General features: G+C 42.1%; 7 protein-coding genes across 7 annotated transcripts in view; 3 read left to right on the top strand and 4 right to left on the bottom strand.

The window, feature by feature from the left end:
- The window catches only part of cog6 (component of oligomeric golgi complex 6), a 21,009-nt gene extending 9,838 nt beyond the window's left edge, over positions 1 to 11,171 (top strand). The window contains exons 8-19 of the mRNA XM_079166613.1: positions 425 to 518; positions 2,120 to 2,248; positions 3,410 to 3,501; positions 3,960 to 4,024; positions 4,151 to 4,242; positions 4,524 to 4,641; positions 5,506 to 5,637; positions 5,800 to 5,967; positions 6,519 to 6,626; positions 8,246 to 8,299; positions 8,403 to 8,482; positions 10,068 to 11,171. Of these exons, the coding sequence (XP_079022739.1) occupies positions 425 to 518; positions 2,120 to 2,248; positions 3,410 to 3,501; positions 3,960 to 4,024; positions 4,151 to 4,242; positions 4,524 to 4,641; positions 5,506 to 5,637; positions 5,800 to 5,967; positions 6,519 to 6,626; positions 8,246 to 8,299; positions 8,403 to 8,482; positions 10,068 to 10,215 (1,280 nt within the window). The 3' untranslated portion in view covers positions 10,216 to 11,171. The remainder of the gene's footprint in view (positions 1 to 424; positions 519 to 2,119; positions 2,249 to 3,409; positions 3,502 to 3,959; positions 4,025 to 4,150; positions 4,243 to 4,523; positions 4,642 to 5,505; positions 5,638 to 5,799; positions 5,968 to 6,518; positions 6,627 to 8,245; positions 8,300 to 8,402; positions 8,483 to 10,067) is intronic.
- A 21,393-nt stretch (positions 11,172 to 32,564) lies between these two features.
- Positions 32,565 to 57,711, bottom strand: foxo1a (forkhead box O1 a). Its single transcript, XM_079166338.1, has 3 exons — positions 56,732 to 57,711; positions 37,232 to 37,423; positions 32,565 to 36,820 (listed from the first exon to the last, which is right to left on the bottom strand). Exons 1-3 carry the CDS (start codon positions 57,383 to 57,385, stop codon positions 35,633 to 35,635), a joined length of 2,034 nt encoding a protein of 677 aa, XP_079022464.1. The 5' UTR covers positions 57,386 to 57,711; the 3' UTR covers positions 32,565 to 35,632.
- A 936-nt stretch (positions 57,712 to 58,647) lies between these two features.
- slc25a15a (solute carrier family 25 member 15a) lies at positions 58,648 to 68,846 on the top strand. Its single transcript, XM_079165662.1, has 7 exons — positions 58,648 to 58,798; positions 59,016 to 59,095; positions 60,551 to 60,809; positions 64,655 to 64,795; positions 64,884 to 65,059; positions 65,167 to 65,325; positions 66,881 to 68,846. The coding sequence occupies exons 2-7, from the start codon at positions 59,041 to 59,043 to the stop codon at positions 67,009 to 67,011; spliced, it is 921 nt and encodes a 306-aa protein (XP_079021788.1). The 5' UTR covers positions 58,648 to 58,798; positions 59,016 to 59,040; the 3' UTR covers positions 67,012 to 68,846.
- A 4,968-nt stretch (positions 68,847 to 73,814) lies between these two features.
- Positions 73,815 to 78,101, top strand: stoml3a (stomatin (EPB72)-like 3a; the record flags this gene model as incomplete). Its single annotated transcript, XM_079166790.1, has 7 exons — positions 73,815 to 73,893; positions 74,609 to 74,712; positions 75,409 to 75,481; positions 76,884 to 76,966; positions 77,130 to 77,333; positions 77,699 to 77,833; positions 77,910 to 78,101. The coding sequence occupies 7 exons, from the start codon at positions 73,815 to 73,817 to the stop codon at positions 78,099 to 78,101; spliced, it is 870 nt and encodes a 289-aa protein (XP_079022916.1).
- A 2,398-nt stretch (positions 78,102 to 80,499) lies between these two features.
- mtus2b (microtubule associated tumor suppressor candidate 2b) lies at positions 80,500 to 98,692 on the bottom strand (the record flags this gene model as incomplete). The annotated part of the gene is made up of 14 exons (XM_079166390.1): positions 80,500 to 80,707; positions 81,387 to 81,487; positions 81,728 to 81,847; positions 81,984 to 82,082; positions 82,197 to 82,270; positions 82,355 to 82,460; positions 82,634 to 82,848; positions 83,259 to 83,325; positions 87,794 to 87,990; positions 88,693 to 88,791; positions 91,352 to 91,498; positions 95,624 to 95,839; positions 96,532 to 96,724; positions 96,887 to 98,692. The coding sequence occupies 14 exons, from the start codon at positions 98,690 to 98,692 to the stop codon at positions 80,500 to 80,502; spliced, it is 3,648 nt and encodes a 1,215-aa protein (XP_079022516.1).
- Positions 98,693 to 103,785: 5,093 nt separating this feature from the next.
- Positions 103,786 to 117,012, bottom strand: LOC306700828 (high affinity cationic amino acid transporter 1-like). Its single transcript, XM_079165951.1, has 12 exons — positions 116,881 to 117,012; positions 111,167 to 111,574; positions 110,923 to 111,081; positions 110,631 to 110,802; positions 110,393 to 110,526; positions 110,089 to 110,311; positions 109,521 to 109,660; positions 108,695 to 108,797; positions 107,550 to 107,749; positions 107,296 to 107,447; positions 106,711 to 106,819; positions 103,786 to 106,604 (listed from the first exon to the last, which is right to left on the bottom strand). Exons 2-12 carry the CDS (start codon positions 111,534 to 111,536, stop codon positions 106,435 to 106,437), a joined length of 1,932 nt encoding a protein of 643 aa, XP_079022077.1. The 5' UTR covers positions 111,537 to 111,574; positions 116,881 to 117,012; the 3' UTR covers positions 103,786 to 106,434.
- Positions 117,013 to 121,976: 4,964 nt separating this feature from the next.
- LOC306701135 (1,4-alpha-glucan-branching enzyme-like) overlaps positions 121,977 to 144,179 on the bottom strand; it is a gene marked incomplete at its 5' end in the record, with an annotated part of 22,934 nt that continues 731 nt past the window's right edge. The window contains 3 exons of the mRNA XM_079166389.1: positions 121,977 to 124,111; positions 132,764 to 132,881; positions 140,534 to 140,664. Coding sequence (XP_079022515.1) covers positions 124,049 to 124,111; positions 132,764 to 132,881; positions 140,534 to 140,664 — 312 coding nt within the window. The 3' untranslated portion in view covers positions 121,977 to 124,048. The remainder of the gene's footprint in view (positions 124,112 to 132,763; positions 132,882 to 140,533; positions 140,665 to 144,179) is intronic.

Here is a 144,179-nt window from a genome sequence, read left to right as displayed (position 1 = left end):
AGTTTTATTTTGTCACGGGTTTTTATTTTGATATGCATGTGTCAGCTATTTATGAGGGAGAACAAAATATTACTGCACATTGTTTGAATAGAGCATTTACTTTTATTTCCAGGTCCGACTCGAGCGGAGCGTGTTGACTCATGCTTTCCACAGTCTGGCAACTGCCTGTTCCTTGTTTGTATTGTCTGAAGCATCAGTAAAAGCACTGACTTCTTGGTACAAGCTCACGGGAAAATGTTCTTAGTGCTTTGATTTTTCTTCTTGCCGTCAAGGTTACCATGGCCCAGAACATTTAGCAACAAAGAAGGGAGCGTGACACAGCAAGCATAGCCACTAGAACGACTGCAGCCTTTTAGTTCGATGGAGGATGCTGTCCTATTCTCACGGATGCACGTCTCCTCCTTTGCTCCTTCTCTCTACAAAGATGAATGCAGAGGACTGACCCACGAGGCCTGTGATATCTGCCCTGTGCTGACTCAAGCCATGGAAGCCTTACAGGACCGACCTGTCCTTTACAAGTAACCGACACACACACCCACACACACACACATAACATGTTGCACGGTCTGGTCCTTTATGTATCTTCCTCTCCATGCTAATCAGTGTTTACGCATCTTCTAAGAGCCTTAACAGCGAGTAGAAGCCGACCTGTGTAGTGGTGCATGTTTTAAAATGGGATAGTTATTCATTTATTCAAATAGTAATAGTAGCTGAAGCCCTAAAAAATGTTCTCGAGCCATTTCTGTTGATCATATCTTTGCCAGATAGCTATAAGGCACCACACTTCAATGGCATTCATCGTAGCAGCAGAAACGCATGTTCGTTCGCTCTGTGTTTCAATCTGCGGCCACTCGCAGGTGTCTGGTGAGAACGTATCGCCAAGGAGGCTCTTGTCACTGTGTTCTTGGTGAGAGAAACAAAGAGGTCGTTTGTTGGGGAAACTACAGGACAAACAGCCTGAAGCAACAGAAAAACGTCAGGAAGTAATAAAGTGTATATTTTGCATAAAGTTATCCAAATATGTTGCCTCATAGTTGAATAATTGCTGCTCAAATTATATCAACTAAATCGTAGGAGATCATTTTTTATAGTAAACGAACACAGTTTTGTTTACAGCGGCTATGTTTTTGATTTACCTCGTCGTTTAATTCCACCTTCTATTCAAGCGTTTTCAGTGGGTTAGGGGATGAACTTAAGCGAGAAGCCGTGATTCACTGTCATTTGTGATCGTTTCTTGTCTTTTCCGTTTTTTCAATTTCTCTCTCAGTAATTTCCGCGTCTCCTTTCTTTTTTCATCTTCCTCCTCAATCCTGTCCATCTCCTTCCACCACTTATCCACACTTTGCAGTAAATTACGGCAAAATCTGACATTTTGAAACAATAGTTAACTAATCGGCTTACAGCTTCACGGCTGTGTGTTTTTATAGCGTATTTTACAATCTTATCTATTTTTAAAAAAAGGGTTCAGTCACTCTGAGAATCATATAATACAATACCGCTATGGGTCCTAATAATCTTGGAAGTGCTTTGAAATGTCTGAAGTACATATGAGAAGTATTACTAATGCCCATCGCTCCCATTTAAGGCAAGCACTAATACACAATGAAGAAAAATGAAAAATCTCGTTCTATACCATCTAGGACAGGACAGAGCAAAGAATTGCAGAGGACTCACAGAGTTCCTCGAGTTTACTTTGAGTTTCAATTTGTCCCAAGAACAAAACGACAAAAAGGGAAGTTTCACACGTTGCCCCACGACATGTTTTAATGTCAAACCCTCGTTCGGTCTGTCTGCATTATTTTTAAACGCACCTGTCTCTTTGCCCAGCGAGTGTTCAAGGTCCTGCCCCATCTGTGGGATGTTGAGGCTATGAGAGTGGAGACCGGCATTCCCGGAATCTTAATTTAGCACTATCTTCTGTTTAGTCTGTCACAGAGACCGCCACCACCAAATCATCAAAACAACCCCAAAGTATTTCCTTTTTGGAAAAGCTGCCTGCATTGTTGATGTGCGTCAGCGACTGGCTTCCGCCACACAGTCTGCGCGAAAACACGCAGCGGCCACCGTCTTTTCCCATGAGGCTCGGGAGCTGAATGTTCTTTGTCGTCTGTTCGGCCAGGTACACTCTGGACGAGTTTGGGACTGCGCGCAGGTGCGCGGTGGTACGAGGCTTCATCGACGCCCTCACCCGCGGCGGGCTAGGAGGGACTCCTCGCCCCATAGAGATGCATTCACACGACCCCATGAGGTACATCTCTGAACTTTGCCTTTTCTTACTGTCGTATAATCCAGAGGAAGCTTTAGCTGTGATAGAAAACGTGAATATTTTCACTCATGTCTCTGGATCAAACGGTAAGGTCATTGTATCTTTGCTCAATTAGAGCATGTTTGTAAAAATCAAAGTCAATCTCCTCTTTAAAAATAGGAACATCTACAGTAACGCATCTCCAAAGATGTAATCTGATATAATCAAATTTTATTTGAACAAATAAATTAAGATCATATCAAACTTTCAATTTGTTTCCAGTTAACGTGGCCAAAACCAGAGCTGATGAATACAAATAGAGTTGTAATGCCAGGCTGTTTTGCAATTGTTAGGATTTAGCTTGAAAACAATTATTGTACTCCTAAAATATTATAAACTTCCAACTACATTATATACTGACACATTCAAATGGAATCAATGCTTCTGTCTAAAGATATTGAAGTAATACAATACTATTCCTTTAAAACACAGTTGTCACATTAATAAATATATATATATATATATATATATATATATATATATATATATTCTAAAGTGTGATTATTTTATGATCGCAAATGTTTATGAATTAGATTTTGTTCCAAACTCTTCAGGTTCTTAACTTTCAAAATCCAATTCAAGAAGATGTTAAATGTCTATTCCATCAGTGTCTGAGTGAGTCTGTGCTTCCTGTCGTACAACATCCTCTTCCCTCTTCCTCCTGTGCCCCGGAGCCAAATGGGAGATTTTCTCAGAATACCAGGCACACAAAATCACCTCCACTTTATAGGAGGCATCAACAGTTCTGAGAACATCAAGTTCTTTCTCACCTCCCTATGTCCTTGCACACACACACACACGCACACACCACACACTCACTCACACACACACACAGGCTACATACAATAATTCAAGTTTAACCTCGCTGTTTTCCACCGTTATGTAACACCAGAAGCCAAGTGTGCGTGTGTGTGTGCGTGTGTGTGTGTGTGTGTGTGTGCGTGCGTGCGTGCGTGCGTGCGTGCGTGCGTGCGTGCGTGCGTGCGTGCGTGCGTGTGAGAAACACGATAACCCATGCCTCAGTGTAGCTGTGGTGTGTTTAGCCCTCGGGTTGGCCCCTCACTGACGTCTTGTTTAATACAGAATGTTTTGCCGCTCCTTCAGGTATGTTGGGGACATGCTGGCCTGGCTGCACCAAGCCACCGCCTCAGAGAAAGAGCACCTGGAAGCTCTGCTGAAACAAGTCACTGTGCAAGGTATGCTGTCCCCTGCATGCTAATCACACATGCTGCAGTTCATTTCACACACGTACATCTATTTGAACTATCTTATCTATTTTATATCCTATACTCAATTATATCTTATCATATGTTTTATTCCTATATTTGAACTTGTGCACTATTTTCTTTGTTTTATGTCTTGTGTGTTGGATTCTCCTGTTTACTGCTTCACATGTTTTATACATTCTGTCGTAGCATTGTTTGAGGGAGCCTGAGAACAACTACTGCTCCACAGTGAATGTTGCGTATATGACCAAAGACTTGAAATCTTGGTGCCAACTGAGTTTAAATAATGGTGTTGCTGTCACCTGCCTAAACCTTTTGTATTCATTAATACTGTGCTTGTATTCATGGTCCCCTCAAAACAGTTGATGTATTTAATCCCAGATACCCTGACTACTGGTGTGTGTGTGTGTGTCTTCCTCTCTCATTAGGTGTGGAGGAGAACATGCAGGAGGTAGTTGGACACATCACTGAGGGAGTCTGCAGGCCGCTGAAAGTGAGCAACCAAATACGTTTCAGGCCGCTATTAAAGCAACACTGAGCAGCTCTGTTGAATGTGTGTCGGTTCCTGTCGTGTTGTGCTCATGTCCTCACTCGGGCGTGTTGTGGATCTGTCCCTCAGGTTCGGATAGAGCAGGTCATAGTGGCTGAGCCAGGCGCTGTCCTGCTGTACAAGCTGTCCAACCTGCTCAAGTTCTACCACCACACCATCAGGTATGTTAACTCACTCGGTGGGCAACAGCTTTCAGAATCAGTTAATAATTTAAGTCATTAAAAAAACATATTTTGATACATTTTTTGCTCATTTGGGTATGTGGTGCTTTTTTATTTTTTTATTTATTGAAAATTGAAAACAATTGCACAGTCAGATGGCCAAACAAGCAATTTAAAGATGCCACTTTAGGCTCTTGGACAAGCTCCAATGAGCATTTTTTGTTGTGTTTTCAAAAGACACGTATCATTCATAATGTAAATAATTAATGATCTTTGTCCAGTTCCATCATTGGGACCAGTGTGGCCTCTTTGCTCATCACTATTGAAGAAATGCACATCCTCAGCAAAAAGATGTTCTTCAACAGCCTGAGCCTTCATGCAAGCAGACTCATGGACAAGGTACAGAACGAGTAGTTTGACTTCTATATGAATAATCCACAATATTGTTTTCTCTTGTACAGATGTGAGAAAGTGACTAGTAGGTAAACAATGCCATCACCTGAGAAGAAAAAGTAAAAGAAGCTTTTAAAATACAAAATTTTCACCTCGTTCTTTCATTAAAAACGCTTAAATGATTGTGCAGAAGTTCAGTGTGAACCCTGTGGACACTCATTGTGTATTTCAGCTCTGCGTCGAAACCCTCAAAGACAACAAGCTATTTCTGAAGCACTTGTGCTTGTAAACAGTTTCAGCCTGCTGGCCACAGCATCCAAATGGCGCCCGCTGCCAAAAAACACCAAACTTGTTACGCTTTAGTTAAATTGCCGTCCAAATATACCTCGGCACGGGCGGGACCTCTTCCCCATAACATGCTGGCTGATCAATAGCAGTTACAAGAATTATCCCAGTAGCTCGGGTGTTAATCAAATTGGAGGCCCTCAGGGTTTTGGTGTCAATTCCAGCTAATGCCAGGAACACAGCCTTCTCATAATTTGCTGTATTAGGTGGACAACGGTGGCTGGGCTCAGTTCTGTGTTGTGTATCCAGCAGCCAATGAAATCAAAACCCTCTTCATTAAAATAAAAAAAGCTCTACTGACTGCGATCAAGCTGAGGCTCAGAGTAGCAGCAGGAAGCAGTCGTATATACTCGATCTGTCATGCTGCTCATTAGGGAAGTTTAATGCTTTGATAATGTTACGAGGACCGCTTGTCTTGGCGAAGGCTACAGCGCACGCACAACTAATCTCTGCAAGAATAACTTTTGCCCCTTCTGCACCATCGTCTAATATCCTGTCTTCTTCCGTCCGTGTCCGCCGGGGCAGGTGGAGCTGCCGCCTGCAGACCTGGGACCCACAGCCTCCCTCACTCAGACCCTCTCCCTCCTCAGGGAGGTGCTGGCCTCCCACGACTCGTCGGTGGTTCCTCTGGACGCCCGCCAGGCCGACTTTGCTCAGGTGAACTCGCATGTAAACGGCAGAAAAAGTCAAACGCGTCTCCCCGTCATAGTCATAGCGAACCAATTGCTCTGAATTTATCTGATATATATGTGTTATTATTTGTTTTTGGTCACCCGCCAATGATATTTCACTCATCTCTTCTTCCTTTATCTTTCCCAGGTGCTCTCTTGCATCTTGGACCCCCTCCTACAGTTATGTACCGTGTCTGCCAGTAACCTCGGCACTGCTGACATGGCTACCTACATGGTCAACTCCCTGTATGTCATGAAGACGACCTTGGCTCTCTTTGAGTTCACGGACAAGAGGCTTGAGATGCTCGAATTCCAGGTCCGTCCCGATAGTAAACAATAATGAGCTATTAATAGTGAGTCAGACAATGAAATTAGTTTATTCATGTTGTAGGTATTTAGCTATTTATCTTTAATTACAATTAGTCAAGGGCATGAAACTAATGACAGACTAAACCTCAGTTAGACAAGACAACTGAAACTAATGTCATCTAGCACCGACACCCACCTTCCAGTCCTCACATTGTCCGTGCGTAGAGGCATTGTTCATTGAAAATGTTTCGCCTTCCTTTCATTAAAACCCACAGAGCCCAAATCTTTTATTAAGAAGATTTAATTTGCTATCTAATACAAGCGAGTGCGTCATGCATTGTTGTTCATGCTCAAACGCGCCATCTAGCCTCTATTTTTAGCACGTCTTTTGTAATTGAGCACCACAAGAGCTCCTGTGGAAGTTTCATTTTCAATACACACACACACACAGTGGTTCTCTATCAACCACAAGTACCATCGGTTCACAATGCGGGCTTGGACTCGTATGTTAAGCCGCTCTCTCTCTCTCTCTCTCTCTCTCCCTCCCACGTGTTCTAGATCGAGGCTCACCTTGACACCCTGATCAACGAGCAGGCGTCCTACGTGCTGACCAGAGCCGGACTGAGTTACATCTACAGCTGTGTCCAGCAGCATAGTGCTGAGCAGGTCTCACAACTCCACATTCACATGCACTCACTCATCAAGTTATAGAACTGTGAAGAACTGTGGGGGGGTTTTTCTCTCTCATCTTTCCTGTTACAGTCCCTAATGGTCTCCTTTTTTTGTATTTTATAGGCCCTAACAATATTGTTTACGCTACCTCTTTTGGCTATTGCTATGGTTACCACATGACCAGTGTCTTTATTAGGGCATAATAGCATTTCGATCACATGTTCAGATGAGAAAAGGGAGAGAGGGGAGGCAGATCACATTATGTTCTATAACAAATATCCCCGCTTCTCCAGAACTGTCCTGTGCAAATGAGAGAGCTGATGCCCTGGATCATTCCTCCCTCTTTCTAACACACTGCGCTCACCGAGACCCATAGTTGTGGTTTAGCATGCGAGTCTTGAAACCCTGGGTCATGTCAGGACACACCACACCCTGCTGCTGCAGCTCCCAACGCAAAGCTCAATCAAGAACCGTCATTCTTCTCGCAGACTACACCTCGCTCCTCGGGTGGCCCGTCTCGGGTTTGCTTTAAATAGTCCTCTGTTTGAAAAGATTAAGTCTAGCTGTCCACACTCGACGGCATTACCAGAAAAGCACTGAAAAGAAATCCCTACGTTTATTTTAGACATTTCAGCTTTGCCTTCAAGATCTGCTTGACATTTTATCCTTGTTATTGTCTGGGATACATCAGATGAACAAGTCGCATACAAGTCAACCGTGATGAAAACAACACTGGCTCGTAGCTAGCCGACGAGTTTGCAGGCTCGTAGTGTGTTTGTCGATGTGCTCCATATCCCCATAAAATCCCTCTAGGTACTGCGCTCTAGCTTCGACCCTTGCTCTGCCTTCTATTTGCTGCTTTTAATGTTGGCAATTAAGGCATTTAAGCTTGACTTAATGTTGCCATTCTGGAGAATCAGTGTCAACTAATTGCCTTAAAGGTACCAGCTGTTGTGTTCACACAAAGTCAGTCCTGTCGTTAGTGATCAAGAGTAAGGGAGGATATTTCTCTTCTTTGTTAACAAATCAAGATTCACAGAGTACAAGTTCAGTGTATTCAAAAATAAACATCTTCTACTGTAAATTAGGGCTAAATATAAACGGATGTTATCAAATCACCAAAATTATGATTCTGTTACCTACTTAAATTGACTCTTAGTAGTTTTTCAACACATGAATAGTCTGAATTCGATATATAATTTAGTTACAACAACCCATGACATCAAACAGATGTGTAACCAGCCAATCAGCCGTTTAAGAAGCAACCCAGCATGACAAAGGAAGTGTCCTGAACTGATGCACATGCACTATTTATAGTCACCGAGATAAATGTGACATTTTATTCTGAGGCGGATCAAAGGTAGGAAGCAGTAAGACACACCGATGATGTGTGTTTGTTTTTTTTTATAAAAGAAATGATCCGTATTATACGCCTATGTGGTCGGAGTTCAAATCATTCATGCAGCCATCATCGTATACTCTGCCTGAGGGGAAGTAGACAAATGAGAAAGGAAGAAAACTGTTCGACACTGCCTGCACATTCTACATTGTTGCTGTTCAAACACTGTGACCTCGAGTTGGATTCCAAGCTGATGTTGACTTTTCTGTCTCAGGGTCCTCTGTCGCTCCTCCCCAGCATGGACAACTCCTCTGTGAAAGCAGCGATGGTGAGTTTCACTGTGTGTGTGTTAATGAAGCAAACCTCTCTGCAGGAATCAATGAATATAAACTTAATGATTATAATTCTTTGACTCATCCCACAAACAACAGGTCCAGTTCGATCGGTACTTGTCGTCGCCTGACACTCTGGTGACGCCACAGCTCAACTTCCTGCTCAGTGCGGCCATCAAGTGAGTTCCTGTCCCGATTGTTGACAATGGCTCTTTCTGTCCGGGGGAAGAACGGCAAACGATGCAATAATCGGGCGTGTTAAATGTTTACAACATGGTGTTCCAGCAAGGTATACAGCATTCTCAGAGTGCTGGAAATACAGCGGGAGCGTCGGCGCAATAATGTTCAACAGTCATTCGTTTCCCCGATGCAATACCATCATTACTGCATTCCAAACAAAACACTCAAACAAATGCACGGCGAGCTCGGATGCTAAATTGCTAAAGCCACCAAAACATTGAGAGAGTGGTCGGCAGGACTGCCTGTATTTGTCTCACTGATCAGGAAATTCATATGCTTTTAGCTCAATCCAGCTGCTACATTGGAGGGCTCTTTCTATGAGTCACGTTTACTGGGAAGTGCAGCAGGCTTGAGGAGCACTCTGTACCTCAGGTTAATGTTCTCTATTAATGGACATGGGAGGACTGATGGGCAGGACGCCATTAATTAGCTTCTGGTCCATTTCTCACTCACACTCGTTCCCTGAAATCGTTCCTCCTCTTTGTCTTTCTCTCGCTCTCTCGCTCTCTCTCTCTCGCTCTCTTTCTCTCGCTCGCTATCTCTCAAGTCTGCTTCTCTGCTCACCTAAACACACAAAAACACCCGCCAGCACTCTGAAAAGGCTCCTGGAGTTCACAAATAATGGGAATTTACTTTTGGACTCCCACCGTTTCACAGTTCGCATTAGAACCGTAGTGCTGCGTCTAAAACATTACTCCATACCAAATGCACCGTGTCCTCTGTGGGCCAATTAAAAATATGGATCTCAAGAGCCCAAGTTGGATACAACCGAGGCGCTCCCGCTGTGTCCTTGGGTCCTCTCACTGGGCTCTTCAGTCCGACTCCACTGCAAGAAGTAGTCACATTATGTCCTTCACTAAAAGGTTAATAAAGTTATTTATGACAAATGTTTTTGAAAGGAAATCAAACTTTAGAACTAAAATGATGAACAAAATCATAAGAAACGTTACACGATATGTTAGATATAAAAAAAATGCCTCAAGTGAGTTATAAATCCATGTTGCCTTAAAGTAAGCAACAAAGAAATTAGCCCTGCAACGGAAGTATTATTTCGTTTTAATGGATTCATATTTTTTTGCAGCACTAAAAGAATACAAAAATCTGTATGACATAACCGAATTTGATTTGAAACATTTGTAGAGATGCGTCCAGAGAACCATGAAACTGTACTTTACATTTTTAGATTATAAGACGGCTGCAAAGAGGGAATAAAATGCTCTCCTTTCTTTGCTGTGGCTGACACCTGATGCTTCTGCTTCATGCTTCATGCTTTATGCGGTGATATGTATCCATAGATGGCAGTGTGCACCACATCCTGCCACCCATTGTTTTCACACAGTGGTCACTGAACATAAAAAACAAACAAATGAGTAATTAGGAGGAATTTCTTACTTGTACCCAACTTACTCTGCTCTTCCAGCGTCGCTCTGCTTGTCTGATTTTGACCTGACATGACCACTCACTGCTGCTACTTTTGTTTTGTCTGAGTTTAAAAAGGTAAAGAGCTTTCATCTGTGTTTGCAGGGAGCAGATCTTCCGTCAGTCCACAGAGCTGGTGTGCAGAGCCTATGTGGAGGTTCACACCACGCTCACCAGCCCAGCGAACAGCTACAAAGACCCAGAGAACCTGCTTCCCAGATCACCTCAGCAGGTTCAGACCTTGCTGTCCTGAGAGACAGTTTTTTTTTTTCTCCCCCAACCTGGTTGATCTCAAAAGCACGAGGTGAGCCCCAGTGAAGGTCTGCCTGCAGGTTATTTAAGGAGCGGTGTAATTTGTACAGCATAATAACATATACAATAATATAAAAAGTAGTCGTTAAGGTGGGGTTCTTCTTTGTGGGATGTGGGTCGCTGACCTCAGAGAGCGAAAGAACGTTATATGTATATGATCTATTTACTTTCACTGCTGTGGACAGTCGGCTTGTTATTCCCTCTGTAAAGCACACGTGTGTCCGTCTTTCTGTCTGTTTTCACCCCATGTGCTCTATTCTACCATGTCCATAATTGTACAAAATAATGTATTTTTTATTGAAAACGTTGAACATTATATAAAACAAAAGGGTACACTTAATTCAAGAGACTCGTCTTATTCTTCTACACTTAAAGAGCGGTCAGGAGGAGCCTCAGAGCTTCAGGGCCAACGTTGTGTTTATGTTCATCTCAACTGTTTTCAGTTGTTGGGATGAAATGGAAAGTCTGTCTTACCGTCTCCTTTGGCTTTTCAACAAAATGTCCATGCTGACTAAGACGTATAAACAAGACACATTCTACCTTTAAACCAATCTTTTACCTTGTAAAAGGCATCATGGTGTTTCAGATGGAGAAAGAAAATTAGCATTAGCACATTATGCCTCTGTGCTATCGACAGCAGTTTTGGGCCATAACTCAAGAATTCACATGCTAATTATGACAATTTCACACAAGTGTTTGATAGAATGAAATGATGAAGTGGTGACATTTTGGACAGACATGGATGTAAACTGCAATATGACTGGTTGGCGGAGGTATACAACCTTCTAGTTTGGATATATAAAGTGATGTTTTAGTTTTCTCTATATAATGGTGACCAGAATAAAGTAATGTGGCATTGTCTATTGCTCCTTTTTAAAATAAAGGTATGAATAAAAGACTCAATAAGGATAATCTCCATCTTTCATAAATATAAATCTATAAAATCAAAGTGGATTGATTTGCGATATTATCTGCAAAGTAACCAAATGCACATTCAGGACCGTCGATCCCAATAGTAGCCCTTTTCCATCGAAAGTAAACATGAAGGCGTGTGATGTGATGTGATGTCATGTCATATATTGAAAATCCGACACCACCCAGCCCACATAATCCCCAATAAAGCACCACTGAAACGGTAACAATAAGTGGATATTGATCCCGCCTGTTGTTCTGGTATCTGGCCCTGAGAGGCAGCATTTCATTCCTGCTGTCTGACATCAAGGTTCATGGCAGCAGGCCTGATCTTAGCAGCTCTGCCAGCACTGAGACCCAGGATTTCCCCAGCTCACCGGATGTAACTCGGATATCATTGGCCGGGACATTGAGTACTGGGAATAAATGGAATACCACAAAGTTCAGCATCTGGACGGGTGCTTTTAAATCCTTTAAATAGACCAGCTCTCTCTTCCAGTGCTGCTTGGCTTCGGTCGGATACAAGCTGGATTCTCGAGTGTTTTCACTCAGCACTCTTTGGCAAAAAAAGTGGGATGATGTTTGAATAACAACATTATTGTTCATGTGTAACGATACACATGGTGCACACCCTCACTTACTCGGCTCCACATCACGTGTGTGTGTGTGTGTGTGTGTGTGTGTGTGTGTGTGTGTGTGTGTGTGTGTGTGTGTGTGTGTGTGTGTGTGTGTGTGTGTGTGTGTGTGTGTGTGTGTGTGTGTGTGTGTGTGTGTGTGTGTGTGTGTGTGTGTGTGTGTGTGTGTGTGTGTGAGAATACGTGTGGGCCTTACACAGTTCAGCGTGTGAGAGCTTTTTCCTGCCGGTGGCTGTATTAATGAGTTAGCAGATGTGAGAGGTGATGGAGTCACCACTTAGAGGCAGGTAGTGGTGAGCAGGGTGGCAAACATTCATCCCATCATCCGCTCCACATGACAGCAGCCACCAAGCTTTTGCCTGCTGAAGCATGAGACCAGCAGGAATCTGGGTTAAAGGATAATATTGAGTCGTCCCCCCCCCCTCGCTCCAATGACTGATGATTAATGTCGATCCAGAGCTAACAACTCGAGTCTTATCTATTGCCTCAGCTGAAACTTTGAAAGGAAAATGAGTCAAACAAATGCACATCTTACTCCACTAATTCTGCTTATTCTCTATGTTCATGCTTAGAAATGTCGTGAGTTTGCTTCCTCGCTCGGAAATGAATCATCAGCTCCTCAAAGTATGATTTGGTAACCAGTGGAACAAGAGGAATGAGCGTTGTTTTTTTTGTGTCACAAAGTAGTGATGCTGCTCTAATGCAAATCAAATGCAGGAAGAGCTTTTTATTTTAACTAAACAATTGTAATGTGTTCTGATCGAGCATAAGCTGACCTTTAGTAGCATGGACAGAATATTACAAGTTAAAAATATAGCGCAATACAAACTCCAAACTGGTCACCACAGATTGACTAAAATGATGAATGGCATTCTCCGGTGATTAGAAAAAGGACTTTATCACTGCTGGTATGTAGTTGTTGTTTTTTTTTCAACACCATGCTTCAGGTGAAAAGCCTTCTTCTACTCTCCAGCTCTAATCTTCCCTCACAGATAAAGTCCTGCCCGATAGGAAGTTGTTGAGAAATGAATGACCAAATGATGGACTTTGTGCCACTGAACGACAACGCAGGAACACTGTAAGGTGTACAACGTTGGCGTGTTATGTCTTTTGATTAGACTTTTCATTTCACAAACTCTGCCCCCCCCCCCCCCCCCTTGTGCTAAACATTGAACACAAACTTTCTGCTGGAGATGCGTTTATCTGCGGAAGTCTAATTTATGGGTCATTACGCGTAACGTGGTCTTAGGCAACACTTCTTTTTTTCTTTTTTTTCAGGATTTCAAACCAAATTCTTAAATTCTATAAATTGAGCCGCTCATCCGCCTCAGCCCTAACATACCTTATTAAAGCCAAAAGACGTTGGTGATGTAACGTGCTCTCCATGCTTTGTGCACTAGCTGCTTCAAGCCCGGGGGCATTGTCATCCATCTTAATATGAAGCTCAAATATCTCCTGCCTCATATCATTACAACTCCTAATTATTTCTCCACATCGCATGTATTATTTGAAAGGGTTACCTCATGCCAAACCTCTTTCTCTTTGGAGGCTATTATGTAATTTTTCTATTAGGGCAGGAAACGGGGACACTGAAGTACTGACCTGAAACACTCGTGCACAGTAATTAATTTTCCTTTCTGATTCTCTGCGGTTCCCATCACGCTAATCAGCGTTTCATTCAGTGCGCTCAACAGGGCTTCAGAAACTCTGAAAAACAGCCTCAAAAGTCAGCATTTGTAGCTCGTGATTTTTGGCACATAAGACAGTTATTAATGCACGTCCATCTGTCACCGCTATTGACCGGCATACTCCCTTGCTGACCAGATGCATGTCCAGGTGGCCTGGACAAACAAAAGCATATCAGAGACACTAACAAGCACAGTGTTTGGTTAGTTGTGGGATGAGAGGGGAGCGCAGAGATGACTGGCTCTCTCCGGCCAGAGATTAGCCAATGATAGAGCAGCCGTGCCCTCGCGCTGTTGGAAAAGGTTGGACCCCCCGATGGTGCCCCAGAATGCTTGTACAGTATTGCGTGTGGCTGTGATACTTCATTGTGTAAGCCTTTCCTCCCAGCAGAAACATGTTTGCTTTTGCTGGTATGAACACTTTGTACAGAGTCCTGGGCCGAGCACAAGCACATTCAGTGATTTCCGAATTGTTTCACTAATGACCATATCTGTCCTGTGTTATTGGATTTTGAGTCTCTGCTGTCTTTTTTTTTTTTTCCCCTGATATCTTTTACGAAGTTGTGTGCGCCACAAAAGAGAGATTTATTGAAACCTGGCGATAGTCAGAGATGTGTATTTACTTTACTTATAGCTTTTTATAGAACATTTAGATTATTCTTTTCTGCCAAACATTTTAAAGTTCACCAGGTTTGCCACCAGCACACGACCAAATCCATGAACCTGCCAGACAGACCCATTCACACTTACAGAATAGAGAACAAGAACATGTAACAAATTCACCATGACTAATACCTCTGTGAGTAATCCACCATTCTGTCAATAATTACTCACACTCTCTCCGCTGTCATTGGTCCGAATGTGGCCCCGCTGTGCGCTACTTCAAAGCACAGTCCCGTGACTCCCATCCTGACAGACCAGGGCCGAGCTAGCGGTGGGTGCAGGAGAGGGAGAAAGGCAACAATTATATCGACAGGGGTCGTTCTTGTCGCCCCGGGTCACGGCCACAGACCCGGTCACCCCACTTTCATGTCTCCCTGCTCAGGGCCAGAAAACAAACATGGCTGTGAGCACCAGCTCTAGCTGCATTACCCACTGGCTGTGTTTTGGCACCAGAGTGCCCCGGAAGGCGATGCAACGGTAGCAGGCTGGTGACCCAGTCAAAGGTACTCCATCAACTGTAGTGTGAGGTTAAAGTTGAGCATCTGTATCTTATACTCGGATCAATCACATGCATTCTCTTTTAGAGCACCTTTAGAACAGCATTCACACACCAAATAATTGCAGAGTAACCTAAAATCCTTCAAATACACATACAGTATACGGTATTTCGGATTCATGTAGTGACTATACAGTAATCATAGAGGTAAAGTAACAAAGGCAAATGCCTCAGATGGAACAGCTTGTGACAGATATGTATACACATAAACAACAGGGAAATGTATTTGGGAAATAGAGTATTGAGTATGGATTATTTCTTCTTTCAAAGAGAGAACAGTGACACATCTGCAGTGTGTGTGTGTGTGTGGTAGGTGGTGTGGGGGGGGGGGTTTGCAGGAACAGCACTAGAGGCCTGAGAGGGGAAGAAGAGAGCCCCAGTTACTGAGTAACCCAGCGGCGTAGTCCCATACTCACCTTTCCCCTAATAGCCCTTCACCTTCCGAACCACGTGAAGTGGGCCTGTATGCTGACTCCCCATAGTGTGCACTCAAACAGACAAACCACCAAAGCTTAGCCAGTGACAGGGAAACACGGCAGCACCCGCTCACAAGAGCATGAAGTGGAAGTTTCCCTTGACAGCAGAACAAGTAGAATAGCAGCAGCACAAAGGTGGAATGTGTGTCATTTTACTGAATAACACAAAATGACCAGAGTGCTCAACACTTGGGAGCCATTGGGCCATGCGTGGTCAACTGTAGTGTTTGCTGTGTGATCAGTGAGAACTGTCCCTTTCGCTGAGTCCCGCCCTCATATGCAGAATCGTAGCGTAGAATCTGCTGGCACAGACAACTGTCTGGCTCTGCTCCAAAGACTCATTAAAACGTTTTCAGGCTAGTTTTGTATATTTGGAGTTAGTCATGGTTAAGCTTTGTGTAATAGTGTTACTCATTTTCCAGAGAAGTTGAAAGGAGATTCGTTTTTATGTAAAAAAAAAAAAAAGAAAAAGCTGTGGAGCTAACATTTGCAGAGTACGTTAGCACATCATTAACAAGCTTTAGCACTTCTATGCTACGCTAGTTACTGAGTGTAAACACATGCTGCTTTTGGTTTTGAATGATTGTAACAGTGGTAAAGACCTTCCCAGCTTTCCAGGAACAGTGTTAATTGATTTAATTTAATTTCATTGTCTTCTGTCTCAATCGGCATGTGTTGAGGTGGTTCGCTTTCACACAGTGATCTGTAGCATTCGCTTCCATTTGCATCTTTTAACTTGTTTGTGCTGCTGAATTTGTTTGATATCCCGGATATAACCTGCAAACACATATTGTAGACCCGTCTGTCTGCTTCTCACTGAAGCGTTCCGTTCTTCAAAAAATCTGATATTATTTATGCAGGGATTGCAGTTAGTGACAGTGTGGGCTCCATGGTAGCTCTGACAGCTTGACGGAGGAGCATCGGGGGTCGGGGCTTAGCGAAAAGGTCAATTGGCTTTAGTCAATCCTCATCAGCGGTCATTCGACAGAGCGTTCTGAACTGACGTTGGAGGCAGCTGACCTTAGCAGTTAGTGTTTTTCTAATTTCTAATGTTACGCCTTCACCTGTTCTTTGGGCTGACAGCGTCGTTGCAAAGCTTTGATTCGCTAGATTCATCTTTTTGTCACGCGGAATCACTATTTGTATTCTGAGCACATGACGAGATTGTTTTTGTTAGACCGCAATGTTTTTGGAGGGCACGTGCAGACTATCCATCCATCCATCCATCCATCCATTTTTCTCCGCTTATCCGGGGTCGGGTCGCGGTGGCAGCAGGCCAAGCAGGCTGACCTAGACTTTACTCTCGCCCGCAACATTTTCCAGCTCATACTGGGGGATCCCGAGGCGTTCCCAGGCCAGCTGGGAGATATAATCCCTCCAGCGTGTTCTGGGTCTTCCCCGGAGTCTCCACCCAGTTGGACATGCCTGGAAAACCTCCAGTGGGAAGCGTCCAGGAGGCATCCTAATCAGATACCCGAACCACCTCAGCTGACTCCTTTCGACGCAAAGGAGTAGCTGCTCGACTCCAAGTTCCCTCCTGATGTCCGAGCTCCTTACCCTATCTCTAAGGCTGAGCCCGGCCACCCTACGGAGGAAACTCATTTTGGCCGCTTGTAGCCGCGACCTTGTCCTTACGGTCACGACCCAGAGTTGGTGACCATAGGTGAGAGTCGGAACGTAGACCGACTAGTAAATTGAGAGCTTCGCCTTCCGACTCAGCTTTCTCTTCAGACTACTGACTAGTTATTTCCTCTCTTGAATGTTCAATACATGCGTGAAGGCAGTAAAATGGCCGTTGGCTGTAGCGTTTGCTGTGTTCAAGTGCAACTTCTAGCAAGCGCCAGTTCGTTCAGGTTGGCTGGCCACGAGTGACCGAAATCACAAAACATTACAGCTGTGAATGTGAATAAGTCTGACAAAGCAGGATTATCTCTCCAGTGAATGCAATGCATTTTAATATTGTGTTTTTCTAATTAGCTCGTCACTGGCAGAGTTTGAGAAAGGCTTACGCTGCTTTAAAGTAAGGCACAACTGAACTCTGTGGAGCATGAAGTACGGTTGAATATGGCGGTATGGAGAAGTGTGTGGAAATGTGTGCCCCACTGTGTCAGCAGAAAGCCACTCCTTCCTATTGTAGCTGCTGAATGAGTAAGATGTCAATGGAAAGCATGAGTCACTAGACCTACAACTCACAACAATAATATTTAGCGGGAGCGGGGAACTCGGAGCAGTCTGCAGAAGGTAGATTGGCGATTAGTGGCTTTATACGCAGACTGGGAGTGGCTGCTGGCCTGACATCATTAATCCGCCTTAGCCCACACACTCTCCACGCCAGACTGGTAAGGGAGGTACCGGCTGAAAGACGGGCTGCTAATTCAGTCCGGGGTGAGGAGCAGAACCAGAGCGATCCAGATCAGCCACACTCAAGGTTTCGCCCGTTCCCTCGTCAGAAGGGTGTGACCGGGACATTTTCTGGTAATGCCCTGTGTCAGAGAGAAAGTGCATTCCTCCAAGTCACTACACACACACACACACACACAGACTTTGCAGGTATTGAATACGTAGAAAAATGTGGTGTGTCAAAAATAAAACAGTAGAAGTATATCTTTTGTGTTTAGGCAATAGGCTTTTTGCCCGTCACTGTTACTCGTCTATCAGATCAGTCCTGTACATGTTGTTTAGCAGTGTGATGGGAATCTGGAGGAGGATCTTCATTTACTGAAAGCTCTAAAATGTGTGATTTGTCTTTTAACAATCTGCACATCAGTGGAACACTAAAGAGGAACTCAAATGATATGTTGATTTTGACGGCCCCTGTGGACGACAGTGGGAGTGTCCCTTTAAAATAAATCTTCATTTTACTACAGCCAGGTTTTACCGCCCTGGTTCTGGCTCTCCTGAGTCTCCCTTTCCCCCCCAGCAGGCCCAGCTATGCAGCCTGTGTCTCCAGCAGCGTGGTGTCGGTTCAACTTGGTGAAAACCTCACACAGAAAAACGCGAAAGACGCAAACATCCAAATACATACTGACCAAGCAACAGAATTTAAACGAAGAATGTCGCAAACCATGATTGAGATAATCAAGGAATGTGAATTTCTTTTAATATGTCAGCATTAGTGAAAAACACAGACCTCACAAATTGTCAGTTTCTAATAGAACTCACATGCATGACTGTCAGCTGTAGCACTGATTCAGCTGCTCTTCTCTTGTCGCAAGAAAAGAGCAGTAATCCACCAAACACTGCCATCAATTCCTTGTGATTTCAAAATCATTCGTAAAACTAAAATCTCGTGACAACAAACAAGAAGCAAAAATATGTCTTGTGAGCAAGTTGGAAAAGACTAACTGTTTTGCTGTTGTGTATCGAAGCTGTGCAGCATTTTTGTTTTGGAAACAGAATTAGTATTTTCTTATTACGTTCATAAAGTCTCTAACACAGCCTCCGTGTGATATACACACTAAGTATTTATGCTGTACACATTAAATTGAGTTATCATTCAAATTTACAAATCTGCCCGTGAATCACGACTGCATTGAGGTTGAATCTGGAGTCGGTGGTGTTGACTCAGAAAATGAATCATGGAACCTGCAGAGAGCCCAGATCATCTGAGCAGCTGTCCCAACAAGCCGGGGGCCGGGGCCAGATCGGGCCCTGTTTTCACTGAGGAGGGGGGAGAGGAGGAGGAGGAGGAGGAGGAGGAGGAGGAGGGGGGGGGGAGGGGGGAGGGATCTGAAAACTTTCCACACAATGTTTTTTAAACGTTCAGTTTCAAAATCGTGGAGGCAAATCAAATCCATGCAGAGAAAACAGGCGCTGGTATTTAACCCGAGTGCACAGTAGCAAAGAAAGTGGTGTTATTTTTGAATGACGGGCATGGTGGGTAAACGCTTCAGGCGTTTCCTCCCATTCATACGCCCAAAGGTCTTGACTTTCTCTTAAGTGAAATCTTGGCTCCGCCGTATGAAATGCTCCGGATTGATCAAGAAGTAGGAAGCTGCGTTTGACCTGAACAAGGAAATCACAGTAGGAAGTTAGATACAGTTCAAGAATGGAGGATCAGGCTTTGACAAAACACTTTTCCACTTTATCTTGCGGTGTTATTTATGGGGATTTGTTTTTGCCTGTGGCTGGGTTCAACATCCATAATGACATGCCAAACTATCAAAAAGATCTGCTTGTCCCACAACCCTTATCTTTTTAGTTTAGCTTACCTGTTATGCAAAGTGTACATGACCTCCTTTTACTAATTTTTCAACCAAAAAAAAAGCAGTATTTGTGAGCTAGTCCAGGAGCTAGTTTTCCAATTACTCTGTTGTGTGTGTGAGTGTGTAGATGGAAAAAAAAAAAAAAAGTTGTTTTGAAGGTATAAATTATGGTTGTCGTGGAAACAGTGTGATTTTAGCTTGGCGCTCTCATGCGTGGGTGGGCCAACATGTGAGTCAGCGAAATAGACCACTCGGATTGCATCTGCTGTCACGATATGAGAGGGATCGTGAACTCTGTTTATTTTTTTTATTCCCTGATGAGAGCGGCCATATGGTCAAGCCTTCTTTCTGCTGGTGCAATCCTCAAACTGGGTTGTCTGTTGTTGTTTTTTTTTAGATTACAGCTCAAGAAACGCTGATGTCAAATGAATCAGGAGCGGCAATATGTCAGTTACGCAATATTATGGAACAATAGGTGCGCATTGTTGCCATACTAAAGCGTTTGCATTGGCTGCTTCAGTGTACTCTAATGATTAAAATGCTCAGTGAAAGAGGCCGAGCAGGTGGATCCCAGTTAAGGCTTCTGATTTCCCTGATTAGAGCCTCCCCTGTTGTGACGAGCAGGCAGAGTTGAATGTGAGACTGGACTCAGCACAGCAGGGTCCGACTCCACTGACCTTTGACTTGTCAGCACAGGTGAAATTGATCACATTGACGATGGCTCAGTTCCACCGAGTGTCGCCGATTCCAGTGAGCCGGCCTGTACAACACCAGGACCTCCGCCGAGTGGAATGCAGCAATCACTCATGTTATTAAATGCACCTGTGCTTTTCCTTCTATGACATGTGAAAACGTCTGCTGTGACGAAAAGGTCTGTATTTTACACAATAAAACTGTATTTTTCTTCCAGTATTGTTTAGATTCATAAGAAATGAATATGATATAACCCAATTAAGTGGGATGTTTCATTTATTCAAAATTGAGGCTGACGCACGGACAGTTGTTAACTCTCTTTTCAGGACTGTAAATGTAGATCGAACGCGGTGAAAGCTTTCTCTTTGGGAACTATGAGTGTTCGCTATTTGAGTACATCAAGAGCAAAATAAATCTTGTGGGTTTCTTGCTGGAAGGCCTACAGATGCAAGTCAACTGTCCTCTTTCCTCTAGACAGTGAAAAGGCTGGGCCACTGATGAGCTCAGGGAGTCAAACAGGCAGCTGTATCCTTCCACCTGCTCCCTGGCTCAGGCACCCGTGGGAGCAGGTCTGGATCACACCTTGCAGGCAGTGCTCTGGCCCCAGGAGATGCCAGGCTACAGAGGGCCTTGTCCAGACTTGCCAGCTTATAGTCACACCGACTCCCACCGTACAGGTCAGACCTGTTTTCTTGTGTCTAGCCTGGAACCGTGTACGGAGATAATATGCAAACTTTTAGGGTAGAGTATGACTCCAGATTAACCGTAACACCTGAGCCACGCGATCCTGTGGGAAAGGTGTGAAACTGGTCCGACGTCTGTTTCCAGAGCCACATTGTACTTCTATTTCCAAGTTTCCCATTTGATTTTTGTCATACAAATACTGTACATGTCTATTTAACAATTTGTATAACTGGAAAAAGGGAGTTCAAACAGACGTAGAGTGGAAATTAATATCACTTTAGATGGTCTTTGAAAAATGCTTAGACTGCCTCCATGTGGTTTAAAACATGCTGTCGAGGCTCTATAGACATTAATAAGGAGAGCCATGTCCTTACCGACTTACTAACATAACTGCAGACCTGATGACTGAATTAACAATTTAATAATTGACCAAGTCTGCATTTCTAAATGTAATTAAGCTGTTCATGTTAGTTGCACACCCACATAGTGGAACCTGTCTGGCAGAGTGCACTCTTTCAAAATCCACTTGCTGCTCCAGTACCATGTTGCACGGTAGCTCACTGGGAGCCTCGGGCCTTTGGGGACTAATAATGTCATGCGTGCTGTTGTGGCCCTGCAAATCCTAAAGGTGAGAGGCAACAGCGAGCAGTCCTCACAGATCTTAACACAGCTTTGTGCAAGAGGGTGGCTGCGTTACACCGGGCCTTGTGGGCATCAGCTGGGAAAACAAGCTGAGACTGATAACAGATCGGGGCCCACATTCCACCCTGGGCTGTGCTGAGGGACAAAGCAGACCACCGATTCTCACACACGGCGATGGCGATTAGCGTGGGAGAAAGGGTGAGGCCTGCAGAGGCGCACGGTTGGCGGCGTTTCACAGAGCTCCTCTGCTTTGATATGTATCTCATGTCACGGCCAGGTTATGTGTCACGTGAACGCCTCAGAGAGAGAAGAAAATAAAAAACATACATCTCACTGGCTTTAGTCAGTGTCAGTTTTAGGCTCGTCTGTTTTTAATAACGGGAGGAATGGCTTGGCACGGTACCACGGTAAGGCCCAGGTGCTGACAGACCTCCCGACGCGCTGAGCAAGGCTCTCTGGGTCCATGCTGTGCAGGCCTGGCCGGGCCCGGCTGGACGGCTGAGTGCAGGTTGCCCAGCAGGCTGTGTTGTCTCAGCCTTCAGCCAGGGATGATGGATGGAGCTGGAAACGCTCCCAGAGAGGGGGTGAGCACATGTGTGGCAAGACGTGGCAGGTGGTGAGCGCTGACTTGACAGCAATTAAATGTACAAATCTTTGATTAAGCTCATGGGAAGGCAGTCATTAGCAACACTGAATCGGCTCTCCCCCCCAACACACACACACACACAAATACACACTGCCTCTCTCTCTCTCTCTCACGAACATACACACAGGCACACATTTTTCTTCCTGAGTAACACTAACACTACTGTAGTGACTAATACAGTGTACACTTTGTAAAGAGGCATTTTCGTTCATGTTTGATGTGCCCTTGAGCAAGGCACTCGTATACTGCTTTAGAATTTGAGATTAATATCTGCGGAGTACACGTTTTGTGTTGCTTCTTGTCAAAAACCAAATTATATTTGTTTAAAGTTGAACTACATTTAATAGAAATGGCTTAAATGTTGCTCAAGACAAAGAATCTTTTGAATCTGGGTGGTATAACTTTAACATTTATTTTATTATTGTGGTTGTAAATGTTGCCCAAGCCTTTTGAAAGGCTTAAACTAAAATTATTATAAATAAAATACTAGCTTTCTTGGGTCTGTAGCACCTTCTCCCTGTGTGTTGTTACATGTCAGTGACGGAGCAAAAAACATCGCGGGTCTGCAATCGTTCTTTGAAAATGAAACACTACAATAACATCCTTTTCACTAATTGAAGATGTGATGACATAGCTGATAAAGATTTGCAGCAGAGTCCAATAGGGCGACAGGAATAGTCAGACAACTTGCTATTAAAACAGTTATCTGCTGTATGCCATTTGTTTTGAATAATATTCTAATATCTATTGTATTGTAAAATATCATGCACACACAGCTATGATAAGTGCAGTTGGTTGTATAACTTTAAAGTTTGTGTTATTGTTGTGGTTTTAACTTCCTAAGACGTTGACTGCTTGTCTTGTTGTGCTAGCCGTCTGTTGTAAAACTATTGATGAACTGCGACATATCTCAGCAATTATCCCAGAGAATAAAATAATGCCAATCCCTGATGAGAATGATGGTCTGTATAAATAACAACCACTTGCCACAGGCATGCATGGTATAATGCTTCACCACTGAACCTGAATGCCACTGTGGGTGGAAATGGTATTTAAGGAGGAACGTGCATTCTTCAAAGTTGTTCCCCTGAAAGCACGTGTAAAACTGCTAGTTTTATAATATGGAAACAAATAGGTAACAAAACAAGTCCTCTCTGGTCCAGGACTTTCACAAGCTTAGTGTTGAAATCCTGAACGTAACACGTATGAACCAGTCCCTAACTTTATGCCAAACAATGCGTAAATCAAATAAATAAGTGAGTTGTCAAGTTCATTATTTATTAGTGGTCTCACTAATCAATCTATCCTCATATGACCTGGTGAATTATAGCTCAGAATGTAAACTATGAGAAATTCAAGTTCTGTTAAGATTTTAAACTCTCCTGATTAACGAGGAGTTAGCAGTGCTCTTTACCAGGGAGGAGGTGCATCCAAGTCTCTCACATGTAGAACAAGGTGACACCTTTTATGCACAGTGTATCACACACACCTAACAAGTCCCTTCAGAGTTGCCTCTGTCTTCCTGTGGGGTTCAGGCTGGTAATTGCCATCCTCTCCCCAGCTCGCTAATGAGAGCGATACCCAGGCTGCCCCCGCGGCTTGGACATATCTCACTGTCTATATCCCATAATCTCATTGTCTAGGAAACAGAGGAATGCTTAAAGCTCCACACCTGACAAGCCTCCAGTGTATTGGATCAGCTCTCGGTTAATACACGGGATTACTGAACATACATCACTTCTCAGGCCAACTCAATGTGTCTTTTATATGGACGGATATTTTCAAGGCACAATTTCTCTATTCTGAGGGCAAGTTTTTGTTTTACCCGCCATTTTTTAACAACAGTTTCACAATTTGACTTCAGTTTTAGTAGGAAGAATAGTTGTTTGTTTTCTCTTTAAAATCCTGGATGCCTCACTTTCGAGCTCTTCGTCTTCAGCGGCTTGTGAGTGTGCTGCTCTGCTCCTTTCATGGGAATCTGTCACCGTGGAGATGTGAAGGCGCTCCCTCCCTGCTGGATCCTGGGGAGACAGCAACACATCCCGCAGGACCAGATCCATCGTCAAGTTTACACCAGTTGACACTTCATGATGAGATAATCAGAGACAGAGCTTAATCAGTGACACTGCTACTCTATATCTGCCTCTAATTTAAAAGGAAATCATAAAAAATACTGCAATAGAAACAATAAAACAGACTTCATATTGACATTAAGCCACAAAAGCAGACTTTCTAGTTAAAAAAAGTAAATATATAAAGTCTTAGATGTCATTCTGTGAAGCATTTTCAACAAATGGCCATTATTTGATCTCCTCTGCTAAGGAATAGCCTAACATTCAAGAATGATGGCACCATTAAACATCTATGATGGGATCCCTTTGTCCCAGGATAAATGTTTTCCTGCAGGATGCAACGTGGACTTAGAAGCAGCAATATGTGGAAGATGAAATAGTGTTTCACAGAGTACCTTATTTCTCTCTACACATTGGACCTGGCCCGGCAGTACATAGGGTGCAAAACGCTAAAGCGATAACCACGTGTTAAGAAAGGTGTCACTATTTACAACACAAATAAATGAGCTAAATTATTGGCTGCTAATGCTCCACTTTCTTCATTAGCCAGTTGCTAACTTATTTTAACATACCCAACTTGAGTTGCATAGCAAACATACATATTTTGAGCTAAATCATGATCTTTTACTGAACCTAAACAGGTAGTTTTGTTGTGTCTTTGTTTTGTTTTGTTTCAATTCACAACGTTAATGTGTTAAAAACCGTAGAATTATATATAATATATATAATATGCTTCCCTCAAAACCTTATTGACAACGCAGTTCATTCCTATGGGAACGCCATTTTTAGGCAACAGGGTTAGAATCTGATAACGGTAGAGATGAAACTTCTTATGTTGAACATCTAATGTTTTGATGAAGTCAGAATGGTGCTCCCATCACATCATTTTAAGACAGTTAGATGATCAACAGCATTTCCTGCGTCGTGTTTTATTTCCCCGTGTTTTCCTGCTCCTCCCCTCTTCTAGGAATACGCTGGCCAGCCTAATCACAGGAACCGACCTAGGCTGGAGGTGCATGCCTTTGCACATGGCAGCACAAATTAAAATGTCTCCTGCCGCCCGCCTCTCTAATTCCCTGGCACTATGCCCTGGCCTGTCCCACGAATTACAACCAGACCTCTCCGTATGGTGCAGCCAGCATGGGGCAGGCCAGCTTATTGACATGAGCTCCTCCCTGAACTCTCTGAGTCAATAACCGAGGAGCTCAGAACACGCACATTTGGCCATCGACATCCTCGAGTGCTAAGTCCATAATGAAATTATTAGAAGCAATAGTTAAAGGGCTTGGAGAGCATCAGCAGGATTTTTAGTCCCTTATCAAAAGGAGACTACCACTCGATACCAAAAGCACATCAAGAGTTCATCCAATACAGGACCGTTTAATCCTCCATGAGCTACACTGGGTGATTCAAGGGCGGGGGTCTCTAGTTCATTCCCAAGTCTAGACCGAAAACAATAAGAGACTGGGCCATGTCCACCATGGCTCTTTGGCTTTTGATGCACACTTGTATTGTCTTGCTCGCTGTTAAAGGTTTCACAGAGGTTTTTTTCTTTTTCTCTGCCATTATCTCTTTAATTAAGTATTATTATCCCTCAGCCACTGCAAGATGTACCGCTTGCTCATAGATGATGAGAGGTGAGGGTTCACATTATTTCCCTTTTTGAACCTTTATCAGGCAAGACATAGGAAACGTCCATTCTAACGGTCATTAGTTGATACTCATTTCAGGTCACTTTGAAAAAGACAGGACTGTGTGATATCACCATAGCAACAGTAGGCGTTGAGACCTGTTTTGTAACAGAAAAGGTGCATGACAGTTAACAAAGGGCATTAAAGCATTAAGAAAGGTGTATAAGGAAATAATTAGCAGTAATTTAGAACATTTCAATAATAGAAGACAGGCTGACAAGACCAACCAATGTTCAAACAGGTCTAATGTGAAACTTAACTGCACATCATATATTTTGGAGTCGTAAATGGAAAATGTTTGACGGAACCGAGAACATTTTGTTTCAGTGTTTATGTCTGTAACAAAGCATAAACACATTTTTTATAGCCTCTTTATTCATATAAAGCCAATAACAGCTTAGACTATAAATTTCAGGATGACAAAAGTGATGGGAGGTTACAAACGGAGCATTTTAGCTTAAATAATTGATAACTTGAACTAAAATGCAAGAATGTTCACCACTACAAAGCTACGGCACAACAAAGAACAAAAGAATCTGTGCTATAAATTTGAAAAAAAGGAGGGTTTTGGTTGCCATTTCCTTTGCTTTGTTCTCTGAAGAGTGCATCACTGGTTGGATTTTCTTCACTTCTATTGCATCTGCTCCTCAGCTCTGTGCAGATGAAGTAAGTAACTAACTAGCTGTGGCTCTTTCCGCTTGAAACACAAGCTGAAATATCTCCCTTAATGTAAACTTGCATTGATAAAACAATAAGCTAAACTCCACGTATGTAAATTCACAAAGACACTGTAGAGTGAATGTGCTGTAGTGAGGGACGGCCCAGAGGCCAAGCAGCCATCCCCAAACCAAGAACCAGACAATGATGTTGTTGTTGACTCTGTTATCACAAGACAAATCTTTGACTGCGACAGAAATGGGACAAATCCTGTGGTTGGAACACGGAGACGGACTGCCTCCACCTGCAACACCTGCCAGACTTTTACAAACACACATGCTGCTTTGTTAGGATCCGCGGTCAGTGTTTGTCAGCCGCACTCAGTGTTGTTGACGGTGTTGTTTACCCGTCCTGGTTGGACATTGGTTCTCTTCCACATGTGCCCTGGATGCAGATTATTTGACCGGGGCTCAGGTAACCGATATGTTCCTGTTTAAAACGTAAACAAGCGTGAAACACCTTATGACAGGCAATGAGTAGAGGGGACATAGAATCTAATACACTAATGAATAATTTTATCAGCGGTTGAATGAGCCACTGCTGCATCATTTCTCATTCCCTGCCATTGATGAGTAACACTTTAAAACCCTTATGGCAAGGGAGGGCCAACTCGTAATGAATAATACAAATGTGTGGCCTTTAACTAAATAAAAATGACATCTTGATAACAACAAACTCCCCCAAAAAGTCTATTTCTCAGGGTCTAAAGTGGCCAATTCAGCATTTGTTAGGATGACCAGAGAACCACACCTCATTGTAAATCACCCTGGGGCTGCTCCGTCCACAAGAGAGTAGACAATCATTGTGGGCTTGTGGGTATTAATTTGGGACTTAAACATGTAAATGAGGGCTATTGTTCCAAAACCAGAAAATGTACTGTACCACTAGCCACAACCCAGCAAAGTAAAGTCTCAGCGCGTTGTGTTTGGTCTATGTGGAAGTGTACAGCTGCGATCTCTTTAGAGAGATTAATAATTCAGTGTTGGGCTGATGTATATGAAATGGAGCATTTGTTTTTCTTTTGTCTCTCTCGCAAGACACACTACATACTATATAGTTCTTGGGAAAAGGTGAATTTGAAATATTCAGCTCATTTACGGTACTGTGCTGTAAGATTAATTGAACAAATACGGTAACATGCAAATTGATGCCTTCATCTTTCCCTAAAGTGCTTTGTGATGTCTTTCCTGTCCCATCTTTCTAAACAGTTTCAATACATTTTGATCATTAATGCAAAGCCATTACCTCAAGTCACTATGTTTGAAAGATGCTACACAAACAAATGTGCCTCACCTAACTCTTTCTTTCTTCTGTCTGTCGATGTTTTACTCTGTTCATGTCCTTTCCTCTTTTCCCTCCTTTCCCTCTTTGTCCTCTTGTAATTTCACCATAGAAACGACAGTGTTTACATCCTGTGTCTCTCTCAAGAAGATCTTGTTTATCCTTCAGAGTGCCAGTGTGGGAGTCTCGTACTATCATTCGGGAGGAAATACTATGAGTCGCGTGCCAGTCGCAGCAGACCACAAACCCAAGCTTGGTGAAGAGGGGCATTTTTCATACAAATCATGGAAAATGGTTTGTTAGCGAGCCATTGCCAGGCTGAGTGGACAGCCATAAATAGACTCCCATTGCATGTAGTAACAGCTTTGAGCAACACAAAGGCAGACTGTAGCAACCGTTGCCTGTGGTATAGCTGGGTAAAAGGGCTCTTATTGTTTCTGTGCATTTCCGAGTTAGTCATAAGATATTACCAGGCAGTCAGGTTTAATCCACCAGGCATCAGAAGTGAACATTTGAATCTATTCTGTAAAGTTATAATTCCCATCATTTTCACGATGATAAATACATAAATAACGTCGGAGGTGGTTCAGGAGGACTACTTGAGCAGGAAAGTGTGACAGTACAAAGGCTGCAAGGAGCAAAGACCGGTGTGGAATGTAACTACCCTGGAAGCTGAAGTCATATGGGGCCAATCAGTTCCAGTGATGCACAAATTACAAAAGGTGGAACAGTGATGGTCAGCAACACGGTCAGAGACAGTAAAGGTAAAAAGAGAAAGGAAGAGAGCAAATCGGATCTTTATGTGTGTCCTGCCTGTTGGGTGTCTTATCAGTGCTGCTTGAGAGGTCAAGTCAGGACACAAATCACACCCCCCCCCCCCCCCCGAGCTCGTCTGTCTCCTCTCAACTTCTACAACAGTTGAGCTACATCTGCTTCTCTTTTTCTCTCCCTGTCTCTCTCTCTCCTTTTCTCTTCCCACTCCTGAAGTGTGTTGTTCCACAGTGATGTTTGTTGGCCCAAAAGTGGAGTTGCTTTGGTACAGGATGACGTGGTGTAGTTCAATGGAGCACAACTTGTCATCGGATCCGTGGCATGCAGGCTCTCTGTGGGACAGGGAGGAAGACAAGGTGGTACCTCCATGGTTCTCGGGGGCAGGCTTATGGTTGGGTTTATGGTTTGTTTAGCCCTAAAGTCACATTGGATTAGCACTTGTGCCAACCACAGAAGCACTTGGACTTACCGAAAGGGCACTCGTGCCAACCAAATAGTCACTTGGGCTTACCATAGGAGCACTTGGAGAAACCAAAAGAGTGCTAGAGAGGCATGTGGAAAAAATGTAGGCACTTTGGACAACTACAAGAGCTTACCACAGGGGCACTTAGGTCAATTAGAGGGACACTGTGGCCAACCAGAGGGGCACTTGGGCCAACCAGATGGACATTGGTTGCCAACAAGAAGGGCTAATTAGGGGGTCACTGAACCTGACCAAATGGGACTTGAGCTGGTAGAGCACATGGATCAACCAACGGGGCACTGGGCTCAGTTGGAGAGGCCGATGGACATTGGGACCAACAAGAAGGTGAAATTGGTCAACCAGAGCAAACTATAGGCCCTGTAGTTTACCAGTGGGTCAAGGGTACTCACCCAAGGGACATTGTGAGCAAGCTATGGGCACTTGGGCCAACCAAAGTAGCACTTGCTACCAGAGAGCATTCACGTTGACTGAGCAGTCGTTTTTGGCTCCAAGGCTTTGAATTTGAAAAAATAAAAATGAAGCATGAACATATCCAGATGAAATGTTTTTATATTATTTTTTATTTTATTTTAAAAAGACACGTTGGTGCATGCAGCTTTGCATATTAGGGTGTTTGATGTTGTAAGATATTAGTCTTATTCGGACTCATTGATCCAGCTACTAGAAGGCTGATTTTTCTCTGATTTGACTTTTCTGTTCATAGGGCCTTCAGGTAAATAAATTATAATTTCTTATCAAACAAGATTATGAACATAGGTGTAACAAGCAGTTAAAATTGTAAAAAGTAAATGTATACTAGATGAACTGAATAACAACTAGAAATAATATTTTCAATAACTGCTGGTTCAATTCCCAAAGAGCAGAATGCAGGCTCAGTTGATGCTGGTGACCACCCATGGGTCTGCCATTCAAGTCAGCACTTCACTAGATACAGGCCCCATTGCTTGGTGTCTTTTGGGCCCAAGTCTCTCTGAGACTTATTTGTTCAAACCCACAGAGCTCTGGAGACACACCTCCAGCGCTCACACACACACACACACACACACACACACACACACACACACACACACACACACACACACACACACACACACACACACACACACACACAAACACAGGTTTGCATGATAGCTGAGTACAGTAGATACAGTCTCAAATGTTTTTTTGTGAGGTTTCCTATTTACATTTTGAACTGGTTCAGTTAAGTCCCCTTGTGAATGTTATTTTTCAGCCCAATTACAGAGTCAGAGTCCCATAGAATTCAGATTGAACATTTAAAGATGTTGTTTACAATAAAGCTCTGTACATTGCAGACTAATCTGGCAGTGTGATTGAAATATTATTGGTTTTGGTTCCAGTCAAATTATTTATTTTCTCTTCTGTATTTTTACTCACCACTGTACCGATCCAATGCACACCACTTAGCCCTGAACACATTTCCCTTTAGATGAGGGAAATGTGTACGCCGGAAATGTGTATTCAGCTCATGTGTACACTTAGCAGATGTCCCCTGTTGTTTATTTGTAAATATCAGTAAATACTACATATCATTTCAATTTAATTTGAACTTTTATTTCCCTCAAAACACTGTAGTATGACCCACTTTAAGGAATCTGTAAATACTTTTTTACTCTCAAATGCAGCAAAGAGTGTGAACTCCATGGCATTTGACTATGTCCTCACTGCGCCTGTGTCCTGAGATGGCCCCAACAGTCTAACCGCAGTTTTTCTTCTGGCACACGGGGGAACATAAGGATCGCATATGCCTTTGGCAGGAGTCCACACCCACATTCCTCAGCTATGTGCTCACAAGCGTCCTCTCTGCCCCCACCTTACCCTCTCCCTCCTACTTCGCGCTGACACCAAAACTTTGGCCCACATCGCTGTGCACTGTAAAGAAATGCAAACACTACTTTTTCCCCCCTTGACACGGGGGGGGGGGGAGGTGAAACATACAGAGTGCCACTTCTTGAACTAAGTTGGGCCTTCCAAGCTCTTCTCTACATGCTAGTGGCTAAACTGACTGCTATGCGTGCGGTTTCTGGGATGTGATTCATTACAGCAACGGTACCTTAATGCTTATTCTCATTTCACGGAAACTTTCTTTAGTGTGAAATCTTCAGCCCTGCAGGAATGAGCAGGAAGATAAACATTTTAAAGTGAGACAAAGAGTCGAGCAGTGGAACCAGACTAGTCTGCAACTTCTTAAGAATACTTCTTAGCCAGGGTGCTTTTTATGAGACTAGTGCCCAGTGGCTTGTCTAGTTAAAGGCTATCTTTTACTCTCAACTCAAAGTCAAAGACACTGGGGCTGGGGAGACTGTGCAGTTTGCTGTCTGGGGGTGACTGGGTTCAGTGGTAGGGGGCGCATCGCGTGGAATGTGGCTGTAAGAAAAAGCCAGGAGGAATCATTGTAGAAATGGGAAGAAATGAGATGCCAGAACTGGGAGTGCAGTTTTTTTGTCTTTTATAAAACAAGCCTCTGTGCATACATTGAACCTCCTGTGACAATGCTTACTTTACTGTTAGTTCCAGTGTGGACGCTGCATGAAAGACAATACTCTTTGATTGTCAGGAAAAAGGTTGTCGGCTGACAATGTATACAGCTTTTGGCTTTTTGACTTGCTAGCTCGTTTTTTCTATTCCCGAACATAACCAATGTTACATTATATCAAAATCCTACTACACTTTGATAATAACCCTCTGCACCTTGAATAGACGTCTTGTCAAGTACTGTAGGTGTTGTAACACCACATGAGTCACTTTGACCTGGAAATGTCAATTGGCTCATTAGTTGGGATGGAAATGTGACCTTAGGCCATACAACCTCAGATAATCATCTCCCGTAAAGCCACTCTCCAGTTTGGATATTACAATACCCAACACTCAGTGCTAAAGAAGAGAAATGGTAAACCAGTGAATCAGGTGCTTACTGCTCTGGAGGCAGGAATCAGTAGTAGTAGTGGCAAGACCACTGGTCTCCTGCCGTGGTTCTGTCATACATTGAACGTGTTGTAATTACATTGAATGTGTCTCTGTTATCCTGTTCTACACATGACATCTATTGCACTTCTGTCCATCATGAGAGAGGGATCCCTCCTCCATTGCTCTCCCACAGGTCTCTTCCTCTTTTTTCCCGGTTAAAGGGTTTTTCTGGGGGAGTTTTTCCTGTTCCGTTTTTGCATAGATGTATTGCGCGTTTGTTTTTGACATTCAACAATCTGACCTTGCTTATTTTTATTCTGAAATTGATTTTATTTGGTTCCACCAACGGATGTTTTAGACAACCAAGTAGATTGCTTCTATGCGGCAAAATAATGTAAGCTCAATAGCCCACTTACTAGCTTTCCACCTCATCTCCCAGCCTTCTTCAGCACATGGTGACAGATTACGTCTCTTGATCATGTTTGTAAAACCAAAACTTCTGCATGCAATATCTTTGTTATTGTCGAATGACAAATCTGACACATCTTTAACACAGAAGAACATTTATTCAGGTCTTAATACATTAATATTGAACAAGTTACATATTTGTATTGATTGCAAATCACACAGCAAAATTCCAATTTATTCCTGTATATAAATTCAATGTAACAGATTTTTATTTTAAAATATGTAATGGAAACTCTTCCTCTTGTTGCGAGGAGCACTTTTTCATAATATGTAAGTAAAAGTGCAATATCTTTCTACTCATAAAATTACAAAAATTGGTCCAGAAACTGCATTCTGTGCAGGACTTCTCTGACAGACTAAATATTGTGTTTTCCATATTAAAAATTCAATATATCTTAACATTTTCTTTTCAGTAATTTGCTTTTCGATGCTATTTTCTAAAAACTGTAGCTAAATACAAGAAATACAACATTGTCAGTTAACAAAAGCGTAGCATATTAAATCACTGCATCATACTATTTTCTAAATAAACTTCATTTTTATCCCATATAACTATCTGGAACATAGAGTTTTGACAACAACAACACCATAATATCTCACAGCGCTATGTTACAATAAAATATCTCTGTCATAAGTTCAAAGAAAAGGAAAATAGCAACATAAAATTAAGGAATACAATGCATAGATTCAATCATTTAAAAATGTAGAGATATAATTTACTTAGTACAGCTCTTTTACTTTTAGAGTGAATCCTGTGTGACACTGACTACATGGATTCATTACAGTTTATCCTGACTTAAGTGACCGGCACAAATATATTTCATTCTGAACATATCACATGATAAAAATGCTAAATATATCACTTTGACTTCAAAAGGCAAATTTGGCTATAGTACACTATGGTATATTTGGGTAAGAAAAGGCAACACCTGGCACCAAAGCCAAACAGCAGCTTCTTTAACGGCCTTTTGAAATGTTAAGAATTTCATTTTACTCTTCTTAAACCTGCCCCACTCCCTGGATTTCTAAAAAAAACACAAACGACATCTGCGGTGTCAGATCGTGTGCCATTAGTGATCTGGAGTATGCAAGTTTTTCATTTCCACCAAAACACCCAAACTAATTAAAGAGCATTCCCCACTGGTTGAAGGGGAACTCATTAGTAGTAGGAAAACCTGCATACTCAGAGCCCTTCACAACACACGAACAGACTCACGCTGATATATGTGGTTTCTGGATAAATAATGCAATAAACATTAAGGTAGAATAGGCGGTTTAAGTTTGCTATCTCTAAACCACCCGGTCTTTCAGCCACCGATCCAGTCAACTTCATTCGAAGCAGTCGTGTTCACAGACACCATCTTCACAAAGGTAACCACCAACTTGTACACTATTTGTGACTCTGCATAATAAGTCACTGGCAGGCCGACAAGCTCATTGTTAGTACAGCGGTAAGTGGGAAAAGCGAGACTGCAAATGCAAATATACATGCTAGATAAAATACTTAACACTTAGTGGCGCTTTTCAGGGGCAAATTAAAATAGACTTGTTATTAAGAAGACGATTGGAGCTATAAATTCACATGTTAACCTTATGTTATCGAATATTTGACTTGGAGATGGGTAGAGGTAGAAGGGGCAGAGTGAATGTGGAGTTAAAAGCAGAAAAAAAGCCGATCCTATCGATAGCATCAGACGGCTCTTTTTTGACAAAACGTTGTCATACTGCACTAAGTTGAATCAGTCACACTAACCGTGAGAGACAAAGAAGATTTTTTTTTTTTTCGAAGTTCTGAAACTATACAGGGAACAGGCTGCTTAAATACTCACAGTGTCTTTAATGACAATCCCGGGGCGACTCAGCCTTGATGTGAAAACAACAGCAGCACAGAACATCTTTTATCCACCAACCTGCCTTGACCTCTTAACATTCACAGAGCTGCGAGTCACTCGTTTCTTCTTGACTTCTACAAAAAAGTGAAAGCAGGGAACTGGAAATAAAGAATTCACTTGTACTTTTCTTCAAGACTGTTGGATTTGAGTATCTTCTGGACCGTAGACATTTACAATATAAAACCCTTCAAGCCTGCAGTCGATATCTACTTTGATAGGCACAATAAATAGGCCCCTGTGGTATTAAGGTTCAGAGTGACGAATGACTCAGAACAATTCTGATGTCTGAGTGCAGGTTATGCACTAGAATAAATCTATATTAACCACAAATAATTTAGGTCTCAAATATATACTAAATCCAGTAAACATCTACTACATCATGTTAATATACATTCTTAATGTATGTACAAGAAATCAGAAAGTGTGTTACCATTTTACAGCCTGATTGAGAAGAATACCTAAAGCACAGATCTGTCCACTCGACGTGTGTTTAAAGGATTCTGATCCAGTTTTCAACGCGGGCTCACTTCTGCTGCCTCGACTTTTGCTTCCGCTCTGTAAACACTATTTACACTCTTAGAAAATACACTAAGAGGCCTGATTTTACAAACTGTATGATGACGCTATGTACATTCAGGCAATAACAAAATGAGTTACTATGTAACATGATCCGAGGATCCCTTGAGAAGTCTCTCACTTTACATCATGTCAGTCCACAAACCCATGAGCCAGATTACCTTCATAATTCTTCCGTAGTGGTAATCAATTATCACTACACTGTACATACAAAAAGGTTGATTGTGGACCCACAGTAAACATCATGGTTTGAGTTTGTGCACTTCTACAGATTGTGCTGCTGCTGCTGCTGATGATGAGATGTAGTTGGCAGCGTCACTTGCAAAAAAGGAAATCGCTGCAACCTTGATGAGTAAACCAGAGAGGTGTGTTTCAGTTTGGCTCTTACGTTAAGGCAAATTGTTTGGCACTTAGTTTGTACAAATGATTTGATATTTCAAAGATAATTATGATATCATCTCCAGCAGTTCAAGGGCTCTAATGGAGATGCGTCCTCAGCTGATCACGACCCGTCTCAGTCTGCTGAAGTGATACGTATTTTTGAAACAGAAATGTTGATGGATGGTACATGGACTGCAGGTGAAGTTGGGTTGAGGATTAAACATCCTAAGATACACTTTTTTTCGTGTGTCTCAAATGAGTTCCGATTGTGCCTTTTACCAAACAGCAAAAGCACCACAGTTTCTACCCTGACACCCAGCTGTGCGTAGTGGTCTTCACTCCGTGGGAAAAGCCTTGTTGGGTCACCATTGGCTCAAAGTTGAAGTCCAGGGAGTCCCCGTCCATCAGAGTGTCGTGAAGGACCGTCTCCATGTCAAACTCAAACTTCTCGATGGACATGTCGTCCAGGTCGCTGGGCAGCTTCTCCGGGTGCAAGGGCTGTGGCAGGCCTGGTCGGCCGTATCCGTTGGTGTTGAGAGGGCAGAAGCCACCGGGCATGCCTCCCGCACTGAGGTGGCTGGAGAGGCCATAAGGCATCTGCATATGGCTTTTGGCTGCGGGCAAACGCGTGGGGCCCCCACTGTGGCTCAGGGACATGAGCAAGCGGCCATTCATGGCCGGTGACGTGACCGGGGCTTGGCTGTGCACACTGCGGGGGTGAGTGTGAGCGAGACCATGCGGGTGGCCGTTCCCTCCACCCATGAGTTTGGCTGCATGCTGGCTGCTGCTGTACGGCGGCAGCATGCAGCCTCCGCTGGACTGAGACACCACGGTGTCCACAGACGGCATGAGCTCACTGCGCTGGTCTGTGTCTGACGTCAGCAGCTCCTTCAGAAGACCCGCAGGGCAGCTGTACTGGCCCATACTGGGCCCGAAGCTGGTCTTGCTCTCTGGCAGTGTCTGCAGCGGCATGGACGACAGGCTGTTCATCCCTGCTTGGCCGTACACGCACTTGCGGTACTCCTGCTGAGGCTGCGCGGCCATGCTGGGGGAGCTGTAAGCGGGGTACCCAGGGCTCGGCTGCATCATCGGAGAGGGAGAGGACTGGGAGGAGCAAGGGGTCTTCACCCCTCCCCCAACCTGAGAGTTGTTGGGCGAGAGCAAGTTCAGGTTGTCCAAAAGGTTCTCCATGACATTCTCAGAACCGTGTCCCAGAGAGCCTGTCATCTCTGTGAGACTGGGCAGGGTGGCTGTCATCTTGGCCCCGGGGGCTCCTGGGTAGCCCATATGCACGTCTGCCTCTCCGAGGTCGTCCTCGGGCATGAAGGGCGAGAGGCGACCGCTCAGAGTGCTGGCGTTGGAGCTGGTCCGAGGCCTGAAGCTGTTCCATGCATCAAAGTCGTCGTTGCTGTGGGAGTTGGGGCTGCCAGGCCACTTGGAGTAGGAGCCTGGGCTGTCTGCGCCTCCGTCAGGGCCGCCTTGCAGGGACAGCTGTGGGGAGACAAGGAGACTCTCAGTGTACTGTATGTGCCAGAGACAGTCAGTGCAACATGTGTTTTGGGCAGATACCATTGGCAATACGACAAAGGGCTGGATGTTATTAAAAAAAGATGATATAGTATAGTAGAGTATATAGTAGTAAAAGTATGCTCGCTAAATACCGTATCAATAAAGTCATGAGATCTTGAGAATAGCTTTTCAAGGGATGTTTACAGACATGACGACTTTAAGAAACAATAAGAATGTAGCCATTAAGGACCAAGAACGGACCCATTTAGTGTTAGAATATGACCAAAATCCTTTATCATGACACATTATGATGAAAATCTTGGCACGGTTCTAACGTTTGAAGTCAGCGATGTTGGGCCACAAAGGCGTTAGCTGGATTATTAATGTATCTACCTTTTTCTTCGCTGCTCTTCCTCTGCTCTTGGTGAACTTGCTGTTGTTGTCCATGGAGGCTGCCCTGCGTCGCGGGGACTTGCCGCTCTTGCCGCCCTCCGGGTTCAGCATCCACCACGAGCTCTTCCCTGTGCCCTCATTCTGGACGCGAATAAAGCGGCTGTGCAGCGACAGGTTGTGTCTAATGGAGTTCTGGGGGAGAGGCAGAAGAAAGAGGGAGGCTGGGTGAGAGGCAGACAAACCAGAAAGTAGAACAACAGATTTGAGTTTGCCCTTTTCTCAGAACACCTCAGATCCGTTTTAGCATACAAGTGCAAATCCATCCGTACAGGTGGTTCTTTTTTACACCTGGCTCGACAGCTGCCTTACAGAGGATGAAAGGGGAGCTTTTTAAGGTCACTCAACAATCTAATGCCATGTGCAATTCAAAGACACGCATGCGCTCACACACACACACACACACACACACACACACACACACACACACACACACACACACACACACACACACACACACAATAGATGTCAATACGATTAATCTACATGAGGGCCTTTATTTCCTTCACAAAAACCGAGGGGTTCATTTTAAAACACTATTATACCAACTCACATTCCACCTGACTATGTGTTCTGTCTGAACCAGCACAGAATGAGATGGAGTAAAACCGACACATTAATACCGCCCTCCAACGTTGCTTAGTGACACCCCCAGTGGAAAAACTACATTTTGTGCAGGAAGCTAGTGAAGCAGTATTAAAACACTGCAAACAAGAGCGAGAATATTGGGCAAACGTCTGCTAAGCAAACCACAGACATAGAGACTACTACTCCTACTTTACTGGAACCACTACTGTGTTGGGACACTTCATTTTTTTTTTTTTTCCTGTTAGGATTTTCAAATGCTTAATCTGTCCAAACTGTTATTGAAGTGACCATTTAACCCTCAGAGGATAATTTACACTCGTTGGCTCTGGATCGTTGTGCGTCCGGGCAACAACATGAAGTAATGAGCCTTGGCCAGACATTACTGTACATGCGTAAAGCTTGTTGTTTTGGAAGAAAGGCTGGAACTCCCGACGCACACACTCATGCAGAGCTTAGCGTGCATGGTGGCCGACGTCATCAAGCCTGTTGCTGCTGTGAGTCACTGCTTCACATCTGGTTCACAGTCTGCCCCTCTGCTCTGCCTTCACCTCTGCTTCGCCTCATCTCTACCATCTCAAAAATCTCGTCTCACTCCAACTTAAGTATTTTCATTGTTGATTCATTTCTTGACTAAGTATTCCCAGAAGTTAATTCCCAAAAAGTCTGAAATTCATGAACAATGCTAGTCACAGTTTTTCATTGCCTCAAAAGATGTCTTGAAGTTGCTTTGTTTTGTCCAACGTTGTCAAAAACAAAGCCATTCATTTTACAATGATATAAAACTGGGACACGGAGCAAATGACTTCAAAGATTAAAGAGGTACTCCAGCCATTTAGTGGTACACTTCCATAAAGTTGGTAGACTTGCAAGAGACAAATTTGAAAAGATGAATTGAAAGAGAAGAGGCTGTGGGTCAAGCTGGTAAAATGCTGCATTTCCCATAATTCGATTTGATGCCATCTTTTTTTTAGTATTTTCTCAGATTTTGGAAAAGCTTCCTCCAGAGCCACCAAAGACATTATACAACTGTTTGAGTAGGACTCCTCGGGATATGTAAACTGACCTCCATGAGTGAAATAGCCTCTCTTTAAACAATGAACAGAATTGTCATTTTCAGACAATTGACGGATCAATTATTTGACTAATCTGCTGTATCAAATACTATTATCTTCCATTCCAGCCATAACATCCTCATTCATTTTCCTGTCTCTCGTTTTGTCTGTAAAATCTCCTACTTTTCCTTCTCTCCACCTCTTTTCGCTCCACTCTGGAGGACCTCAGGCGCTCAGGCGCTCGGGCACATGGGGGCCCGCATGAACACTGGCCCTTCACAAATGAATGAAATTCTGAATCAAATGACCCGACTGCCTCAGCCAATAGTCTCGAGCTAGTTTGCATGATCGGAGCGGCGACGTGATTAGCCTAACAAATGCTTTTCTCCCCACTCCTCCGCGTGCACATCGCTGGCAAAATGTGAAGAGTAAAGTCTGGTCATGAGCCTCTCCTTTCCATGACCGCTAAGAGTGCTGGTAATTTCAGCTGTGCTGCAACAAGGAATGACTGCAATGTGAGTGCAGACGCCGGGATGTCCTGTTACAGCCCTATATCTTCCTGATGACAGGAAGGAGAAACTCAAAAGCTAAAGTCTCCACTTCGGAGGCTCTGGTTTTCTATTTTGGCTTATGTCAGAGTCAATACCCTGTGTGCTGCGATTCTGGAGAACATTGAAGAACCAGTTCAAAAGTCTTGATGTTAGAGAGGGAGGACAAGTGAGGGGTCATAAAAACTGCTCTGATGGGAAATACCAGAACTCGGCAGAACTTGGTGTGCCGTGTGGGGAGTGTGGCTGAGGGTGTCTGGTGGGGCCAATGGAAAAGCCTCGTCTACCAATGTGTGTGTGTGTGTGTGTGTGTGTGTGTGTGTGTGTGTGTGTGTGTGTGTGTGTGTGTGAGAGAGAGAGCTCATGGTTTTAGTGCACTGGCAGTACGACAAACAGCAGCGTGGTATGGTTTTGATTCTGTTACTCTCTTAACTACAGCCAGTGTTATTGTGGTTTGAAAACGCGATTTGGGATGAACACACGCACACGAACACACAGTCATACACTTAATGTCCCAAAGACACACACACACACACACGGACATTTACAAATTAAAAGTCTGTTTCTTTTGGATTCAGGGACTGTATGTGTCACTGATTTATCTCTGCAGTACACAGGAATCTTAACATTCCGGCTAATCACTGTGTGCAAAGTTCAATCGTAATCAGAGCCAACTTGTTAGTATCTCTTAGGAAACAGTAAAGGCAGGATTCCCAGCCAGGCAGCCATCACAATCAACATTCCTCAGCAAGGTTACAAAACTCACCATTTCACAGAGCTGAACTCTGATTACCGTCGCACGAGGACGGGCCTATCTTGTGTTGTATAAAAATATGACAATAACACCGTCCCATCTCAAAAATACACTGTTTTTTGTTTCTTCCCACCGAAAAATAGACGGAGGAGACAGTTTTGGAACAGACATAAAATATTGCATGAAGATAGTGTAGCCTGCAAAATAATATAAATACATAATGTTGCTTGCGATTATTACATCATAATTTTTGTTGCACTGAGGAATGTAATCATTGGAAAACAGGTATATAGTAACCTGATGTTATCTCTGAAGGCTAGTTCATGTAGCCAGAGATAATAATAAAAAAAAGACTTTACTCTGTTCTGCCTGAGCCCACCGCGAGGAGCACCACCTCTGTTCTCTGAGTCAACAGAGCGGCGCTGGCAAAACACGAGGAAGTGACCACATGAAAGAGGACTGTGACAGGAAACAGAGCTGACTTCCTGCCTCACAGGAAACGTGGCGGTCACGAGGCGGAGAAAAAGGCATGGAATGCGAAAGCCACAGCGCCGTGAGCCGAGTGGACAGCACAAATTTAACTTTGGTCCCCCTCCTCTAACTCCAGACCCCCACCTCCCCACGGCCATAGAGTTTATGTTTAGCAACAGGCACTAATCCCTGATGTCACAATATATGAAAAGTAATGTTCACCTTGTCGTGTGACTGCTGAAACTGAATTACATGACTGGATACGTCATGACTGCAGTGGCTGCAGTGAGGACGTCTGGGTGGTGTGAGTGCGTGTGTGTGAGAGAATGTGGGGGTAGGCTATTTGAGAAATAGAGAAAGAGGGGTTGTGTGTGACAGAGTGAGCATGCATCAGTAAAGAACACACTGTGCTGGTTTAAACTCCCTCACTGGCAGCACTACTGAAAGGCCACAGTGTTCAGTACATCACCCTCTCCGCCTCTGCTTCTCTTTATTCCTCGTCTCCTTTCCTTCTGTTAATCTCCTCTTCTCTCCTTCTCGCCTGGTGTGCTCTCACTTCATTCCTACTCATTTTAATCTCCTCTCTTCTCCTTCTTTGTCCTCTCCTCTCCTTTCATTATCTCGTTTCCTTCCTTCTCTTCTTCCCTCTTCACCTTCTTTCCTTGCCCTTCCAACTCCTACATTTCCTTATCTTGTTTCCTTCCTTGTCCTCTCCTCTCCTCATCCCGTTTCCTTTCTTCTCACCTCATCTCCTCTCCTCTGTTGCCCTTCCTTCACCACTCCTCCCCTGTCCTCTTCTACTTTCTCCAGCAGACAGAAGCAAAGTACCTGCAACAAACCTGGAGGCAGTGTGCCAGACAGACGCTGGCACACTGTCCGTGGTGCTGCCGCTCTCAGAGCTGCTCAAATGTCAACTCGTCGCCTGAAAAAAATCCCCAGATGAGCAAACACCACCTACTTGCAGGGCTGCTTTGAATCAAGTGAAGCCACAAGTGAAACCTCAGCTGCAAAGCCCATACATATAGGTACAAAGCGTCTGCAGCAATGCGCCCTCCTCGCTGACTGAAAGCGAGCAGCAGATACGAGCTCACACGCCAACATTTCTCTGAGAAGTTCCACTGACATGTACCAGAGATATGGAACCAGTGAAAGTGAAAACAAAATGTGGTTTCCCTGCACTATTTCCACTGAACTCATTAGAGAAACGGTGCCGTCCTGAACAGGCCTTTTCACCTTTTGTTGCCCATGTTTCAGACTAAACAGCAGGTGTGTTCCTGCACTGTAACTAGCTATTTTCTGTGTAATGTCTGCGGGTGTGAAGAGGGTAACCTATAGCTGAATCCCTAAAGCTGTAGCTTGGTCATGTCTGGAGCCTTGTGCTGAGTCTGGCTGAGTTTGAGCAATGTGGTTGAGAGAGAAAACACATAAACCCGTTATTAGCCTAACACCAGATCAGCAGACTGCCCGCTTAACAGCAGCATAAGGGCTGAGCGCACAGCTCCAGGTGAGCCGGTGACGGGGAACTATCACTCACCGGAATCACAAAGTCAACGAAAGATACACTCGCGGCAGGTTTTTTTTCCCTTCATGTCAGACACACTTAGTATTCTGTAGTACAACTGATTCCAATAGATTAGGAAATCAGGTGTGCTAAAGGTGGCGCATTGGGGTGAACTGGCGAGAGGCTGATCAGAGTGAAAGCCCCTGCAGCCAGGGAGAGAGCACAACAAACATGAGTAAGAGGTAATAGTTATTTTCAGAGAGTCAGTTCTTCTTGGCTAGTCGACCCAACTTCAAATTGTTTTTTTGGAAAGCTTTCTCGACCAACTTAAATAAAACTGCGATAAATCAAATATAATTTGTTTTTTGGGGGGATTTTTGCGTTATTGAATTTCTGTCTGGTTGTTTAACTGGGGGATTTTTTTTATTTATTACAATGGTCAATAAATACAAGATCAAACAACTTGATTTGCAAGAGTCTGCACCTAAACTTTACCCCTTGCTGAGTCATAGCACATGAGGTCACCGAGGAAATAGTTTGAGCTGGTATAGCTTTAACAGTATTTATCTACAGCCATTTTACTGTTGTTTTATTGAAAATAAAAGGAAACTGTTATAGTCTGATCTTCATATAAAATCAGATACACACAAGAAATATGGCTGTCTCTTTCTCTAACACACAATCTCAAACACACACACACACACACACACACACACACACACACACACACACACACACACACACACACACACACACACACACACACACACACACACACACAGAGGGAAAATAAAGCAATACACCTTCACATTACCACATTCACAAAGCAATCTGAATAGACTGCGATGACTTCATGTGTTTGCAGTTTGATAAGTTATCATCAGCACCAATATTGAACTGACCAGTGATAATCACTGACCTATTTACTAAAGTCAATACATCAATGATCATAAAAGGCAGTGGAAATAAAAAGCAGAGCACAGGAAATGTAAAGCACCGGGCCTTTTAAAAAAAATTATTTATACCCTCGGTTTCATTAAAACAGTCTGTAGAAAAGGAAATGACTGTTGTCATTAATGTTGCGTAGCAGCGAGCAACACCGCGCGGCGCCTCGGGTTTATCTGGTTGGGAACGCATAAATGTGTCACTGTTCGCAGTGATATAAAAATAAGTCTGTTTGGCCACAATTTCTGTTTTTAAAAGCAGTCCCGGATTAAAAATGGAATCTGACCCTAGGACATGGTTTGAACCAGAAATAGATCATCTCTGCCCTCGGCCTCCATCCCACCCCCTTCCCCAGTCTTCTATTCCTCCCTTGTCCTTTTCACGTGCTCCTCTGGGACATCATGCACGTACACTAATGGCCACAGCTGATCTCACACTCATGTCGCAGCAAAAAGGGTCCCTTCTCACCCGCTGACGTCAACTTCCAATTATTCAATTTGGCAAAGAGAGGCGAGAGTGGAGCCTCGGACACAGAGCGCCCAGTGTCAATCTCCTTAAATTCACTTTAGGGCAGGCTATGACTTCCCCCCCTTAAAATGGTTAAAATAGCCATTGTGAGATGCTGAGTCACAAGACCATCATATATCACAGATGGAAAGACAGAAAACACAAGTCATGCAGAAGCAAATCTGTCTGCAAATGTATTTACTGACGGCCTCTTGGCCGGATCTCTTTTTCACAATCCTCTGCAAGGAATCTGAGTGGAACCAACCGCCCTCCCCCGGAACACACACACACACACAGTCAGCTAAACTTGGAAACTTGAGCGAATGATGATTGGTTAAGCTTGGGATTGATTGGTCTCACAGACGCTGCAGACAAATGATAAATAGTCCTTGAGTGGCTCTGTGCATAAGGTGAGAAGCAGCAAAGCCACTGACACTCCAGCGTCTTTCACCACCGTATGATAGTGTGACACGAGTGGCGCTGTAGAGGGGCTATTAGCGAACTTCCTGCTGCATTGTTTCCGCACAGGAAGAGCTGGCCAGTCCTGATACTGATCCCATTGATGCCTCTGGTTTCTATGCAAAAACGCTGCAGAATGAGGCCCTGGTTGGTGCAATGCAAGAGACTAGCTGAAGCAAACAGTGGGTTCAAGAGCCAGTACTTCCTAATCAAAACTCTGTAGTCTGACTGAGCAAAACAAGAGGAAAGAGGAAAGAGGGGGCCCTTGTCCAGGTAGGCTTTTCCAGCAGGATCACAATGGCGGATAAAGCTCTTACTGTGCATCTTAGAAACACTTCCCCGCTTATGACTTGACCCCATTATGGATCTAAACAAACAGAACTCGGTGAGAGAATAATAAATCATCTGCCATTTCCTCTTGTTTGGCCGAGGTCTGACATTTGGACAAATCGCTCCGAAAGAAAACTTGGCTGAACGAGTGAGTAAGAACATCGTATCTTTCAAAACAGTTGATGTTTAAGAATAGAAGGCAAAGTGTTTTGTGTTGTTTGGCGGTAAACCTTAAATCCAATCTGTTCTTTGCTCTTCCCCGTTTTATTTCACCAGGTCAATTAGTAAAGGAGATGAAGATGCCAACAGACAATTCTACGGCAATTAACATCTACAAGCCTGATGCAAGAGACCATAATATCTAATTCATGTTTGCTGAATTCTAAGTTTCATCTCAGAAAGCTAACAGAAATCAAATATCTTCTTACGTCATGACGATGTCCAAGTAGTCAATTTAAATATTTGCATGTAACGGCTTAAGGTACTGTTGTTCAAAAAAGGACAACGGTGGACTTTGTTGTCTCCCATCTTACACACAGCTTGGTGATAATTCAATATCATCACTTATTGACCTTCAATTTGATCGCATCATGTTGTCATTATACAAGTTTCTGTTACAAAGCAAACTGTAATGAAAAAACTAATGAAATGAGTTTGTTTTAACCCTCAGCTGACACATCAACTGCTTTTATCATCACTAACACAACTGTCGCTTCAACTCCTTTTAATGCTTACGCTTCAACTTCAACTATAAAATCTTCAAAAAATGTCCACACGTGAGAAGTTTAAAATGTTTGTACTTCACTTCAGTAAATTGTTATTCAATGCTATAAGAAAAACAATGTATTTATAGTGTTTTGTTGATTATTCACACTGCTCTTAGGTCACCTGCAAGGTCCATAAACGTTGTTTGTAAAGAAAGACTGATTGAATTATTCACATTACATTTTGTATTTTCTTCAGACTATTCATAAGCTGTTCATGATAACTGCTGCACATACTTTTCAAATAATGTCCCCAGCAGCGCGTTAACGGCGATGGGTGTTGACATGCAGAGCTCTCCCTTGTGCTCGTTGATTTCCTGACTCAGAACTAGGCAGCACACAGCTCATGTGTACGGACAGGGACCGGGTTGTGCTGGCCAAGCTTACCATGCTGAAATATGCGCATGTGTTGCTATGTGCAACACAATGTGAGCCTGTAAATGCACAGAGCTGTGTCTGTGGAGCGCGGATATTTTTCGCCTCTGATCAGCGGAGCGGCTGGGCTGGGCCGCTGCCCTGCATGCTCCGCCCGGATAAAGATGCAGTGTGTGGACCACTGCTGGGGGCCTGTGTGGCGGCCTGCATCCATAGGCCTGACCCACCACAGGTGAGAGGGAGGGGAGCGTTTATATTTACAAGCCTGTTACCTCAGTTCCACCCGGCAAACACGGGGATATCCCCGAGCTGTTTTTAATGGATGGATGTTGATTCCAACAATAAATCTCCGACGGGTTACAGAGTTTCTGTGTTGTTTTATTACTGACATAAATAAGTGCACTTCTGCACCGTTTTTATTAGGGGGAAAAACAGTATACCAACCATATTAGTAATGAGTAAAAGTAGTGAAATAAAAGACGACCACCCACACCGTTTGAATATGGATTGTTTTCTAAAAAAGTGCAGCTCTTTAGCTCTTTTGTTGAACAGCAAAAATGTCACAGAATTTAAACAAGCAGGTTAGAACTTTAAAAAGTGTTAATGAGGGCACATTATCGTCAATTATGTTACCAAATGAGACACCGATAGTCGGAAGCCACAAATAACCATGATGTTGTATTTCATAAAAAAAAAGGTTTTCTTTAAAAATTCTTTTGACTCTCCTATTTATATGTCCGTGCCGCAGTCTGCACGTTGGGCTGTAATGCACTTACCTGTGAAACTAGCATGACTCATGCTCTGCCACAAATAACAGTTTTCTGAGAAAAAGAAAAAGAAAACGTATAGAGAAACCTTTTGAGATGTAGTGGCGCCATTATAGTCCTTTTTTCACAAGCTCATTTTGAAAAGGAGATAACAGTGACACAACACAAAGCAAATAAATATATGTGAAGCTCACAGGAGGGGTGCTTTATTTAACAAGTGTTTTAACAGAAACTGACGACTAGATTGTGACTTTTTCACGGTTATCTTTAAAAAAAATGACCTTTGTGTGTTTTTGCAATGCACAGCACAGCAGAGTGTGTTTAACATGAACACATTGCTCTGATTAACACGTGTGTACAGTTGCTATTTCATTTTTTAATTATCACCAGCGTCCTTGTTATTTGGCCTTGTTGCTATTACACCGACGCCATTCGATGACACACATTCAACACATGAATAAAATGAGAACAGCTGCATTGTGCTACTATGTGTTTATTTTGCTTGTTGAAAGAAGTCCTCAGTAGTCATAGAAAAAGGTGTCGTTATTGTTTTGATTAGGAACTAGTAGATTGTATGACTACAGAAATGCTGCCCAACATTCAAAATCATATCTTATGAATATTTTAAAAAACCTTATCGTTCATGGTTTGGGCTCACATTTTTCTGAGGGACAGTAGATAGCAAGTGTGACATTAAACCAGGGCACTGAGACCTGGACTTGGCATCCCAGTCAAAGGGGCCATTATAAATCTGGCACCAGTGCAGCTCAGGAGCCATACATGAGCAAACCAAAGCCTCACTCCAGCATTTAATCCATATTCTTTAGCTGATTATGTCAAGTGTGAACCACAATGTCTCAATATGGGAATTTAAAGCAGTGATTTAGAGGAACGATAAGCAATAACACTGATTCATTTCATTTCCCAGCTCCGAGTGGAGTTAAGCGGAAGAATGGAACAAGAAAATAAAAGGAAACACTGGAAGAGAAGGAAGCGACAGAATCTGGCGTCACGCTCAGTGTTGCTTCCTCTGCTCATGACATCACCGCCCTGGTACTGCATACGTTTGCGCTTCTTTCCTAGCACCCACTTCCTGTCAGCCCGGGGGCTGACATTTGCAAAATAGAGGAGGAGGTGGAGGAAGAGAGAAGTGACAGATTCCCGAGAAATTTGTGAGATAATTCACACAATCGCTGCAGACGACTACATGTGCTGATCACTATCACTGTGATGTACTATCATAGGTAATATAATAAACAGATATTGGTCACAACAGTAATGGCAAAGGACCAGCTGTTTATTGCATTCACCATGTGGAACATTACATTTATCATATCATATAATCATAACCATAATCATAGGATTTAGATTGTTTTTTATCACGAGAGAGAGATAGAGAAACATGGCGAGTTGCATTACAAATACAATATCGGCTCAACAACAGTATTTCATCTCCAATATTAATGCTGGATAGAAGATGTGGGTATATGCACAGATGCAAAAATGGCACCATGGTAGAAGATGGCATGTGTCTTTAAAACAATAAGAACAATGAGACACAAAACCCAGTGTCGTCAACGGATCAAGATTCCTTTTTCTCTCTCTAGTCAATTACAGGAACTGGATGATTCATTGAGAGAAAGAAATGAGTCCACCTGTGGTTACATGTCGAATCTGCCTGACTGGCACTGCCACATTTCCTACACAGGAACCCTTAATGGGAACTAAAGATGCCACCCTCAAACCGAACAGGATCTCGCAGCACCCCGGGCATACGTACATCAGGAAAACTACACCTTTGTCTCTCTCGGCCATCAGTCATGTTGACCAAATAAGGACATCCTCACCGTTGCTTTGGAAATAGCTTACCGAAATCAATCTTTGACGTGATTTTGTTTTTGTAGTCTAAAAGGTTTCACTTGACATTAGCTAGTAGAAGCTAATGTCAAGTGAAACCTAACTGCTGGTAACCTCTCCTCACCCGGTTGGTAACCTCTCCTCACCCCGTGAGGTGTTTCTTTCATAAAAACTACGTCATCCAAGAGCCTCGGTACACAACACAGACAATAGTGCCACATTGTTGCGACACCAATGCAAACCTAAAGCGAACACTCCTGAGGGCGGTTACAAACAAACAAAAGCAGCCTGCTGTCTGACGCACAGTCATGACGGCACTTCTGATTAAAAGTGTGCATTCAAATTCCTGCCCCATGTCAGCCAGCTACAGAGCTCCTGTGAGCGTTCATGTATGTACAATCACACATGCCTGAATGCATGCGTGATTGTGTGATAATGCCCGGCCAGTCTGACAGGCACCGTGCTTAATCGCCTTAGGGCGGGAATTGCACAACAATGTGGGTCTGGGTAATGCCTGTGGTTTGGGGCCCTCAGCAGTGAGCGGTCCCGTAAAAAGTGTTGCTCTGCTCACTCCCGGCGTGTCTGCAGCTGGTTCGCATGAACACAAAAGCTACGAGGAACTGATAGGACACCACAATTTTTCACGGGTGAAGAAGCGTTGAGGGCTTTTACTTCTCGTTTTAATGGCGAAATTATTAAAAATCCACAGTTCCTCATCCCACACTGTAAAACACCGCAGAGGTCTTTCAGCTAACCCCCACAGGAGAATTTTCCAAATGTTCTGACTGATGAGAAGTTGTGGCGGCAGACAGAGCAACAGCATATTCGGTGACACACAAACTGCCATGCCTGGGCAAACCCTCTGCCAAAACAGAGGATCACGTGCTCTCAGCCTGCTACTACCAAACCCGCACTGAGAAAAACAAAACAATCTGACTCATCCTAAATGACTGTTTACCTGACCACGCTGCTGGATGTCAACTCCTTTTTTTTTTTTTACTCCAGAGTAAAAGCATGCGTGGGCATCTTTCCTCTGTCCTGTTGAATGAGGCGCTACACTCTGCTGCGATCTTTTTCGAAATCACTTATACTCTCTGTGCAGTTACTGGACTCCACACTCACTGAATGATCTGTCCTCTGGTCCACAGCCAAAAAAAGAACTGACAAAACAAAACTCTGGCAGGGTTGCTGCGGGTTTGTGTGATGCCAGTGTCTGGGGTGGGTGGAAACACCGTGTGCACATGATTTGTTTGATTTCACTGAATGAAAGGGGCACTTTGCTGGGATTTTCCTGGGTCCTTTCCAATGAGATAGGCTGTATAAGTGGGAAGTTACCAGTTGTAGCACCAGCTGCGTCACTAACTTAGGCTGAAAATATCAATTGTAGCATAGTTGGCCATTACTCCTCAGCTCAGTAAACATACAGTCAAGCTCAAATGAAGTACGTCATCTGTTTTAGAGAATTAGTTCCAATTTAAACACAACGTCAAATTCAAATAATAATGATGGAGATAAGTAGAAAATAATTAATTTAACTTGAGAACCTTCACTTTCAGTGAAATCCAACAAGATTTCAAATTCAACAGCTGTATAATGAGGCCACATTTTTGCATTTTGCAGTGACAAGCGCGGGAACTTATCACACAACATTTGTAACAGTTTTTCTTGATGCAGGAAAAAAAGCGTGACTGTATGGCAGACCATCTGGAACATCACAACGCACATCAAACCTCTGCAGATGTGGTTGTTCCCGAATCTTAATTATTGCTTATTCAAAGTAAAAAACCTTATTTGCACGTTACATAGGTTCTGCGTGTTTTGGGGCCATTTGAGTGGAGAAAATCGTTGCGTTTGCAATAAAAGTCTGGCAAGCAGAGCACTGACCCAACTGCATGTGAACGGGTGAAGCCTTCTCAACTCAGACAGACCAGCAGACAGACAGACATGATCCCCTGTGTGCGGTATGTGTTTCTCACAGCTTCTGTCGTTGCCCGGTGGCTTCCTCCCCCATGGCATTCCGGACCATCGCTGTTATGGAAATAATCATGAATACTTGTTGCAGTGATGCAACTTTATAGCTAGAGAACGGCTAGATCCATCAATAAACAAACATGTACCACACGCAGACATAAATACCATTCGATATCCCTGCTGCGCCACACTGACCTGCTCTTTCACCCCTTTTTTTAAGTCATTAATATCCTAAAATGTATCTTGGTGGAGGAAACGAGAGACAGACTGAAGCCGGGGGGCCGACAGGTAAACAAGTGTGTGTAGCAGCACAGAAGGACAACATGTGGTTGTGAAATAATCTGCAGGGCTACTGTAGTTCCACACTGTTGCCTCATCCAATCAGCGCGGATGGGCACAGTTACATCACTCGTCGTCATCACATTTTCATACCACGCTGAGCCCAAAACACCGAACACAGGTGGATCTACTCGCGCTCAACCAATTAGTCAGTTGAACTGTTACTGAATTAGCAGCAACATTTTGATCATTTAATGTCATTCATTGAAAAAAAATAACTCAAATGTGTATGTGTATTAGTTTTGTATCAATCGATACATCGATAAATGGTCTTTGGAACTTGTGATGGGCATTTCACTGTCATTTGACATTAAATGACAGACTCAACAATTTGTCAATTAAAGGCACACACAACAAAATACGTTCACTGACAATGAAAACAATCATTATTGCACTCCTCCTATCAATACTCACAGCTGCTTTTTGTGCCAGCTATGGTGATTCGGCACATCAAAGCACAAAGTGGCACGAAAAGCAAAAGGGGGGCAAAAAAAGCCACTGGAAGGAGATACTGGATTAAAATCAGCTGGGGGAGAGAAGGAAAGTCCAAATATCCCGCCACAATAAAATAAAAGATATAAAAGCCCCGGGCAGGAATGTTCCCTGTGTCGGCCTGTCTGTCTGTCTGCCATCGTGTCTGTGCATCTGCCAGCAGCAGGGCTTTAATTATGAGGCCCAGGTTATGTGCACACACACACACACACACACACACACACGCACACACACACACACAGGAGACTAGCGTCCCACATATCTCTAACACAGTGCCTCACAGTTCCGCTGACTAACCAGTGGCACCAGACTTTGGCCTGCGGCTCCCTGATTCCAGTAAATGTCTTGTTATGCAACTCCTAACAAGTGTCACCCAGTCTGAACTTAGAGCGTTCTGGGTCTCTGCTGCTTCCTCTCTTTCTTTCTCTTTATCTTGTAATTTTTTCTCTCTCTGAAGACAGTATGCGGTTAGCTTCTTCATGGTTTTACCAATGTGTGTGTGTGTGTGTGTGTGTGTGTGTGTGTGTGTGTGTGTGTGTGTGGGGGGGGGGGGGGGGGGGGGGGGGGGCAGTAACCCTTCACAACATTAAGTGTGCCCTGCTTTTGTGCGGAGGCAGAAAACCAGGAATGGAGAGGCAGGCGGCGCAGGCAGGAAATGGGGAGGAGGGTGAGGAGAGCTCCTCCAGCTCTTTGCCTGAGAAACACAGCTGCCCCTCATGTCTTGGGGCAATGCCAGGGTTGGACTCCTCCACTGCCTCAGGGGGGTGAGTGGTGTGGAACCAGTAGAAACAGGAGGACTGCTGTTCCATCCAGCTCCCTGTCCTACTAATACACATTCAGACCCAGAGAAACACGCAGTCTGTGGTCGGTGATAAAGTACAACCAGCTTTGTGCTAACTCAGGATTAACATGCTTATTCTTAGCTTCTGTATTTTTTTAAGCCATACTGTAGGCCGAGGGTTTATGACGGGAAACACGTTAGATAACCCACAGCAATTACATACACCTCTGCATGAACTCTCGGGAAAGTCAAACCATCTCAAATTAAAGCTAATGAAATAAAACGGATACAAAGTGACACAAAGTTATTAGTTAATTTGACTAGATTGGATTAAAAGAGTTAGAGTGACCTTCAATGTGATGTTGACAGTAAGTTTAGGCTGAGCAATATACACCGTAACACGACAGAAAGCTCTAGAAGTTGTTAACACAAGATTTCGTCTGTGGTCCCTTATCTATATTTTAAATATTGTTATAGTTGAAGCCTGAGTAACCTCAGCTGAAATGTTGTTGCATAATGTAAGCTTCACTTTCAGTAGTTTTCTACTGCATTTATTTGCCAATGGCCATATTGGTTGGTTGTCTCTGGAAACATGCCTGGTAATACAAGTAACCAGCTACACTCAATGCAAAGACGCACAATATGTTATTGGTGTAAGTATCAGCCGATAAGTAACACAAAATTGCAGTATAGAAGACTAGGTTGGGGGGGGGGGGGGGGGGGGGGGGGGGGGGGGCACATATGTATATATATATACATACATATATATTAACAAACCTAAGAGATCCGTATCAAGATTGTTTGCTTTTGTTATGTGTTTACATTGAAAAAATTATTGTCAACACATAAATGTTTAGCGAATTTTTTAAAACTCACTGATATCAATAAAACACAACTTGCATTCTGGATATCAATATCACAGTATTCCACACACACACACACACACACACACACACACTTGTAATTCCGACCTACTACACAACCTATCTGAGCCCCCCCTCTTGGTGATGCCTACAGTGTTTACTGTTGGACTGAGAGGGATTGGAGTCGATGGGTGCATTTACATGGTAACGACCCTGGTGTCACATGCTGTACGATCTGCTCGTACCTGCGTGTTTGTCTGCTCCGGCACAGTTTGTTTGGAGATCCGTGGGAGTGTTTACCAGCGTAGGTTGAGGAATTTCAGGTCAAGAGTGCGCCGTGTACAGAGGAAACCTATGACCGAATTGATCTCGATATTGACATCAAAGAGCACCCGAGCCACCCAGCTCCACTGGCTGAAAACAAATATTTACCCTGTGGTGAGTACCAATATTAGCGAAATACAAGAAAGAACAGACTTTTGGCAGGTATGCACGGATGTGTGTGTACTGCATATATTGTACTGTAAAAATGCCATGTGTGTGTGTGTGTGTGTGTGTGTGTGTGTGTGTGTGTGTACACTACACTATTTGTAATACTTGAACTACATACATTTTATGGAGTGAAATAAAAAAAAAAGCGTGAACGGGACATTATTAAAAATAAATAACCAGCTCTGCTGAGAGGTTTGGTGATACATTGTTTGTGCCATCTGTTCTTCTTCCTGTTGGATGGCATCGTGTGCCAGGCCCAGTGTCCAGTCCACTCGCAGAGCTTCTCCAAGCTGGTCCCACCTGGCACAACTGTCCTCGAAATTCACACTGTCGCAGACGGCCCGAGGAGTGTGGAGGCTGCCATGACTCAGTTCAGACACGACCGACTGTGGAGGATCAGCGGCGTTGAGAAACAAGCTCGGCCTCGAACAATTACAGAGCAGACAGCCTTAATCATAGATTAATGAAAACTTCATGCGCCTGTTCCCTTCATGAGAGCCCCATCTGTTCAGAGAGATCAGTCACACAGAGAAATGATCCCTGGTTACCTTCATACAGACTGAACCGAAAGTGATTTACAATCAATGTTTGAGGGTGCCCAACAGCCATCGGTGCCAAGAGAAACAAAGCCTTTTTGGGGTTGTGACGTGTGTCATCGTGATCACCGTCCAGCAGCACAAAGGAAGCCACCACAAACTTCACTTATGACTTAACATCCAGCCAACGCATCCGCCCCGATATTTCCGCGAACCACAAAACATGTACAGTTCTATGTCTGCTTGTTTTATTCTCTCTTGGGAGGTTCACAGAGTTCAACGTAAAGGTGGTGTGATCATTGTTTTCGAGTGCTTTTGTTTCAATATGTAGAGTCACTTGGCAAAGCTGGTGTCTTCCGCGTGAGGTCTGCCACGCAATTTACATAGTTCCGTGTTTGCAATCAGTCACGGCGCCTCAGTCGACTATATATGGTCCAATTGAATGGAGAGGAACGCAGAGTTAAATGCTGATTAATGAATCTGACAGTTTGGGAATTCATATTTACATCAGAAGGCCAAGAAACAACACAACACAAAAATCACATGGCTGGCCACAAAATTACCATTTTACATTGTCATCTTCCCTCAGCTCCTCTCCGGCTCGTAAGTATGCTCGCACTGAAAGGACAATGTGTGATAGCCCCCCTGTGTGGAACCGAGGGGAGCGCCATGAATAACTCCCCTCGCAGCAGTGAATGGCACTTCGCTTTCCCACAGTATTACTCAGTCTACACCCCCAACGCGGCAGGACAAGCAGCGAGCCCAGGCGGTGGCTGAGCGCCCCTCTCCAAGCCGCCATTCGCACACAATAACTGTTAAATGGAGCGAACAGCACTGAGAGACTTCTGTTTATTTAGGTACATTAATGAGTCTTTCTCACTGTGACTCTGCTGCGTGCTTTGCAAAAATGTAAATGATCTACTATTGGATGTAATGATGCTGGACTCCCGTGTCTTAACTACACTCTGCTAGAACATCCACAATTACATGATAACCTGCGTGTTTGTGCGTTGAGGGGCCACCTTACCACCACACTGCCTATCGATTCTTTATTCAGAGCCACGTCAGCTTCCACAAACTGACTGATAAAGTGTCCACTGGTCCTCATGGACGCATCGCCCACATGAATGCACCCCTCTTCATTTGGATTAAGTATTTGGGATGAGTGTTATTCACTGCTCAACGACGTCTTTGCTCTTTTCAAGCAAAACGGAGGGCAAGTCCATGCAAGCGACCCTGTATTGATGTTCATGAATGGGACGCACACACACACACACACACACAGCCATGGCGTAGGGCAGATGCTGCACCTTTCAAAGTACGCACTGTATGTGATGAATAAGTGGAGGGAAATGTTGCTTTTCCTCCTTGCACAATATCATCTGCCCCGGTACCTGCTTTGTTTACTAGCCCGTGCGTGTTCCACCACACCGAAGGGGTTTTTCCACTCCCATATCATTTGACTGGCAGGACCACGTTTGACAGCTCAACATGAGTTTTGTGTCTTTTTGTAAACACTGCGGTCAAATGGATGAAATATGGAGCAGGGGCGTTGCTGCATTTGTTGGATTTGTCAACTTCTTTTTGTTTTTGTTTAATGGTTAAAAAAAAAGCTAAATCAGTGTATGGCAATATAAGAAAGTTGTGACTGACTTATTATTGTGATTTTTTATTTTTATGTGTATAACAAACTAACAAAAAGTAATGCAGGCGTTCGTGCCTGACATGAATGTGTCATCTCTCAGCACATGACTCAAACATGGGAGGCTGCTGTGACAAGGGAAGACAAAAAAAAAAAAAAAAAAAAACTCCACGACTGCTTTATATTTCATTGGCAACCCAGACGGCCTATAACAGAGGGAAGCCTCAATAAATCTCTCAATGTGTGACTACAGGCTCAATATGATTTCCCGCTGGGAGAGTAGACTGTCATCAATTTATTGTCAGACACCACTGAAACTATGTGTCTCCAAAGGGAGGTTTACGCCCTTCAATAGTGTTCAGTGGGAGGGCCTGCCACACCACATCACTAATTTTAAGTCCCCTCTTGTGTAATGTTTTGGACGGCTTCCAGGACACGTGAATGCTTCTGGTATCTCCCCACGACATGTATACGTTCCAAAACACAGCTTCATTCAAGGCCGCACACTCTAATATGGAACAAAAAAAACCCACTTTGATTTAGACTTAAAATCTATCGTACAGTTCAAAATACCAGCAGAGAGAGGAGGGCTGTCTCAAACACACCACGCCAGAACTCACAGCACTTTTGACAAGCACATTGAGGGAAGCAATAAGGCAGAGAGAGAGAGAGAGAGAGAGAGAGAGAGAGAGAGAGAGAGAGAGAGAGAGAGAGAGAGAGAGAGAGAGAGAGAGAGAGAAGAAGAAGAAGAAAAAAGCCCTGTTGAGTCAGCAGACTCATATAAATCACATACTGCAGGGAGAAGTCAGATGACTGTCGAAGGTCATGGTAGCAAATTGCCCAGTTTACTGAATTGCCTTGAACTGGATGGGTCACAATGAGGAAGGGGGGGGGGGGGGGGGGGGGGGGCATGGTTTCATAAGACAAGACTGGGAGCAAATTCTAAACAACTGTAACAGACACTTAAATATTGATGCATGCTCTGTTGTCAATGCAGACAGTCTTGTGCGGGAAAGACGAAAATAAACACCCCATGCAAATACAAACAAATCTCCCTGCAGTGACAAGCATCCGTGATTGAGATAAACAATAAACAAATCTGATCAGTAACTTGGCTATTAAACGCTAGAGACAAGCAAGACAACCCCTGGAGGGATATTACAGTGATTAGGAGATAAAAACATAGCACAACGCTCTGAGTCCCTGTGTGAACCCACTGTTACGCGCCACAGCCAGAACTGGAAAAACTTTGCAGGCTACGAGAACTGCTTTATCGGGCTGCAGCCATTCAGTCTGTAAACTCCCACCACACACACACACACACACGCACACACACACACACGCACACACACAGCTTCGCACACTGCTTCTCCTGGATAAAAGTAAACCAAACGAGAAAACAAACGTACCTTCCAGCCCGCAGAGCTGTTGCTGTCACCTTTGTCCTTGAAATAAGGCACACTCTTCACCATCCAGTCGTAAATCTGAGACAGAGTTAGTCGGTTCTCGGGAGAACTTTCGATAGCTTTGGTTATGAGGTCTGCATATGACATATTCCCCCATGCGTTTCGCCGGGAGGAGCTGCTCTTCCTCTGGGCAGCGGCGGCAGCTGCGGCCGCGGCCGCCGAGGACGACGAGCCCACGGGGGAGGAGAGCAGAGACACCTGCTGCTGCTGCTGCTGCTGCTGTTGATGCGGGAGTTGCGGGTTCGGGTGCTGCTGCTGCTGCTGCTGATGTTGCTGCTGATGTTGCTGCTGCTGCTGCTGATGTTGCTGGTGTGGAGGTTGCTGGTGGACGCAGTTCTCCTGACACTGGAAGTCGGCGCACAGGATGACAGGCTTCTGCTCCGTGAAGTCCTCGGTCTCCTCCAGCAGGCAGTTGTTGATGAACTCGTTGCCGGTGGGCTCCTGCTTCACGGACGGCACCGGCGAGGACGTGTTGGAGTCGCCCGGGTTGATGAACTCCGGCCGGGGCAAAGGCCAAGTGCACGACCGGGGCCGCGAGAGGGGCTCGAAATCCGGGTCGATTTCCACCAGGTGTGGCTGCTGGGCCGCTTCCGCCATGGTCGAGAGGTGACGGAGCCAAGTGTTACAATGTCATGTAAGTGTGACGAACCTGTCGCCCCTCAAAAGTCGCAACTTCGCCTTTGAAATGTGCGAATAAGTTAAATCTGTCCGGGAATGCTGTGCTCCGCCTGGGCGCCAAGTCTACACTGAAAGTCACATCCCAAGCCGGTAAAAAAAAAAAAAAAATATTCAGTGTTAACAATAACAAAAAGTATGTTTCTACAAATCCTTAACCTGTGCAAAACAAAAGTTGTCTGAGTGTCCACAATGTGTTGACCCGCTGCTTTGTTTTTGTTGTCCCGTAGTAGTGGTGTTCCGTGTGCGCCCCGCACAGCCTGTTGACTCTCTGTGTTGTACAGCATGTGAGGACTTACTGGAAGTATCATTTGTCAGCTGACACCGCCCACATTTGATTGACACCAGAAGAGCGCCAATGAATGGCATAGAAAGTGTTGGATGAAAAAAAAATCCTCCTTGTTTTCATTCTTTCGTCTAGTAAACATATAATCTGGGCACCAAAAAAAGAAACAAATCCGTCTATGTCAACCGTGTTTCTCTCTCTATCACCCCACCGGTATTTGACTTCAGACAAGGATTGTACACGTGTAATCCACAGAGTAGTGATCATATCCATTAGACCTACTTTTCCCTATATTACTGCGTTTGGATCAAAATGTTTAAAAAAACAAATACCAAATCTCAAAAATAGGGGTACTGCATATATAAGACATGTACAAATATATACTGATTATACCAATACCAACTCTGAATAGCCTAATAAGAACACAGACATGTTTTTAGAAAATATATAAGAATATTTTGCAACCAAACAGTTTCCGTCTTCATGTGTAAGTGTACTGGTCCTCGGTGGTTTGTTGGATCAGAAGCTGTTTGGGTGTCCTCAGCCCACTATAGGACTGTATCGACATCTTGTGGCAATTGTGAAGTATAACAACCACACACAGCCTCTTCCGCATTTCTATCTGTATTTAGTCCGCGTCACAAAGACTGACAACTCACCAACAGATACGTTCTATTTTTTTCTCCATTTAATCTATCAAATAAAATGTTAAGATATAAAATAAGCTTATTTTTTTAATCGATTTAACATTTATAAGCATAATTATTACACATTAATTTTGGTATTAAATAAATAGTTTCCTGTATTCGTGTGGCTTCCTCTGAATAGCTTGACGCACCTCACTGCGCATGCTGCAATCCCTTATTGGATTTCACAAGACGTTGCTAGTAAAGCGGAAGTTTAGTAGGAACTTAAACTGAACCCAATTTCATTTCGTTGTCCTCTGTCTCATATGTTGGTGGAACGCGCACACTGCCTGTACTGTATTATAAGTTTTCAGCGCTCGTGTGGGAGACAACCGAACATTAAGACACCGCGGGAGTATACTGGTGAGCATGACATGCGTCCGGATCTGCTTTACAGAAATATATGTTTCCCTTTCTTGTATCTGAAGTCTAAGTATAGGCTATATTGTGACCTTATTGTTCTTTTTGTAGTTTAATATTTTAGTCGATCAGTGCAAAGTGTACAAGTACTTTGAGTGTTTTTAATGTGTTTTTTTGTGAAGAGATTATGACATGGTACTTAAATAGCTTACATTTTCAGGTTCACAGAATTGATATAAATCATCATGGCTCTACATCCCGTAACCCAGGCAATCATCGACTTCGCAGCTGGAGCAGTAGGTGAGTTAACAGTATGGACAGTGGTGTATAAAGTACCCAAAAGCCATACTTGAGTAAAAGTAAAGATACCTTACTGGAAAATGACTCAAGTGAAAGTGAAAGTCACCTATTAGAATACTACTTCAGTAAAAGTCTTAAAGTATCTGATATTTATTGTACTTAAGTATCAAAAGTGATTTTCTGATCTTAAATGTACTTAAGTATTGAAAGTGAAAGTACAAGTAAATGCTGTTAATAAAAAAGCAAAGGGTCAGAAGTTTATTCTTTTAAGTGCTGTGGCCACCATGACCAAGGACAAAGAGTCCAGGAGCAACAATGGTCAACATAATATATTGTACATAAGTATACTTTTGCATCTACTATGAACTTATCATCATAATTCTCCGAAAAGCAATATGACACTATGAAGGCGTTGTAACGGTGCGTTTATAAGTACGCTCACTCCAATAGAGCAGAGGTCGGCAACCGTTACTGTCCAAAGAGCCATTCTGCTCTATTTTCCACCAAATAAAATTTGTCTGGAGCCGCAAAAGCTATTTGAGGTCACAGTTTATAAAGTTTTATATATAGTTATATTATATATACAAAAACTATAGTTTGTTGTATTTATGAAATTATAGAACAAGAATAAAGACACTTGTTGACATGTTATTGCTATTTTACCTGTTATAACAATATCAAACTCTTATGAAGAGGAGAGTTTGCTGCAGCAGTTGAGCAATCGCTCTTTTCCGCTCATCTCCAGCTTGATACTTTCCAGTAAATGCTGTGTGCTTGTTCCGAAAGCGTCTTTCAACATTATTAATCATTAACCAATTATTTAACTTGCAAGCCAGGACCACTGATTCGCCAAACCTGCTTGCTTGCAGTCTGTGTTCCACCACAGTCCCCGACGTTGGGCTCATTTTATTTTCTAAAGATAGATTTGATTTTGTAGCGAGTAACGAAGGTTTCAGGGGAAATGTATCGGAGTCAAAGTATCAGTTTTCTTTGCAAAATGTAGTGAAGTAAAAGTGAAAGTCAACAGAAATATAAATAGTAAAGTAAAGTACAGATATCCAAAAAAGTACAGTAACTGAGTATGGATCTATTCAGATTACTGATCTATTATCTCTGTCTGTCTGACTGACTGACAAGCTAAACAAGTTTTATACATCTTTTTTTTTAAAGTTTTTCAAAGAAAGACTGCAGTGTTCCATTTCTGATTTAATTTTCATACATAATTATTATTAGAGTAATGGCAATCTTTCTTGATAAATTGATGAAGGATGACAAATATATTTATCTTGTCGTGCTGTTTTTCTGAAGTCAAAATCAGACCCACTCTGGGAGAAACATGACCATAATAAGTGTTCAAACTGTTCCCTGGACTCTGCTTTGGACGCTGCTTTGCTCTGACACCAGTTGCATCTCTCTTATTGAATCTGAAATACGCCTCTTAATATCCTTCCACAGGTGGCACGGCTTGTGTGCTGAGCGGTCAGCCGTTTGACACCACCAAGGTTAAGATGCAGACATTCCCCACCATGTACCGCGGCTTCATCCACTGCTTCTCATCAACCTACAGGCAGGTGGGACTAAGAGGTCTCTACAAAGGATCGACCCCAGCTCTCATTGCCAACATCAGTGAGAACGCTGTGCTCTTCTTGAGTTATGGTCGCTGCCAGGATTTTATCCGCTTTGTGTCCGGGCTGGATAAAGGGGCTGAACTCAGGTTTGACACTGACATTTCCATGTATTTATTCAAATATCTAAGCTCAGAAATGTCATCGTATAGTATGTCATAATAAGTAATTAAAATGTAATAGGATAGTATGCCATAAAACATGTCATAGTATAGTATGTCATTTCACTAACAAGGACCACGCCAATAACAGTATGAGTTTCAAGAGGTTTATTGCATAATGGTATGATTGTTAGATTCAGGAAGCGGAAGGGGTCGAGGGATGAAGGGAAGTAGGGTAGGGATAGAGGTAGAGGGATGTAGGGTAGGGGTAGAGGTAGAGGGATGAAGGGATGTGATGGAGGACCGTTGGTGTCCGGCGGCTGGTGGGAACGGAGACTGTTGGGTGGGGGCCGTCTCTCAGGAAGCTCTGGCAGTGCAGAGTCGTTCCTAAAATCCTGCAAGAGAGAGCGAGAGAGAATATGAAACAAAATGGGGTTGGGGGGAGGGGTGAGAGAACAGAGTCAAAGAGAAAGTGATGGGAAATGAGCCATGTTCTGGGCGTGGTCCCGTTCCTGAACTAAGTTTATAAAACTAAATAAAAACTGATAAAATGTCATAGTATAGTGTGCCATAAAAATGTCATTACAAATATTAAAATGTCATAGAGTACCATGTCATAAAAAAATGCCAGAGTAAAGTATTTCATTAAACAACACAAATATCAAAGTATTGTATATCGTAAAAAGTAATAAAATGTCACTGTAGAATCTGCCATTAAAAATGTCATTAAAAAGATGAGTACAAATGTCATAGTAAAGTATGTCATAAAAACGTTCATAAACTAATGTAATCGTATAGTATGCAATACAAATTGTTATTTGTAAAATTATGAAAATAGGATAGTATGGTACGCCTAAAAATGTGATAATAATTGTCATAGAAAATATCAGAGTTGAGTAAGTCATAAAAATAAAAGTGCCATCAAACGTCCTAAGAAATGTCATAGGAAAGTATGTCATAAAAACTAATGAAAATGTTATTGTATAGTATGTCATAAAGAGATAGAGGTAGAGGGATGTAGGGTAGGGGTAGAGGTAGAGGGATGTAGGGTAGGGATAGAGGTAGAGGGATGAAGGGATGTGATGGAGGACCGTTGGTGTCCGGCGGCTGGTGGAAACGGAGACTGTTGGGTGGGGGCCGTCTCTTAGGAAGCTCTGGCGGTGCAGAGTCCCCTGTTGTTCCTAAAATCCTGCAAGAGAGAGAGAGAGAGAGAATATGAAACAAAATGGGGTTGGGGGGAGGGGTGAGAGAACAGAGTCAAAGAGAAACTGATGGGAAATGAGCCATGTTCTGGGCGTGGTCCCGTTCCTGAACTAAGTTTATAAAACTAAATAAAAACTGATAAAATGTCATAGTATAGTGTGCCATAACAAATGTCATTAAAAAGATGAGTACAAATGTCATAGTAAAGTATGTCATAAAAACTTTCATAAACTAATGTAATCGTATAGTATGCAATAAAAATTGTAATTCGAAAAATTATGAAAATAGGATAGTATGGTACGCCTAAAAATGTGATAATAATTGTCATAGAAAATATCAGAGTTGAGTAAGTCATAAAAATAAAAGTGCCATCAAAAGTCCTGAGAAATGTCATAGGAAAGTATGTCATAAAAACTAATGAAAATGTTATTGTATAGTATGTCAAAAAATAATGTCATATTATAGTATGTCTTTAAAGGCTTTCATAAAGAATGTCATGGTATATTATGCCATAAAAGATGCCATACAAATAATATAAAAATGAAATGTATTGTATAGTAAGTCTTGAAATGTTATAAAAATGTCATAAAAGAGTCCCAATCTCTTGTAGGATAGTATTTCTTAATAAGTCAGAAAAATGTTTATTATAGCAGTGGTTCTCAAACTGTGGGGCGCGCCCCTCTAGTGGGGAGCAGCGGTATTGCAGGTGTGGCGCAGAGGGAAATGCAGATTTTTTTATTTCAAGAACTTTATTCATACTTGCAAACTTGTCGCTTTTCGGAGAAATTCGCCGTTTTGAATCAAAATATATCATCCACGTGAATCGTGTAGATCCGTAGAGTTTTGGGGGGGTTTTTTGGGGGGGGGGGGGGGCGGTCAGCGTTTCTCAGGTTGGAGTGAGATGAGGAGAAAAGGTGATGTCGTGATCTTCACAAGATCAGCGTTAAGATGTCTACACCGTCTTTCCCTCCGTTATAGTTGAAGTTACGTTATGTTCCGTTACCGTTCAGACTTGCTGGGTTAAGTTAACGGCCAAATCCCAATGCCCCCCTTACGGACTCACGGACTTTGAGGCGCGCTCCCGCGAAGTCCGTGAGAGTTTAGAAATCAGAGATTATTTATTTATTTATTCATCAAATATTAGATTTTGTCATTGAAGCTGACAAAAACGAGTAAATAGACTATATGAAATTACTTCTCATCTTGTGAGTAAAGAGCCTGGAAGACGTTCAAATCAGGGAGAACAAAGTATAAAATAAATACACACAATTATACATCATATTTGTTGTCGTTTTCATGGTAAAGTGATATGTTTCAGCAAAGTGCTGTCCTATTCCTATTTACACCATCTCGAGCCCTAACAGTCTCTCACACTCAACCACTTAGCAGGTGACGTCAGTAAGTCCTTGAGGGTTCAGGGTTTGAGGGTTTAGGGGGGACATTGGGATTTGGCCATCGTCCACTGCATGCTGAGCTTTGTGGACTGTTAACGTTGGTCATTGTCGCGTTTTGGAGGAAAAAACGTAACGTGATAAAAATGCCTGTTTGCAGGTTGTTTGTTTTGATGAGATGATGAGGTCAAAGAGCTTCAGGGAGAGGAGGCAGTTAGTGTAGCGCAGCTTGACGCAGGGCTGAGATGTGAGTGGAGCTGGGCCTGGATAAAGGTGGAGGTCTAAACAGACATGAGTATAGCTTCCTGCTGTCACAGTATTTTAAATACATTGATAAGGCAGGGTATGCTAAATGCAGCCTTTGCTCCAAGGAGATAAAGTACAGCAGCAAGGGCTCACGTGCCCTCTCATCACACTGCTCAGTGCTCACACATATCTGCACTCATTTAGTTTTGTTTTTCACAGGTTGCACTTTATTGTTATTATCTTGTAAAGATATTCAGTGCAAAACAGTTTAATTGCAGCCACAATAAGCTATTTTCTGCCAAATATTAGTTATTTTTTGCACAGATAGAACTTTATTTGTTTTTGTCTGACGGAGTAATCTGGTTTACTTGAAAGTGATTGCAATTTTCTTTATTCTATTATTTGAGAAAGCACAGATGGAGGAGTCACAAAATGTTGTTATTTAAATAATAGTTCAACATGGACCATTTTGTTACCATTTTGTTGGGGCGGTGGGCCATGAGCATTTTTCTTCCTCCAAAGTGGGGCGTGACAGAAAAAGTTTGAGAACCACTGGATTATAGTATGCCATAAAAAACGAATTAGTACCGTATCCAATAAAAAAATCATAAAAAATGTCAGTATGCCATGAAAATGTCATCGTATAGTATGTCACAAAATGTCCTAGAAAGTCAGAATATTGTTACAGCAAAGTATTTTATAGAAAATGAGTCGTGTAGTTTACCATAAAACATGTTCTACTATATTTTACTAGTCATAAAAAACATAAAAAGGTCATAGTATAGTATGTCTAAAATATGTTCCTTAAAAATATAATAAAGCATGCCATCTGTGTGTCAGCAGACTTCAACAGAGCAAACGACCTCTTATTAATCTATGAATGGAAATGTCCTGAGTAATCCTAAACACTGAGGCAGGCAGTCTTGCTGTACGCACACTAAATACCTTCTATTGTTTATTTCTTCTATTGTACTTCTTGTCATTGCTCATCAGTGATATTCAGAAGGCGTCGGCGGGGTCTTTAGCCTCCATCTTCTCCGCCATGGCGATATGTCCAACCGAGCTGGTGAAATGTCGCATGCAGGCCATGCTCGAAATGGAAGCATCTGGCAAGATCGCGAGTGGACAGAAAAGGTCAGTGTGACCAAAAAGAAACACGGGAATGAGCAGAACATCTACTCAGTCTACACATTTTTAACTGTGTGTTGTGATGTGACTTCAGCACAGTGTGGACCATAGTGAAGACAGTGATGAAGACAGATGGCCCCCTGGGTTTCTACCATGGACTGTCATCCACCATAGTCAGGGAGATACCAGGATACTTCTGCTTTTTTGGGGCCTATGAACTGTGTCGGTCTCAATTTGCGCAGTACATGGGCACGGACAAGGACGGGATAGGTATGGTTATTATTTTCCATTTCTTTTTAATGAGGTGTTTTCGCAGTTTAGGATGTTACACTTGTTTCTGTGATTCACTCCCACACAATATTTTTGGATCTTTGCAGGTATTCTTCCTCTCATGTTCAGCGGTGGATTTGGGGGAGCTTGTCTGTGGATAACGGTCTATCCCATAGACTGTGTGAAGTCCAGGATCCAGGTGCACTCTTTAGCTGGGAAGCAAGAGGGCTTCATCAAGACCGCCAAGTGTATCATACGTACTGAGGGTAAGATTTGAGCATACATTTTCAAATTCAACAGCACAGTTTACCAAAAAAAGGATAAATATTGCCTGTTGTCTTCTCAAATGCCTCTAAAATGTTTCATTCCTGACCTTATTTGTGACAACATGGGAGCACAACTGACAGGGTTACATCACACAACCATATAATCATAGTTTAAAGAACAGCAACTGTATAATTTGGCTTTTTGTGACAAACCATGGTTCAGTAGAGAACGGTGCTGACTCAAACACACTCTTACTGTCTAGACTTGACTCTCTCATGTTGTTCAAAACCAGTTTAGACATTCAAATCAGTAAAAAAATCTTCATAGATACACTTCTCACCTTACGTTAATTCTGAAGAGAGGAATTCTCCAACATTAGTTTTGTTTTTGTATGTTTTCTAACTGTCTCTTATAAATACATCTTGTTTAAATACAATGAGACATTGCGGTAATGCAGCCACCATGGCTGTTATCTAGTACAGAATAAACCCCTTTAGGCAGTTGTTTGATGAGAGGAACAGGCACCAGGAAGGAATACGGATGATTTACACAGACTGTATTTGTGTATAGTTATACTGTCTCATGGTGCCGGTCAATGTGCATAATAAGACACAATTCTTCAGTGTTATTCAAATTAGCCAAATAAGCCCTGAAGGAGATATGGATAACAATGAAAACACCGGTGTAGTCAATTAGTAATATATGAATATAATTATGTACAGTGTAAAGGATGCCCAGCATAACAACAGCAGAGCATATACTGAGATAGAGATGTGATGGTGCTGCGCACGAAACAAGATGCAAAAACAACAACAACGATAAAGACCAGTAAAGCATTGTTCTTGTATGCTGTGTCGCTCAAATCATGGTGATGGTGCTAAATGGGCCGATGGTGCCGACAAAACATCTCAACAGAGCAGCCACTGAAGGGATATTTTTATTCCACGGCTCTCTGTAAACTACAGAGAGAGACAGCGTAGTGTGTGAAAAAGATACAGTGTGAACTTTTTCTGCGATTTTAATTGAATACAACTGTACATCTCATCTCTGTCTGCATGCTGAGTGCACTGAGTCATAGCCACATGTCCCACCAACTGCAACATCTGTTGGCACGATGGGGAGGTATACGGAATAACTCGGCCTTAAAAGTGTATGGAACAGGTCTAATACTGTAGAATTTCATCTTATAAGTATGTCATTAACATTCGATGACAATTCAAAAATTGCCAAAAGCTTGACACTGTACATGTCTGTTGACATGTCACAAATGAATCTACCCTCAACAATCACAATGATTGAGCCTGGGAGGACACTACAATCAAATGTCAGAATTGTAATGTGAACTTGTGCACCGCAAACTTAAATAGAGGCCCTGAGTGTTTTAACGGTGGAGCTGCTGTTTTTTTACTTCAAAAGGCTCTGAACGCACCACTGCTGGTCTTAAGTGTGAAGCAGAGTGTGGATGAATCATGTTGCTAATTGGCCCAAGCTGGGGGCCTGACTTACCCGTGGGGAATGACCTGTGTATCTGCTTGACTCTCTCTTGTCCCACAGGGATCGCTGCTCTGTACTCAGGCCTGACTCCTACCATGATACGCACCTTCCCTGCCAACGGAGCCCTCTTCCTGGCCTATGAGTGGAGTCGCAAGTTCATGATGGACACAGCTGGTAACTTTGGAGCTTGAAATAAAATCGTAACATCCGTAGGTCAAGCTGTGACACTAACCTGTGAACATACTTCACAAATTTGTCAGTGGGTTTTTGCCAGTCAAATCATAACAAGAACTCATAGAGCGGAATATAAACGGACAGCTCAACCTGCCCTCTAGGCAGTTTTAAGCAGTTCAGCTCATCTGCTCAGCTGCACTAACAATGATATTTAACCTATTAACCTCTAAGCCTATTTTGACCTCTAGATTTCTTTTGACCCACCTGAATGCTCACCATTTTCAACTTGTGGTAAAGTTGCAGGAACTTTAAATTCACTATTATAACAAACTCTTGAAAATTAAAGTAAACTTTGGTTATGTTTTGACTGAAAACCTCTCTTCTTTGTTTTTCTTTCGTTTTGTGTTTGCTGAAGCACATTCTTAGCTGCCTGCCTCACCACAAGAACTGTTCACATTCCATTTCAAATCACTTGAAACCCATATTCTGTTAGAAGAAAGTGTATTTTTTGCTGATTGTAAATGATATCATAATAGTAGTTTTTTAGTTTGAAGCTTAACATTTCAAGTAATAAAGAATCTTGGACAAGGGTGCGGTCTGTAATGGAGTTAGTCACAGAAACACTTAATAAGAGGAAGTTAATGCTTTCATTCTGAGAAAATGTCAGTTGCTAGGAATTATGAGCAGTCTTGCATGGTGAAATAAACAGTTTTAGACTAAGTGCACACGCATCATTTTCTTTTTTACAATTTACAACAAGCCTTGAAACTAACAAAATTAAATATACAAAAGGGCTAAATTAGCCTGTTGTGTGTAGTGTTGTGAAGCTCATTTTTGTTGCATTTTTTTTCTCCTGAACACTAATCAGTTCAGTGGTTTAGTGAAGGTTTAGGTATGTGTGTTCCAATAACCATAACTCCATTCTACTAATATGCCAGACAAATATCTAGTATGTCCTAATACATAGTATATCAAATACAGTTTGCCACAAATACCAGGATGTACTGCGTCGGGTCGCATTTTGCAGTACCCAAACAACTGGTGATGTCTGAGATGCCATATTTAATTCTGAGGAGAAAACACTGACTGGACAGATTGTTTTGTATCTCCAATTCTAACTTCAAAGGAGTCAGATCCAAGTATCTCAATCCAGCTTCAAGTCTTTGACCCAACTGCTGCTTCAGCAATAGATTCCAATCCCACGTATTGATATTGTGTTTCTGATGGCACAACAGTGTTCCTTTAACTTTCCTTTGCTCTTCCTCCTGAATTCATGATGAGCCGTGATAAATGACTTTACAAGAGTTTACGTAGTTAAGATAAGTGATTGATCCAGTCATTGACCTGGTGCACACCCAGAAGTAAAGAAATACACAAGCAGATTATGTGTGGGTGTTGGGGTCAAAATCTAAATGACTAATGATAAAGTGTGCGTACAAGGTCTGGTGTCCTTATGTGATCATTTTTATGGCACCCTGACCTTGTGTGAACTTCCTCTGACATTAAGCGCCACAGCTGTTAAGTCTATCCGAAAGAACACTCAGCACTGCTTGTAATGATAAATGAAGTTGGAGACGGCGTCAATACTTCATGGCGTCTTCCGATTATAAAAGTGACCTTTGTACTAGAACGAATTGTTAAAGTGTTCGGATACTTAGAATATGCTGTATGAAGGCAATTCGTGTGTGTGTTATCCTTTCGTGACGTATTGCCTGTGACACTGTTGTTTACTTGGTATAAATGTACGAGGCTCGGAGACAGATCTCCGAGCAGCCTTGATCCATGTATACTATATGTGAATCAACTCTGTCTCCTTCTTTGCAAAGAATAAATGTCCTGTTTAATGATTGTTTCCACGGCTCGAGTGAATTATTTCTAACACCGGGGTTTGAAGGATGAGGGAGGGCACTTACCGACAAACTAATTGAAGAACATTAGAACGGTTTTCAGTGCGTAACACTGAAAATGTGCACAAACGCACAGAACATGTACACACGCACTGAAAATGTTCAAACTAGCTCTGAAAATGAGCACACAACCACTGAAAAAATGGGATGTGTGCACTGAAAACAGGAACACGTGCATTGAAAATGTTGGCCTCCCTGTGACTCCCTGTGACTCGTTAGCTGTGTCCCAATTCAGTGGCTGCATCCTTCAGAGGCTGCATTTGTAGACCGGTTGCATCACAGCGGCTGCGACTTAGGTTGTCCCATTTTGAAGACTCCTTAAAATGCAGCCTGTAGTAAAGTTGCAGAAACTTTCAATTCACTATGATAAAAAAAACTCTTAAAAATTGGACGGTTAAAGTAAAGCTGCAAAAATCTAATTCTAAAAGCATGTGCAGTGCAAATGGTTATGTTTTGACTGAAAACCTCTCTTTTTTTCGTTTTTCTTTCGTTTTGTGTTTGGTGAAGCACATTCTTAGCTGCCTGCCTCACCACAAGAACTGTTCACATTAAACTGCTGTGTCCACTTGCAGCAGAAAAGATAATGTTTTGATGCACAGGATTTAAAATCACTTGAAACCCATATTCTGTTAAAAGAAAGTGTATGACATAACAGTAGTATTTTAGTTTGAAGCTTGACATTTCAAGTAATAAATAATCTTGGATAAGGGTGCGGTCTGTAATGGAACACAGAAACACTTAAAAAGAGGAAGTTAATGCTTTCATTCTGAGAAAATGTCAGTTGCTAGGAATTATGAGCAATCTTGCATGGTGGAATAAACAGTTTTAGACTAAGTGCACACGCATCATTTTCTTTTTTACAATTTACAACAAGCCCTGAAACTAACAAAATGAAATTTACAAAAGGGCTAAATTAGCCTGTTGTGTGTAGTGTTGTGAACAACTGCACTGGGATTCACATGCACTCATGTACTGTAGTGAGCTGGCTGTCATGTGACCAAGTATCACCTGACAGTGAATTAAAGGGACCTCAGTGAATAATGATGGCAACCAGCAGCTCACATGTCGGTTATTAGGGCTCCAAAGCTCACACAATTGTTGTCATGTTTTCAAATGGGTACGCGTGTTTGTAGTGGGGAACGCTCCTCAGAGAAAGTCTAGGGTTGTGAACGCAGCCCTCAGGCTCCGCCCCCAATTAGTGCCAGCATTTAAAAGGCACCTGTGGTCCCGGCCTCACTCCCTTTTGTCCCCTGTCCTGGTGCTGTGGTAAGTTTCAGATATATTCCTCCGCTTGTTGCTGTCTGACTCCCCATGTTTGAGGTGGTAAGTAGTCACAATCTTAACTGGTATTATTTTGCAGCATGGTGTGCCCTTTTAATCTCTGCTTATTTGTAGGTTCACCTGCTGCTGTTTAGCTGCCTCCATTTTGTTTGTTTTGCTTCTGTTCTGCATGTTTTGATAGTTTTCATTCATTCCCTTAATAAATATGATCATTTTACTACACACGTCTCTGTCCAAATATCAGTAATGAATCTGTGTGCCCTTAATACCTCTTGCACCATATATTAGGGTCCTTAAACTTATATTTCCCGGGGTGTAAGTCCCCAGGTGGCGTTGTTTGTTCCCTTTAATTCCCCCCCCCCCCCCCCCCCGGCCTCGCCGCATGTTGTTGGTCAAAGTGTCTCATAACCGAACAGATCTGTTGAACACTGAAAGATAAAGTGGCTACTATTGTAGATTATAATGCTGTTCTGCTCGCTGTAATTAATCACACAGCATTTTGAGTGTCATGTCCTTTACTTTGTTTCACACTTACTTTTTTTTTTTTTCTCACATCCATGTGTAGAAATGTGGAAACCATCATATCCTCTTTTAGTGGATTTGTTGGTCAACTCTCAAACCACCAACATAAAAGCTCATTTTTGTTGCATTTCACTTTTCCTGAACACTGATCAGTTCAGTGGTTTAGTGAAGGTTTGTGTATGTGTTCCAATAACCATACCTCCATTCTATTATGCCAGACAAATATCTAGTATGTCCTCATACATGGTATATCAAATACAGTTTGCCACAAATACCAGGATGTACTGCGTCTGGTCGCATTTTGCAGTACGCAAACTGATGGTGTCTGAGATGCCATATTTAATTCTGAGGAGGAAACACTGACTGGACAGATTGTTTTGTATCTCCAATTCTGTGCTCCTGTGGGTCTAACTTCAAAGGAGTCAGATCCAAGTATCTCAATCCAGCTTCAAGTCTTTGACCCAACCGCTGCTTCATCAATAGATTCCAATCCCACGTATTGATCATCTCTCCATTGTTTGCAGTCTTTGTCATTCCCTCAACAGCATTTAGATATTGACAACTTTGCTTTGATTAATTTTGTGTTTCTGATGGCACAACAGTGTTCCTTTTAACTTTCCTTTGCTCTTCCTCCTGAATTTATGATGAGCTGTGACAAATGACTTTACAAGAGTTTATGTAGTTGAGATAAGTGATTGATCCAGTCATTGACCTGGTGCACACCCAGGGTCAAAATCTAAATGACTAATGATATGATGTGCTTACAATGTCTGGTGTCCTTATGTGATCATTTTTATGGCACCCTGACCTTGTGTGAATGTCCTCTGACATTAAGTGCTACAGCTGTTTAGTCTATCCGAAAGAACACTCAGCACTGCTTGTAATAAAGTTGTAGGCGGCGTCAATACTTCATGGCGTCTTCCGATTATAAAAGTGACCTTTTGTACTAGAACGAATTGTTAGTGTTCGGATACTTAGAATATGCTGTATGAAGGCAATTTGTTTTTTTTTATTCGTGTGTTATCATTTCGTGACGTATTGCCTGTGACACTGTTGTTTACTTGGTATAAATGTACGAGGCTCGGAGACAGATCTCTGAGCAGCCTTGATCCATGTATACTATGTGAATCAACTGTCTCCTTCTTTGCAAAGAATAAATGTCCCGTTTAATTGTTACCACGGCTCGAGTGAACATTTTCTAACACCGGGGTTTGAAGGATGAGGGAGGGCACTTACTGACTAATTGCAGAACATTAGAACGGTTTTCAGTGCGTAACACTGAAAATGTTCAAACTAGCTCTGAAAATGAGCACACAGCTACCGAAAAAAATGGGATGTATGCACTGAAAACAGGAACACGTGCATTGTTGAACAGCAAGCCTGTCTCCCAGTGACTCATTAGCTGTGTCCCAATTCAGTGGCTGCATCCTTCGGAGGCTGCATTTGTAGACCGGTTGCATCACAGCGGCTGCGACTTAGGTTGTCCCATTTTGAAGACTCATGCAGCCGACGAATTCAGCCTTCTGCTCCCAGATTCGGAGGACACAACTGATGTATCCTGCATTGCGTGCCGATGATTTTATTTTAATCAACATGGCGGCGGGAGAAGAGGCATCATTCACTTTTAAATGCAAGTATTGGGTTTCAACTCTAATATCAGTTGAAATGTAAAAACAAAAACAAGGGACCTTATAGCATCACGTTTGTCAAAATAATCGGTGACGTTCGTAGCTGACAAACTACTAGCTAAAGTTACCGGCAGTAACTTTTATGTCTTCACTTTCAAACGTCAGAGGTTGACTAATATCTTACTGAAATTGTGACAATTTTACAGATTTATACTTAATTTTATGTCCATAAACGGACCAACAGGAGCTCAGGTAGACCAGTTGAGAACCTGAAATATCACTTTAAGTCCGGTAACGTTGTAAACGTTGAGATTAATTACACGGATGAACTGAATTTGAGTATTTTGCTCCTTTTTGTTTTGTGGTGTGAAATAAAACTAACTCTACATTTAGTTTTGTTATAGGGAGCCGGGAGCAAACTGCTCAGTTTATCAAGCTGAGGGGAGAACGACTGCCTCGTCACCGGGGACAAGCAACCATAGCTTGGAACGAAGAGTCTTGTACTTAAGGTTACAGTTACATTAGCGCTCATCCAATATAAAGCCTTCACTAATAGGACAACCAGTAGAGAGGACAATACACTTCTGATGTGTTATTGTTGCTGTCACAGAGATGACAGTTGTGACTGTCACCTTTTTTTAATTTATTCAAACCCACAATAAGGAACAGCTGGTGATGCAAACAAGAAGTCCTCTGTAGATCAGACAGTCTCATTTTGGAGACCTCGCGGTCCTCAAAGGACGCGGCCGACGTGGACCTCGAAGGCTGGGTCCTCTGAAGGATGCAGCCGCTGGATTGGGACACTGCCGTACTGTGCATCTTCTCATCACAAACAGGACTTGGTTTTTACTATGTAGCTCTTTTACATCCTGTAATTGTGTCTCTACATTGCTCTCAGTTGCTTAACACTACACTATTATTAAAATTAATATGAATTAATCATATTTTCTCTTATGTGATTACTTGCACGTTCCTCCATCTCCCTCCTTCTCTCACATTTTATACACTTTCTCCTGTTTCGAAAACATTCACATACATTTTGGATTGTTTTTATTTCAAATGTGGGTACATTTCCATTAGAAGGTGATGTGCACATGATCACATCTCCTTTGTGTCTGCACCAGCTCTCATGTTTCTCGACTTGCCACCTATTGTTTATTCATAACCCTTCGCGCAACAGGTGTCAGACTACTGTCGGTGAATGTGAGAGTATAATGGAAAAGCACAAGAGCTGAATTTTAAGGCATCCAATACAGGAGCCACATAGTGGCTGGTTAGGCTCTGAGGTTCATGTTGCCTTTTGGTACCCACTAGGTGAGTCAAAGAGTCACACACCAAGTGGGAGTGGAAGTCAGTGTGTGTGTGTGTGTGTCAGGCGCCGAGGGAAGGGGACAGGCCACACCCCGTAGGGAGAAAAGACGGGTAAACAAGTGCAGCACTGCTTCACTTGCTCCATCACACCAACAAAATACGTGTTCACTAATGATCTCAACCACATCCAGCACGGCCGAGATGGTTACACAGGGTAAACTTCAGATCAGCACAGAGGAGAGTATCGAAGGTAAATACTTTTCATGATCTTTTAAAAAAATCTTCCACTTTGACTGTTGGCGGATGACAGGGAAGCAGAGCGAGAGGGAGACGTCTGAACTATTCAGGGTGAACGTGCCAGGGATAATAGATATTGTTTGAGGGCCTGTTTTTAACGAACAGAAACTCTCAGAGTGCCGGAGTCCTTGTTAGTTTACAAGGAATTTAGGTTTTTGCTTACAATGTTTGAAATTCTTTGTAGTATATCTGAGGGCTTTAAGTGCCAGCCAATCATTGTTCTGATAAGGTCCAGAGGTCCAGACCAATGATACAAGGTGGCAGATCTTCAAAAAGGGCTTAATAAAAAAAGAGATGGCAGTGCATTAGATCACAGTGTAAGCATTCAAAGGATGGTACATCAATAATGTAGTAGTTTACTTTACACAACACCCTGTGACTCAGGTGGATGTGGAGTAACGTGACTTCCCTCAGAGATTAATTACACCATTAGTGACAAATTAGAAGAGAAGTGTGGATCCACTTCACCTCACTGCTCGCTTGCGTTTTGTGTCATCTTCGATAAAAGATGCTGTCCCACTGGATCATTTTACTGTTTAATTGAGTGAACAAAATGACCACAGCAATCTTTGGTCACAAGTGAGGACATGATGTGGAAAATATGCAAAATGGTGCACCTCTCTGTACTTTCCAATGCAAGCTTTTAAAGTGTTTTTCATTCTCTACAGATAAAAACTCCGGAAGACTGGGATGTTTCGGTTGGCTGTTGGTCCTCATATCCCTCCTCTTTATAACAGCGACCTTCCCGATCTCATTATTTATGTGTGTTAAGGTAGAGTATATTTTCATAGATGTACACTACTGATTATAGGATCAGGCCAGTACTCTGTAAAGGCCTATATGGATACCAGTGTCTTCTTATTGGACTGGCTAGGGCTTCAGTCAGTATTTACTGCTTTGGAATTGGACCGTTTCTATTATCACTTTCTAAATTCCAACAAAGTCTAAGCAATTTCTTTTATGATTTTTTGGCAGGTCAGAAAAGACGAACTAATTCCGTCAGTCTAGCTTTCAATAAGTTGGAGCAAAGCATATTTGGGATGCAGAAATGTAATTCCTTTGTTCATAAAGGGGGCTTCACATGGCAGGTGACACACAGCACCGAGATCATTTAGTCGCCTCCTCTCTGCCATCCTGCAAAACTACGTAATGTATTCTGGGACTAGGTCTCTGTGTTTACAAGTTAATATCTTTACTCCAATATGGGGAGACTTTTTTTGTGATTTCAGAATCATTCAAATTACCCCGATTTGTGTTTGTAAAGAAATGAGTCCCCACAGTTGGAGCAGTGCATGCAAGTGAATGAAATGTGAAGATGTTATATAATATACACAGTGACTGTGGTCTTTGAGAAACCTACATTATATAAGAGGTATAGATGAAAGTGAGTTTAATCTAAGCCTAAGGTTCATTTGTTTTTGGTGTTTCCTATGTTCTCTGTGTGGCTGGCCATGTTTCTAACATCCAGATAGTGCAGGAGTACGAGCGAGCTGTCATTTTCAGACTTGGCCGGATCACAGACAGGAAACCTAAAGGGCCAGGTGTGTTGATTGACTTCGTTAATGACTTTCTATAACATTTTAACAGCATACTATTCTATTACTTTTTTTATGACATAATGTACTATGACATACTTTATGACCTTGACACTTTTTATGGGATGCTGTTCTATGATTTATTTTATTTACGGAATTCTATCCAATGATTTTATTTGACATATTATTCATACTTGTCATGTCTCGTCCAGCTACTTGGGTTATGTGTCTTTTAATTAACCCAGCATCCTATCATTTCCTGTTTTATTTTGTTATTCACCTCCCCTCTCGTTTTAGATACTTCCCTGCTTGCCCTTGTGTGTTTCCCGCCTGTGTCTTGCAAGCCCCGGTGGTTACACCTGTCTGATTACCCTCACCTCCCCTGTGTATGTCTGTGCCAGTTTGTCTTTGTTGCCTGAGTCAAGTATTCCAGCAATTCCTAGTGTTAGTTCTCCTGTTTTTTTCTAATCTCTGCCTGTTATTCTTGACTTGGGTAAACAGGAGATCCGTCAGTTAGTCAGGATAATGTAAAAACCAAACGTGTTTTGGCAAGTAAAGACTGCTCAACTGCAGCTAGTCCTGCTCTGAGTAGGGGTTTTGAGTCCTGTTTTTTTCCCAGTGGGGTTTCCAGTTACAATACTATACTATGACTTTTATTATGGCTTACTATACAATGACTTTATATGACAATTTTAAAACATTCTTAACTACGACTTTTTTATGACCTTTTCCAACATACTATAGTATGACTTTTTGGACCTTTTTTTTACATCCTATGCTATGACTTTTATGAAATGTTTTGACATACTAAACTATGATTTTTTCAACATACTATACTCTGACCTTTTTATGACTTTTTCCTACATACTATACTATGACCTTTTTATGACTTTTTCCTACATACTATACTATGACTTTTTTCAATATTCTATATTTCAATATTTTTCAACATTCGAGGCATGCCTTTCTTGACATACTATACTATGCATTTTGTATGCCCTATATCAAAATACTATAATATAACGTTTTTATGGCTTTTCCTCACAAACGAGGACACTACTTTTTTGATGACCTATCCTACCACTTATGACAATTTATTCTATGACCGATTTCAATACACTATACTATTTTATGTAAATGTTTCCCACATTATATTCTATGACTTTTATCAACATAATATTTATGGCTTTTTTTATGACTTTAACTATACTATGACTTTTTTTATCTTTATTTTGTTTCACACCATATTATGACTTTTTATGAGTTTTTATTTGACTTTTTTATGGCATACTCTGATATTTTATGACATTTTGGCATACCATTGTGCATTATACTGTGAGAATTAAATGTCTATCACTTAAAAGGCTTCAATCACTAGAAACTAAACGGGGACTTTATTTATTTTCAGGACTTTTCTTTGTTCTGCCCTGTACTGATACCTTTGTGAAAGTCGATCTGAGAACTGTGTCCTTTGACATCCCTCCACAAGAGGTACGATTTTTTTATTTATTTTTTATTTTTTGCATTTGTTCTGGAAAATGTGAATATAATTTTTGTCTCCTTTATCACAGCTCGTCTCTGTCATCAATGAAAACTGTCATCTTCCTGAGTGATAAAAGTGGCAGCATAATAGGTGCTGTTTTTTACCTTGCAGATCCTAACGAGAGACTCGGTGACGGTGTCTGTGGACGGCGTGGTGTACTTCCGCATAAACTGCCCCATCTCATCCGTGGCCAATGTGTCCAATGCACACTCATCTACACGGCTGCTGGCTCAAACCACCCTGAGGAATGTACTTGGTACCAAAAACCTTGCAGAACTGCTATCTGACAGAGAGGGCATATCACTCAGCATGCAGGTGAGCATAAACGTAATATGATTTATGAGGAGCTGCAGGGCACAAGAGAAGTGTGAATGTTAAATATCTTTAATTGGTCCTTTTTTCATCTGCCATCTTGAACTCTGTCTGTTGTTTGACACTGTTTTTCAGAACCTTGCATAAAACTGCTTTCTGCTAAAATGGTATTGTTCGCTCTGCGATTGAACCAGAGAACTCATGAATCACAAACTCCCCAAAATGTGTTTATAAAGGCTAAAAAGCACCATACAGCTGAGGAGTTGGGTAGTATGTATTATAGTTATTTGATTAAAGCATAACTGATTAGTGGAGCTAACGGTGGTTCTATGTGACTGGAGTATATGTTATTTGATATTCCCGTGCAGGAATCTCTGGATGATGCCACAGATCCGTGGGGTATTAAGGTGGAGCGTGTGGAGATCAAGGATGTGAAGTTGCCTCATCAGCTGCAGAGAGCCATGGCAGCAGAGGCAGAAGCTACTCGGGAGGCCAGAGCGAAGGTAAAGGGGACGTTGGGAAATTTAATTGAATTTCCTCTTAATGCAGAGAATTAACAATTATCTGTCTGTGCTTCAGATCATTTCTGCAGAGGGAGAGATGAACGCATCCAGGGCTCTGAAAGAAGCCTCCCTGATAATTGCTGAGTCACCCTCTGGTCTCCAGCTGCGATACCTGCAGACCCTCAGCACCATTGCAGGAGAGAAGAACTCTACCATCATCTTTCCTCTGCCCATAGATATGTTGCAGAGTTTTATGAAGAGGGATTAATTATGTTATTGTTATAAAGTTATTGTTACTGTTATAAGCTTTAGTGGTATCTCTTTTAAATGTGGTCCAAGAGGCCTCGCGTGTGCAGTTATTTTCTTGTGATTTAATACAAAGTGCAACATATACAGTTTAGACATTAAACATTATAACCATTAAATATTCTAACCAGCTAAGCTACAGTTTCGGTTCTGGAGAAGGACAAATAAATAAATATATCGATGAAATACACAAGAAAAGTAAAACAAAGAACAGTGCACGACAACCTTATAAAGACATGCTTTCGTGAAACCATATCCAGAGAATAACTTCTGAAATACAATCTTTACCGAACAGAGCAGAAGTCCTGTAAACGGTCAACAGAAGAACTGACATCCACGTGAAACGCCAACCGTCTTTGACATTGGATGTAAACTGTAAACAGATCCCTCTTATTTTAGTGTCGAAAAAACATTCAGTAAATGAGTACAGGGTCATGTCCACAGGACACAGAGGCAATCAGTGCAACCGGAGTACCTGATGGAGAGAAATATAATTTCTACCCAAAGCCCACCAAGTCAAACATATTCAACTTAATGTCCTAACAGTAAAACAACCAAATCCTTGTTTGAGCAGATTTCCACATGTTATGTATCTGGGGGAGCTGATAATTATATCCTATAATGAGGCAACATTTCTTCAATGTATTTGTATATATTTGCTGACTGCACTATGCTCTTTAGTTAACATATTCTGTACATCCAAATCATGTTATACAAAGGATATAATGCAAAACAGACAGTTGAGCTGAACGGTAATGTAAACATGAACACAAGCTTCAATAAAAATACAATAAATAAAAGATATGGCAGTTACTTTTCCTTGTCTCATAATTCTCCTTGAGACCTGAGATTATTCTCTACAATGAGACATGAGGTAACAGCTTTCAAATGTTCAGGATTTTCTTGTTTCAATCATTTTTAATTCTCTAACAAATTTTGGATCAATGCTTTCAACAGGAATTTTGCCAAAAGTCATTAGGTGGTTCAAATGGAGAATGAAGTTTCAGAAGCCATAATAGATTCTTCCATCACGTTTGCTCATGAGAGTTTCTGTGGTGAATTTGAAAACACACAGAAAGCAACCAGCAACAGACTAAACTGCGACAAGTGGAGTCAGCTGCAGGAGCGTTGATAAGGTTCACTTAAAGAAAGAGCAAATGCAACATGATGACCAACTGTTGGATTTACATGTGTACAGGTCAATACATTTAGACTGCAGTGTCTGCGCCATTAATGGCAGATTCTGCATCGCTTAACTGCAGAAATATGACGGCTTCAGTACATGATGAACTGCTGTGTTTGATGTTCTACAGATCCCGCACAAAGCTATTTTATTTTATTAACCTGACTGAAGGTGAGAGGGCACCTCTCTAAAGACTGGGAGATTAGTCAGCAATGTTTATTACTATATAATAATTACATTTTTCTTGGTATCATTTGAATAAATCCTGGTCGGTTCTGTTAATAGGAGGTAACTTGTGTGGCCTCCTCACCCTTCTGCTCCACATTGTCACACTGTAGGTAATCTTAAAACTAAATTCATTACTGGAAGACAGAACATGCTTTAAAGAGGGCAATACATGTACAGTTTTTACAAAATTGTCAATAACTATAGTTATGCTGTGTTGGCAGTTCGATGGATTTATGAGTTATGTTGTAATTTCATGTCAACACTGATATCTAGTTGTTTCAGGAGAACGTCGGATGGATGATTGAGGTTATATGGCTAGTCATTCATACACTCCTGATATAGGAAATGCTTCAGCATGAAAAGGTTAACGTACCCCAGAGAAGAATCCACACTTTGAGAGTAACTTGCCGTAGTTTTGTGATTTTACTCAAAGCTATTGCCTGTGCCTTGACAGCCGTTGCTGGTGAGAGAGAATGGGCGACAAAGGCGCTTCTTGTGTTCGTTGTTGCACTTTTGATGTTTGATATGTCTCTCAATCCTGAGCGCTGCATGAGAAAGTGTTGTAGATGTGAGGCGAAAAAATTGAAATGGGGCACCGTGACTATGATCCTGCTCTCTGAAGTCTACAATGAGCAGGTCTTTCATCCACTGCAGTATTGCAGCGAGTTTGTTTTGTGGGGAGTTCCGGTGGAATAGACAAAACGAAGGGCAGAGAATTCCCTTTTGAACAATATGAGGCATGATCATTAATCCAATTCTTTAGGTCAGAGGGGTTGGAAATGCTTTGGAAATGCACGGTATTTGTGGTACTCGCCGTTTGCCAAGAAATGTGTCTGTTCATCTACATGGTGTTAAATCCTAGTAACATTCAGCAAAGAGTTAAAAAAAATCAGGGCTTCAGATGCCAGATAAAAGGAAGCGTTTGATACAAGAACTTCCATTGAGAGTGTCATTGATGGTAGGAGTGTGGGCGGGCTGGAGAGCCTGGTCCGGAGGAGGGCCGATGGAGGGGGGAGGAGCTGGGGGACATACGAGGACTCAGCTCGCCTGTCTGAAGACGCCACAGCAGCTCCTCGTTATTGCGACTCAGCCGCTTCTTCTCGTTGCTCTCCTTCTCCACGTTCACTTGCAGGTTGGCATTATCTTCGGAGAGTTGCCTGAGAACGAAGAGGAACGGGGAAAAGTCAAAACATAAATGCAATGTAGTAGCGTTGCAGTGCCCTTGCTAATTCTGGATGTGGTGAAGGCATGGATCAAAGTTTGGGCAGCAGGGAAGGAGAGCGCTATGTTTTTAAGTTGAGACCATGCAGTCCTGGTGATGTGATTGATGTGGTGTTAGAAGGAGAGGTTGCGGATGTGTGCCGAGAAAACGGACATTCACTTCTACTGGTTTGAACTAAGGAAGAACAATTTGAAAAGAAAATATCTGATTGTTGTTTTTTTGACTGGTATTGCAATTGTGATATGATTCACGGTATTGGAAGGAATGATAATATTGTATAATTATTCAAATCTTTCTTGAAATATATATATATATATGTATATATCAAATATATACAAATATATCATGGTGTGAATTTTTTCTGTGCCAGACAAAGATTCTTTTCTTAAGTTGGTAGAATAGATTTGTAGGCTGGGACGTCTCTGCAGCACCACAATACTGACTCAGAATGGTGTTTTGAACCATATTTAGCCTTTAAAAGAATATTCTGCCTCTTGGGATTTGGATATTGCACTAGTCCATATTGAAATCTTGCTAATATTCCGGTTAATTATGCAGCCCTGGTTTGAACTTGGTTTTCAATTTGTACTAGTATGCCTTCAAACATATCTGACCTGGACACAGCAAGGTTCTTGTGTATTCTCTCCTTCAGGTCCTCGTTCTGCTGCTGTAACACTTGTACTCTCTCCTCCAGGTACACATTCTTTTCAGCCTGCTCAAAAACACAGGAGGAAAGTGCACAACATTAAATTCTTCAAATGATGTCTGACATTATATTACAAGCAAAACAGGCAATATGACAATTGACATGGGTTAAGGACAAAGTTCTCCCATAAAATGCTGGGGCTGCGTAGGTCCCTTTTTGTCATTCGAGGCTGTCATTAGCTTACACTAAATGTTCGGTGTTTTTGGAATTTGAAAGTAAATTAAAGCAAAGCAGAAATTTGAAGCCTACTATTTTCTCCAGTTCTGAGATCTTCAGGTCCTGTTGGTGAATTTGTTGATTCTTCATCTCCAGAACTTCTTTCAGACTTTTCAGGTCCTCGTCAATGTGTTTGTATGGTGCCAAAGCATCCTGGCAAGAACAGATAACAATAGTGAAAACCGCCACGAGTCGTTATCACCAAAAAACAACCCCAACAAGTTCTATCAAGCTACTGTCACCAAAGCACTCAACACAATGATCCTGTACTGTGTCGTGCAGCAGTTACCACAATTTGCTCATCTGTGCTCTTGCGCAGAGCTTCTTCGAAGCGCTTGGCTCGATCTCTGAGGCTGCGATTCTGAAACGTCATCGTGTCCACCTGATCCTGGGGACCAGACAGATATCAACTTGTTAATAACTGTCTCTGATAACAAAATGTATCATTCCATGAATCTGTAAGAAAAAAAGAAAACATACATTTTCAAGGAGAACGATTTACCTGCAGTGAAAGTCTGATCTTTTCAAACTGTTCTTCCAGAGACTTGGTCTGCTGCTCGTGGGCCATCTTCAGATCTGACACGAGACATAACACATCATTATCTCATCAGCAGAGTGAGCCAGTACAGGAGAGCAACAGGTTTGAAACGCGGCGCTCACTCTTCACGGTCCTGGCGTGCTCCTCCTGCAGAGTGGCCAGTGTGTCATCGTGAGTCGTCTCCATCTCCATCAAGGAAGCCTCATGGTTCTCACTCATCTCCTCAATCTGGAGAAGGTAAGCGAGAAGTTATCTTCTTTTTTTCTCTTGTAGTTTAAGTGAACAGACCCTTTTAGATACATCACATCTTCACTTGTCATATCAGATGTGGACTAAACAGACGGGCTTATAACCAGTCTTCATCCAAACACACACACACACACACACACACACACACACACCTGCTCTTGCTGTTTGACCCGAAGCTCCTCCAGCTCGGCTCGTTGTTGGGCCTGCAGGCCCTTGGCCTCGGCCACGTGCTGCGCCTTCAGCCGCTCCTCCAGCACTCCCAGCTCCCTCTGCTGTTGAGCCCGCAATCCCTGCAGCTCGGCCTCAAAGCGACGCTCCAGTTCCTCCTTCTCCTGCTGCAGTTGCTCCCAGTGTGCAACACTGAAAGCTGGAACACAACGTGGAGCTTTAGTTTCTTTCACAGAATCCAAATTAAGGTCACGTACAAAAGACAAAAGTGGCAACTAAGAAGACACGCCAAAGTAAAACACTTTATTAAGTCAATGATATTGTTATCATGGCATTGTAACGTCTGGATGATTAACACTTGATAGCTTAATTCTTCTTTTTTTTAATTTATGGCCTTTTATTTGAAAAATATTTATTAAAAAACAAATGGATAAAAAAATCCAAAAGGAGTCTGAGTTTGTTCTAAATGTTGTGTACGATCTGGCTAAATAAAGACTTCCAACAGCGGAGTGGATTCCTTTCCTTGTGGTAGTATACTGTATTATACATGATATGCAGTAAGCAGGGAGTCCCTGTGGTGCCGTGTTTATCACGCTGTATCTCACTTACCCACTTCATCCCTGATTCTGGCGAGCTCCAGGGACAGTTCCCTCTCCTTCACAATGGCACTCTCACTCTGAAATGCAAACACACACACACAGCAGTGAACACCTCTGTACTGTACAAACCTTCACTGACACTTTTTAAAATAATGTTGTTAGGTGCATCAAGCTACAACTAATGCATTCTAATACATCAGCCCTCTAAGAAAATTCTACCTCAATAACCACAACCCACTTTACCAAACCAAACACCAGAATGCTCCATCAATAAAACAACTTCTCCTGTTGTCCATCCTCCAGGACGCACTGACATGACATTAGCTGGGGTCATGATTTATTGATAAATATTACATTAAAACTCCATGTGATAACTTGGCACAATATACAAGGCTCAACATCAGAAGTCATAGCAACAGTCTAGCGCACCTTTGATTATATTGGATGATTAACAACTCTGTGCTGGTGCTCACAGATCACAATAGATCGAAGAAGAATAGAAGAAATAGAATAAAACACATGAAGAATTGGAACAACATAGTTTGCATATTTTCTGTTCATTATAGACATAAATACACATTTTCACTGCGGCACCATCATCTGACACCAGTGTGTCATCTGGTTCAACCTAGATCCTCATAGCAAAGGGTCCAACGTTTAATTACAGTGCTTCAAGAGTCAATTACAACATTTGTGAAACACACAGTCTCTGGTAGCCACTGGGGACTCGTAATGTGTGACACCCTCATAGCACCTCTTACTCACACCAGACAGCTAAATGACTATTGATCACAACTCCAAACATCCAAGCAGTAAGACATGCTATATGCACGCTGTTGCTCGGAGACGAATCAGAAATCACAAAGCAGTGCTTACGAGAAACAAAGAGAGAGAGAGAGAGAGTCAGAGAGCAGTGGGTTAAATATGTATGAGACAGTATACAGCATGTCTCGGCAACAATGATGTCACTCTCTAAGAGGTTTTACTTGGAGCATACAGCCATCAGGGAGGGACTGCCGTGACCTCATGAGGGATGAAGGATGGTCAGCAGCTTCTTTCTTACTCCTCAGCTCCACCGTTGCTCCGACCCATTATTTGCCCAAAGCGCTCCCCTCCCCTACTTAGATCTCCAGGGAGTTATGTGACGTGCATTCTAATTTTCAGCCCTCACCAAGGCAATTTAATCTATTTTAGGTCTGCAATGATTGTTCCCATTATTGATTATTTTTGTGATTCTTTAAACAATTGTTTGGTCTGTAACATAAGAAAATAGTGAAAAATGCTTGTTATCACAATGGACATGTCCAACTAACAGTCCACAACCCGAGGATATTCTGCTGACAATGACATAAAACAGAGAAAATAATCAAATGCTAACATTCGAGAGACTGGAACCAGCTAATGTTTGGCATTTTGTCTTGATACATCACAAATAAATAACAGATTATACATTTTTTAATTCTCTCAATCATTTCAGCACTGTTCATTTTACCTTCTGGAAAAGAGTAAATATGTCTATCTATCGTACGGGTGCTCATTCTCAGCGAGATACTGTGATGAGTTAATTAACTTCTCAAAAGTCTGCATCCATGTCATCAATCCAGTTTCAGTGGGACCATAAAAACCTTCCAATGTGCAGCTGCTTTTTTGTTTGTTCCTATTAGCCTGAAGCTATTCAGACTCCAATACACAGGAAGCTGCTATAAAATAAATCCATGCCATTTCTTGTAGACATTCAGCAATATTGACTCTGGAAGAGACGAACACATTGTAAGCGAAAGTACTTCTATATACAATCAATGGCATGTCATCACCAAGACTTACACCAGCATACAGTCAGGACAAAATGTACACAGTGAAATAGAGACACAAGTGTAAGAATATAGCAAAGCAGCAATAGAGGGACGGTGCGACGGACAAGCCTGCTTTGACTCAGCATAATCGTGCACAGCTTTACACTCTCCCTACCAGCCCTGTCTTTAGGAAAGGAGTGAATTTAAAGCTCCTATAGACACACTCAGCCCCCGCCATTTAAAACACACATGCGCACAACCACACGAGCAGAAACAAATCTTCCCAGCTGAAACAGGCTTGCTGCCTTGAGGAGATACTGTCTTTACCGTTTGGTCCAGAAAGCGCAGGGGGAGGAAATGGAGCCTACAGCAGCAGTGGCCCATACTAGGCTAGCGGACAGCAGCATCCCTGAGCCGACTGGGGAGGCAGCAGTGACAGACTCGAGAGCCAGAGAGATACAGAAAGAGAGGCAGGGGGGAGGGGGAACCAGGCAAAGGATGGAGAGGGGAGGAGAGACAGGGAGACCGAAGACTCACCTCGTTTCCTGGTTTGCGACCGGCGTTTATCCCTGCAGGAACAAAGACTGCCAGCCCAGCCCAGCTATGCCTGCCCTCCCCTTACGCCCCCACCATCACGCCCCGTATCACATTCACACGCATGGCAGCGAGCAACACACACACACACACACACACACGATGTGCAGTCTTTTGCATCTTTGGAAAAAAAAAAAAAAAAAAAGAGTGGAGTAGGAGAAGATGGGGGAGGGAGATGATCAATAAGTGGCCAATGTTTGCTCTATAACTCAGCTCAGAGAAAATAACTAGATGGAGGCATTTACAACTCATACATACGCTTCATGGGAAATCATTTCTTCTAGATAGCTCTGACTGAAACAATGATGTCCAAACTGCCCATTATAACTCAATTTGTATACAATTAAATCTTGTTATGCTGATGTAAAAGAACATTGGTCTGGTTTGTGGACATCTTCAAATCCAGGACAGAGACATGTACCGTATGACCAGTGCTGAACTCATCAGTGGTGCTGGGTAACAGGGTAGAGGGAGGAGGTTCATGGTGGGAAGATCTGAATCTAGCCTCAGCCATCACAACAACATTGCAAAATTAGACAGGAACTTAGAGGTGAACAAACACTTAAAGCTGCCTATCAATTCCACCTGTAGTTTTCACCTGTAAATGATTGCCATTTTGTCATAGTTTGTGATTGCAAACTAAAATGAAAAAAAAGTAAAGGAACATATTTAGAGAGGGGTCCAATCCCTGTTTGCAGATATATCTCAGATGCACATATTTCAGAGTCTTCCAGTAGTCAGACCTTAGTCGGGTTACTCTGCCCGAGAGACAATCACTCTCACTAAAAGCCCAGCTGGGCCCAGGCAGGCAGCTCTAATCTCATTTATCGTCTCCCACTGTACAGCAGAACCCGTGGGTGGGGCTGGGAACTGGATGAATTGCAAGCAGAGGAAAGGGAAAAAAATAAAGCGCTTAATACAGGTTTGAGAAGCACAACACACTCACGTCACAGTGTGCAAGCAGACTGGCTGTACTTTCAGAAGCTGTGTGATGGCGATTCTGACACTGTCGGCAGTGATTATCTCACACAACAGGGGAATATGAATGAGACGCATCAACCCAGCTCTTTGAAATAAATACCAAATGCGTTTAGATCCCATCGAGTCAATCATCCAGCAGCTGTACGACAGACCCAACATGACGTACAACACGGTTTTATCAAATGCCAATTTATACACTTCACAGATCATTTCCTTTTGTTTATTAAACTACTGGAAAACACAATGGAAATCTTCAGTATTTCCCCAAACTTCATCACAACTTTTCACTGACAAAATCCTATCGCTCTAGAGTTGCATCTTCAAAAAGCCACAACAATCACAATTTAAAGCTCTGTGAACAAAGTAATGCCGACAACAAACGCCAGATGCTGCAGGTGTCATTTGTGCTCGTGAGAAGCGTCACACTTTGTAGTTCCATTCTGAAGCTCGCAAGGGCTTTTCCTTTGTAGATTTCTAACAGCAGGCCTGTGTGTATTAGCCCGGAACAAGGCTGACAAATGCATTGATCACAAGATGAACCATGATGCAATGTCCATTACAGTATTTTGTTTGCATGACATCTAAAAATGTTCAAACATACTGCAGGTTTTGAATGCTTTTGCCTATTAAAAGTATTCAAAAAAGATATTGATAAAATATTATAGAAAACATAAAAAAGCATTCTAGCTTTTATATTTATTTCCCAACTTTAGTGAACCACTCTTTCCGTTAATTCCCTTGTGGCATGAAAACCAACGTGCGGAGATTTGAAACTTGCTTGAGATTCATAATGAATGTCAAATTCACTTCATCAAGTTATGTTATTGTTACACAATAATGCAGCTGCAAGCAAGGGCTGTTTTCATCCCTGCTGAACATCCAACTTTTTAATGTAATAAAAGCTTAAAAAGATTCATGACATTCAGAAGCTAATTGATCAGATATTACAGCCATTGCAAACTCCTGGGATTCATTTCTGATAACATTACCTTGTGAATGCAATACTCACAAATCTTGGATGTCAGAGCTTCCTCAAACAGACCTTTACATTAATGGGGATGAGACACCTGCTGCAGCCCTGTTTCACAGTCTAATTTGGACTTTAAAACCTTTTAAGGGGCTCTTATAGAGGAGTCTGTCAACCGTGCTGAGGTCCCGGAACTCCGCTGTAGCTTACCTTTTGACAGAAGTGCTGGGTAGTGATGCTGAAAACGTCCAGGCACAGGGAGGCCTTCTTTAACTGGGCCTGAAGGCTCTGTACCTGCAGGTCCTGCTGCTCACAGCGTTCCCGCAGCTGCTGGATCAGAACCCGGTCCGACTCCTGGGCCCTCTCAGTCCGAACAGCTCCGTGAACTGCTGCTGTCCGCCCACGAACTATAGCAACAGAGGGCAGAATGATGAACAAACTAAACTGAAATATTTCCACTCATAGACTTAGACGGTGCAGATAATATGAGCGGTTAGTTTACTCTCTGAGCTCACGTTAAAATTGATGGCTGATTGGTTGGAACCACAGTGGTTTATATCGTCCAACATGGACAAATGGTCTCACTGTTACTCAAGTCTTCTCACTGCTCCGACCAATCAGCTGAAGTTTCCTCTCTCACCTCTAGACACTCATAGTGGGGAAACATATTAGCGCACCATGTCTGTAGTGCCGGACATTTGATCACCTGTACTGGAACTCTCCCCTGCTGATATTATGTCTGTCTGCTCTCTGAGAAAAGGACAAAATGCTGACTTGATGTGGTAATCTGACCCCGCAGGACGGCTACTGAAGGAGCCATCCTAGCATTACAGCTCCTGCAGCTTGTTGCTATGACAACAGCAGGCTGCCATGGGTCTTGTAATAAAGTGTGGAGAGATAGAGATAGAGAGGGTGAGAGCGAGAGAGAGCGAGGGAACATTTTAAAGGTACAGTAGAAGCTGATGGCACCATTGACTTCTCCCTTTGTGCAATTTCGGAACAAACAAACCAAACATACCATAACCTAAATATACTGTATGTGCATTTACATTCCCCCCCTACACACACACACACCTACACACACACACACACACATATGTAACACTCACCGGGGGACTGTGGCTTGGGCGAAACCACTGCAAATCTTTTAGGTGAGGACGTTGGTGGCACCGCAGCCTCTATGTCCCTCTGTATCTCTCTCCTAGAGGCTGTATAGTAAGGAGACATGTTTGTATGTTTAATAATGCACACATTTGAAACACATGTTTAGTTTTCTCCAATCAATATAGCTTTCATAAACATATTACAAGTTAATACATAATCATGGTTTAATAGTGGTGTAGAGTTACATTTGCTGTACTTATACATCACTTTACTATTTCTATTTTATACTTTTTACTTCTAAAGCACTGCACTGCCTTTTCACAGGACAACATTATTTTTTACTCTTTCCCCTTAAATTTAAATGACAGTTAAGGTAAGAAGTTACTTACTTACATACAAAACATATGAGTTTAAAAATGACAAAAAATAATTATATGTAAAGTATATAAATGAGGTTCACCATGACCTGCTAGAGCATTACAATGCTGCTATAACATTAATGCACCAGATATAATATCAATCAATACATTTTATTTTGAAGGTGCAGCATCACTGTGCAGCATGGTCGCAATAGACTTTGAAATTAGAACTGAGCACACACCAAGCACAAGACTATATATATATAAACAATAAAAGGTAAAACAACTACAATAAAAACATCAGTATAAAAGGGATGTTAAAAGGGCAACAGACTCGACAGGGCTGTAACAAATACAAAGGACAAAACACACAGGAAGCAAATAAAACAATACACCAGTTAGACCCGACTAAGTACTAGGCCAGGCTGTACAGAAGTAACTGTAGAAGGTAATGGTTTCCAGAGATAAGGGGAACGGCTCTGAAGCCAACTGATTTGTTTTTAACTGAAGGGATGACCAGGAGACCAGCATAGAGAGAGAAGACAGCTTGCTGGTGTGTATGGTGTAATTAGCTCAGATAGAGATAGTTATAGCAAGACCATGCAAGGCCTGGAGTTAAAAGAAGAACCCTGACATCAGCTCTAGCTTGCACTGTTAACCAGGGCAGATTGGATGTTATATCTTTAAAATGTCTAGTGTTTTCTTTTAGGTTTTTGATCTTGTACTAGCTGCAGCATTCTGAAAAAGATGAAGACTTCTCGTATCACGACTAAAAGCAAAGGAAAGGACATTACGATAATCAAGTCTGGAGGATACTAATGCATGGATTACAGTTTCAGCATCACACAGTGATGGAAATGCTGTCTTGGTAATTATCTTGGTAAAAACCGTGGCATTGTAATTTGGACTAAGTAACAGATCTGAATACTTTCACCATAGACTCTAATTTACACACAGGAGTACTTTTAGGTCCTAATGTACTGCTGTAAACTGTAAATGTTTGACTGTGTGTATTGTGTAAAGCACATGCACCTATTGTGAGACGATTACTGGGATATAAAGAGAAAAAACACTATATTACTCTTATTTTCAGACTTTTTTCTAATATTTGATTTGTACTTGAGAAACCGTCTTGAAAATGTATTCTAGCTTCTAATTAAACAATCTGAGAAGGGAAAATCGAACTTTGATATATACGTTCACAAAGAAAAGGGGTTGGGAACTCCTGGTGCAAACCACAAGTGAGGAAGCATTTCAGTGACAGTGTGGTACAGTCAGTGGCCGCTAGCTGGAGTTGCTGCTCCACTTGTTTACACATGCTCTGTTGCAGGAAGCTGAGGCTGCTTCTGGCTCACACAGAAGTACTCTCTGTGACCACTGGATGGTGGTGATGCTTCACATTCAACAGGAGCCACAAGATGCACCGACAAACAACAGAGACGAGAGGGAGTACATTTAGGGCACTGTATCACTGCTCTGATGCAATGCTAAGCAACAGTTAAGAAACATCACAGCAGGACTCAGATTTTAGGTTAATTTATTTTCATTCTGTATTCGATCCCACTGAGTGTAACATTGATAACATCATTTTGCATCTCAGACACAAACACAAAAAGGGAAAATGCCCTGACAAATAACTATAATATACAGATAAGTGGCCAGATAAGTGAGGTGAGACGTCAACCGAGCCATTAAAACATACAGGAAATGTACACAAACCTTAACGTCTCATATGTTGATGAATTGCCGTTGATGCGGTTAAGGCACTACACACCAGAAATTCCCCTATTTCCGCCTGGCCAACAGTGTCAAGGTCAGTCTAATTTTGAACCGAGTACAATGACATTTTTAGAAAGCCTAATACAGAACGCAAGTCCAGTACACCAGCATGTATAAACTACCTTGCATAGGTAAATGTCTTCCTGCTCCCTTACAGAGAAAAATGACACATAGGAAACAGTCCTTTCTGAAGGTGAAGCAGTGTTTTCATTACAGTGCTGGGAGTTCCCCCTGACTCTTACTGGGGAATGAATCCCAACATGTTACTTGAGGGCTACAGTTCACCCGTTGTCAACTGCACGTAGACTACATTCCAATGCTAAGCTGCCACCTCCCTCTACCACTCCCTTCTAACACTCGCTCACGTATCCAATCCCAAGGGTCACGTGATCACAGCATCCAGTGACCTTGATCTGGGGGGTTGTGGAAACAGCAGCACAATGATGTTGTCTCTGGAGATAGCTCCAGCACCAAATACACATTAATAAAAGGGGGTAGGGGATGATTGTTTCCACGGGCTACGTACCAAGCGGGGAGCAGTGCTGCGGCGGCAGACTGCGGCGCTGGAGGCTGGGGGCATTGGGAGGCGGAGGCCGGCTCTGAGCATGGGAGGCTTCACTGGGGGGCGCTGTGGCGTTGTGGAGAGGTGTGTCATCGCTGCCATGGCCGGGATCTGCAGGGCAGAGAAGAGAAAAATGTAGTGAATGTGTCCAGATTTTGAAAGGTTGCAATTTACAGGGATCTATGAACCCTGTGACGCTGAACGGGAATGAGTCGGGTTGGATTAATGGATACAGCACTGGCATCCACTTTCAGTGCCTCCATGTTTGCACTTCTTGTTTTGTTTGTTGTGTGAGAATAAAATGGTAGAAATGTTGTACATCTCAGTGCATTACTGTGAATCAAGACGTATTTATCAATACCGGGCTGCACTAACTCCAAAGACATTTGATCCTTCTGAACTGTTCCTGAAAATATGCTACAAAAATAAGTACACAACTTGGCTTGGTATAGTATGCTCTCTAGATATTGAATTTTCACATTGAGTCTTGTTTCTCATGAACAAAGCTTTAATTTAGTTTAGTCAAATTGTGAAAAAGAAGAAACCCTGTGGGATGGGAGCATTGTAGCTGTAATTAGTCAATGCATTACCGTTTCTCATAATTTGTACATACACAGAATAGTGCCAGTGCATAAATATACTGCTATAAATAACTAACATAACAACTAACAATTAACAATGCTGTAAATCATCTCTCATACAGTACTTGCCATGTATCACTGCTTTTGTATCTATTGGATCAAGTATCAGCGGATCACTATCTTTCCTTGGAGAGTAGTCTTTTTTCTAAACTGCAGAAATTCACTAAGACTAGTGGAAAAGCAGAACGCTGAAAACCTCTTAATTATTCATAACAGCAGTTATTACGCCTCTAGCTTTTTGCAGATATGAAAGGCTTTGATTCATAGACAAACTGAGGCTATAGGAGTAGTCCAACAGAGAAACATCACCAAGAACAGACATCCCCACCATACAAACAGGGAGATCCTCACGGTTGTTACACATTGTTGTTTTCTTTCCTAAAATGTCATCAGGAGCTCTGGATTCCAGCACTGCAGACAATTCAGCATTTACGTTGACTTCGTCGGTGCCAGTGAAACCAGGTAGCTCCAATTACTTATCATGAAATATTCAGCTCCTCAATCAATAACTCTGCAGAGCATATGCGGCACCTAAAGGTGCATCAGCACTCTCAGAGAGGAAAGGAGGACACATGTGTGCCCTTGAAGTAAAATATAATTATTCTGATCTGAGAAAGAATAAAGCAGAAGATGGTTCAAGGAGCCTGAAATCACAGATGAAACAACAAGCTGTTGTACTAAAATATAATGAATACAAAATAAATTAACTCAAAATGCCCGGGGCCTGTATTCAGCCTCCAGTGGGATCACAGTAACTCTCCTCACTGCAACGGATTCACCTGGGAGAGTCAGCAGATGCTTTTCTTTCCAAAAGTCTGAGCCAAGAAGCAGATTGGTTGAAGCAGTCGGTTGGAGGCTGACTCACACTGCTGTGTGCTTGTTTCTAACCTGCATGTACAGTACAAATCCATCCCCTGCTGTAAGCATCCACTGATCAGTGTTACACCAGCAAGAAGGACTCTGCTGGTGACTAATTCATGTGAGAACAGACAGGTTAAGGAAAGAAACAAGCAATTTCGCATTGTATTTGCAATGACGCTCATCTTTATCATGTCTACTGAATGAGCAACTCTCATATCTTTTCTAAGATAGTTAAGATGTGTTGCTTCTGTGATGCAAAAATTGGAAATAACCAAATTCAGACAGATATGGGAAAATGAAAAGTCATTTTTCTTTTCTTTTTATTTGGTCGGATTAGTTTGATACAATTCTTTTACCATATCCAATCAAAAGTAACATTAACCAGATCTCCTCTTGAGAAGATGGAACTGAAAACTGCTGTCTGACTTGAAGAAAATTGTGTCTGGTTGGCTTTTTTTCCTGCAGGCCATGACAGGGTGGAGGGACTAATCCACAAGAAAAGAGGCTTATTATTCACAACATGCCACAGAGATTTGTGCTGCTTCAACTGCTTTGAAGTCTCACTTGGGACTGGTACGCTAAGTACAAAGTTGGATTATAAAGTATAGTCACAAGTAGCTATACCAAGTCTACAAAATGTCCAAATCCCCAATATGTACATATTAAATGTAATGCTATTTGTTTCAGCACCAGAACACACCTATGACGCGCCCGCATGGTCAGATTGTGGAAGGTGAAAGTTGACATAAATAATCAACTATAACTGACCACTCGAACAAATGTTTGACGGACTTTAAACGGCGTTCACTGTGTTCACCTTCATTAAATCCCTTGAAAACACCATGCTGGTACAGTATAACCATACAGAACTCTCCAGTCATAGACAATCTCAATAATTTGCTTTTTTGATGAAGGCTACCTGGGCTCACATTACTCTTATCCAACTTTCTTTTTAGCGAAAGTAACGTCTCATGTGGAACCCATTGCAGTGCAAACGTTGTTGTGTAACATTTACTAAACTATGCAATACGGTTTCCCAAAAATCAACTAACTGATGGAAAATAATACTCCATCTGTCTTACCCCAAAACAATGTTCCATGAACATTCTGGCCCTGTCCGCATACTCGGTTATTTTTACTGTCTTGTGTGAAACCAAGTAAACTATGAAGATATTGCCATTACTGTGAGTGCAACTGGCAACCATGCTAACAGACACATGAGCATACTGTGTGCTCATAACAGACTGCCGCCGAGCTAACTGGACAGATGTATTCAACACGTCACCAGCATCCTGATGTTCATCATTGAAAGATTTACTCACTCCCTGAAGTGCATCCTCAGGGAACGTGGCTGCATTCGATGCATACGGTGGCATACTAATAGAGCGGCGCTGTCAGAGCCAACAGCCTGAAGGGAAACACTGCAATGCAAGCTGCCAGTCATGCCTATGCTGTCTGAGCTACTCTCAAGCGTTTTACTATTTGGTACACGCCCATCTATTCATTAAGGCGGCTGAAAGGAACACACACCAAATTTGTCATTCATTTTCGAACAAAGCAGCAGCTTCACAGAGAAACTAACCAAGAAGGCGATAAAAGACAGAGTAGGCCACACTTGCATAACTGCAGGTGATCATCTTTAGCTGTGGTTGTTTTGTGAAAAATCAGTGTTAAAAATGGTACAAAATAACCCAGTAAAGTGGATATTGGAGGCTCCTAGGAGGGATGCTGAAGCAGAAAGAAAGACCATTATCTGATTTGACTGTGGTAACAGTTTGAGGAGGAGATTCACAGGCAAGAAAGAGGTTGGTCAGAGGTGTCGGAGTAAACACAGCATCACAGATTATCCTGTCATACCACACCCTGACTCTCTCCTTTTCGACACACAGTGCAGCCCGGCACCACTTTTTTCATTTCAGAGATTATAAATTGGGAAGACTGCTGCTGACATGTGAAGCAGTTGCTGCGGGTTAGGGGTGGGGGGGGGGTGGTGGGGGGGGGGGGGGGGCTCACCCTGCATGAGGCAACAGCTCCAACGCTTATCTGGACATTTAGTTTGAATGATTTGAATGCATTTTATTTAATTGAGTTGAATCTGTATTTAAAACTACCAAAAGTAAAGATTCTGTACAGCTGCTTGAGGTGTCGTTCTGTGACTCAGTCAAACAGGATCATAGGATGAATGTAAAAATGCAGGAGGATACACACAAAAAAGAACACGCGTACACTGTGTAATAAACTGGCAACTTCTAAGCTTGTTCTGACACATTTCTTACATCTCTGTTACACTCAGATAATCAGCTTGTCAAGTGATTTTTACCAGCATTGATTTCTCTAAATGAAGACTGCAGCACCAGGACCTGATCCAGAGTAAATGCTGCAGCATGCAGGCTGAGCAGAGCCAGCAGAGGGCGGACAGAGTGACTTATAGACGTGGAAACCTCTGCGGTGCAGTAGCTTACAGCGCCTACTCGTGATAAACAAAATGAAAAATGAAAGGAAGCGAGCGGCTGTTACTATGGCAACTGAGGATAGCAAGGGCGGCCAGGACTACCGGTGAACTAACATGGAGATGTGAATGCAATAAAGTGGAATATAAGGCAGACAAATTAAACAGAGCACTGTCTGTCTGATGTCTGAAATATTTGTGTATGAGTCTCGCGCATTTTAAGATAAAATAGTAAAAACTCTATCACCCAATTTAAAGGAAATGTATGCAGAGAGCGCGACTCACGCTGAGAGGGCCGGCAGGGATCACTGTGACAGCTTTCGCTAGACTGGTTGCTGGACACAGAGGAGCCGCTGGAGGTCCGGGCGAAGCCGAAGGTGACGATACGGGCAGCTGGCAGGGCGGAGAAGCCTGGAGGACGGAGACCAGACTGGCCTGATTTATGCAGGACACTCTTGGGGCCGGTTTCTGGACCTCTCTCTCCTGACCTCTTTTGCTCTCCTGGAGGTAGATGGGAAAATATGCAGTAAGACAGTACCAGTGTGTGAATCTAAAACTAAAATGATTATTTACTTCTCAAGATTTATTGGGAGGGAATATTAAGGAAATACACCAATTTCACCACTAATACACAAGTCACATCTAAAAAAAGGATTCATGTCAGAGTCCCAGGCAGCTATAAAGACAACACACGTGAATACATATTTACATTCAGTGATGAAATTACTCATAAATAAGAGCACACCATATGCAAAAGCTGTCTAGATTAGGATTTATAATGTGAGCGTGTAGAAATATGCAGTGCAAGGGAGGCAAGGAGGTGTGAGTTACATTGCTATCAAATGCTTCACACTTCAAAGAGTTTAGGTGCCAAAAGCCAAGTCTCATCCATGAAGCATGACAGGAAAAAAAGAAATCAGGTCATTCATTCAGCGAGTCGAAGAAGATAACTTCTTTGCAGCCCGACAAGGAGGGGACGGGATGTGCACAGAATAGCAAAGTATGGAGACGAGAAAGCTCTCAAAAAATGATTTCCCTACAATGGTCCTAATGTTTTAAGACCACAATTTGTTTTGCAACATAAGCACGTCATTTTGCAGCATGTTAAGTATGCTCTTGTGTTATTTAACGTTCTTGACACCACATGTACTTTTTCACTTTGAACCGATTATGCCAGCAACTAAGCGTCTCACCTGCATGGTCCGGGTAGCCATGGGTGGACGCTCCGACTGCCTGAGCTGACTGGCCTGGGACTGGGGCTGACCTTTGACCTGTCTGCTGAACTCTTGTCTTGGCTGCAGGCTGCCTGGTGACTGCCCCCAACCCCAGCTGAGGCCTCAGAGCTCTGGGTGAGCGGTAGACACTGCCTCCTTCTTGGGAAACATGCTTGGGAGGAACATTAAAAAACAGTCAATCATTGTCTTCAAATATTTCACAACTGGCAATACCATGATATATATATATATATATATATATATATATATATATTTATATTTATGGCATGCAATGACAAACTAGATTATATTAATTCAAAAGACCATTGTTCACCTCTTGGAGATATTTCTCAGACATTTCCTCATGGAAACTGCCCGACTTCCCACTCCTTTGAGGGATGGTGCTGCTTGGAGGTTTCATCCCAGTCGCAGCCATGCCCGGAGGATAGTACCCCACCTTCTGCATCTCCTGTCGATATTTGTCAAACAGCAGGTTGGAGGAACATAGCACCGGTGTGGATTTAGGTTGAGGACCAACCTGTGGATCTTTTTGAGCCGGTTGGCTGGTGTAAGAAGATAGTCTCAGTGGGTGTGCAGAGGCTTCGAGTGGGGCATCTGTCCCTTGTGGTTTTGCTTGAGGATTCTTACGAACATAGGTGATGATCTTTGGTCGGACATTTTTAGGCTTCTGGGGAGGAGAAGTCCTCCTGGGTTCAGGTTCTTTCTGCTGAGACGTGACAGGTTTGGGGATGCAACTGTTCAAACTTGTCTTACTTGGTGGTCTGACTGTTTGACTTAAACCTCTCTGAGGGGAGTCACTGCGCTCCAAGCTCGGTGCCCTGATGCTCTGGACCTTGGCTGGAGAACCAGGCGGTCGTCTCTTAGGGGAACAGGAAGTTGTTTTAGGAGAAGTAGGAGTGGCTGGTCGACTGGGACTTCCCCATGGCTTCCTCCTCTCCAGACTTGAAGTGCTTCTTTCAAAGGAGCCCTGCTTTTTTAAGGTGTTATCAAAGGAAGGCTGCTTCTTTAAAGTACTCTCAAAGGATGGCTGCTTTTTGAAACTCTTGTCGAAGGAGTTTTGTTTTTTCAACGAGTTATCAAATGATCCTTGATTCTTTGTGGCTTTGGATTCAATTGATGATTGAGTCCCTTTAGTACCCGTTTTTGGCGGGCCGTAGTTCACAACAGGGGCCTCATCAGCTTGTGTGCTTTTATCATTTTTAGGGCTTTCTTCCTGAGATGTTTTAGCTGCGTGTGAACCTTTGTGCTCTGTACTACTCCTTCGATAACATTCTCCCTCTGAAATGGTATTCCCTGCTTTATTTCTCTGGTTTTTGTTCTTCCTGTGCTCATCAATGACACTCTCACACAGATCGACTCCATTGCCCACTTGTGCCTGTGATACCACATCCTCTGAGTGAACTGTTGAATTCAAATTCATGTCCACATCGTTCCTGTGTATTGTGCTTTTTCCAGAGGAGAGGGAAGGATGATCAGCTTTATGAGAGGCTTTGCCTCTCTCAGCGATGGTGTTGTCATTCTGGGAGACCAGAGTCAAGTCTTCTGAGATGGTTGAGTAAGGACCAGAGGCCATGTTCCAGGAGTCTGTAGTCTGCGTCCTGCCAGCAGTGTCCATGCTTGAAATGGTGGACAGACAGGTTACAAAAACATCAGTTTCTGAGCTTAACTCAGTCCTGGATGCCTCTCTGCTCTCAGAGACATGAGAGGCACTGGATTCCTGCTCGCTGGCGCCATGCTGAACAGACTTTCTCTCTTCCCTGCTCTTATTATCCGTAACTTGTTCTACTGTAGCTTTGCTGCCTGATGACCGCTGTTTCCGGTCTACAAGCCCCACAATGTCCTCTCCATCCTCAACCAGGTACGCCTCCAGCTCCTGACACTCCAGCATCTCAAACTCAGCCAGATCGGGGTCGTCACACTGGGAGTCTGTACCCCAGATGATGACTTTGTCCTGCTGTGCCGTTTCAGTCGTCAGTCCAGACAGAGTGCCATTATCGCCCGCCATCCCGCCATCCTCGGTCTGGATTTCATTGGCGTTGGCATCACCGTCAGCCAGCACGCCCTGCTGGTTGTTATTCCTTACTTCCCCGTCACCAAAAGTCTCTCCTCGCTCGCTCATTTTGGAAATAGCTCTGAGTTTACAGCTCCCCCAAGAGCACTTTCAAAATCAATCATCCATGGCATCAATTACAAAAAAAGGCTGTTGATCCATCAAAGACTCTTAGTGGCACAGCAGGAGCCTAGAATTGATTTTCACATTTATTTCCTGCATGCCAGTTATCAGAATGTCTAATATCATGTCTAATTTGGAGGATGAATCTTCTTGGAATCTGGGGTCCTTATCCTGTAATGAAAAAAAAGATGACAAAATAGAATATCAACAAATGAGAGATCACATAGAAAGAAATCTCCCAGAAACTAGTCAGACAGCTAGGTTTGGCAAAGTGGTCCAAGTATTTGACTTTGGAGTGATAAGTCTGTGAAGAAAAGAAAAAATCAAAACCCACACACACATGCAGTGAAGTTTACAAATGACAAGCAGTTTGTAAATGCAGGTTCAACGGTTTGTATATGAAGGTCACAACATCTAAATATGTTTTTGATGAAAATTGCAAATACTTTTAATGACATAAATTTGTGGACTTCTAATATATTTATTTAACAACAGGATGTAATTGTGTGTGCATCAGATATACATTTGCAAACCTTATTATTTTATATTGTACGTGGAATTGTTTTTAAATTTATATACAACAATAACTATTTTGATGTGCTTTGAAAATATTTTTGTGGAGATGGTCATTTTATTACATTTGTGAATCCTTCTGTGTGCATTCATTGATATTGAAACTGATCCGACTCCACAGCGAACAAACACGTGTTCTCAGATCTGTGTGACAGAATGTGATTCGGTCTCATCCAGTTCCAGGATCCATCCATCCATGAATGCTTGATTGCAAAACCTAAAACTAGGTCATATTTCACTCGTGGTTTATTTGCCAAAATGATTTTCTCCACTGACCGGAAGCTGATCGATCACAACTGGAGAATACCATAAAGGTTGGCAACATAGAAAAACATCATTTACTAAAAAAGGGCCAGAGAGGAAAAAAGACTTCCAACAGGAGACCGTCGACCTCTCAGGTAAAAAAGAAATTCCACTTACATTATGACATTTCCATTATAACTACTGCATTAATTCTAACTGGAAGCTACTAAGCTAATTATATTTGACTAATTATCTTTGCAGCAACACTGAATTGCATTGAACAGCTTCTAGGGAAATATTTCTGTCTTTTAAACGTCCCTGTTTTAAAGGACAAGGACATTGTTTTAATTTACATTATGCGGCAACTGTTATTTTCTACAATCCCCAAAGCATTTTCCTTCCGCATCAGTCATTGCTGACTTTTCCATTTTCTTCTGAAAAACTCCTGTAAACACATAAAATACCAATCCCAGAACATTTGGTCAACAGCCAATGACAACACATCACTGTCACTGACATGAAGAGAAGCATCTTTTTGTTATTCTTGCAGAGGAGCTGTGTGGTTGCGGCTTAATGACAGCATGCATGCGCTGTGGGGCGAACAGGTGGCGGTTAAGTCTGTTTGTTCCCACATTAGCTATGAATGGGTACACAATTATAGTGTTTACATGGAAGAATATATGTGACAGGTCATGTCTGAACTGGTGCTTATCGGAGTTCTCCATTTGTTCATGAGGATCTTGTCACACACACAACATGATACTGATGTGGAACTCTTAGTGTGGAGAAGATACGTCAGTAGTACCACATGGTACCACAATGATCATAAGGGCTGGATTTAATAACTGCTATAACTACCCAATGAGTATTAGCAGCAAGCGGGTGTGTTCACTATAGTTCTGATATTTAGAGTCTCTGATTTGGTTTATACTATAAATTGGAGAAACCCAGTGGTGATCAATCCCTGCTGTTTTAATTCACGTCTTCATCCAAAGGCACATAGTAAAGGATGTCTGAGATTGACCTACTTCCTGAGTGGCTTCTTGTAGAGTACGGAGAGCTTTAGCAGACCTTCAGAAGCACTTGCACATTAAGTTCCCATACTGCCACTTATTTGCCATTATTTATCTCCATTTGTGAAGTACAGCTAGGTACCATCAGTTAATCTTTTTTAAAGAAAACAACATTTTATTATCATATTTTTCCATTATGCCTTGATAGTGCCTTGATAGTTTGTGTGTTTTCCTACTCAAGTCACAAACTAAAGTAGAGCTAAACGGAGTTCTCTGTTTGTCCTCGTCAAACTCATCGGCTGATTAGCATGAAACCTGACTGACCACTGCTCCACCTCATCTCTCTGTTCCCTGTATGTCCAAACAAATTCATTTACACAGCAGGAAATAGCATCTCATTTCCCTTCTTATGAAAACAAAACGGTTGTGTTATAATAGACTTTGCTGCATGTTTCGAACAAGGAGGGGGATACTAATGGTAACAAAACATGTATGTTGTTTTTTTTAAACTTTTATATTTCTGGGGGGACACTTATTAAAAGAGGGCCCAAAGACAGCAGGGTGTGGTTTGAAGTACAGGCCAACACACTACACTAAATGCCGTCTCGGCACCTGCAATGCAGAAGAGAAACCGATGAATCACATTCCCTTATACCTGCCTCTCCCCTCGCCTCCCTATCAGGTCTGTACCACATGCTTACTTTACTGCTATTCAACCACATGAAGCCACAAACTCCCTCTGGGTAACCAGACAACCAATGTAGCTGTGGTTAAGATTCTCACATGTAGCATGTTGCCTGACAAGAATTGAGAAATTGGATGAATGAAGTCTTGTTTCAAGAGAAAAGTTGCAGCAACGGGATTGTTTCTGCTGCAGACAGTTTTCTTTGATTGATTTCCAACTATAATTCATTGCAGTGCAGATGTAACAGTACTGTACATTATATCATCTGAACAGGGGTGACATGATGGAGATGGTTCACTAGCGTGGTACTGTGTATATATATAATTTCATTTTTTTATTTGGCAAATGACAAAAAATAGAAATAGAAATGAGTAAATGACTAATGCAAACATGTAACATTAACATCTCTCAGAACCCCAAAAGGCACTATTGCTCACTTTCAGGAATCTGTTGGTTTTTTTTGTACCTTGCCTGCCATACTTTTACCTGCGAGTTACATTAACATTTTTCATACAGTCGATTTCATAATTTTCCGCTTCACAGTCTCCTGTGCTGGTTGAAATGAAAGCATTACAGAGATAATTAAACATTTTAATTCATTTCAACCTCTCTCCCTTCAAAAAATCCTCTGGGGAGCTGAGCGTTAAAGAAAGCGTGCTTTGCTGCTAGTCTTACGGACTGAATTGATATCCTCCACTTCCTTTCCCACCCCATAGCACATACTGCTATACTGTATATGCAGGCTGTCGGTGTGTTAGGCTCTTAGGCTCCTTCCTGCATTGGCCTTGTTAAATTACGTTCCCTGGTTGTCTTCCTCACACAGCTGCAACGGTGACAGCGATTGAGGGAATTTATGCTCGTACCAACAACATGCTTCTCTGAGAATGTTTCCCCATCCCCCAATTGTTCAGTAACTCACCCCGCCGCCACCTTCCTCCTGATATACAGCATGATGGCGAGACCTTCACCGGGGGCCTCTTATGAAATCAGTGCATCCTTGCGAGAGTGTGCGCTCAAACCACTTTGATTTTCCCAGTAACAGAGGTGCTGCTTCAGCTTTAGCACTGATATATCTGAAGCAAGGCACAGATCAAGGCTTGCATTTGTCCACCAAGCTGCACTTGATGTTTAAACCGGAATCCTCATGAAATATTGACACCCTCCCATTTTAACGCTTCAGTGGCCCTGACTTCTTTGTGTCACCAACTAAAAGCCCAAAGAAGATCTTCTGTTGCTGTGACTTACGCACATTGACACAGTATACAAAGTGTGTGCCAAGTGAAGGCTGGAAAAGCATTAATGTGACATGCAAATTAATGTAAGTTCTTTCTGAATAAATGGACAGATATGTAATGTAACATCAACACCGTTCATGTTCAACATAATCACCAATAGAGCTAGTTGAGGCCTCAGTGGTTCTCATTGCTTCACCGTCACATCTTACATAATGAAACAAAACACCAGGCCTTTTGAATAACTGTGGTCACTCAAACCACACCAGCAAACATCTGTCACTTCACTGATTCCATGACTGATGTTCATTTATTCAGCTCATGCTGCCTTCTTCCTCATTTCTCAGCTTCTAAGTATACATTCTACACACATGATCCGCAAACGGGAAGGCAAGAGGAGGATTTGTTGCTTTTAGGACAGACACATGAGATAGAGGTGAAAGAATAATGCATGCGGATCTGACCCCACTACACAAACACACACACACTGAGGTGAGCCCACCTAACGAGGTTACCTTTTTTTGTAGCTTGAATGTATAACAGCTATTAGAATTTGCGATTGGAAAAAGACTTGAAAATAACAACGCTCCTACAAACATCAGCACCAGCGGGATCATCCGCAGTCTCTCCAGCAGATGCAGCAGTGTCAATACATCCAATTATCACCGCCGTTGATCTGAGATTGAGATTGAGAGGGAGAGAAACACAAACCGCCCTCCGCCCCCGGTGTGAAACGATAAGACCTTACCGTTTAGATTCAGGTAATCCGCTGAGCTCGTCAGTGAAGACGCGAAGAAGCAGCAGGAGGGACACGTCCAGGTTTAGGCACGATGAGGAGGATACAGTCTGCACCATCGCTGGAAAACAGGGACGAGAGGAGACAGGAGAGGAGAGGAGAGAGGAGACTCAACGCCCATGTCAACGCGCGCTCACGTCGCCCCCTTCAGGTGAGATCATCCATTTATTTTCCCTTTATCAATTTAAAAGAAAAGCTGCATACTTGCAAAAGCCTCAGGCCGTGTGTGCAAGAAAGAGACAACACAAAAACATGAGCGAAGTAAAGGCAAGTTGTACTCCTTGATAAGAGCTTTCTATGTGTCATCATTAGTACAAAGTGGATTGTTTTTGATGCAAGTGCAAAACTTAACATAACAAAATCCATAATAATAGTCAATCCAAACTAAATAGATTGTCATTTATACATGCATACTAAAAAGAGTGGAAAGTTGACACAATTAGCTAAAGAAAAATAAAGACAAAGTCTGTGTTTACTTTTCAGCAAAATGTATTTACAGCAGTAACTATACAAACCGCAACCAATATCAAGACAACACATGCTGAACAGCTGCCCTTCACCACTCTGATACACTGTAAACACCTGTATAACTTAGCAGTACTATACAATCTAAATCATTTTTTCAAGCTTCATAAAGTTTTGAAATAGTGCAGCATGCAAATGTTTACCTGCTTAAAAACAGTGTCAAGGACAATAAAAGGCACTTTGTGATTTCATTAAATGAAGCCTCACGTGAAACATCAAACTCAAAAGGGAGATGAGCCTCACCTAATGAACGGTATTCCATCCATTTATTGTGAACAGCCACAATGGTACAGTTTGTAACAGTTATTTACTTTACATAATGCTTGCATCAAAAGACTGAATAGATAAAAGCTGTGGGGTGATATGACCGACGGATAAGGGAAACTAGTGATATGGGCAGTAAGTTAAAGCAAAATCCAAACCGTATTTACAAAAACAGACATTAAATGTTGGAAATTTGCATTTCGACATCAGGTGTAATGGTGCACCAAAGTGTATACGAGATGATGTCCCACTGATTCAAACATTTAGACAACAGTTTAGGTAAAGGCCAGTTGCGGACAGAACACGGTAACTTTCGACAGCACAGTCTTGTTTCACAATGCTGCTTTATAATCTCAAAATACAGCAAAGTTACATACACAGTGTTTACAAAACTATGTAGTATTTTAAACTTGCACGCTATTTCATTGCCATCGTTAAGGAATCTAAAGCAACTCTGTCAATGAATTGCAACATTGTTTTTGACGCATGATCAAAATAAATCTAACAGAATTCAGCTTCGGGCAACATCAATAGTTTCTCTCAACGGAACATAAATAGCAAAAAAAGAAAACATTTCATCATAGCGTTCATTTAAAAGGCTCGGCTAAGAGATTCATCACATTTCCAGTCTTTAGTGAACACACAACAATGTTGCGTTTAGGTTTTAGCTGCCCGGGGAATCTACGCACTCACAATCAGCTTTCATTTCCTTAATCATTAAATAGCATCTAAATAAAGGCACTCTCAGATATATTACTGCTTGAGGTAAACATAACTGTTGGTGTAGTTTGTTTCTGAATTTACACTGTGACTATCTCTATGGAAACCAAACAGTGTTCAATACCACCTACTGATTATACTTCGGCCCGTTCAGATGTATGTGAACTAAAAAGTGAAAATGCTCCACAATTTTCTCTTGTATATCATAAATATACACTTTTCACCCTCCAAAGTGTACGTTATATACAGACAATATATATATTTCACAATTCTAGCTGTCGATGGAGCAATAGACCTCTCAAAAGGTGTAACATTCACTTGGGAAATAGGCACTTACAATACATCCTCTGTCGTGTTAAATAAATCATTCCACATTAGCAGCTTTCCTTTTCTTTGGCTAGTTTAAAAAAATCAAGTTCCCTGATGGAGACAACACTATTTGATCTTAATGTGTACCTTGAGCAAAACATTCAACTGTAGAAGACAGACACTGTCACACTGAGATGTACTGATTATTCAGAACACCATGATGGATTATTATATTAATTATGAGTTATACAGTTTATAGAAAACACAGGTAGGCCTACAGCATTGTGCTTTGTCTCTAGAGTCAAAATGCCGACGTACAAGAGAAATTCTCAGCTGAGTTTGAAAATAATTATTTGCTGATTCTCAATTAAAGTTCCTCCAAGGAACTTTCATTTTGTGTTGATTTTGGCGTTCCCTGTGGATGAAAGTGGTAGTGTTTCTGATTGCCAGATTTCTGGTGAACCTGGGTGATTTCGAGAGGAATCCGACCCGGTTGCACCGAATACAAGAATTAAGAAAAATTATATAGAAACGGCAAATCTTCTCCCTGATGGTCTCCTTTACTTAGGCAGGTCATATAGAGGCATCAGTTCAAAAGTTCCTCACTTTAATGCAATTCATTAAAAGTGTGAAATAAAGGGATATAGATATTAAAAATAATCTCCCGTAGGATTTTGGCACAGTAGCCGGCACTGTGCCTCCTAATGCACCGTGACAAGGAACACGTATTTACCAGGAAATCCGCCAAATGCATGCATATTTGCCTTAAAAAAAAGACAAAAACGTAACATTCACTTTCTCTTACAATGCTTTTGTAATTCAGAATATTTTTTCTGTAAACAGCCACCGCATGAAAATGTTGAGCGATTTCAAGCTGGAGGAGCAGTAACATATGCTGAACTTTCAAAAAGTCAAGTTCAAATGTGTTATTACAGAAAAATAAAAAGAATGGGGCTCATCATTCTAATATAGCCTACTGTGGATAAAAGAACCAAAATAAAGTTTTGATGTGTTTTCAATGATATACGTGATGTCTCAAAAAACTATGTTAAAACAACTTGTTATTTGTCTTCGGTTGATTTGGTTCCACATAATTAGTTGTGTTCAGCGAAATAAACCCTATCGAAGTGCAAAACATACAAAAAAACACTTTTCAGCTAAATAAATATCTTGGTTTTCAGATGTTTTACCTAGTCTTCACAACTAATTCGCCTTTTCACTTTCATCAAAATGTTTGGCTGGACGCATGAAAGTCTCCATATTTCTCTCCCGGATTTGCGGCTATTTAACAGACAAGAAATAGAGTGGATTAGTGAACCTCCCGTTTCCTAATCTTCATCGTAGTCTCCTGTGGCGGTTTGTATGTTGTGTAGAAAGGCATCCTTCTCTGTGGCCATGGGCTCTCCCTTTATTGTGCAGGCAGGCGTGTTGGTGTTGGACCTGGTCAATGCTGCCTCTGCACTGTTGCGAATACCATAGCCGAAGTAGATAAAGAAACCTACAAATGGTGTAGAAACATTGTGGCAAAGACGTGAATTCATTTTCAAAACACAAGTACAGCAACAGATCATATTTGGCATTGTAGGGTAAAAATTCCAAAATACCTAAGACCATCCAGATGGCAAAGCGCATCCAGGTTCCTTTGTCGAGCTGCATCATCAGATAGACGTTGATGAACATACTGATGACTGGGACAAAGGGCAGCAGGGGAACCTGTGAGAAGAAAGTGTGCGCATTTACCATTACAACCTTAAATATTAGGAAAAGATGACCGGCAATAATGTTAAGAACACACGGTTTGCATTTGTTTGGCTTAAAGATGTGTAGTCCTTTAGCAGGTTGAGGGCAACTGTAAAGTCTAAAGAGCAAATCCTCTCCTCTCCCTCTCCACGTTTGTTTGGTGATGTTTGCTCTGTTCACTGTAAGTAACAACTCGCTTTTAAAGAAAGCTTTTTTATAAATCATTCTGGTAAACAGAAGGGAGTTTCTTGAGATTAGTAAGTCAAACTGTATTTGTATAGAATATATTTAAAAAAATTGACAGTTGACCAAAGTGCTGAACAACCATAACATGCAAATGAACACAAAGCAAACAGCAGTATACTTTATACAGCCTACAATGTCACTTTTTTTTACATGCAACAATGAAATGGTGTGAGAAAACTCTTTGGTGAAAGAACAAAGTCTACCTTGAAGGCAAGCTTGACTTTGCTCTGCGGCTGTCTCCACACAATGAAGATGACAATCAAACAGGCCACCATGACAATAGCGAGGACAGACACTGACCAGACTGCAAGACGTCCTTGGACAGCTACGACACTGAAGACGCACACCAAAACACCTGGAGGGGAGAATAACGCCGTAAGATGATGTGCTGTATCAGTAACCAGATGGATTATTGCGCCACTATCTTCTGATAGTCCCCGGGCTTTGTGTGTCTCACCGAGTATGCTGGTGCAAATATTGACGGCAAACCCGGACAGAGGCGACGGCTCTGTGTTTGAAGGGAAAAGTAAATTCCTGACGGTGAAGCGATCGTCTGGTTGTGGTAGTATGTCGATGTTCCCCTCGTTATCAGCCATTTCAGGTTCATCCTGAGTGTTGGTCATCTCATAGGCCACACTGGGCTGTTCCGGCTGGTACCTTCAGATGGCAAAAACAGACAAAACCACGCTTAGAAAAACTGCGGGATTCCCAAAAATGCTGTTCACTAAGGCTGCGGACATTTTAGAAAATCCTAACGAAAATGTGATAACATATAGCACTCTCTAGTGAATATGCTACAAAGGATTATTCATGACTGTAATCCAATATGCATTAAATATATGAAATGCATAAAATACAGTACAGCTGGAGGTCAGTAGGTTTAGCAATGTAGGCAAATTATAAGCTTTGAAATAATTACAATCTGTATTTGAAGACACCATGTTTTACATCATGAGGCAGCTTAGGACAGTCATCTAGTATCAAATGGTAACTGAAGCTGTGAGCATCTTTAAGGTGCATTATACGGGATTCAGAGCATTCATGTGGCATCAAACCCGCTATTTGTCATGTAAATATAAAGTAGCCTAATGAATGAATACCTAAGCAGAGAATAAAGTCCCTCTCCCTTCCCTGTGTGATGTTATCCAAGCTTCTCCTTGCTTTGTTGACATAGAGCTTGAACGCACAGCCTGCCGGCTGTGCGTGCATGCTTTTAGTGTATGTTAGGGCATGCGAGTGTGCCTCAATGGCTAGCTCATGGCCGCCGCTCTGCACTGCGCTCATACGGCGGTTAAACCCCCCAGTTAAACACTGTCAGCTCCGTCAGCACTGTTGGCATAGTTTGCACTGTTAGCACCGTTAGCTGCCAGCCACCAGCTCAGCCGTCGCCATGTTGATAGCATTTTAGAGGCAATAGAAATGCTCCCAATCTCGTATCTTGCACCTTTAATCACGTCTACACCAATCTGGCCTGACCAAGCCTCTGACTGTGGACTTCTTTACCAGCGAGAGGACGTACAAATATGAAGTGATTCAGCCTGGTAATTCTCTAGCGTCCTGACAAGCGTAGCCTGCATATGTCAACTGAGAGATGAGGTGTACCTGAGGACCAGCACACAGGCAGCCACCAAAGTGTAGGCCAGCAAAGTGCCAATGGACATGAGGTCAACCAGGTCCTTCAAGTCAAACAGGAACGCCATCAAAGCTGCAGGACACACAAGAGAAAAACACACGTCAAGATGATAGATTTCGTCAAACTAATCCTAAAAGTAAAAAAAAACACACATTGACCACAGTATAATGCAGATATTGTATTTTTTACATAATTCATACGCATTTTCAAACTACTACTGTCGAGCTCCATTAATTTACAACCTAATGTGTTAAGGGCCAACATCCTCCTTCCCCTAGAGGGCACTGTTGCCTTGGGCCTCATGTCAGCTACCTACCAGATATAAGCCCTGCCACCAAGGTGGAGTTGTTGGGCGTCTTCCTCTCGCTGACACGCGCCAAAAAAACGAGAAGAGCAGACCATCGCGAGCCATAGCAAAGATAATGCGTGGGAGTGGAAACATGGAGCCGAGGAGACTAAGCCATGGATGAAGGAAGAAGGAGGAGGAGGCAGACATTTTCTTTTACTTAAAAACGTTTGGGAAGTCTGGTTTCACACAGGGCCTCAACTGCAGCCATTCTTAGCCAGACATCCTGATAAACAGCACGGGATGCTGTACTGAAGATGTTCCTGTGCCTGCTTTGCGCATGGCAATAATTGAAAAATAAATATTACATTTGCATGACATTCGTGCTGTATCGTCATCTTGGTTTTTGGCCGAGTGCTTGTGTTGAGGCCTTGTGTGCCAAGCGCGTCTTGTAGGGTTATAGGATGATAGGAACCCCAACTAGTTATTGGTTTAGGTCATGAGCTCACCTGCCACAACACCTGATGTTATTGTAGCTGTTAGAGGGGTTTTGGTTCGCGGGCTGATTTTGGCCAAACATTTGAAGAGCAGCCCATCTTCTGCCATGGCCCAGATCACTCTGGGCATTGGGAACATGGAGCCTAGTAAACTAGCACGGGAGAGAGAATGCCGTGCAAGTGAATGCACACGGTTAGAAAATATAACATTGGACTGTTGACACAAGGTTTGAAGGATTCCAGCCTCCAAAATGTTGTTTGCTGTAGCATTAAGATTACTCATAACTGGAACTAAGGAGCCCAAACCATGAAAACAACCCCAGATCCATCAAGGACGAGCAAAGCAATGTCCGTTAAAGAAATAATCACAAAATTCACTCTCAATGGTTTAGCTCCAAATATATAAAACAATACTACAACTAATTCCCCTCACGTACTGAATTGAAGAATATAGAATATATTAAATTCTATATTCAGGGTACTGGACATTCAATATAAACTCCTAAAAAATAAAAGCATGTAAACAATTACAAGTCCTCTACAACTTATCATGCAGAGCGGCAGGAGGAAAGCCTCTTACCTGGTTGACAAGGCACATAAAGATCCAATGGCCACTGCATAAGTGGCTTCCTCCCAGCCCACATACGTGAAGGCTACTGGCAGAGGGCTGTTCTTATCCAGCAAGTAGTAAGGCATCATCAAAGTGAGGGCCGCGGACACACCAAAGTACGCCAATAAGCAAATAAGGAGCGAGGCCACAATCCCGATGGGAATGGCCTTCTGAGGATTCTTCACTTCTTCTCCTGGGAAAGGGAACATAACTGGAGATGTGAGAGGATATGGGTCGCGAGTGTCACTTATCAATGTAATGTATTCCCTCTCACCTGTAGTGGCAATGCAGTCAAAGCCTATGAATGCATAAAAACAGGTGGCGGCGCCAGAGAGGACTCCATTTATGCCAAAAGGCATGAAGCCGCCTGCACCAAGACTTTCTTCTGATGGTAGGGAATCAGACGCACTGGAAGTAAAACAAAAAAGGCATTTGCTTATTTCAAGCACAACACACAGGTATATTATTAGGCACATACCATTTTAGAAAATGAAGCTCTTCATGTCACCCACTTGAGGCTAGAGTTGCTGGTGGCATTGAGGATTTCCTCAGGCTTCAAGTTCCAGTTCTTTAGGTTTCCTTTGACCAAGCCAGAGATAATCATGAACAGCAGCACCAGCACGTTGACGCAGGTGAACACTTTATTCACCAAGGCAGACTCCTTCACTCCGAATATAAGCAGTCCTGCAAGCAGTTCAAAAAAAAAAAAGACAATGTGAAAGACGAAAGACTATGATGTCAAAAGGAAAAATGAGATAAAACATTTTTCACATAGAGATACTGAATATCCGAGCTGCTCCTCACCTGTCAGACAGATTATTATGAAGACGGCAAATATGTCCGGATACTCTGCCAGGATGCCCGGGGCATTCATGGTCATGTAACGTCTGCAGAATTCCTCAATGTGCCCTCCGATCAGCTCATCGAAGGTGGCGCTCCATGCTCTGGCCACACTTGAAGTTCCTGCGTGGAGGAAAGTGTTCACGTAAACTGAACAATATCTTGTGTGGCAGCCAACTCCTTCCCTTCCTCATTCAAATTGTCTCACCAATGACATAAGAGAGGATGAGGTTCCAGCCTGTGATGAAGGCCCACAGTTCTCCAACTGTCACATAGCTGTAGAGGTAAGCCGACCCAGTTTTGGGGACGCGGGCTCCGAACTCGGCGTAGCACAGACCGGCCAGGACCGAGGCGAAGGCGGCTATGAGGAAGGAGAGGACGATGGCAGGTCCAGCGCTGTCCCGGGCTACGGCGCCGGCGAGGATGTAGACTCCGGCACCCAGCGTACTGCCAACGCCCAAAGCCACCAGGTCAAACGTGTTGAGGCATCGAGACAAGCGGGAGTCCTCTGCGTTACAGTCGACAACCTTCACCCGCAGGAGCTGCTTCCCAATGCCCTTTAGTGTTGCCAGAATCATCCTGGCTGGAACCAAAAGCTCTACAGGAGATAATTTAGCTGTCGAGAAAACAAGACAGGAATGACTTGAGTACTGAGATTACTGTGCATTTAATCAGACAAAGGAAAGAATATGTGCTGTTCCAGCCCCAGATCAACTTCTCCTTGAGATTCTAACTTTGATTTGATGTTTGAAGAAATAATAGCTTAGTTGATTAAACTAATGTTTACAAAGTGCTGACGTATAAATCGGACATTTTGTTGTGTTTTTTTGAGAACAATACCTCCAGTGATGGAGGATATATGCAGCAAGGATTTGAAAGGAGTCACAAAATAAAGAGAGCATTACTATTGGTTTACATTACTACAAAAATGTGACTTCATGCACTTCGTTCATGTCAACATGAGTCACAGATTATACAGCGAGCCGTTTGAAAAACCTGCATCAGTGTAAAATGAACTTGACGTTCAATGAATACAACACATCTACCTGTCAATCCTAACAACACGGTGCACAAACAGGGTCAAATATGTTTCATGTTAACATATTAAAGTGCTTGGATGAGTTAGTACAGTAACAGTACATACTAAAAGCTTGTACTGAGCATACTATTAAAGTACTACAAGCTGTACATTTCAATAAACTGTCAAACTACTAAAAACATACTTCCCAAGTGCTGCTCACTCTTATTGTGTTGTTCTTCACATTGCTTCAAAAATGACTCAAGTGACGAATGAATTGGCACACTAACATTGGTCTAATTTTAATGGTCTAGCATAGCTTCTGATTGGACACACCCTGGTATGTATTATATTCTGCATTCCAGATGAAAAGTATGATCCATCAAGAAGATATTCTTTTCTCCTTCTTTCCCATTTACAGTTATCTGTTATCAACACATTGTTCCAGGTGAGAGTGCAGGCAGCAGTAACACTTCATCTCGGCCGATTCCCACTGTGGATGAACCTATGTAGAGAAATAAAACGGTTGCCAACTTCCTTTTGTTATCAAATATAACAATATGCCAAATTGAGGCACATGAACAATATGTTTTTCAGTTACAATCAAATAATGGAATATCAATGTTACAAAGGCAGCAGTAACGGAGAAATCTTAAATCTCACCGTTTATTATATGATAAAACAGAACAAGGTTACCTCAAACAAGACGTTGCCAGACGTTTCATATCAACATTATCTGCCGAACAATTACATTGTGATATTTTGTAAATATTGTGCCGGGCATAATCCTGACAATGTGGAATCCAATTTCAAAGCCTCTCCTAAAACAGCGCATCGGAGACAGATATAGATCTGACTAACAATGCACACAAGCACTCACTTTCACAACGCAGCACAAAACAAGATCTCCTGTCTTCACTGCTGTACGCCGTTTTTCTTCTGTCAGCTTATAAATCCACTCAGCCGCGTACTCCAGTAAGAGTGGCTGTAGACTTCACTTCCAGTCAGCTGAGGCTGAATAGAGCTGTGAGAGACGTTTACAGAGTTACACCTGTTAGTGTACAAACCATTCAGGTTTCCAGCTCACAAATAGAACAGGGACACCTCACATGGCCCCCCGAGCTAAAGACACAGACCAGCTGTGATGCCGATCCCCTCTAGTGTTGTCTGACTAGGTTACGATGACCTGAAGAGTTTGAGCCAGACATTCCATTGGGCTAACAGTTTAATAAGACCAACATGCAGAGGCCAAAACAGCCCTGGTGAATGTACATGAAGCTGAAGCTAGAAAGGAAACCCAAAGGAAAAAAAGGTGCTTCTGTAAACTGCGTACTTCTCACGTCAATGTGTAGCACAAGAAGGAATATGTCCTTGTATGCTGTGCAAGCCAGAACATGTGTTACATCGCCCCGCGGACAAAAGGGGAGGCGGGAACAGCCAGTGGTTCAGAACTCACCACAGATGTGACATGCAGTGGCTGGGCTAAAAAAAAAAGAGGAGGGTGGGCAGAGCAGAACCCTGCCCTCTTCTCAGCCAATCGTGGAGCTCAACACCTGCTCCTGACGTAGTGGGTGAATTTGAACACATGCTGGTCACTGTTTGGTATGAAGCTCCTTCAAATGTCTTTTATGTTACCTGAGACTTTGTTTATACGCACTGTGTTGAACCGCAATGACACATTGAATACAACTAATTTAATATATATGAAGTCAAACCTAATTTTAAATTGATAAAAATCACAAATCCAAGCAAATTGACTTAGATAGACATAAATCTAGTATTGGTATTTTAGAAATATTATAAAAATGTAATTGAATGTTTTAGATGGCATTACATCCTTAGAATATAGTTGATTTTACTTTCAAAATGTGCTTTCTAAATGCTGGACCTGTATACTTGTGAGACATACTACAGAACCACCTGCATCTGAGAAATACACCATGTCTAAGGATCTGCGTATGAAACCTGACATTTTTCCTAACATGAATTAGAGAGAAAAGCTGCCAAGTGTCTTTAATTACAATTTTGCCTGCATGAATTTAAAAGACGGCGGCAGCACAGAGCCATTTCAGGGACCACTGATGTCCCACTTGGCACGTGAAGTGTATTTAGCAGCACTACAAAAAGCCCACCTGCCCTTGTGGTGTAACTGGGGATGGAGCAAACAAAGTGCCATGTGAGAGCGATCATAAAACAGACCGCTTACACAAGCCAAACAAACTTTCCTTTCCAGGGAATTAGGCCTTAGTGACATCTCTAGGGCCACATTGACCTTGTACCATTAAAGCTACCGAGAACAGAATGTTACAACAAGAGCCAGGCATTAGGAGAACAGGAACTACAGCCTCTGCTACTTTCTGAGTTTTGCTGATATGTTAATACCTTCTCAGACACAAGCCCCAAAGTGGGTCTTGAGCACACACGTGATGTTTATTCTTGCCCTTGTGGAAGAAAACAGAAGAAAATAAATAAACGCCCCCCCCTTCAGAAAACCAGATTTAAAACTAAAAGGATCCCCTTCATTATACAACAGATACATAATCACTGAGGCCAGAAGATATTAATTGCTTACCGGATTAATGCCTGAATGTAAACCACACATACACATTACAGCCAATAATAGGATCATCCGTGCTGTAGATTGAGAGATATTGACATCCTAGTTTGAAGCCAGGTGCAGCGCAGCCCCCCCCCCCTGAGCTCAGCGGACGTGACCTTGCAGGCTTCTCACTGATTCAGTATTTATTATATTACGTATCTGCCCTCCTCATGGTTTGCGACTTTATGCAGAAATGTCACAGTGACACCAAATACAGAATCTACGCAAGAACACACGTACATAGCCAAAAACGTGTGTGACTTGTATTCTACAGACTATATTTCTGTTAATAGTTAAGGTGTCCTTGATTTATAGGAACAGTCCTCAGTCTTGGATATTTCTGACCACTAGCTGGCACTGTGCCCCTAATAACTACAAGAAACTGATACATTCACATTTGTTTGGCAGGTGATCACGGTGTATTTAAAATGTTCCAATGACTGACAGGAACAATACCAGTATTTACATTTCTTTTGGAACTTTCCCCACTGCCTCCGTTTGAATCAATAGATGTTTATTTATCTACAGTCTATTCATTTATAGCAAAACATTCCTCATTCCAGATGTCTGATACATTCACACAAAGTGTCTTATCATGGTCACTGCACAGTGAGTCATTCAGAAAATGAAACGGCACAGGACACTAAACAGCCTCATTTAAACTAAACTCTAATCTTTAACAGATATAAAAATAGATTTATGATCAGATTAAAGCTAATCAAATTATTTGGCTGGATGGCAACTGCTTCAGGTTTTACAAACATGAAAGTCTTTCCACATCTAGCGAATATCAGCCCAATACGATGGCCTTACCCCACTTCAAACCAGTGACGTCAAATCAAGAAGTTGTTTAGACTTCTCAGACTGACGGGTGGACTGACTGGATGCACTATTGACCTTTGTGAAATTTTATATCAGACTAAAATATCAGCTGTGTGGATTGTATGTTTTATTCTGATCAGCTATTTTCTTCAATTAAATAGTGTTTCTTAGTCTATTTCAGCTAATTCTGTGTCTTTGGGGATTTTAGAGAATTAACATGAAAAATACAGGAGACCAGACAAAGGAAGTTGAAAGAAATACAGAATAGTGATCGTGTTTTTATAGAAGAATTTCCTCTTTGTGTTTCAACAAATAGTGTTTACTTTCTGCGCTGCAGTAACACAAAGAGGGAACCTCATAAAAGCACAGTGACTTTGAAAGATACCAATTTGATATGACTAACTCAGATTTCTGAAGCCTCAAATGAATTAGGAAGAACTTTGAGAGGCATCCATGCATGTAAGAAGTCGATTTTGTCTCAGTGTCTTCCATTCCAATCACATTAGAAAGTGACCTCTCTCCAGCCATCATGGGCAAGAGGAATGATTACAGCAGCCAATAACACTTGTACACGTGAGAGTACTGTACAAGTGTTAGCCTGGAATGATCCATAGGTCAACATTGCTATTTATGATATGGTTGCACAGGAGGACAATGTTGACTGATGAACATGATTTTTATTATATTCTGAGCGTTCATTTGATTTAGTTTGTGTTTTTGCTAATTATTTCATATACAGACAAATGTTTCAAAAACAAACAAGTGGTCCAAACTATAGCGGGCCTGAATGGAAATGTCATCAAAAAAATATTTAATTAAAGCATTTAACCTAAATGTAGGTGAATAAAAACACACTCACCGCTTCAAATAGTAACAAAAAGCTTTTTTTTCAAACACATATGTTTGATCAAAGCCTTCATTATCTACCCACATTATTGGTCAGAACCGTTATTAGGCCACGGATTATTTGATAACACGGATGGAAAACGGGCAGTAATTCCCATTTATTCACAGTGTGGGATCATATGAGTTCACCCACCCCGCTGGTGGAAGTGGCACTCGCTATAAAAGGCAATGTTTCTCCTCACCGTCACCGATGCACTTTCAAACGGCAAAAACCCTTCACACAAAACTACTTCACTTCTATATACTGCGTATCACTAGTGGAGATCTTTGCGCCGCACCCCGGCTCCTTTAAATTCCGCTTGTACAGTGTGAAGAGAAAAGTAAAGCACAGAAGCTGCTCCCAGCTGGACTCAGTTTATATTGCATCAGCCGGATGGTTCTCTGCTCCTCTTCCTCAGACCCTATCCACCGCTTCCGTATGGAGTACTGCAGGATACGCATGGCAGAGAAATAACCACGTTGTTGCTGTTTTGGTTTACAAACAACTGCAGCCCAATAAATGGGACACTTGTTCAGAAAAGAGCAACAACTTTTACTTAAAAGTAATAGTCAAGATATTGAACTTAAAACGTCTTACCTTATTTGAGAAGACGCCAAAACAGCTTCTGCCTCTTACAGTTTGCGCGACTCAACTCCGGACAGTAGTGGCGTGAAACGCTCTCATCAGCCTGCTGGTTTGTCGTTAAGGACTCACACGCATGTGTGTGTGTGTGTACGGAGGCCTCGCGCACCGACTGTGGATGGCCCGCCTAGCTGGCCGTGGCTCCACCCGATTATCAGGCGAGTATCAGATGCCAATTGTTCCCCTTTGCAAGTACCACAAGCATCCACCAGATAGTGCTCTTCACAAGCGGATGCCCCTGCAGGTCTTCCTGTGGACCTCTTCGAGGCATCCTGGATGGTGATCACAAACGGCTTAGGCGTGTCTTCATTTTAAATTCCGCCCTATATCAGTATGCATGTGTTGGCACCTTTCCCTGCTGGTCCTCCTTCCTTTTCACGTTTGCATACAAACAGTGGCATCAACACTAGGGTGATTATGGATATTGCTCGTGAAGTTGCAAAAAAAAGTCCCAGTGGGGGAAACAGAGCTGATCCGCGCCACTCTCTGAGCTTCCTGCTGTGGCTGTGGAGCGGGTACCATGTCGTGATCCTCTTATTTCGACCCCACTCTCGATATAGAGCCCCAAAATCTACACCAGGATTTGGGATTATCAAAGCAAGGGGATCCTTTCCCGACTGCAAAAAGGAGGCCACACCAGTCATGACTAAGCTGCATCCATCCTGGGGTGGAGCGATTCCTCCCGACCACATCAGTAAGTTTTAGGCCCCTGCTGCAAGTAGCTGCAGAGGTTGTTGAGATCAGCTGGATGTTGGCGGCTTCATGATTCCCTTCTTTGCTTTGACGATAACTACTACATGCATCAAAGCTTACTAAGACGTAATTGGTGGGAGAAGTGCTGTAGACGCTCCCTTATCTGACATTTCTAGATTTATGGTTGACTGGCGCTCACCCAGTGGACCAATTGTTGGATCGCTTTGATAAACGGGAGTCCGTGCTCTAAGGTGATTGAGGTAATGCAGTTCCTATGGGACTCGGAGACGGAAGTACTTCATGAGAAACACCTGCACGCTCCCCCTTACCAGATATCGCTGCATTTTGCTCCTTTCAGATACAGTTTCTGTACATTTCTGGTGAATCCTTTCCCACCTCATAAACTTATTTCTGTATTAATGCAGTTTCTGCTAGTGTTTCCCAGCTCTGGTTCTCAGGAGCTCAAGTACTGATGGTTTTCATTCAAGCTGTTTAATGAGGACTGAATAGACACGAGATACCAGGAGAATGCATTTAATTACCTTGCACAATAGAAAACAAATGGCACTTTGGGTCCCAAAGAGCTCCATTGAAATCAGTCGCTGTTGCATAAAGATGAAAAACTGTCTGCAACGGTAAAACGAATACCAGCACACTCTTCTTTCTGCAGAGACCCGAGTCCTCTCATTGATGCCAGAGTGCTCCAGTAAGGCACCAGTGACCTTTACAATCATTTCTTTGCAATAAAAGCAAAGAATTGAATCAGCTTGACCCAGGAGGAACAAGGATTTCTCCTTCTAAAGTGTTTGATACTAATGCTCCAATGAGATGAGTGATTTAATCTTCATGATTTAAATGAAGAGATTTCTTGGTCACACATTTAGCTTTGCTTATCACATGAACGTTGGAAGCATCTGTCAAAAGGAAAAACAGATGCCACAAAAATTGCCAAACTAGTCCCGGTTTGTGGCTCTGATGCAGGCTATAACATTTACATTCGAGTCACAGATAAGCATCCTTTTCCCAGAAAAATGAATAATGAATCCTCAATAACTCTTCTTACCATCTCGATGGAAAACAACCCAGTTGCCAGAAAGAATGTTGGCACTGTAGGTTTCTTTACCCTGGGATAGATTGAATTTAAACTTTTCTAAATAAAAAAAAACATGTTTCATAAATACGTTTCATGTCTTCCGTATCAACGTTGTGAATCGATTTTTCTTGCGTCATATAGAATGAGCAAGGAGACATACTTTCTGGGAACATTTTTAATTCTTAATGATTCATTCTAATTCGTTAATGTTAGAAGGGTCTTTGAGGATTATGTAAATACCTTCAGATTTGTAGTAAGTGCTGAATGACCTCCTGCTTTCATTTGTTTTGAAAAAAAAGAATGCTTAGCTCCCTGAATCCATTGTGATGGTAAATCATGAGAGGCACAACATGCGTCTACTCATAACTTCCAAATCTTATTTACATCTTGTATCCTCTGGGATGTGATGTTGGGGCCCATATACCTCATAAGCCCGTTTGTTACACCCTGTTCATGTTCCTATTGTACTGCAACTACCGCGTTCTGATTCTCAAGGCTCCTATGATTTCTCCCACCTAAATCTCATGAACCAACAAAAGAAAGGAAGCCTTTGATTATACATGAGGCTAAAGTTATGGAGGATAGTGTTTTACCATCCTGGAAAAATACAACAAGCTTTTCAAAAAAGCATAAGCTATACCGTACTGTGTGCCCCAGGCATTCCAACCTGCAGGAGGGGATTGTTCCTGAAAACCACAGGCTACCTCTCTTCATACAGAACGATGGAGAGTTTCTTTTCTTGACTGTTCCACATATTCACGAGAGAAAAGAACAAGCGCTCTTGTGTTTAATCTACACTTTCGGAAGACTGGGGGCGGTTCTCCAAATTCCTATATATAATGATGATAACATATGACATCTTTCACATTATGAATTTGAATGAAAGGAGTCGGATGTTGCAACACAATCAATGGTTGCAACATGTTAGAAATATGTCTCACCAATTCACTTTTGCTTTTTTTTTGTCATATTGTGAAAAATATGTTGTTTAACAGTGATATTGTATTTTTTATTTATACATTATAGTATTATTTATTTAGTCATATTTGTTTATCTCGGTCTTCTTGATGGGGAGAGGGTTTAACTGAGCATGTGCAGTATGAGTGTCCTCATCTCTAGCAGGTTTCTGATCGAGAGAATAAGCCTGTAACCCTCCAGTGGCCTTAAATGTGCTAAAAATGAATGAGGACAAAAAACGTACCTCTTGAATAGCTCTCAACATTAATAATGTATTATTGAATAGAGACAGCAAGGGTTGAAGTAACTTTAACTCTTTTAACATTTATGCTCAAACCCAACTTGCCTTGCAGAAATTCTCTTGAGGTACATGCTGTTGAAAAGGTTTTTAAGGTTTCTGAACACTAATATCATGCTGAAAGAAAGGGAAAACATCAGACACCACACGCTGTGTAGAGCCTTTTTCATCATGGCATTTAATGACATTTTCCATTTGAATCCTATTGCTTCACACTAGACTTTGAACTGTAATATTAAACTGCCCCGTGCTTGTGTTCCCCGAAATTATTTATTGCTTGTTTTCCTATTGTACCAGCAGATAACCTGCTACATGACCTAATAAACAGTCCACCTATTGTTATTAAAAGGTGCTAAATTGGAAATTCAGAACTTACCCAGTGCCTCCCCACCACTCTTAAAAAAATGGCGACGGTTACGCTGGCGGTGCAAACAATGGCAATGCGTCCGTGATTACGCCGTTGGTTGGGATGGTGATATCAGCTGTAACCGCCGTATGAGAGCCGTGCAGAGCGGCGGCCCTGAGCGAGCCAGTGGGGCACGCTCACATGCACCAACATACACTTAATTAAGGCACACGCGGCCTGCCTGGCTGTGTAATCATAGCACAGAGAAGCTCAGATATTATTACCCACTATATCTTTGCATAGCAAATAGTTGCTTGCTGCTATATTAACGCTCTGAATGTTGCATAGAGAACTTTACATTTCTAATTTCTTTAGTCTTTGTCTAGACCTAAGCCAGATTTTACCTGGAAAGCTCTAGTGATGGAATATAATATAATCACAGGCATTTTGTATTAAAGCGGCAGCAGCCTCCATTGCGAGATCCCTAACTTTTGCAGTCACCTGGGTCGAACTCCGAAAACATCTTCTTTGTGCATGTCAGAGCCCCAATTCTGACTTTGACAATATTGCATTCTCCAGGATCTCCCCCCCCCCAGGCATCTGTAGGCTTGTGAGCCCATAAGAAATACAAACAGACAACCTGTTACAACACAGAATACGCTCTGTGCATTCAGGGTTACTTATAAAATATGTTCAGGTATAGGCTGCAGTACACCCGACATGTCCTGGATATCTCAGGGCAGTCATCTACAGGGGTTGCACTCAAACACCGTAAATATCAGTGCAACATCCAAGACTGTGAAGCTTTCAGCTTGGTTAGCTGCAACCGTTTCAGAAAGGTGTTGATTCAACGAAGGGGAAGTCGAGGACACATTGTGTGCGTGTGTTGCGAAATGCTAGGGTGTTTCTGTTATTTTGTCTATTGTGGACAAATTTGCATGGTAATTGGATTGAACTGCATTAAGTTGTACAAACCATCCCCCGTGGTAGCATATGAATACTCTTAAAGTTACAGAGAGCCATTTTTGGAAAAGGCCAGAGGGCTTGCTTGAGGGTTGGGGATTTATGTAGTTTAGGCATTAGCCTTTATTAGATACTTGACAGTGAAGAGACTGAAAAGTGTCACGAGACATGTCATGCAGCTTCAAAACATGTACCTAAACCAAGTGAGTCGCCCAGGAACTAGTAAACATGTGTGTCAACCAGAAACAGAAAAAACAAGAATAAGAATGAGAAGAATTTAAAAAAAGAAAAAGAGCCTAAAAAATGACCACAGCATTCTTCCCAAACTGCTTTTCATGGTGCAGCTGTTAATAAAAAAGCTGCTTTTTATAGATGCCAGTGAACAGAGTGAGGATGCCTAGGAAATAGAAATGGAAGTATTACGGTCTGATGAGTTGTCTTTCATCCCCCTTACATCAGGTTGTGGGAACCACTGAGGCGGCTGCTCTGTATAGTCCCGTAACAACATTTCACAGCTTCCCTGGCCACCGAATGGAAACTGAAAACTTTATGTTCTGGAGTGCAGAGTGCAAGGTAGAGTCCTACTTTTGTCGTCCCAAACACTTCAGGGCTTTCCTTATTAAAGTCTGGTCCAGTACTCTCCTACTCACATAAGCACAGAAGTGTGTGATGGGACAGAATCAGTAGTCAGGTTGCACATCTAGTTCATCCACATTTATTCTTGTGGCCGGAGAGGCACAGATTTATTATCATTACTAATAATGAAAGAAATATGCAGCAATAGTTACTGTGGATCAGACATCAATTTTACTTTTGAGAACAAATACAGATAATTCATGTTGGCGGTGGTAAAACGACAATGACATTGGGTCAGACGAAAGATGATTAAACACTCCACATCAATCGCAACCTCGTTGCTTGAAATGTATGCAGTGATCCACTCCGTGCTTTTCGAAGGGTGGAGAAAAAATAAGGCATTTCTGAGTCTAACACAAAAAGAAATGACATGTTCATGATACTTTTTGGCTAAACACAGACGGATGGTCTCGAATATGAATTTGTTTTCTTCCGCTGCAGGGGAGGCAGATCAAAACCTGCCATATGCTACAATACACAGCTTAAATGGCTGAGAATCTGTGCTAATGCAGTAGGTGTGGATCACAGCATTACCGTATCTATGCCAGTGAATCAAAGCGTTAGCTTTCATCTGGGATGCTCAAAATCAGCTCGTTTCACTTATAACAGTATTGCTTTGATAAAACGTGCAGCGAATGCTGAAAGTTGTCCAATAGACAGCCATTCATATGGCAAATCGGGGACTTTTATAGAAAAACGTGACAACATAAAGGCTGGAGACAGATCAATTATCACAGTCGTTTGCGGAACATAATTCCAAAGGATGAATCCTCTGGAAAGACCATTTTAATGACATGTTGGGTTGAGCTCAGCAGTCACAAAAACAGTCACCTATCACCAGTTTTAGTTCATCAATAATCTCCACACATAACAGCCCAGTGATCTGCATTGCAGCTGTTCTTTGAGATGTTCAGTCATCAAGCGTGTTGAGACAAAAGCCACAAAAGTCTGAGCTAATTGGGAGAGGCACACGTCGTTTTGCGTGGATTTAGGCTCCGTCTGTGTTTCCGGCAATGATCCCAAAGGAGTGCTGCAGCATTTAATGAACGTGGTGCACATGAATCATGGTATCTTAAAGTAGTCTGGTGTGTGAGTCACACTTGTAAAACCCCACACAAAATGATGCGTTCCTCTACAGTACAAACTTATTTCAGTAGACTACGAAGAATTTAGTGAAATACACGACATAAACTACTCTAATGGGATCTACTGTGGGAGAAAACCATGCTTTACATTTCCTTAAGTGGAAGGAAAGAAAAACTAATTCAGCTAAATACGTTACTTGTGCATTATGCAACACACCGTGAACAATCCCAATTAGATGATTTTATCACTTTGCTTTAGCTGCAAATTACTGGCTAAATAACACGGCCATAAATAACCACATAAATGCTCCCAATAGCTGCATTAATTCAAAGATTCCAACACAACTGTTTTAGATACCCATTAAAAGTATAATAATTCAAAGCAGCTTATTACTTTGTGCAAATTGCAATATTTTTTATACGTACAAGGTCCCAAAATGCAAATTATGAAAGATGGATCACCGGTGATTAAATACCTGGACGTTTTGAATTTCAATGTAAATTGTAATACTGTAAATCTCCTTGTGTCTGTGACACCATCATTCTATCTGTATTAAATTACAACATAATTAAACCAAGTAAACTTGTTATCAACATACGTAACATTCTGAAATATTCTTATTTTCTCCGTCCTTTCATCATGTTTGAATGCTTGATGAATTGCTTCCCTCTCTGTCACAGTTGCCGGTCATGTGCTTCAGATGGCACGCCAAATTCAACAGAGCCTATAAATGGCTGCTGGCTAGTGGTGGAAGGACTCGGCAGGGTTTTAAGTTTTAGCATCTAGCTGCTGGTTAGGTTGGAGGCTTCCCAAATGGACCAATCTGTAGTAAATGGGGTTATACAGCAGCTATGGTTGCAGATGGAGTTTGAAAGCACAAAAGCTCAAACTGCTTTTTTTCCCCCACCCCATTTAGAAAAAAAGACTCAAACACAAAAAGTGGGTTTTGGTGGTGTGCAAGGTTGACACTTTAAGATGAAGGTGATTGTTAACACTCAGTTTGAGGTTGGAATCCATTCTCCATCCTGGTCTCTGTGGAGACAATCATCCTCTAATAACAGTAATCTATCTCCTCGTTGGCCAGGACAATAGCGGTTCTGCAGGGGATGTAGACCTGAGAGAGAAGGAGAGACAAAGGGAGGGAAGCAGGTAGGGAGAAAAGTGAGTTGACAATTGAAGATTAAGGATGCTAACAAGATCACCAATTTTGGAAATTATTGAATCTTCACGTTTATCCTTCTTTAGAAGTCAGACACGGAGGCACTTGGTGGTGCCTCGATAACCAGGCGTGATTGCTTCTCACAATCAAGGTCGACATGACGGCCACATGAAGGGGAGGACAAAAAAAAACGGGGGAACAGTGAAGAAGAGGGTGAGGCTTGTATTTCAGAGGGATATTCAGATCTGAGCAGAAAAAATAACTCTTCAGAGCAGACGGTAGACAAACACCACAGCCGTGTTTGAAGAGGACTGCCAAGGTTAGAGAGGTATAATCAGAGTGTGACAGAGCTGCAGCTGCATTAGGACCTCTGGGTGGCACTGGAGTCAGCAGATCTGCAGCTTAAAGTTGTGTCTGAGTTGGTTCTCTAGAATTTCATTTTCAGCTTTGAGCTATGGAGACCACGTGTGCCGGCGTCGTTGGTGCTGCAAATTTCTTGATCAGTGACTTAATCTGTGTCAAATTCATTAACATTTTATCGCGTTTTTAAAGCTTGTGCTTTAAAGTGAACAATCCCCAAATGTGCAATCATACCATAAGTGTGGGGCCAAAAAGAAAATAATTATAATTTCCAAATTCTGAAATCGCTAATCAATGCAATTACTGTGCGTTTTATCATCTGTATATGTTGGCTGTGCATCAACTGTAAACTTGAGATCCTGTGAAGATACAATCTGCCAGTGGGAATGAGCAGAGCTACGAGCATCTCCCGGGTTTTGGTGGACTAAAGAAAAAAAAAAACATGTCAGCAAAAAAACTAAGCACACCGTGATGAAAAAGAGAAGAAACCAAACCTGGAAATGTCAGATTCCTTGTATGCACAAGTACAAAGAAATCTTCGTAAGGGTGTTATTTTGGAGAGGTGTAGCTAATAAAGTCTTTGATCAATCCTTTTGATATTCACAGTGTCGTTTGGAGGCAAGGAGCCACAGTGTACCATTAGTCATTTCAGATTTATGCCAAAGGAAAAGCCAAGCAGACATAAATGATGCCATATTTCCCAACAGAAAACTGAAAAAGAGCACAGAACTGTAAACAATTCAATCACCCCCCTGAACTCCTCAAGCCGCCCCTCGGCATCAGTGGATCTGAGCTCGCTGCGGATGTGTTTCTTTGGCAACAGTTTGTCACCGAGGGAGTCGAGCAGCTCGGCACTGAAACACTGACACAGACATTGGTGACTAATTAAACAGTCACAGTGGGAGAGTCCCCATGCAGAAGCACCGCAGAGAGACGGGAAGGCAGAATAAATCATTGCACCTGTTTAGACAAAAGCTACCACTGCGCCTAACCAGGAATATGTCAACAGCTTTCATTTCCACCAAATAGATCGCAATAGGGACACATTCTAAATCAATTTGTGAACAAAGACCAGCAGATAGTTACAAATGTTGGCACTGCAATTAGCGGAAGAAATTCTCATTAACATGTTACTCGTCACAACATGAATGTGTTATAAATTAGATACATACTACCTCCTGTAAATGACCCGTTCACAGTCATGATTCAGACTAGACACAGTGAAGAAAGTCAAATATTTCCCATTATGTTACATTTTAGTAAATCTTATATTGAGTTGAACTAGAACAAAACCACCCATGAGAACGGATCCAAGGACACTGATCTCATTACACAGTAGACTAGATGGTTTAGATTCAGCTTGCTTGTGCATAATGGTGAAAAGGGCTTTAACGAGGATTTTGCACATTTACATGGCTTTATATTTCAGCTAACCATTTTGCAAACTATTCTGCTGTGTCTTAGACATTTTAATGCATTTTTCTCTGTGCTCCAGAATTCAATTTGCTTATTTTCCGTACAATATTAAAATCTGTTTGCAGCACCCTGAAACTTGTTTGAGCTGTGGAATCCATCACCGTGAACATCAAGTTTGCAACATTTGTTTGTTGATGCCACATCATCCTTTTGTGGGAATGCAATTTAAAATCAAGCCTTTGTGACTTTTTTGTAGCAGCGACCCCGAGAGAAATACAAAACTTCCACAAAGAGAAGCAAAACGACCACATAGAGACGTAAAATGATCACAAATAGGTGCAAAACAAAAGGGATGCAGAATGACCACAAATATACACAAAATGGTCACAAAGAGACGTAGAAACACCACAAAAACTACCACAAAGTGATCCAAAAACAACCAGAAAGAGAGACAGTACGACTACAAAGTGATGCCAAACAACCAAAAAGAGACGCAAAACGACTAGAATGAGACACAAAACCACACGAGAATGACACAGCGGTGTAGATGTCTCTTTCCTCCTATATGTAAGACGGGTGGGGGACCCTTTGCGTGTCCCAAAAGGCCCACTGCCTCATAACTCATCCATTGATGTAGACTACTTTCAGTTACAAATACCAGTTGTATTTTCATACTAGAAACCCACCGTTGCTCTCGGCGCTAATGACTCCACATTCCTGGTTGACCTACAGTGTTATGATGTTATTCAGCTCACACATCCAGTCACACAGTCTTCATCAGTGTAGCACACATTCCGCTGCCAACGTTTTTAGAAGGCGACGCACAACAAGCAACCCTGGTCTTCAAGCATCTGACTGGATTTGTCTGAATATTTCCATAAAGCCTCTGCTGCTTTGTGATGAGTCATTTGGAGTAGGTGTTTATCACTTCACCGGCAGACTCACATAAACCACATTTCAGATCTAACAACAGCAGTTACTTACAGCAGCCAGATACAACAGCAGCTACTGTACAACAGAACCTTTGCAAATCTGCCAATTTCTTCCAAGTGTTAATATCAGAGCTGCAAAAAAAAACTAAAAACGAGATGAAGAGGAAGTAAAGCAGAGTACATGTTCTGAATTAGTAGAACGTTAGAGTAGGTTGTTTGTCCATTTTTATTTTAACTTGTTTTCTTACGGCTGTTCTTGTATCATCTCGGATAACTCGCTCATGGACCTTCGTCTCACTTTAAGAGCAGAGTCCAGCCTTCGGGCTAATACTCAATATGATCAATGTTCAAACACGCTGATAAAGGATTCATGAGAGAGCCCAACCTTCCTATCTGTGATCTTACAGTGTCCAAACATGTCTGTTTGGATGCATTACTCACTTGATCAGTGAATGTGGTGATCCTTATTAACACATCATTTACTATTACGCTCTCATACTATTAGGAAAGATCACCAAACATTAAGCTCCTGTAAAATGGAAAAACAAGATCACAATGGAGAATTAGTACGTTTTTTTGAGCAAACACAGACTATGTTTACATGCACCAAATATTAGCCGTTTACACGGCTAATAGCCCTAACACGACGTTTATCACGTCAAAATATGGAAAAGTGGAACGGCAGGAGCCACTTTGCTTCACAATGTTTTTTTCAACATTTTCCACCGGTTGCGGAATTGTTTGATCGTCCAAAAGTCTGCGGTTTACCGGAAGATTTACACTAACAACTTTAAAATTGTGTTTTTATTAGCCGAAGCAAAATATGATAAATGACTAAACATCAAAACTCTGTTTCACATTTCTGTAAATGTATCCTCACAATTACAGTGCCTGTGTACAGTGCATGCGTTTCATACAGTAGAACAGTACGTGTAAGAGGATTTAGTCGTGCTGCATATTTGTATGTGCGGGCCCTCAACGTCCCGTTAGTTTTACTCTGTAGGTTCACACTTCTACACCGGGCCTTAGATCTTTCTGATGGAAATCTACGGCTTTTGATGATTCGCTAAAAGCAGTCTACGTTTCCTTCATTTTTCTTTTCTTCCTCACTTAATTACTTTTTGTGAATCTGTCAAAAGGAGACAAGCCCTTTGATGCATGCAAAGTTTATCAAAAGGTTCTGAAGCACCTAATTATTCATCAGTGTTTCTTAGGGTTATGTTTTTGACATTAGAACACTGAAACAAAACTGTAAATGTGAGAAATTACCAGAAGAGGTTAAACCTAAATCCCATTTTCTCACATGAAGAGTTGTTGTCCCTGACTACACTAAGTTTTCGACCTGCTAAATGAATAAATTGCAACCATTCAATAGCAGTAGTCCTTGATGTGTGAGATTCTCATGAAATGCCCTGCTGAGTATATCAAGCTGTCAGTTCACTCAGATGAAGGCTTAGCTGCATTTTGTTATTTGCATAAAGAGAACAGCATATTTTTCAGCTTTTTTTTATTCAGCTTCATGGCAAGCTGTTCAAACACTCACTCTATTCATATAGCTATGGATGAAATAAAACTACTAACACACCTTATACTTAAAAACAATGGTGCTGAAGAGCGGTGAGAGCGAGTGGAAACCGTGAATAGAAGGACACAAGCTCAAACTCTTTAGAAAAGCTCCGTAAAGCCGAGGGCAGCAAAGGATTTGGGTGATAATTCTCTGTAGGTTCATCTTCACAAGAGACCCATTTCACATTGTCACATTGTTCTCTCATTTCCATTTAACACATCATTATTGTCAATTGTTAGCCGCTTTAAGTAAAATAGGCCCATCTCAAATCACTAAGATCCAACAGGCACTCAGCAGATTCAGATTAAATATACAAATATTGAATTTCTTAAAATGCAAATGAGGTTATATCTAAAGGTGTGCAAGGACAAACATACTAAACATAAAAGGTTTATTTTACTGAGACATGTGAGCATGCTGGTCATGCCAGAGAGTCTGACCCGCAGGTCTGAAGGACATCACATATGATATATGCATACATATGGGACGCGGGATATCACAGTTACTGGATATCAGTTTTCCACAAGCAGCCAAAATCTGTACGTTAATTAATCCATTAGCAAAGAGTGTGATTTTAGCTCTGCTGGTGGGCTCAGATTCAGTCCTTTTCTCATTTTAGGTATAGATGGTATTTTAAACTACTTACAGCACTTAATTAATAGCAAACATTAAAACAAATTAAAATGTGAATCATTTCTCACCAATAGTACCACTTCCCAATAAGGCACTTTTTATCAAAGAATGTATAAGTCCTAAGTAATAGCTTAATTCTTAAATTAATGTTTTATTAACTCACAATAAAGCCCTTATTAAGATTTATGAACCGTTTTTAGATTTTTTTTTAACTGGGAAATAAGATATATAGTTTTAACAAGCCATGTAACAGACGCAGCATATACTGACATGTAAACGTTTAATTTGTTTTCCAGTAAGATATTTGTTCTTAAACTGAAAACAGCCTGACAGACGCAGCCTACCAACACCTACCACAACATGCAGAACTCCTCTGTATTCACTGTAGAACCTGTTAACCATCCGTGTCACTTCTAACAGCTACTAACAGCTTCCATTTTCTTACTTTATTTCTTTTGGTTTGTTGTGAAGAGGTGCGTGATTTTCTTTCTCTTTATTGATTTTTTTTAATAATGGATAGAAAGACAGGACTGAAAGTGCTAAAGAGATGTTACACAACAACAGTCCAGGACCACATTTGTAAACACAGGGCGTTAGCGTTACACGATGTTCGCCGCAGCCAACCGAGCCACCGGAACGCTCTCGACTCTGCTGGCTTCATCCAATTATGTGCATCCTCAGTCTGAGGAGATACGAGAGTTTATTATCGCTCAGTAACGAGGAAGCTGGAGAACCGTCGAACCCATTAAAAAGACAGGAGAAGAAGAAGTTTGCGCAGACTTTGAAAGCAACAGTTGTTAAATAAAACATGGACGATGTGGGCACCTTGCACAGCCCCCGCAGAGGCTCTTATCGGATTATTCTTGTCATAACCAGGTAGGTGGGAGGAGGAGAGGAAGCATCCTTATGCAAGACCACAGTCTCCCTGTGCAATCTCTACGAGGGAGCCTGTAAAGGAGTTACAGTATGTGCAGAAGGGTCCCCACCCTGCCGACTGACTCCCTGTCGGCCCCGGTCCTCTCACTCCCTTTCATTCCCCATTAATCCATGATGGACATTAGCAGATGACTTGTTAACTAAACTTCACATTTTGGCCAAGAGGGACGTGGCTGAAGCAGTGGTGTTTGAATTAATAAGAGATTTAAAGAGAATGTGGAATTTGAGTCCTCATCTGACGAAACCTAAGCTAATACGATGGAGGAGAACTGTCTGCATGAGGGAGGAAGAGGCTTCGAAAAGGTTAAATAATGCTGAAATTATGCTCGAAATGGCAGTGTGTGAGTCTTTCCAAACACATTTTGATGCATTAAAGTGCTCCGTCCAACTCTTAATATACATGTGGAGCAATATCCTCCGTCCATTAACTGCAACACTTTCAGTATTGATCTGAGGAGGTTCAAGTTGAGTTCAGATAAACAGGCACCTTATCAGGTGCTATGTCATCTCTGGTACCACCTGAGACAGCTGAAGTGCACTGCCGCGAGATATTTATTATTCTACTAAACAAACTGAAAAACCACAGGGTGAGATGATGACTGTGCAGACCACTTCACAGACGTCACGGTCCTCACGCATTAATTAACATAAGATCTAACGCGCGCAATCAGCCAAGTTACAGTTGGAGAGTTGAGGTATCAGTGCTGATCCTCGCTAATTTATCCCTGACCTGATTCATAAACATCCTATTGCCTTTCAGTGTTTTGATTGAGCAAAAATTACATCAAGAAAAAAAAAAGGAGGCAAACATGAGGAAGATCCTCAAGCACTCTGCTGAAAATGCATAGGAGTGCTTCTGTCTATATTTCAAGGACCGACCTATTTCATGCTATTAGCCTAAAGCAATCTCCGTGATGGAAGCCCAGTGGTTCATTCTCCCAGATATTATTCTCCCCTCCGTGATGCCGTGTGAGCTTAAGAGGCGTGCACATAAAAAGGTAAGTTCTAACAACATGAATAATGCACATCGTTTGCTGGGGAATCTGAAAGAGGTGTGTATATCAGATTCACACAATGCTCAATGACTGCCAGCATGAGCAAAATACATACAAGCCAAATAAGATATTCACAAACAATGGATACCATCCCCTGATAGACATAGCGAGCCTTATGCAGGCATATTTGATCATTTTCTGGATTCCGCATTAAAAGCTAATCGTATTAATGAGGAAGATACTAAATTATAGAGCAGTGGTTAAGCCGAGAGGCCCGGACCGGGGAGATGGTGGCTTTTTGCCAGAACAGGCAGCCCTCTTTCATGACAACACACTTAAACCTCATTAGATTGGCTCGAAAGGATCCTCTCACTACAAACTCCATTTCGAGCTAATTAAATTGATTCGCGAAATCAAACACGAAACATTAAAGGACAAAACATTAATACACTGACAGCCATTTCATCATACTTTGTAATTGCTACAAGCAGGTTGAGTGTACACCTCTTTCAGTGCATAAAGGAAAACGCTAAACTGCTGTAAAACCATCAGCATCCAACTGATTAATGAAACTGGCAAGCATTACAAGTTATAAACTGTTAATGTATAATAATGTGAACCAACTGGAGATGTTTTAACGCATAGGAAGCAGAAAGTCACGGCCTCATCACGGCTACAATGTACAGCCTGTTTCTACAGAGCGTTGTTTATGGGCCTCCTCAGAAATTAAAACTGTATGTCCGCAAGATACAATTGTTCATTATTCTTCATCATGTGAAGGTCAGCATAGAGTAACCATCCCCTGTGTATTAATGTTTACATTGTGGAAATGCTCAAAGAAAGATATTCTGGTGTCGACCAGGGATGATTCGGATGATTCATCCGTTGACTAGTGGATCTACATATTAATCCTCCGGATACACACTTATGTCATGAGTCTTAGGTGTGCAACTAATCACGCAAATGAATGCTGCATTATGTTTTAATGCACCAGTATCAGGATCCAGGTACTCATTGGTGTGGTTTACTGGGACACCTTAATGGAACGGAGTCATTGCTAAGGCTATTAGTCACACCACGTGCCTTTCCTGCAACGTCAAGTCCAAATATGTTCCGACAAGAATGCAATCATCAAATAGTTTTTTCTAGTGACACCTGACAAGTCAAAATGTCTGAAATGAAAATAAGGATGCAAGATCAAAGCCATGCCCTACATCTCGACAGTATGTATTCAAGTATTCAGGCAGTTGGTACTCAGGAAATGAATGCAGCTACATTTTGTAATGACATTTGACTTGGTAATGCTACAGGCAAAATACATTTGGACACAACAAAGCAAAAATGTTTGTCCAAAGTTTTTAATCCCACACTTTGTATTTCCAGAGATACTTCTGGAGCCGTCTCATCATCCCCACCCACAGCTGCTTTTGATATTTTGTAGCCGTGAGCAGCTCCTCAATTACATATGTGCACTGCATTGTGGGACAATGGTGTCCATCAACAGCACACTTCAAAATCATTTAGTATGCATACTGACATTTTTGAGCACACTCAATATTGTCACTTTTTCCAGTGTGAATGTAATACATTCTCCAACCATGTTTAGAATTAGCATGCGGAGTGGGATGGTGATACAGCATTAAAGTGGTCTAGAGACTGAACTCGACAACAATGGCCCAGGACTTATGTTTGGAGTACACTCCAAAGTTGGGACTCGCTGACGTTCAACAAAAGATGACCTTTGATGAGTCAAAAAAAAAAGAATTACCTTCATGGAGTTGGGGCGACCGTTGAAGGGCTGCGGCTCGGTGTAGAACTCGGTGTTGTGGTCCAGCCGTCCGTGACCTCCATACAGAGCCTCATCCGAATCCAGCTTGATTTTGTATCTGACAAAGATTGACGTTAAGGCGCAATAGCAGTGGGAAACTAGATTATAAGATCTAAGACGTAAGAAGCACAGGAGAAGGTTTTATCACCAGTGCTTTTGGTGTTCAGACTTGGTTTAGCAGTGCTCAGCTGGTTTATATTCATTGAAATCCTCGCATCCATCAGCATTCATCTCCCCTTCGCAGCACTACAAAGTGACAGAGCGGAGCCCTAACAGACAAAGAGAACGTTGCCTGAAATGAACATAAATACAAAAGTGATTCAGCCATGGCTCAGCCATCCTGCCTGCCTGTCTAATTTATCCACTTCACTGCATAAATAATGATTTAATCAAAAAGGTGATCCATATGACTGACAACAAAAACACCGTCTCGAAAAAGTCTCCACTCATCTAGGACCTTTTCATGTTTTGTTATTTGAATCACGGTGGTTTAATTAAGCTTTTTTGACACAGAATAAGAAAAATAAACTCATTAATGTCAAACAGAGCAAATCACTACAAATGGAGCCAAATAAAGTACAACTCGACATGTAAATGACAAAGTACTGAGGTGGATATTTGGTGAAAGCACAAGAAGGCATCTCTGCTTTCAAGTCTGATACTGATCCAACAAACTGCAGAACAAATATCTCCCTTTTTTACTATAGTAAGACTGTATACTTTATGTGGAATATACTGGATATTTCTCATGCACACTGTCAAAAAAGCTTGCTGAATCCACTGTGATTCAAAGCTGTAAAACAATAAAACATGACGGGGTGGTGGTTCTTCGCTGCACTGAGATAGTTAAATAGATGGAAAACAAACCTGTAAGCAGCTTTTGAACGTGTATAAAAGGTGTGTGTGTGTGTGTGTGTGTGTGTGTGTGTGTGTGTGTGTGTGTGTGTGTGTGTGTGTGTGTGTGTGTGTGTGTGTGTGTGTGTGTGTGTGTGTGTGGCGGAGGGGCGAAGGATACTCAGACACCGAAGAGCTGACTGACGGCAGCCTCCAAAATAACGTTAATGCAGTCTCATAAAGCATGTGCCTTCTTGAGGAGGAACAGAGATGGAAAGACATTGCATGAAATATAATATGTAAATCATGCCATATGCTCCAGTGAGGGCTTCAGCATACATTCACCTTTTCCCAAAAGTGCAGGATCAAATCGATCGCATGATGAATTATGCCCTACAGCAGAGGTAAATGGAGGATGCAGACTACTAATGCGATATCGAAATTGTTAAGAAAGAGCTCCAAAAGACTGTCTAAGAAAGGCAGGCGGAGTTTTCTTTGTTTCTTCAAACTGCTCGACATTAGCACAGTTCACATCTTGTTGCTTGGCAAGAAAAAGAAGAAGAAGAAAAAGGATGGATGTCGGAATCAGTTACAAGGTCGTTATTAATGTCAGAGAAAATATGGAAGACATTTTAAGAGCCCGATTTAAAATGCAAGAAAGTGCACTTCGACAAGTATGTACATAAACATATATGCTTAACAGAAACCTTCCCTCCAGGCAGTTTTCCTCTAGTTCTTAGTAGCCTACATGTACACCCTGACGTCCATGTATAATGTAAATACCCGTGAACATCTGCCCAGTGCATTATTTACTCCCGTCTCTAAGGTACAGGAGCTCTAAAGGGATGGTACTGTAACAACCACCAGGTGAGAGGAGCAGACATGTAAACAGTTCCCTAATTGGCTGGCTGAATAATCACCTGATCTCCCCATAGGCAATATTGTAGACTGCGATCCTCAAACACTGCCTCATTCTGCCCCAGAGCCAGGGAAATTCTGCTTTTGCTGCCTGCTTAGATAGTGATGATTCAAAAAGGAAGTGCTGCTCTGTGCATTGTTTCTCCTGAGGAGGAAGACCCCCCCCCCCCTACACCTCCACTGCTCTGGTGTTTTATTGACAGAACAAACTCATTCTGCTCTGACGGCTGTATGATATTTATCAGACCAATATGGAAATATCCTCCCAGGGGTTAAAAGGTTTCTGGGAAGCTGAGCATGCATGTGATTCCAAAGGTTAATCCTCCAAATGCAAACAATAAAAACCTTGACATTGACCAATTCTAACAGTGCATGGGATACGTTTGTGCACTGTAAATATTTTCCAATAACTGATTTGGAGGGCAAGTAACACAGCTTGTTGTGCATTTCCAGTCATGTGGATTGCATGTGCACTGTAAGAGTGCATGTTGGTGACACAGAGCGCTCTGGAAATGAGGCATAGTTACAGTAATTCAGAGTTCCTTGGCAAACTTCTCTGCAAGGAAGCGAGAACCAGCACAAATTGGTAGTTGGAGGCTTTGAGCGATTACGTCTTTGTTAGTGGCTACAGACGGCGGCAACAACAGCTTGCAGTGCAGCTGTAAAGTATTGTAATCAATAAAGCCTTTGTGAATAAAGGGGAATGATTTAAGAACACAATCAATTTTGCCCAATGAGCAGAAAGAAAAGATGGCAGTCCGAAGCTTGATGATTAGAGCCATTGATGACCTGAAAACAATCTGGCCATGACCATGATTGCAGACCGAGCCACCACTTAGTTTCTCCATCAGCCTGTCGTTTTTCTCTGGCTTTATGAAAGTAATAGCAACCTGATGTGGGTGAACAAGAGCCGAGCTGGATGTGCATGCACATCTGAAGAATGTGGCTCGACCTTGCGAGCATTTTAAACGCCACGTCTTAGCCCCTCAGACTTGACTTCTCCCTGCCTTCCGCTGAAACTTACATAAAGTGATGTAAAGTGAGAACCCTTTTAAGACTATTCGTTTCAAATTAAAGAGATTGCATCACTTTGTATAAAGAGCATGACACCTAAAAGTGCTGTTAACAGCCTTCAGCATAACTAATCTGCGTTGATTAGTTGTGAAACACGTTTGGAGAGATCTAGACCGACCATTGTCATGCACTTTATAAGAAGAGATGAGCATCCTTTAATGCATTTGTCCAGAAAATAAAACTAAAAACATTATTCTTCTAGATGGCTCAGATGTCATAAGTTAAGTTAATAACTGAACGAAGCAAGAAGCGCAACAACAAATGATCAGACACGTTTTACACAAAACGAAGTGCAAAGAAGGTCAACTTATCAGTCCGTTGTTAACATTCATCACAGCTTACAAACTGACATCTTGGATTAACTTTGACCGACCAAACAGTTTTCCTGTGCATTGAGGGGGATTACCAACATTTCGGTACATTTCCGTCTGCTTTTTGTATTTAGTTTGAGGTGAGGGATTTCATTGATGCCAATTATGTTGAGTGAGTCCTTTTGGTGTTTGACTGTCCGGACGGTTAAACTAGACTCTTAGAGATGTGATGAGAACACACACTTTTGATTATTGCAATTCAGAAAGAGAGCATGATTCCCTGTCTTTGCTGATGTGGTTGATGAGTGTGGGGATTTTGTAATGTGCTTTATGCCCTAAAGTAAATTACTTACCCAGGAGTTTGGGGTGCAGATTATTATCTGTGCACCAGGTAACTTCTTACTTTACCTGTTTAGTGTCTTTTATTGTTTTGTAGACGTTAACAAAGCTGTGGTTTATTTTACCTCCAAATAAAGCATGTTTTTCTGAGTTGATATCATCATGTTCCCAAATTGTTTTTCTGCGTACAGTGTTATCATAATCGAAAGAAATCGTGCAAAAATAAGACCAAAGTTATGATAAACTGTAACTTCCCTTTACTGCCTGAAATAAATGCAGTGCTTCTATTCATCTACAGCCTTTGAACACGATTGAACATTTGGATTTCAGATTAAGCCTCCGGATTGATGAGGATGTTTGTGGATATCTAGCCGCAGAGAAAAGTAATGCAACTTTGTTTAAGCGATCCATCTCGACGCATCCTTCAGCTTGCTGTGGCAAAACAAGAAAATGGATGCATATTTCCCACTTTCAGAAACCTTATCTGGTACATTCTAGATAATAGAGTAAATTATTGTCACCCATGCACACAACTGTGTGTATTCTATTCTAGTTTGTTAGTGTCACAGCACCTGTAGTTGAATTATTCCAAACGGCATTCAAGGAACGGCTCAGACAGAAAAGGAGAATGATGACCTGACACAATCTCAACTGCCTTTTGGCACAGTGTAAATCAAAGACCAATCTGCCCCGACAGGTACAGCTTTCATGACGGGATCCAACTGGGATTTCAAATACTCTAACCAGCGAGATAAAGCCCAGTGCCTACAGAATGTGTCCACCACGATTCACAGAGAAAAAAAAAAAAAAAGTTTAAAAAAACTGATGGTTTGAGTGCCTGTCGAAAAGCTCACGTTGAGTGCATTTTAATGGCCAACATTTTCGGCTTCACTTTCTCTCCAGTTTCTTGTGGAGAGAAAAAAAAAACACACACATTCAGAAGAGGACAATGAGAAGCAAAAGATAGGCTTGTCTAAAAATATGAAGAGGCCAAAGGTCACTGTGAATTCAACTAAGGCCCGGTACCAAGGGATGACGACTATATTGCAGCCGAGTTGTTATTTATCTCAAAGTTAAGACGGCATACTTTCAGTTTTACGTTGCACCGTAAACAGTAAAACCAGCAGCTATTTTAGCTGCAACTCATCTGAACCGCATCAAAAGCACGAGAGTTATTTTCATCATATTGACAACAATTTTCTCTGTATAACTAATACTGAAGTATTATGCAAAACTGGATACATTTTCAAGCAGTTCTGCAACATTCTTAAAAGTAGATTAACTTTGAAAATGATACAACAAGCAAACAGAGGAACCACCTTGAGATCCATCATGTGACGGACAACAACAAAAGGTCATTTAATATCGTAGATCCATAGCTGGGGAGGGATGCCCTCTGATATAATAACCAACTTGCCATATAACCAACACATTCTCGCTCCCAACTTATCAAAAACCAATGCTTAGTCAGTGGCTTTAAACTTCAAACTGACGCTTTAGGTACCCCTCTAGTGTCAGTGGGAGACGTGTCAGTTTCTATTCCTTTCATGAGAGTCTTTTCAAAATAAACTTTCATCTTCACAGGAAGTTCAGGCAATAAAACCACTTAGTTAGATTTAGGAAAGGAGTGTAGTTGATGTTAACTTGACTGACTAAAGGACTCGCGTCACTACCGAGTGACCAACGACTGACGTGACAAAACGTTCACTTTTGGTTTTGCACGAGTTTACGCCGGCGTTAGAGGAAAGCCCCGTGTGGTGCTATCAAGGGCGCTCGCCAACCATCGGTATTTGACGAGTCATTAGTGAGACAGGGTTGAAATAACACCCTCTATTGGATCCATTTTCAGTGGTGCACACTATGGTCAGCTGCATCCAGCCATTATTTCCAGATACAGCAGTGGTGTGGGGCTCCACAGTGACATCCCTGACCCTCATAGGTAGAAGAAAGTTTAAGTATATGACAGCCGAGTGTAATGAAAAAACACTTTTGGACTCTTAGAGGCAGAGGAGGTAAACAAGACAAGCTCGGAGTGGCACTTTCATCTGTCTTCTCTCCTAATTGGATCCTCTGCACACATTCCCATCGGAGGATCTGCATCTCCTCATACACACGCCACATTTACCTTCCACACACACACACACACGCACGCACGCACGCACACACAGAGCACATTTGCCTTTATGTGTTTACTGTGTCTCTGTATAATGACAGCCAGAGCTTTGCCCTCACATTTATTTGCATTTCCTCACAACCCACCAAGTGTCTGAGGCCGCTCCTTACACATCAAAAGAAGCACCAGGAGGAAAAGATGTGGTTCCATCTAAATGAAAATAAACCCTCAGAAACGGTGTTACAGACACTGTGCAGTCGGGCTATTAGTGGTGTGCTCGAGATTCACCCCATCAAGGCAGAGCCGAAAACACGAGGCAGAAAGGACAATTACTGCACATCAAACAAGCTTACAATTAACGCTTGATATTAAAAGATTAGGGACTACTTTTAATCAAATAAACCTGTTTATTGTTCGGTCTCATGTTTTTTGTCTTCATCTTTTAACTTGTTGATTAACGCTTGCAATAGAGATTTTTGTATTGTTTTTCATAAACCGTTATAATCAAGCTACCCAGGCTGTCTATAACATTATAATAATATAATAACCAGGCAAAATGCAATGAAATTATTTTCCTCAATTCTTTAAATGATTTGAGGCGTAATAAAACATACTGCTTGTTGATATCATTGTTAAAACCTTTTATTTTTATTTGACTATAATTAGAAAGAATCATCACGTTCTCCATCTAAATAAAACAAAAAACAAATGCAGAAATCAGAGGAACAACCGCTGTTTAACAGCCTTGTTGTCAGCCAATCGAATCATCATCATTTGAGACTGAATTGCTCATGTGCAGTGATTTGAACCACGGGCATCCAGAGAAAACTAACAAACCCTGTCTGCGTTTTGGCTCGCCGTCACATTATTTAAGGCATAGCTGAAGAAGCAACACAGCTTCGTGTCCGTGCAGCAAACCGTTGGCGGTGGCTTCGGTGGGCCCCAGAAGAGAGTGATGTCCCGTTATAATAAATACAAATCTGTCAGCTTTCAGTCCCCGTTCACATCCCTGATCATTAAACCTGCTGTAATCACAACTGGGGAACTCATTAAATTCCTCTGTGCTGCTCGCTGGGAAGACAGACAGCCAATACCTCTAAAGAGAGCGCTTTCTGAATCACTGGGCTCTGCTGTTATTTCTCTGTAATAGCATACCAACACCCCCATAAACAACTGACTCATATTCCCTCTCAACAGTGACTGCTCATATTACATCGCAAAAGTATTAGTCTCTGCCATCACAATCACAGGTCTTAACAAATCACATTTACTAAAGTCTGACACTGTTTTCCACTTTCCATGACACGGCCACTGTGACAGGGTTAGCAATCCAAATCCGCAGCTGAAAATAGTCCCCAACAAATGCAACATTTGCTAAAAACTACAGGGGACATTTTATTGTTCATAAGAAATGAATTAGCCTTTAAAAAAACCCACCAAATATATAATCATGACTTATAATCATGGTTTTTCAAGATTAACATTTTCAGTAAAACCAAATGGGCAGGGGAAGTAGGAAAGTATTAAAGGACGGACTAATGGGCTAATGGTTTTTGTCTTTTCATGGGGTTTGTTGTAAGAAAGGAAATACTGAATATTGCTTTAAATATTCATACAGCCACACTAGTGGCACTGTAATGTTAGAAAGTGCAGCTGATCTGATGAGAATGTGGTTCCCCGTTTTAGACAATCCTAGACTTATTTGTGGCGATAGAGGATACATCTTATCTACTTTGGGTGTTTTGTAACGTTTCATCTGAGGACCATGAATGTACCAAATAGTCGATGACCTGCCTCACCTCACTCTGGCCCAAAATGCTGCGCACACATACACCTTTCCCAAAAAGTGTGAACGTGCACACGGATCATGTAATTCCCCCATCTTTCCATGTCTGTCCCTTTTAACAGGCATGTACTGCCTCTGTTGAAATATGAAACAGTCAGTGGTTTTGTCAAGCCCAAAAGATTAGTCATGTTGTTGTATGAAAGAAGTAGCTAACAAAGACGTCATTACTCTGAGAGGCAGTGTGAGTGTGCACTGTGGCGCGACAGAGGAAAGCCAATGTCAGAAGATTTGAAAGGAGGGAGCAGTGACGTGACAGATGAGACCTGAAAGGATACTTTCCAGGAGCTTCTGCAGCCACCCTGTAGTCCTGGAAGCTCTTACTTGGGTGGAAGTTGAAGATAAAGACCACGTGTCCCCTGTCAAACACAATGACCTTGTCCCCTTCATGCTTGGCACTGATAAAGGCCTGGAGGGAGAAAAGAGAGAGAGAGAGAGAAAAGGCTAATAAAATATTTCCTCATGAATAGTCATTACCTTTCTCATCTTGGATTTAGAGAGTTATAATGGGGCACATTATATCAGTGGACTACACATTTCCAAATAGACGGAGCAACATTCCCACATTATATAGAGGTGGCACTCATCAGCAGAACGCAGCGGCCCAGGATAGTGCGAGGCACACGCTGTCAGCTTTAGACAGCTGCACATGATAAAGCCACCACTCTCCTGCGGAGCGAGCTACTGTTAACGTGTCATTAGCAGAGATTATCAATGTCACCCAACCCCCCTATTTTTAGTGTCTTGTTCGCCAAGCCAATTTCAGGGAAGCATATTCACGGCTGAACGAGAAGATAAGCACCCCCCTGCAACTGGACCGGCGGAGAAGACGGAGGTTAAGGAGTGAGGAGTGAGGAGACGGTCTTTTAGTAAGTCCATTTCTACGAGAGAAGTCCACAAATTTGGAGCAATGTCAAGCTTCTCTGGCTGCCTGTAACTGCTTCAGCATCGGGAAAGAAACATAACCTGCATCGTTGCGACGCGATGAACAAGTACAGTTGACTTATTCTCACTTATAAATGAATAAATAAATAAATAAATAAATAAATAAATAAATAAATAAATAAATAAATAAATAAATAAATGTATATGCAATGAACAGACTTGGCGGTGATCATGAAATTATTGTGATTATATTCAGAATCTGTTGTTGGAGAAATACAAACTATCAATGAACCTATAATTTTCAAGTGTGCGACAAGAAAAATACCGCCGTAAGATACTGACATAGTTTCAACATTAGGCCAAAGAGTGTGTTAAGTTTCCCTTTCTGTCTCTGCATGCAGCAGCAATCTGACCTGAAACAACACTTTTGGGAGAAACTAAGCCAATGACAATGAGAGCCGGGTTAATCCCTACAGTAGCCCCATTTGTGACCTCAGCAATGAAACTACCGTTCAAATGAAACATTTCCGAAAACTGTGACCCTCCTAATAGCTGCTTTTCTCCACTGGAACCTAAGTTAAGTCCGCTGCAGGTGCAGCCGGCACAGTTGGTGGAAAAAACTGTATTTCAACGTTGATTTCGGCAGAGCAAATCTTTTATGTATTGGGGGGAGACAAGAGACATCGAATATACATTTAAAGACGTAACCCTTTGCTGAATATGAGGTGGAAAATAATGTTTTATGTATTAGGGAATGCTATGTAACCGAATCATAGAGAGAAATAGGCAATGACCTCAATTTAGAAAATACTCGTTTTAATGCCTTTTAACGAAAATGTGATTGTTGGTATACACAGACCACTTTTACTACTACAAATTAAGATAGAGTATTTCATTTACTGGTGTTATAACCTAAATCTAATGGATAACTGGAATGGTTTGCATCCCAGTTAAGTAATGCTGGAATAAGTAGAACACAGACTACTCTGGATGCCATCGTGTACTGGTTTATTTACATTTCATCACAGAGGAACAACTCAAGTGATGCTATCTCTGCACTTACTGGAGCTTCTGCTTATGTCCAGAGTTTGGCCTTTTAAAGCTCACAGCTGCACATCTTCAAAGAGGCGTGCACAACTCACACTTTTAAGCAGAGTCCCTGCATGTTCCCGTTTCAGCTTAGTTCACTTACACCTGGGACAACAGGGAGAGTTGCCAGTACATCGCTCTGCTTCTCATTTAAACTACAAAACGCCCTTGGAAGCTCCCACCACAGAGATATATTGAACCCAGCTATAGCATATTCCCTCTAAGCATGATTACCTTGGCAATGTCACTGATAAGCTGTACAGAGGATTCGCTCTCATCTGGTTATTATAGCAGAATCTCTGTGTAGTTATTGGCGTTATCTGTGACTGATGCTCTACAACGTCTTCTTCTGATATTGCATCAATCCTTGAATAAGCCATTTTTGTCTGAGACCGGAGCGCAGGGTCAGCTACAGAAACTGATTTATTATCTATTGCTTCAGTCTGGTTTAGGTTTTACATATTGGATATTTTGATTCATGCGTCTACTTTGACTCCACCTCTTCCCTCTTGTCATTTCTAGTCTTTTAACACCAGTTGCACAGACGTTCTGTGTATTGTCTGCTCCTCATTGTAAACAGGACGAACCCATTTTAAATGGTTTTGGAATAGGCCTTAATGTGCCTCGATTCAGACTTGACTTCACATAGACCTGGTCTCGGAACTAACTTGGACTGAATTGACGGCCCCTAGATATACTGCCCAAGTGTAGACGTACTTTGTAGCAGCAGTTACATTGTGAGAATCTGTTTTCTGAAACTGTAACTGTGGTTTGTGATAGCTTTTGAATTATTTTGTTTTCTTGTGAGATTTTTTTTCTTCTTAATTTAGAGGCAAAAAAGTATGAAATCCTGATAACATCCTGTAAAAACATTTCTAGTGATCACAGAAGAATCAATTGGCAGCTTACAACAGAACTTTGTCTCACGTGTGACCAAAAACATTATTTCATGATAATAGCAAAGGAAAACATGATAAATAAGTACATGCACATCTGCTCTGGTATTTGATGCATCTACTGCCCTAATTTAGTGTTTTTTGTCAAGTACACTTCAAAAGAGTAAACTCAACGTATCTGTAATAAAGCCCAATATTCAGGAATTGTCCTGGTGATGGATGGTCTTCCTGTTCCCTAGCAGCCAAGAGCTTTACGCATAATGACAACCTTAAGACTGCTAATATTAAATATAAGAGAATATAAGAGAATCATTTTATACATGAGAGCATTTGATGGTGTCTTAGATATACGTTGTAGAGCTGTCATCCAAGTGGTTTCACATATTGAAGGCACTGAAAAAGCCAAGAAAAAACAGCACCCAATGTGTAGCAGGTCAGCACTGGTGCCAAATGTATGCATCTTCCCTGCCAGCTGCATCCTTTGGGATCAGCATTCCCTCCCACAAAGGAGCTCAGAAATCAGGCTCTGACGTTTTCCTTTGCCTCACCTCCAACGCTCCGTTTCATCCGGGTGTAAACGGTTCCCCTGAGTCAGAACACACTTCTGATTGATAGGCCAATATACAGAAATTATACTTGTGAACCAGACGTGTCCTTAATTATGCTTTCTGATAGATGTTCTCCTCTGCTGCATATGTCTGTCTGTCGAGGAGAAATACCCAGGCCAGAGTGTAATGCAGCAAGGTGAAGTAGCTCTAATCTGACGACTGATTCCCGGGGATGTGAGGGAGGGTATTTTTGAATCAATTACACAGACTCACTTCTAATCCCTGTCAATTTAGCCACACTCTCCATTTGCATTATTATCCTATTACTTTGCTACCGGCCCCCGAAGAAAAAAAAAAAACATAATTTCTTTTTCTCTCGTGGGCTTCAAATGTAGGCAAAGAGAGAGGCTGCCGGATGAGAGTGAAATCTATTACTGTTCACCTTGACAGCAGCCAGAGAAACAGACATCTTCAAAATGAACTCTCCTTATGGTGCATTTATCACC

The sequence above is a fragment of the Pholis gunnellus genome (assembly GCF_910591455.1).
Source record: "Pholis gunnellus genome assembly, chromosome: 9".
Taxonomy (NCBI): Eukaryota; Metazoa; Chordata; class Actinopteri; order Perciformes; family Pholidae; genus Pholis; species Pholis gunnellus.
Note: the sequence above shows the minus strand (reverse complement) of the source record. Positions and strands in the feature narration are given on the sequence as shown.

What these genes read in the sequence shown, in the direction of transcription:
- foxo1a (XM_079166338.1), bottom strand. Translation starts at nt 57,385, where the DNA reads ATGGCGGAAGCGGCCCAGCAGCCACACCTGGTGGAAATCGACCCGGAT. An exon ending in ACAGCTCTGCGGGCTGGAAG is followed by an intron (nt 37,424 to 56,731) that starts GTACGTTTGTTT and finishes CCTCTCCCCCAG; the next exon opens with AACTCCATTAGACACAACCT. An exon ending in GAAGAGCAGCGAAGAAAAAG is followed by an intron (nt 36,821 to 37,231) that starts GTAGATACATTA and finishes GTCTCCCCACAG; the next exon opens with CTGTCCCTGCAAGGCGGCCC.
- slc25a15a (XM_079165662.1), top strand. Translation starts at nt 59,041, where the DNA reads ATGGCTCTACATCCCGTAACCCAGGCAATCATCGACTTCGCAGCTGGA. An exon ending in CTTCGCAGCTGGAGCAGTAG is followed by an intron (nt 59,096 to 60,550) that starts GTGAGTTAACAG and finishes ATCCTTCCACAG; the next exon opens with GTGGCACGGCTTGTGTGCTG. An exon ending in GATAAAGGGGCTGAACTCAG is followed by an intron (nt 60,810 to 64,654) that starts GTTTGACACTGA and finishes ATTGCTCATCAG; the next exon opens with TGATATTCAGAAGGCGTCGG.
- LOC306700828 (XM_079165951.1), bottom strand. Translation starts at nt 111,536, where the DNA reads ATGATTCTGGCAACACTAAAGGGCATTGGGAAGCAGCTCCTGCGGGTG. An exon ending in CATAATAATCTGTCTGACAG is followed by an intron (nt 110,803 to 110,922) that starts GTGAGGAGCAGC and finishes AACTGCTTGCAG; the next exon opens with GACTGCTTATATTCGGAGTG. An exon ending in TTATGTGCCTTGTCAACCAG is followed by an intron (nt 109,661 to 110,088) that starts GTAAGAGGCTTT and finishes CTCCCGTGCTAG; the next exon opens with TTTACTAGGCTCCATGTTCC.